We start from the raw sequence: 121,778 nt of genomic DNA, 5'->3' as shown, positions 1-121,778 counted from the left end.
GTGTTTCGCCGAGTGAGTGAGTTTACCGGAGGCCCAATCCCCTACCCTTTTCCCTTCCCTACCCTCCCCTATTCCCTTCCCGTCCCATCCCTACCCTCCCCTATTACCCTATTCCCTCTTAAAAGGCCGGCAACGCACCTGCAGCTCTTCTGACGCTGCGAGTGTCCATGGACGACGGAAGTTGCTTTCCATCAGGTGACCCGTTTGCTCGTTTGCCCCCTTATTTCATAAAAAAAAACTTATCCAATATAACACAGAACTCATTTCATATCCCAACAAAAGTAGACCGCTTTTAACTCTTCAATTCAGACTGATCAATCAGTTGATGTCATATTTTGTACTCGTTATACTAATGTAATTAATTGATTAGCATAATAGATTTGGCGCAGTTGACTCGGGCTGCTTGTCCTTTAATGACTTTTTTTAAATGCATGGCATTCGCCTACGCCTAGCGACGTTGTAATGTGACTGACCCAAATGCTCTACTCACGAGGTTTTTTCAAAAGATTTCAAATCTGTTCACAAGTGCTTTTCATTGGCTATCGTCAAACACGTTAGCCAATCAACACGTTATTGAAAAAAAACTGTTAAAATATCAAACTGTCAAAATATCATAGTAGGTATTAAAGCATTTTTGGTTGACACATCGTTATAATATTTGCGGGAAAATCCTTTCGTATTAAAGATTTTTAAATGGCACTTTATAAATTTTATTTACATATATAAAAATATGTATTTATAAAGTTTTCACGCAACACTGATGGTAAAAGCAAAATGTCATGGATTGTTGCATGAATGTAGACAAAATGTAGAGCGAAAAATGTCAAGTTATTTCATCGCCCACCACAATTTTAATAAAACATAGCCTCTGGAACTTATTTATGATTTAACCTGAGCAAATACTGAAATCGAAGTCAAACAAGATCGCCGAAGTATTAGTATTAAGAAAATATTATAAGAAATAACCAAGCTAGTTACGCTAAAGAGATTTTCGTTTAACTTAAGAACGTTATACGTCTTGGTTTCTGGGGATTTTAGACAGGAGTTTATCTTTTAACATCATCCTTTATTTGCTTACGTTTTGACGTAGGCTTTGACGTCAGCCAATCAAAAACGCTAGCAAATATCAAGGAGATAAATAGGTTTAGGTTTAAAGAATTTATTCTCAGAAAACATACAGTCACTTATATGAGAACTTAAAACTAAAGTTACATTTTGTTTACAATGGTCATATTACAGTAATATGTAGATACACAGTAGTATAAGTTGTTTTAATAATATTTTGTGTTCCACCAACAATATATTTCATATTTGCTTTAAGTCAGTTTAATTACTATTATTTTATAAAAATATTAAACTAGCGGGCTCGACGCGATGGCATCGTCTCGTCAGATCTATTGTGTTATTTACAAATAGAATTAATAAAATCTGTTCAGGTGTACCATTATATTACATTTGCTTACACAATATTATTACGTTTAGCACTCTATGATTAAAGTTTTATAGAATTGAGTGAATGTGTTGTAATAGTTTTTTCTTATATATGTTAAATGAGCTAGCATTTTTAACATCTACAGGCCAACAAATCCTGCCTATTATTGGCATTCAAAGTATTTTTATTAAAAATCTAAGATTTGGCATAACAATAATAAAAGGATGATGACAAAGATATGGTAGTTACCCTACTCCATTGTAATTAATTGTGTACAATTATAGTATTGGTGCCTCAAATACTGTTGGTATTATTGATCTCACCAAATATGCGGGGCTTCCCCTTGTGGCTTCCCCAATCCCAGTCAATCGACGTCACTTGGATTCTCTCTAATACCTCTAGAATTTGGGTCTACTGATTTGATTTTGGGAAAACAATATTGAAAGTTAGTTGACTGAATTTTCTTAATCTTATAAGACTGTATATAAAAAGAAAGTCGTGTTAATCCATATCCATGCCAATTACTATAATATGTAATATAATATTTACAAGCTGTTGCCCGCGACTTCGTTCGCGTCAGGTATAATTCGTGTGCTGTTGAATGTTTTGACTGACAAGCCTATATCTTGTCAGTCAAAACATGGTAGTGTGCGCGTTGTAGTGTGTGTAATGTTTTGTTTATTAAAATAATGTATGATAAAAGCATAATTTTAAAACAATATTAGCTCGATGCACTCCTTCTCCATATTATAAACTGCAACTGTGCGCATGCTCCTGACGTTTCCGCATTTTCATAAAAAGGATTTCAAAGCTTTTCGCTCGCGTATTAATATTTTGTTTAAGTTAGGGTCAGTAGAGTTAGGCCGAGTCAGAAGTTTGGCTCTACATAATATTATGTACATTATCTCATATCTTTTTCAAGGGTAAACCTTATGTAGTCATGTATTATTATGTATTTTTGTAAGTTGGTTCTTGTAAGTACTTAGTTTAACGTTTTTTAGTTACTGTCTGCAGTCCCGTGTAAACTCTTATGTCCTAAGTTATAAAATTAGTTAAAGTCTTATATAAACCTCCACCACCCATTTAAGGTAGGTGAAAGTTACAAGTTTATGAATTTTTTTGTTGCTTGTATACCAAACTTCTGGATGACATACCAAATTTCAGCTTTCTAGCACTTCAGGAAGTACCTAGCCAAATATTTTGAAGATCATCAGTGTGTCAGTGTATTAGTATGACAGTGGCGAAGTCGGTGTATTTTAAATGTTATTGAGACTTTGTATGTTCAATGAGTCTACTATTGATATCATATCCTGAGAATATGAACTATCTGGTACATAAGAAACCATCTCTATGAGGGTTCAAAAAAACGACGAAAAACTTCGAGAAAAGGTAGGTAGCGCCCTTGCGCTTTGCTTGGCTCGTCTCGGCGGGTGCACTGTCGTGCACCGAGATAAGGACATAAAAGCTATTCTAAACTAGCCTTCCTACAGACAAAAACTTGTTGGTATGTTTTATTAGTCTACTATCATATCCTGAGAATATGAACTTTCTACTAAAAAAAGTTATAAAATAAGGGGGCAAACGAGCAAACGGGTCACCTGATGGAAAGCAACTTCCGTTGACCATGGACACTCGCAGCATCTAAAGAGCTGCAGGTGCGTTGCCGGCCTTTTAAGAGGAAATAGGGTAATAGGGGAGGGTAGGGATGGGAAGGGAAGGGAATAGGGTAGGGGATTGGGCCTCCGGTAAGCTCACTCACTCGGCGAAACACAGCTCAAGCGCTGTTTCACGCCGGTTTTCTGTGAGAACGTGGTATTTCTCCGGTCGAGCCGGCCCATTCGTGGCGAAGCATGGCTCTCCCACGTCAAAAAGTAACTATGGATAGTGTACCTACCTAAGTTATTCAGTATATTTTATAAAATTGTAAAGTTAAAGAAAATCACAGCGTTAAAAGGCAGAACCGGGGAGAGACTAAATAAATTACACTATTTTAATAAACCATTAACATGAAAGCTTTCAACTTTTGTACGTGGACAAGCGTTTTGTTTGGTAGTTTGTTAGACGAAAACGTTGGTCAGGGTTTTTATTTGGAAATCTAATAATTTTAAGATAGAAAAATATTATTAAATAAGTACCATAACGATTAGACCTACCTAACTAGTATCTGAATGCGAAGCAATAAGTTTTTACACCTAATTTAATTTTGTGATTTATTTTGCTATGGCACTTATAAATATTAACATTACTTACAGGATGCCTGCAACTCTATTGCCCAAAAATTCATCTTTGCAAGATATAAATTATCCTATGTCCTTTCCCGGGACTCCAAGTATCTCCATACCTTTCAGCAAAATAGGTTTAGCGATTTGGACGTGAAGTTGTTACCACAGATAGACTTTCGCATTTACAATATTAGTATGGAAGAATGGATAATATCATGGATGTCCATTAGTGCGTGACGCACTACACGATTGCATTGTGTTCGTGCAGATAATATAATTAAGATCGAGTGTCATCCTGACTTCACCCAAAATCTGGGTTCTACTACGTCAGTACCATAATATTTCGGCTCGGGTTTTGTACTTACTACTATTGGTGACTCTAAAAATCTAGAAAGCGTAAAAAGGTAACTGACGGATAGAGAAATACAGTCGCATTTAATCAGGGCGAGCGAAGCGAGCCCTAGTATATCCTGCAACCTAGGGCCGTACCACGAAACCATATTGAGACTCAAACAATCGTACGAGAATGCATCCTACTATAACAAACGTGAATTAAGAGCTCACCTGACTCTAAAAATCAAACATCGTCCTTCTCTCTTCACACTCACGCCCGTCTTTCATATGCCAGGTGAAAAAGGACGGCGCGGAATCATCGCCGAGATAGTTTTACTTGAATAAAAGACGAACTATAATGATTATGAAAAAAGTGTTTTGAGCAAATTTAGGTTTTATTAATACCTTTACAGATATTAAAAAATATTAAAGAAAAGACAGCAAACTACGAAGACCAAGCAAAAATGTGTCTAAAATAAGGTTTTTTGTAAAAAGAAACTATCGAGCATTTTTTGAGTAATCGTGTTTTCGTCTTGAGCATTTAATCTTTATGAACTGAAGTTACTTGTGTCAAAAAATCAGTTTTCTAGATCTTACAGATTTTGAGATCTAGGTTAAAGTATGTAGTCAAGTTAGGGTCATATGGGCTCTTAATGACGTTGTTAGAGCAGGACGCTGCATTCTCGTCCGATTGTTTGAGTCTCAAAATTATTTCGTAGTAGACCTTCTGAACATTTTGTAGTACACTTTACGGAAAAACTATCACGCCTTTAATTGATTTATGTCTGTATATCTCTGTATATGTTTAACGCGGTAATTTTAGGGTTCCGTACCTCAAAAGGAAAAAACGGAACCCTTATAGGATCACTTTGTTGTCCGTCTGTCCGTCCGTCCGTCTGTCAAGACCCTTTTTCTCAGGAACGCGTGGAGGTGTGAAGCTGAAATTTATATCAATTACTCAGGTCTACTGTCCCTTGAAGCTGTGAAAAAATCAAACTTCTAAGCCAACGCAATCAAAAGATACAGCCGTTTATGCCGCAAATTTTCGACACTTGCAAGGGAATCAAAACCTACAGGGTGCTTCCCGTGAACTCAGAATCTTGAAATTTGGTACGAACCAACGTCTTATAGCATAGATAAAGGAAAAATTACGAAAACCATAAATTTTTAGTTACATCACATAATATATTTTTTTTTAATAATTTTAAACTTACTACCCATTTCCTCATAAACGCGTAGAGGTATTAAATTGAAATTCATACCAAATACTCAGGTCTATAATACCTTTAAGCTGTAACAAAATCAAACTTCTATGTCAACGCAATCAAAAGAAACAGCAATTTAAGCTGCATATTTTGAAACTCGCAAGTACTCGCAAGGGAATCAAAACCTAAAGGGTACTTCCAGTCGACCTAGAATCTTGAAATTTGGCATGAAGCAACGTTTTATAGCACACATAAAGGAAAAATTCCGAAAACCTTAAATTTTTAGTTACATTACAAAATATATATTTTTTAATAAATATAAACTTATTACTTTTTTCCTCATGAACGCGTAGAGCTATCAAGTTGAAATTCCATCTTTCCCCATTGTAATGTTATGAATTTCATTTTGCAATAAAAATACCATAGTTATGACTCGATTGTCGTAATGAACGAACTTTGTAAACCTTGCAGGTTTGTACGGAACCCTCGGTGCGCGAGTCCGACTCGCACTTGGCCGGTTTTTTTTATTTATATGAAGATATGTTATCATTAGTCAGTCAAGGTTTTTATATGTAGATGCGTGTTATCGTCAGTCTTCAAGGTGTGACGATGCGAGCCATCACAAAGCTCGGCTTTTAGCTCGTATTATATGTATCTGGGGGCACGGGAGTGCCCCCGCCAAGATGAGCCAAGCGAAGCGCGCAAGGGCACTACCTACCTTTTCTCGAAACGTTTCGTCGTATTTTTGAACCCTCGTAACTTTGGTTTGAATAATGCCAGATAGTTGAAATTTTTAAGATAAAGTGACATGGGTATAGTTATTAAATGCGCAAAGTTTGAATATCGAAGCTATTATACTTTAGATTTTATAGGAGTCCAAAAACCCACAATTTGGTCACTGACTCACCGATCATCAAAACTGTTAGGGTACTTCCTGAAGTCTTAGAAAGCTGAAATTTGGTATGTAACATTATATTAGTACTAAAACAACAAAAAAATTATCAAAACCAACTTAACCTATATCCGTACCATTATAAAGCAAAATTAGGCAAAATTTTGTGTTTTTTTGTATGGGAGCCCCTCTTAATTTTTTACTTTATTTTAATATTATTATTAAATATAAAAGTTTTAATATTTAATAATAATATTAAAATTTTCTCAAAGTCCTTAGTTATATGTTAAAAATTAGACATATAACTAAGGACTTTGAGAAAAATAGTTAATGGAATCAGGCGTTACTTTGCGGAAATCCATAGTTTAAATTTAGTTTGTTATTATTTTTAGCAATATTCCGCGAAAACAACTTCCACCTTTAAGTAAATGAGTGAGTGTACGCATAGGCAAGCGTACAGCACCTCCCTCCTCCCACACTGCCTATGCGTACACTCGCATGCAAGAACTTGCAAACACCACCACCACACAAGCAATAATGTTGGCAAATCCGTGCAAGGCCCCTCACCACCATGCAGGTTGAAAACCTCGACGCGCGTTTCGCCCCAACACCGGAGCATCCTCAGGATGTGGACTCTACGAACAACGTCCGTTAAGTGCCGCCAACGGCCAAAACACCGCCTTTTATACACTATCGAGCCCCGCTACTATCCCCACTACCCCCACTACTCTCACTAGTACCCCCGAACATATTAATAAGCGGTGACGTAGTCAAGCAAGTTTGGTCATTCAACAATGCAAATCTGTTATTTTTCTTTTCTTTTATGATCTCTAATTGTTCCAACACGCTCAGCCGAAAGCCTTTATTGCATTTATGTAAAACTTTATAGGAATAGCCATCGGGCACAGTATGATTACTATCTAAAAGATGTTTAGCAAAATGTGACTTATCAGGATGACCATTTCTATTGTGTGTGTTAAGTGGAAGTTGTTTCCGCGGAATATTGCTAAAAATAATAACAAACTAAATTTAAACTTTGAGAAAAAGTCAAGTACCTACCTGTTGCCATTATTGATATAGAGCAAAAAGGCCAAAAAATCACGTTTGTTGTATGGGAGCCCCCCTTATATATTTTATTTTGTTTTTTGTATTTGTTGTTATAGCGGCACCAGAAATACACAATCTGTGAAAATTTCAGAAGTCTAGCTATAGCGGTTCTTGAGATACAGCATGGAGACAGACAGACGGACAGACATCGAAGTCTCAGTAATAGGCTTCCGTTTTTACCCTATGGGTACGGGACCCTAAAGAATGAACTAAAAGAAAAAAACAACGTAAACCAGCTTACAAAAAGAAATGAAATCCCACCAAAAACATTTTCATGTAAAAATGTTGCCAAGATGAGAACATAAAAATGTTTTTGGTGGGATAATATGTATTTCATACGCAAATACGGCTCCGGGGGCCATTAAAACCCACCTCTAGAGGCTGATACTCCCTAAATCACAATAGTGACGTAATGAGTCAATCAATTAGACCATGACACCGGCTATTTCGTTACAGTAATTGACGCTGACACGTCATCGCGTCGGCCATATGCCATATTATGCCACATTAAATCATTATTTGGATATGACAAAGAACAATTAACCTTCTTGGCATACCTAAACTTACAAGTACATATAAAAAGTCGTATTTTGGTGTACACCTATGAATACCAATTGATAGAGAAGATGTTTACAAACAATAAATATTCTTCTCTCTCAGTCAAAAAACGTAAAATAATTTTATTTCAGATAGGTATACAACCTGAAATATTTCAAAAAGTATATCATTTATAACATTTTGTCAAAGAGTATTTGTTGTTTGTAATTATTTTCTTTGTCGATTGACGTATGTTTCATAAGTGTCCACGAAAATAAACTTTAGGTACAAAAAAGTTCGAACTTGTTCCACGCTCCATACAAAAAAGTTCGAACTCTTTTATTCTTTTCACTTTCTTTTTTCTTCTCTTCACTTCAATGGAACATCATGGAGTTTTGAATATTAGGCCAAGATAAATTTTATTATTTCTCTCCTATTTATTATCTTCTCGCGTATCTGTTTTCTCTTAAACACTTGGACCGATTTTTAGGAAATCATCGAGTGCGTTCGGAAACATTTACATTAACACATTGAGTGCTAAATATATTTTCAGGTCATTATTGGTTCCCGCCATACAAATGGTCATCTAGGTAACACTACGTACTCGGCACCCGGTTAAAAATGGCATGTGTGGTGCCTACAACGCAATATTGCGTATTCGCAATATTACGTAGATTGACACCACATATGCAATTCTTGAACGGGGTGCCGGAGTACGTTACTACGTAGATGACCATTTCATCTTCTATCCACTGCCACGCTCCATACAAAAAAGTTCGAAATCTTTTATTCTTTTCACTTTCGATGGAACATCATGGAGTTTTGAATATTATGCCAAGATAAATTTTATTATTTCTCTCCTATTCATTATCTTCTCGCGTATCTGCTTGGACATTAAAATTTTGGTCTACTGGGTTATATTTTATAAGTTATTGTGTAAGAGCTTGCAAGCGCTCATTCCAAAAAAGTTTGATTGCCTACTTCAATTATTATTGGTCCTCTTCAACAATTCCGAGAAATACGAAGATTCAAGTGAAAGCTTTTTACCACGAACCCTTATTTATTTCCATAGAATCTTGTCCCTCGATCTAAAGCAATAAAAGTAGGTTTAAAAATCAATTCACGTTAAATAAAGATTGATCGGGATATAAGACTACCCCAATAAAGATGCTCGTTAGAGTCGGGTCTATAGAGCCGCGTTTTATTGGTAAACCTGTGTATCCGATAAATAATATGCCAACCTTCGTCTTATCCTCCACTCTGACATTCTTAGGTTTACATAAGATAATATACTTTATTGAGTGTGTGAATCAAATGTCATAGTGTTATTTCGATATCTTGACTAATATTGTAAATGCAAAACTGTGTATGTCTGTACCATCTGTCACCTTTACAATATTAAGGCACTGAACCGGTTTACCAATAAAGGACATTGGATATTTTTGTTGCAAGGAAATGCACAGTTATTGCGCTATAAACTAATTTCTGCATAATGATTCGACTCTATTGGAAGCTGCTCGAATTGTTGACTGCCATAGTGTTTCAAACAGCTTGGACCCCCTGGAATTACGCCGAGATGTAGCTTCACTCTGCATCCTCTATCGGTTGTATCACGGGGAGTGCTCCGAGGAATTGTTCGGAATCATACCACCTGCAACTTTTCGCTATCGTCCCACGCGAAAAATATACCATCCTCATCACCTTGATGAGTGGCAGTCTTCCACAGTGCGTTTTTCGCGTAACTTTCTGCCGCACACTGTAAAACTCTGGAATGAACTGTCACCAGCAGTATTTCCGGACTGATACGACCTGCAAACCTTCAAGAAAAGAGCATATTCCCTCTTAAAAGGCCGGCAACGCACCTGCAGCTCTTCTGATGTTGCGAGTGTCCATGGGCGACGGTAGTTGCTTACCATCAGGTGACCCGTTTGCTCGTTTGCCCCCTTATTTAATAAAAAAAAATCCACAATGAAGTTATAAGGGGTCAAAAAGAGCCTGAATTGGTTCGAGAAAAGGATAGTACGGCCGTGCCGCTTTTTTGCTCGACTTGGAGGGGGCACTGCCGTGCCCCCAGATTTACAAACCGTGAAACAAAAATCTCAACGGACGCTAAAATGGTAAATAATCTTTTAATGGAGGTCTCCGAAACGCAATCAATTTGATAAGAAATACGAGACTTATGTTTTATTTCATTTATTCATTACTTCATATTTTGTTTATTCATTTCCTGTTAATGATTATATTATAATATCGCAACTAACTTATGTAATAAAGAGTTTGGCAGAAAAAACTCCGTACGTCAGAGTAGTCCTTGTAAAGTGCGTCTGTTACCTCTTCATGCTTCAGAGGAGTCCACACCGCCGTTTTCCCATACAAACGCTGTCCCCTGTTTCCTCCCTGGATAATGCCGGTAGAGTTATGATTTTTTTCCTGAATATCTATGGCCACTATTAGCATGTCCCTATGTTTTCTTTTTTTTCATAATTTTATTATTATAAAAGATAAGAACGTCCATAAACCCAAAAAAATAGCCAGATTTTCCTCTGTGTTCAAACACCCAGAAAACAAAACTGGCTAGAATATACAAAAAAAAAATAGGAACACAGCTCAAGCCTTCCTTTAATTCTTAATGAAAAAAGTACTTAAATCGGTTAAGATTTGGAGAAGGAATCAGCGGACAACAAGATTTTCTGTTGTTTTATTAGAACCTTTGTCGTGTTGTCTCTATCGCGCTCTGCGGTGGGAGACTTGAGATTGGTGAGACAGAAATACATTTTCAAATACCTATTTTCAATTTCTCTCGCCCCTTTTTTTCCTTTTAAATCACTGAACCGATTTAGATGAAATTGAGTATGGATAAATTTGAAAGCCAAAATATGGACAACAAATTTTGTGGGAATAATATATAAGCTTATTATGTCCAAAAAAAAATCCAACACCCTAGCCAGTGCTTGAGATGTTATGTACCCGATACCTATAGATATTGTACTGGTGTGTCACTGATGAGACAAGTGTCATGTTGATGACAAAGTCATAGGATCAACAAATGGGCATTGTCCAAAAAAAATCACATGTACTTTTTATTTTTTGTTTCGTTAAAATAGGGTATTTTAAGAATATAAAATATATAATTTTGAAATTCATTGGCTAGTTTTTTCTCAATAAATTTTTAAAGTTTCGCTCTGACGTCATCATCGGCCGCCAATTGACCTCTGCATATGTTTTAAATTTCCTTTCAATCTTATTTATAATGGCTGGTTCGTCAAATGCAAGTTCTCATTATGTGAAAGCTGATACGAGAAGCTTACCAAAAGTTCGAAACGTAATGTTGGTCGAATTTATTGCTAATTTGCTATTGAAGGTCAAACAAAGGTTAAACGTATTTGTTCAAAAATATAAGTAACTAATGGCTATTTCTTTCGTTTATAGTTTATAGTTTACAGAAAATTTTTATATTTTACAGAAAAACGATCACTGACCTTATTCCTCGAAATGTTTTTGTAATGAGCAAAATTAAAAAAAAATGGACAATCCCCATTCATATTTCAGCGTCGATTCCTGATAGCATCGTCACTAGTCAGCATTACACTGGGTTTTATTTCGGAACTTATGCTTTGTTCTACTAATAAAATTCGAAAGTCTGTTCGTTTGTTACCTTTTCACGCCCAAACCGTTGAACCGATTTTGCTGAAATTTGGTATGACGATACTTTGAGTCCCAGGAAAGGACATAGGATACATTTTCCCGTAAAACATGTGCGGTTCTCGCGCGATAAATGAATTTTAGCGCAACGGGCATCATCTAGTATACTGTACAATATTATATTATTTACGGGATTTCCGTCAAGTTGAATTTCAAGCGAGCGGAAAACGCGCACAAAATCACTACGAATTAAATTAACTCGCATAGCTGTCCATCGCGATGACTGAACATTCAATCGCCATAAAAAAGATTGGCTGATAAGGATTCTATTTATGTTTTCATCAAATAAAGCACCGATTGTGTTTTAATTGTTTTTTTCAAATAAAATGATGAAATCCTTGCTCCACGATTCGTGGCAGTATACCTACTGATGTTTAGATTCTGTAAATCATTTCATAGTATAAAACAAAGTTGGTGTTTTCGCTATGTACTTGCTTAAGGTAACGCCTTGATAATTTGGCTGCAGCGATATCGATTTTCCTCAGCAATGACTGAAGCTATGAAATTAAAGTTCATTGTCAGTATTCATCATGTCTTTTTCTTTGAATTAACCATAGCATAACACGATTGGTCAACTTTTATAACACAGAATAATCAATCAATAATGAAATATCTGTAAAAAAAGGAATTCTTAATTTGCCAACAGAGGAGAGTGATTTAAGCTTCCAAAATTTGTACATAGATTGGTTCAAGCATACACTTTAATTTGCCCATTGCTTATATGAAATATATTTATGGTTTTAAATTACGCCACAAAAACCATTTTGTCGCTTACGCCCTTTCCATTTCTTGCTGTTCCATTTCTTGTTTTCTATGAGAGGCCGGGCGCCCAAACCGCTGAACCGATTTTGCTGAAATTTGGTATGGAGATGATACAGCGAGTCGTAAAAGATGTACTAACGAATTTTGGCCGAACGGAGTTGCATGTGTCATCAGCTAGTATGTAATATTTTTAACCGACTTCCAAAAAGGAGAAGGTTTCTCAATTCGACCGTAAGTATATCATATTATGATGTTCGGGGATTTCGGAGTTTTTTTTTTTTTTTATTAAATAAGGGGGCAAACGAGCAAACGGGTCACCTGATGGTAAGCAACTACCGTCGCCCATGGACACTCGCAACATCAGAATAGCTGCAGGTGCGTTGCCGGCCTTTTAAGAGGGAATACGCTCTTTTCTTGAAGGTTTGCAGGTCGTATCAGTAATCGAAATACTGCTGGTGACAGTTCATTCCAGAGTTTTACAGTGCGCGGCAGAAAGTTACGCGAAAAACGCACTATGGAAGACTGCCACTCATCAAGGTGATGAGGATGGTATGTTTTTCGCGTGGGACGATAGCAAAAAGTTGCAGGTGGTATGATTCCGAACAATTCCTCAGAGCACTCCCCGTGATACAACCGATAGAGGATGCAGAGTGAAGCTACATCTCGGCGTAATTCCAGGGGGTCCAAGCTGTTTGAAACACTATGGCAGTCAACAATTCGAGCAGCCTTTCGTTGGATACGATCCAGAGGGAGCAGTTGGTATTTTGGCGCCCCTGCCCAGAGATGAGAACAATATTCCATATGAGGCCGAACCTGCGCCTTGTAGAGTTGTAGGCGTTGGTCCGGACTGAAGTACTGTCTCGCTCTGTTAAGAACACCAAGCTTCTTCGAGGATAATTTGGCCTTACCCTCAAGATGATATCGGAACTGGACTTCGCTCGATATGTTGACGCCAAGTATCTCAATGCTAGGGGAGATGGTTAAAGATGTGCCCTCGAAACGAGGATAAACGACCATTGGTGACTTTTTAGTGGTGAACGCGCAGATTTGTGTCTTGGTGAGGTTGAATTGGACTAAGTTACGTCTACCCCATTCAGAGACCTTCTCCAATGAATTCTCCACCTTATACACAAGTTTGTTTCGACTCTCAGTGACATTTTGCCGAGAAATATTAGGGGAGCCGGTATATACAGCATCACCTGTACTATCATCCGCATAGCAATGAATGCCGTTGGTTTGTAACATGTCATTGATATGCAGTACGAATAGAGTAGGCGATAGCACACAGCCCTGAGGGACACCAGCATTAACAGACTGAGTTTCCGAGCATTCGCCGTCGACTACGACCTTTATGCTTCTGTCTGCTAAGAAACTAGTTATCTAAACAACTAAAAGCAAATGCCAATACATAAATTTCATCAATCAATATCATCATCACCATAATTATACCACTATCACATTATTGACTTTTACATCAAAACGGACGACTTTCATATTTTATATTCCGCCGTTTTTTGTTTGACTTTGAAAATTCTATTGTTGTTATATAAAGATATAATCTTAATTTGGTACCATGTTTCCGAAGGTCATAAATCATAACAATACATTTCAGATCAATGATCGATCATATCAATCGATACAGGGATATGAAATTTAATAAAACACACATAGTAATTGTGAAAGTATTTCAAATAACTCAAGCATAATAATATTTTGCCAATAAGTAGAATCCCACACGAAGGTATACCCTTTCCCTCTGGATACGAACGAGTGTGGACGTGTATGCCGTTTGAAGTCGGTACTAGCCAGCTAACTTCTATGTCAAAAATCTCAGGGAGCTGGTACCGACTTCAAAAGTATAAAGATTGAGTAGAGATATAGTTGAGGCTTAGGCCAGTCCTAAAAAAGGCACTAATAACTATAATTATGTTAACACTTTTTAGTTTATTCACCGGAATATTAATATTGTTTTTATTGTGAAGTCGGTCTCCATTTTTTGTTTAAAAATTATTATGAGTTTTGAGCTTGGGGCTCAGTGGGATGGACCGCCGATGGGTCATGAAACTTACGTATGAAAAATGCCTCCCGCTCCGCTTTGCCCCATCTTAAACGTGTTGAAAGTAGTTATAAGTAATAGACACTTCATAGCACATCAGAGCAGTCTTCACCGCAGTGTTGGTAATATCTAATTGCGAGAGTTAGCGCCGAGTAAATTGAGTACCAGCTCAAACGGAATAGAACCTGTTATTTAGGCTAGATAAGACGAAACTTAGACGAGGTGAGGAATATTAACAAGCTTTCATCGCCTATAGTATTATCCATACTAATTTCATAAATGTGCAAGCATATCTGTCTGTTACCTCTTGTCTGACTATATCTTAATGTTTGGTATGCAGATATACTTTGAGTCCCGGGATAGGACATAGATGAGGAAATTTCTTTTGAAATAAGTAGTTCCTTTGTGTTGTCTTTCTATGTCAATTTTTAGGTAAATTGTAACTAGTGTCTTGTTTACAATCAATGTTAAATAAATAAATAGAATTGCTTGCCGCAAATTCTTGGCGCAAATGTGTTGCGGCCGTCATCTAGTTTGTTCCTAGATAGATTGTAGGCAGACCTAGCTAAATCTGATTTTGATATAGGACACAAATAGGTACTCTCAAGCAGGCAGTGTAAAATTTACAGTATTTTGTGCGTAAATATAATGTCGGCGGAAATAATTTAAGTGGGAAATAATATTTTATGATTCTATCTGATGTAGATAAAATTATGTAAGTATATCATATTAGAATATATTTATCTAGTTTCTGTTAGAATAATATTTGAAGTGAAACATTAGTAGCGTAACATTTGGGTCATGTCGAAGTCATGTCCATAATATTTACGAATAATTGATTCATTTATTCGTCTGACTAGTTAACAATCCTTCCTTCTTTCTACATAGTAAACAAAATTCTACCCGAGCTTCGACAACAATTCAAATTATATCAAACTTCCATTCGAATTGGCTGTCAAAAAATGTTAAAAGATATTCCGGGGCTGTTAGAAAACAGGGACCAGGGTTAATCTCATAAAATTTCCACTCTGTAACATCACGTGGAAAATTGTTTACCGATCTCTGGACAAAGTGTACAATTTGTATGAGTTCGTGCATTACAAAATAAACAGGGAATCCCCGGAGATGAAAGTTTATGCACGGATGCTAAGAAATTATATGATGAGGGCCCCATTCTTAGCCCGCTGTATAACTCTTTAGTATGATACTTTATACGAGAAATATAAAGAAATAATTTATATCAAGTAAAAAAGGCAAAAATTGACATTAAATTATTATGTATTGTGACATTAACAATATAAACCAAGTTATGTAAAAGGGGGGGTCCTTTTACATAGTTTACCTAGTTTATATTGTTAACGATATTTGACATTTGTTGATGCGGCAAAAGAAATACCTACTTTTTAAACATTTCAACTGTCGCGGTTCTTAAGATACAGCCAGGAGACAGAAATATGGACAAGCAGACAGACAGCGAAGCCTTAATAATAAGGCCCATTTGGATACAAAACCCTGAAAAAACTTCGCAAATGATGTCTGGAATTTTACTGTTCGTACCGCAATCTCTATATCTTTCGACAGTATAAATAGCTCCTGCATAGCTGACTTGGTTTCGATGAAACTGGCCACCGTCGTTGTAACCAGTGTGGGAGTCATATTATGTAGAGCTACACGTGTCTAACGCTTGCATTTAGAACTATAATTTAGTCTTTATTCTATAGATAACATTCTCTCTCAGTCCACCATAAGCTTAATCATGAATTAATATTTCTCAATATATTTTGGATAATGTAATATATGTTAGAAAAGATATAAGTAAATTTAAAGCTAAAAGTGACATTCATTGTAGCAACACCAGATTTAAGCACAAGCTGGATTTGCCGATGATCAGACTTAGTAAAGTTAGTAAATCATTTAAAGGTCAATGTATACGCCTGTACAATAAAATCCCAGAAAACGTTCAAAATTTTTCGATTAATAAATTTAAAAAAAGTAGTCAAAGAACGTTTGTGTGCCAAAGCCTATTACAAGGTCAATGATTTCATAAACGATGGCACATCTTGGGAGTAGGATGGCTCCTTGCAAGGGTACTTCAATGTCAACATCCATACATAATTGTAAGTCATAATTATATTATGACTTACAATTATGTATGGATGTTGACATTGTATAATTTTAAGTTACAATTGTAAATTTTATTTTAAAAAGATTTTTTTTTCTCACTTTTTTGGTAAAAAGTGGGACCCCGTGCGAGTTTCTTATGCCGGTTCTTCTCGCCGGGATAGTTCCCGAACCGGTGGTAGGCACCATTAGCATCAACGTTCTGAAAGTATTTGTTACAAATCTATTCGGAAATAAAACAATTTTTATTTTTATTTTTATTTATTGTCTATTCTTTTATCTGTCTTGTTTATTGTCTAGATATTTTTTTTTCCAATTTATTAATTTCATAATGTTTTATATATTATACCTAACTATAGCTGACCGACTTGGTATTTTAAGGGCCTGTTTCACCACTTTCTGATAAAGTGCTGAATAGGCTATTCATATAACTTTTTTGACAGATTCTCCATACTTGATCTGTCAAGTTGATTGGTGGATAGCCTATTTGTCACTTATCAGGAAGTGGTGAAACAGGCCCTTAGACCTTTACCTTAAACTTTTCTTTAAAAAAAAGTACAACGTGTAGAGGCCCTAATAAAATTGTTGGGAGCTTCGCAAATCCAAATAACAAATTCCAACAAATTATCTCGTAATTAAATCTGGACACTAAAAGCCTTTGTGTTTTCGACGCAACTAATCTATAATTAATTTCTTAAATTATTAACTTTGCCTTAAAATGTTTTAAGATTAAACATTCCTCGATATAAAACCTCGCATTTTAGATTGAAAATCATAAGATGATTAATTTTTTATTAGATTATACCAAAAACCTGTAAGTGTTTATGCTAAAATCTGCCTTAAGCAAAAATTTCTTGTTAAAGTAAGGTACTTTTTAACCGACTTCCTAAAAGGAGAAGGCTATAATAATAATAATATGTTCGGCTATGGATTTTTTTTGGATGTTCAACGATTACTCGGCCGTTTGCGAACCGATTTTCAAAATTTTCCTTTTGATGTATAGGGTATCATCCCAATTTGGCTCCTGCATATTCACAAAAGTAGTGACCTGATAAAGTGATCCATAATAATTATTAGTTATTGAGGAAACTCCTCAAAATTGTTAAAGAAGCATGTGGTGACTTCGGTTTTGTGAGAAGTATTCTAAACATAATATGCTACCAACTCCTACGTGAAACGAAGTTCACCGGGTCATCTAGTAATATATATAAATAAATTAAAAAATTTGGCAATATCTGTGGCTCAGTGGTTGAGCGCGTGGTCAGCGCTCAAGCCGAGGGTCGTAGGTTCGAATTCCACCGACGGAACAAAAAGTATTCAATGTTCCTGGGTCATAGATGTGTAACATTGATATATGCGTATCATAATTATATAATAAAAGCCTTAAATGTATGTACTTATAGTATAAAAGTATTAAAATTTATTATATTATTACCGTTGTCGGGTACCCGCAACACAAATCCTTCCGGTACTTAGCACGGGCCCAGACTGACGTGGTGTAAAGCGTCCATAGATATTATAATTATTATTATTAATATAATTATAATAATAATCTAGTGTGTCTGTCTGTCTGTCCGTCTGTCTGTCTGTCTGTCTGTTACCTCTTCACGCTCAAACCGCTGAACCAATTTTCCTGAAATTTGGCATGGATACCTATACATTGAGACCCGGGAAAGGACATAGGATACTTTTTGTCCTGGAAAAATGTACGAATTCCGCGCGATAAACCAATTTTGGCGCAACGGAGTTGCGGGCGTCATCTAGTATTTTTATATGTATATTTGATATTAATATAAGTCGGTTTTTTTCTTTTTTTTTATGAAATAAGGGGGCAAACGAGCAAACGGGTCACCTGATGGAAAGCAACTTCCGTCGCCCATTGACACTCGCAGCATCAGAAGAGCTGCAAGTGCGTTGCCGGCCTTTTAAGAGGGAATAGGTTAATATTGTAAGGAAGGGAAGGGAATAGGGGAGGGAAGAGAGGGGAATAGGGTAGGGGATTGGGCCTCCGGTAAACTCACTCACTCGACGAAACACAGCGCAATTGCTGTTTCACGCCGGTTTTCTGTGAGAACGTGGTATTTCTCCGGTCGAGCCGGCCCATTCGAAAATTTTGTTTTCCTTCCTGACGCTATAATTCCAGAACGCACGAACCAATATCCACGGTTTCGCATTCGTTGGAAAGGTCTCGGGCTCCGTGACGTCTATAGAAAAAAAAATCAGAAAAAACTTCAAGAGAAAAGCAGGAAAACAGGTAAAATCATTTTATGGCAAAACAACATTTGCCGGGACAGCTAGTTATTATTAAAAAAATTGGTTGTCTCGCTAAAACTCGAGAACGGCTGAACTGATTTGGCTTATTGCAGTCTTGACGTTATAGTATTAATATACTAGAATAATTTCTAAACGAAGAAACATTTAACTTGAACAATTTAAAACAAATAATACGTCTACAAAATAATCGATAGAATGTAAATGTTACATGCCAAAGAATCAATAATATATATTATGTAGCCTTCCTAAAACACAGTGTTGAGTTGAAGAAGCGATTCGTAATCTTAGCCTATATAAGTGTCTATGGATTAAAAACTTACCAAATAGTCTGTGGTTTCTCTTAGTTCACTGCTTTACTCACCAGCTGGCGCCCTCTTCTATGAGAATAGGCGCGACGTCATCTGTCAACTTCATAGCGTTCGTAAATTTTTACCGCGCAAGCCGTAAAAATTTTTCTTAAGTGTTTTTTATTGTTAAAATAAAACACAGTGTTTAGTGTTGGTGTTAGAAAAGTGCTTCAAGGTGAAATGAGTGTGGATAGAAATACACAATGTGCAAGTTCTGTCGCCTCGGACGAGGGACAGGCTTGTAACAGCAGCGGGGCCGATGCAGGCTCCTCATCTTCGGAGGATGAGGCTGGCTTTGCTTCTCCACCACCTAACAAGCGTCGTCGTAGGTATGTACAAAATCCTTATGCCGATCCACGCGTCGATGTATTGATGGATCAAGTAAGTCGGATTTCAAACTTCGTTTCCGAACTAACTAGTCAAACAATGCATAACACCAACACTCACCAGATCATAAATAATTGCTTACCAGGCCCTAGTCACGCTGTTCAGTCTAGTAATTTGGAGTCAACTTTCCTTAAAAGACCATGTACTTCATCAAATAACCTCACTTTAGGTGAATTAAACATTGATTATGATGACAAGAAGATTATACCTTCTGCTGATAAAGACCGCCTATTAGAGCTGGTAAAGTACCAAAAATTCAACACTCAAGCCTGGAAGGGCATTCGATATAAAAAAGCGATGCAGTCTTATGCTGCAACACCTGGGTTTATAGGTCTTAAAATAAATGAAGAGCTTTGTCATTTTAGTAAAAATAAAGACTATTTAGCATCTACAGAGCAGCTATTAGCTAGTTTATCTAATGTCTTACTTGAACAAAGACAATTACTGCAAACAGGACTGCGGGGGATTGTTGACTGGGCCTCAGCGGATGCAGAAAATCTTAATGCCAATTCTCTCTGTGAGAGATTTTTAACAACATTTGGTCCCGGATCTAGTATATCAAAGAATTCTGAGCTGTCCATGCAGATAATCTGTGGAAAAAGGGCAGAGTGCATTGAAGTTAGGCGGGATCGCATTCTTAAAGAAATAGCAAATTCAAACCTCAGAGCTACTTTACAAAACGTTCCACCCAGCTCGGAATACTTATTTAGTCGAGAGGGCTTACAGCCTATTATTCAGTCATTAGGTGGTTCACAGACTTGGTTGAATACGCCAAGTTACTTAAAAGAAAAGAGGTCTAGTACTCCATTTAATCAACATTCAAATAAGAAACAGAGATTTCCATCTACTAGATCTTATAAAGAGGAGAGAAAAATAAAGACTATGCCCAAAAAGAACCGGCCCTTTCGTCGAAACAACCAAGCAGAGAATACAAGTTCCCACACTAAACAAAAGTGACAATCCAACGAGGGTGTTCAGGGGTGGATGTTTGAGGGAACATGTAGAGGCTTGGAAGAAGTTAGGTGCCAACCCGTTCATCCTAAGAATTATATCCAATGGCAAAATAGCATTCAAAACAAAACCTCCTCTACATTACCCCAACAAGAGTATCCAAAACAAGTTCTCAACAAGAGTAACTACAAAGATGTCAGCAGTGATCAAAGAGCTGAAAGAAAAGAAAATTTTAGAACACCCTCCAGTACTCAATGCAGGTTTCCACTCAAAGATGTTTCTTGTAACCAAAGCAGATGGAGGAATACGCCCGATCTTCGACCTCAGGGGCCTCAACGCACATGTCGCCGTAAAGCACTTTCAGCTCATTTCACAGGCAGATGTGATAACCTTCTTACAGGATGGGGATTGGTTGGTCAAGATCGACCTCCACCAAGCATATTTTCACCTGCCAATCGACGAGAAACACCGGCGCTTTCTGAGGGTGATATACAACAACGAAGTGCTACAGTTGACTGCCCTACCATTTGGCCTATCGTCTGCCCCCCGTTTATTTGCAGCGGTGTCCAATTGGGTTGCGGAAATCCTACGGACAAAGGGGGTGCGACTGCTTGCATATCTAGACGATTACCTCCTGGCGCATCAGAATCGTGCCAAACTTGTCACTCAGGTTGCGGAAACGCTGAGTGTTCTAGAATCACTAGGTTGGCATGTCAACTATCAAAAGTCCAGTCTCATACCAACACACGAGTTGGAATACCTAGGACTTACCTGGAATACCGAAATCAATTGCCTGTCATTGCCCCAAATGAAAATAATGAAAATAAAGAATATCATATCAAGTCTGCTAAAAAAAGGATGCTGCACCCTGAAAGAGATGCAAAGTCTATTAGGCATGTTAAATTTTGCAAATTACTCAATTCCAAAAGGACGTCTGCATTGCCGCAAGATGCAAATATTTTTGAAAAAATTTCATCAGAACCGACCCAGAGACAAAAAAGTAATACCACCTTCGGTAAGTCAGGATTTGACTTGGTGGCTAAATGCTGTAAACAACAGCAGGGCCCCATTACATCAGAAAGAAGTAACACACTTTCTTACAACAGATGCAGCAGATGCGGGATGGGGTGCACATCTAAACAGCCTACTTCTATCAGGCAAATGGGCTCCTTACCAAAAGAAGTGGCACTCAAATCTAAAAGAACTTTATGCAGTATATGCGGCAATAAAGTGCCAAGAGGAGAGCCTAGAGGGAGCTCACATACTGTTGCAGACCGACAACCGTACTCTCGTTGCATACATAAGGAACGAGGGGGGCACAAGATCACTAGCCCTATTAGAACTGACAGGCAGGGTTCTAGAGTTAACCGAGCAGCTCAATATAACGCTGTCGGCCTGCTACCTCCCAGGGAGGCTAAACGGAATAGCAGATCGTCTCTCGAGGGGTCGCCCAGTCCCAGAGTGGCACCTACTTTCACAGGCCACGGAAGCCATATTCAAAGAGTGGGGGGTCCCAGATATAGACCTGTTCGCGTCAAAAGAGACCGCCGTCGTGCGAAGCTACGCCACATTGGATTCAACAGATGGGTGCGCAACTTTCTGCGACGCATTCAGCCTTCAGTGGGATTACCAGATGGCCTGGGTGTTTCCCCCCCCAAACCTCATCCCACGAGTATTGGCCCATCTGAACAAGGCGAGGGGAACATATGTTCTAATAGCACCTCATTGGACTCGGTGCTTTTGGCATCCAGACCTACAGGCGAGGGCTCTCGGAGAGCCAATAATAATCAAGGATCTGCGGAAGACCTTGATAGATCAGACTACAGGCAGAGTGCCGGAACAGATAGACAAGTTGTCTCTTCTAGCCTGGAAGGTTGGGGGTGGGCAGACAAAGTGAGACACTGGAGTTTAGACGAACAAAACTTATTAAAACAAAGCTGGCGGGAGTCCACCCTTACTACATACAAAGCACCTATCAATAGATGGCTGTTGTGGTGTGAGTCTGAGAATATAAACCCAAATACACCAGATGGTAGCACAGTGGCAAGATTTTTGGCAAAGCTATTTTTAGTAGACAAATTAGCCTATAGTACTATCTTGTTGCACAAATCAGCAATTTCAACATTTTGTGCTACATCTGTGGAAAATTTTTCTAAAAACTTTTTTGTTACTCAGGTTTTGAGAGCTATATCCATCGCTAAACCGCCAGCTCCTAAGCCTCCAATATTTGACATAAAAATACTGTTCGATTGGCTCAAAAGTACTAGCTCCAATAATTCATTATTTGACATTTCCCGGAGAACATCTCTCATTCTTTTATTGGCATCTGGGCGTCGTATACACGATTTAACTTTACTGGATATTTCACAAAATAATTTTCATAATGATGAGGATAAAATCACATTAATTCCTAAATTTGGCTCCAAAACTGATTCCGGTACACATAGACAATCTGGTTGGTGCCTTCTACAGCATCCTGATGAAAAAATCTGCCCTGTCAAACATATAAAATCTCTTATTTCAAAATCTCAAAATAGAAGATCACAGCAGCAGGATCTTACTAATTTATTTTTATCTGTAACTGGACCTATTAAGCCAGCATCAAGAACCATGATTACTGGATGGATCAAATCAATATTTAAAGAAATTGATATAAGAGCTTCTCCGGGTAGCATCCGTTCAGCCGTTGCTTCAAGAGGATGGCTTGAAAATAGACCTGTAGAAGAAATTTTGAGTAGGGGAAATTGGAAAAGTGCTCAAACTTTTAGTAAATATTATTGTCGCTCTGTGCAAAGCAATAATGATAATAATACTTCAGCTGATTTGTTACATAATAATTTTTCTTGTTTGTAGCAACAAGTTGACAATTTATAATATTTTTAATTGTTTGTTTAATAAGAAATTATTGATCTCTCTCACACAGAGTAATTTATTAGAATAGAGCTAAATTACTATCTCCCTAGAGTTCCTATAGGAATAAGTTTGTAATGTGCCATTTTGATAATTCAATATTATTCACAATTTGTTATGTTTTAAGATAAGAATTTGATTTGTTTTGTTTAAAAAAAAAAAAAAAAATATAATTTTATTTGTTTGTTACAAGTTAAATTTTAATTAATAATAATTTAATATTCAGAATAAAAGTTTTTCTTATAGAAGAGTGAGTTTCAGTTGTTAATAATAATTTAAGTAATAGAGAATATTTGTAGTATCAAATTTAACAATTTATCACATAGCGTTCATGCACCAGCAGATATCAGACACGTCTTCAACTCAACACTGTGTTTTAGGAAGGCTACATAATATAACTGTTTTGCATTACAACAAAACAATTATTATGTGCCAAATAAAACACAGTGTTGCAGCAAGGTCTTGCTGGTGAGTGAAGACACTATGAAGTTGACAGATGACGTCGCGCCTATTCTCATAGAAGAGGGCGCCAGCTGGTGAGTAAAGCAGTGAACTAAGAGAAACCACAGACTATTTGGTAAGTTTTTAATCCATAGACACTTATATAGGCTAAGATTACGAATCGCTTCTTCAACTCAACACTGTGTTTTATTTGGCACATAATAATTGTTTTGTTGTAATGCAAAACAGTTATATTTTTAATTCTATAGTAATAAAATTTACTGACACATATGGATATACCATATTCTTATTTTATTAAAAATATTTTTAATACACAGGACAACAAAATATTTATAAGTCTTGTATATTACCTGGAGAAAGTTTTTTAGTATAATATATAATTAATAGTATTCTATAAAGATAAGAAAATGCCTATCCGGTATTGCATTGGCTTATCTTATCAGATAGTCAAAACAGCTTGCATCATCCTATATAAATGAAAACAAGGTTCTTCCAACGTATACAATTTGTCCCGAAACCGGTGTCCGACCCTTTAAAGTCATGATGTATGGCATATTTTATTGACTAATTTGGTTATCGAAACGTTTGGTTAGGACAATGCAGGTTGATCACCAGCTGATTGTCTGACAAGTAGGATGATCCATTCATCGGATGGCCATGTAAAAAGACGGTCCTGCGCGGTGCGCCTGATCTCTCGCCAGTCGTGTCGGTCTTCCGTCAAGTTCCGTCCCACTGGGTTATGAGAGTAAAGGAATAGAGACTGCTCTTGTGTACTGCGCACACACTTGGGCACTATAAAATAACTGGTTTCGATGAAACCGGCCACCTTCACCGAAACCGGTGCTACTAGTATGGAAGTATGGATTTGATATAAATAAAGCTCACTATGGACGGGTTTTTCTTATTTGATTCTCGACTCGTTTTAACTATACGCAATCATATAATAATACTCATATTCATTTGGTAGACTTATAATATCTGTCCGCATACAGAATCCACATAATATCTGTAATTACTTCGATTCCTCAAACCGAGATCCTGGCAAATAGCCCGGGCGCTCATCTCGTATATTTACAAAACGATTTAAACTGGAACATTCCTGCATGAGAAATACAAATCTATGCTTCTGAAACTAATGCTGTGCGCGCGGTAAGTGATGTCGGCTGCATCAGGTATCCGCACTCGGACAGTTCGACAAGGCTTTATTTGAACGTGGCGAGAAAAGGAACTAAACGCTTCTATCATAGAAAAACGTCATTTTTGATATGTGTTTGACAGTTCTCCTTTACCAGCAGCGCTCCCGTCAATGTCACCCACGTTCAAATAAAGCCTTAGTTTTATTAACAATTATTCAAAGAAATATATTAATTATCTTTAAACCTTTTACGAAGTAACTAATAACTAATAAGTAATAACTATTTATTAAAACACATAACTTTATTTCCTAACGGGCATAACTAAATTACACTAATACTTATACCTTTTCCAATGAGTCCCTACAAAGAACCAGTAGAAAGGATAAACATTAAATAGACGAACATACAACCTCCTCTTTTTTGGAAGTCGGTTTAAAAGGAATCGAGCTATTTCCTTGCGTTTGTTCACGTGCTGTAAAGACAAATACTAATCGTATATCGTATTATACCGTAAAGAACGTAGCTTTGTAGTCTTTGTAGTCCTTGCAACAACTCTACACTATTCTTCAAAAGCTATTTCTATTAAAAATACGTGTGTCGTGTAGCATTCGGAGACTGCCGTGGTAAGGCATAGCATTTTTTTTTATAAAAGAAGTGGGCAAATGAACAAACGGGTCACCTGATGGAAAGCAACTTCCGTCGCCCATGGACACTCGCAACATCAGAAGAGGTGCAGGTGCGTTGCCGGCCTTTTAAGAGGGAATAGGGTAATAGTGGAGGGTAGGGATGAGAAGGGAAGGGAATAGGGGAGGATAGAGAAAAGAATTGGGCCTCCGGTAAAGTCACTTACTCGGCGAAACACAGCGCAAGCGCTGCCGGTTTTCTGTGAGAACGTGGTATTTCTCCGGTCGAGCCGGCCCATTCGTACTGAACCATGGCTCTCCCACGTATGAATATGCATAAAATGTTTTTATGAGTTCTTTTAGCAGTAGCACATTAGTACAATATAGTTTCTGATTTAAGACATAATGAGCACTGGCTAGTTTTCAATTTTGGATCTCACGCCTTGTATACGAGTTTCAAAGACATTAAGTCCGTTCATATTTTATGCACATGTCATACAAATCGATTTTCAATCAGGGTTGCGCCGCAAGTGAACATGTGGCGAAAGTTCTGAACCGCCCAACTTTGTGCGGAACTGCATGCGACGATATTCATGTGTCCAGCTTCTTGGTTCCGATAAAAATCTACTTTATGTCACTTGGACCGGTAAAGTATGAGTCGAACATTTACCCGAGTAAGAATGAATTTTAAACAAAAGATTTGCCTTTAAAATATTATAAAGGCGTACTTATCTTCCGACAAAAACAAATTATACTAACTAGTATTTACGAGGGATAAATTCGTAAAAAGTACTATCACATAGTTTTGTTACATCTTGTGTAACTACAGATCTAAAAGGATATTTTGATGAGTAGATGATAATTATTATCGAAGAGCCGCAAATACCTCACAATGCAAGTAAAACCCGTGGCAATAATAATAATCCCCACACCGGTTTCGGTGACTGTGGCCAGTTTGATTGAAACCAGGCCGGTTACGCAGGAGTAATTTTATAGTGCCCAAGTGTGTGCGCAGTACACAAGAGCACTCTCTATTCCCTTCACTCTCATAACCCAGTGGGACGCAAGACCGACACGACTGGCGAGAGAACAGGCACAGGACCGACTTTTTTTACATGCCCATCCGACGCATCTTACTTGTCAGACAATCAGGTGATCAGCCTGCATCGTCATAACCGAACTTGGAAATAATATTATGTTTCTAACGCGGGAATCGAACTCACGACCTCCGAGTCAAGAGCCGCGCTCTATACCACTAGACCACGGAGGCAATAGGATATAATATAACTGCAATTTTTTTCAGGCTAGAGGGAGCACCAGCAGAGAGTAAACAAAATGTTTTGTGCAACGTTAGACAACGTTTCTATCAATATTGAATTTGACCGGCTTTTGGGCGGATTATTTACTGTAGGTGCTAGTAGCGCCCTCTGTTCCGACCTTTGCGTAATATTCCATAGTAGATGTCCAGTGCGGCTTCGCCCGCGTAAATTAGAAATTTTACGAAAACTGTACATTTTTCCGCAGAAAAATAGCTCATGTCCCTTCACGTGGTCTACTCTATATCTGTGCCAAATAAAATAAAAATTGCTTCAGTAGTTCGTGAGATGAACTACTGAAGCAATTTTTACCGAGTCAAGAGCCGCGCTCTATACCACTAGACCACGGAGGCGTTAGGAGGAGGAGACTCGAAAAGTACCAATAATAGGGCCATAATTAGGCTCGACATAATCATGGATCATGAATGTAATTTGCGTAGTAGAGTATGCTTTCCATTCATAATACAACGCTGACACTCCCAAACTTGTATCTATTATGAATCAGGAGTTCTCTGATCACCTTTCGAACCATGGTATACTTTGGTGCAAAATCTTAATAATTGTTGGTAGCGTATGCTTAAAATACTTTTCACGATACCGAAATCACCACCAGTTCCCAAATTAATTTTGACGAGTGCCCTCGATTACTTATGGATCCCTTCATTAAGTCACCACTTTTGTGAATATAATACCAAATTGAGATGATACCCTATGCACCAAAAGAAAAATTTTGAAAATCGGTTCACAAACGGCGGAGTAGGTAATCGTTGAATATAAAAAAATGAACATAACACCTCCACCATTTTGAAAGTCTGTTAAAATTGTAGCCATGTGTGTTATTCTGATGTATAAGCTATATTATTGTTAAGTTTCATTTAAATCTTTTCAGTAGTTTTCGCGTGAAAGAGTAACAAACATCCATACATCCACATTTCCATACGTCCAAACAAACTTTCCCCTTTTTATTATTAAGTAGGATTAAATTAATAATTAGGTCGATAATAATAATTATTGTCATCATTGACAGTCAATGATGTTTGAATGTTAAATATTGTGAAATATCTGATATTTTACAATTTTGTGGATTCAGTTTAGTTTTAGGCCATGTACCAAAACAGATCCTAGTAAATCTGCAGTAGCACCTAATTACTTTTTTAATTTGATAAGGGCGTAAAATATCGTAAGGTATATTACTATAAGGTTTTTCCGGAACCGATCTAATGTAAGCGCTCTCCTGGGGTCCATTATATATTTTCCTCATAAATGGCTTCCCTTATCTAATTAGAGATAAGCATGACATAGTGTTGTTCCGTAGCTATTCTTCAGCATTTTTAAGCGATTCTTCAAAAGTGGAACGCAATAATTAGGTTAGTTGCGATGAAAACAATGTTCACTCAAAAATACGTTATTATCTCGATAATACAAATCAGGCGGAAAAATTGACTTACTAATGAACATTCCAGAACCCTTCTGCTGTTCAATCCAACATCATTACAATTTCGATACGATTTCAATGCATTTTGGGTAAAATACTTCTTAGATATTAATCAAATTATTCTAAACTGTAATTGTAATTTATTATGCACAATCCTACTAATATTATAAAGGCGAAAATTTGGGTGTATGTCCATATTATGGATATATTTTGTTAGTTATTCACGCAAAAACTACTGAATGGATTTTAATGAAACTTTACAATAATAAAGCTTTAAATATAACAGAATAACACATAGGCTACAATTTTAACTAATTTTCAAAATGGAGGAGGTGTTATGTTCGTTTTATTTTTACTTTCAATGAGTACTAAGCGTTTGTGAACCGATTTTCAAATTTTTTCTTTTGGTCCCAATTTGGTACCATATTCACCATTATTAAGTGACTTGATGAAGGGGTCCATGAGTAATTAAGGGAACTCCTCAAACGAAGAGTCCCGTTCGAATGCGATGTCTACCTTATATAGAGTTCCCCCCCCTACCAGCCTCTATGAAAGTAGAGGTTGGTATCATTGAGAGATCGACCTAGCGGATTTTTAAAATATTGTTATTGAGAAAAAACTAATTTGGCGCAGAATCCGCGTCATTCTTTTTCACCTGGCATATGAAAGACGGGCGTGAGTGTGAAGAAATTTCTTAATGTAAAGCTAAAATTTTGTGTATTTTTCATAACGATAGCAAAGTATACGAACAGTTCTGTGGGTCGTCTTTCATACAAAGGGCTTACCTAGCGTGTACTTTATAAGGTAGGCGTTAGATTTATCGCGTAATATTTGCGTTTTATCAGCGAAGATAAAGCGTACAAATAAAGTTGGAGGTGAAACCATTTTACCATCTAAAGGTCGACTCATACTAACGCATGATGCTTCAGTTTCAAGGATTGCGCTCCGGAATTGAAATAATGTAGATGTTCTGCTCAAAGCTCATACGTGGGAGAACCATGCTTCGGCACGAATGGGCCGGCTCGCCCGGAGAAATACCACGGTCTCACAGAAAACCGGCGTAAACAGCGCTTGCGCTGTGTTTCACCGAGTGAGTGAGTTTACCGGTGGCCCAATCCCCTACCCTATCCTCCCCTATTCCCTTCCCTTCCCATCCCTACCCTCCCCTATTACCCTATTCCCTCTTAATAGGCCGGCTACGCATAAAAAAAAAACAACGGCGAAACACAGCGCAAGCGCTGTTTAACGACGGTTTTCTGTGAGAACGTGGTACCTATTTCTCCGGTCGAGCCAGCCCATTCGTGCCGAAGCATGGCTCTCCCACGTATATGAACGAAGTGACGTGACTCGTGGTTAGGCTAAATACCTACCTAAATACAGAATAAGATGCAGGCTATGCAACGCCGCGAAGTAGTGTTGGGGCCTGCCTAAGAAATTTCTAGGTTTGAAAAAGACGAGTGAATTAGTAAAATTCCGTTGCTATTTTATTATGTGTTTCCCAAAAGCTTCTGTTAAATCTAATACAAACTAGTGTAATTGAATTTTTTTTATAACATACAATTTAAAATACCTGGATGACCGAGCTTTGCTCGGTACAGCAAACACTCATTGACTTCGTGTTACTTAATAACGCCATCTGCTGGTCGTTAAAACAATTAGTTGCTAACAAAATAGTATTATTATTTGCCAATAGATGTCAGGAAGAGTCATATTTTTCAGTTTATTGATTATCGATAAAACACGAATAAAATGACATTTTCTGAAAATGATTCCTAGCTAGATCGATTTATCGCCCCCGAAACCCCCTATATACTAAATTTCATGAAAATCGTTGGAGCCGATTCCGATATACACAAGAATTGCTCGTTTAAAGATATAAGATAAGAAAATCGTCTCGACGCGTCTCGGTCTGAACAGGCTTAACAGAAATTTCTACTAGCGAGCGAGGAATGTAAATCCGACAAAATATGACGGCGATGCTCATGGGAGCGGCGCGGAATTGGAAAAATGCCTTACATGGAGAATCACACACTCAAGCTATGTATTAACAAAGGCATAAATGTATGAGCCCTATCTTTTGTTCGGATTAATCGGGTTGAGTGGCTTATTCTTTATTTTGTATTGAGCAGAATTTCGTATTTTTGCATACGATATGGATGTCGAAATTATTAGGAACTTTATAAACGTTTTCCTTATATTTTGTTGAGTACCACTCTATCCTCTATGCCGAATATTAATAAGATCTACAAGTACCATCAAAGACATTTATTCATAGGCAGTTGACAGACCTATATCACAGTATAGCAATATGACATATAGGGACTAATATTGCTATACTGTGCCTATGTATCATTTGGTCAGATTATGTCAGATCCAAATGATAACACTGATCAAAGGTCCAGTGGCAATATTCTCATCAGCCCCCGTAGACAAGTGGCGAAACGCTAACGCTAGCGCTACAAAATGTATGGATTTGACATTACTATTCGCTAGCGAAGCGATGACTTATGTCAAATCGCATACATTTTGTAGCGCTAGCGTTAGCGTTACAGTATATAGTATATACTCGTAGTTATAGACACTTGTCTACAGGCCCTGGTATTTAATTTGTCAAATTCCGCTTTTAAATTCAAGAATGTATATTTTTATTATAATTAATTATTATTTCATTAATTATTGTTATCCAGCTATCCTTAATAGTGATTCTTTTTTTTATAAAATAAGGGGGCAAACGAGCAAACGGGTCACGTGATGGAAAGCAACTACCGTCGCCCATGGATACTCGCAACATCGGAAGAGCTGCAGGTGCGTTGCCGGCCTTTTAAGATGGAATATGCTCTCTTCTTGAAGGTCGTATAGGTCCGGAAATACTGCTGGTGACAGTTCGTTCCATAGTTTTACAGTGCGCGGCGGCAGAAAGTTACGCGAAAAACGCACGGTGGAAGACTGACACTCATCAAGGTGATGTGGATGGTATATTTTTCGCGTGGGGCGATGGCGAAAAGTTGCAGGTGGTATGATTCCGAACAATTCCTCAGAGCACTCCCCGTTATACATTAACCGATAGAGGATGCAGAGTGAAGCTATATCTCGGCGTAATTCCAAGGGGTCCAAGCTGTTTGAACCACTATGGTAGTCAACAATTCGAGCGGCCCTTCGTTGGATACGATCCAGAGGGAGCAGTTGGTATTTTGGCGCCCCTGCCCAGAGATGAGAACAATATAGTACTTAGTGTTAGTTATAGTATAAATGTTATGTATGTTAGTCTATAAGGTAAATATAATACGGACCAAGATGCCTGATCTAAATAAATAAATAAATATTCCATATGAGGCCGAACCTAAGCCTTGTAGAGTTGTAAGCGTTGGTCCGGACTGAAATACTGTCTCGCTCTGTTAAGAACACCATGAGCTTCTTCGGGGCTAACTTGGCCTTACCCTCTAGAATCTAGATGATATCGGAACTGGACTTCGCTTGATATGTTAGCGCCAAGTATTTCAATGCGTGTCAATGCGTTCATATTATACGTAGGAGAGCCATGCTTCGGCACGAATGGGCCGGCTCGACCGGGGAAATACCACGTTCTCACAGAAAACCGGAGTGAAACAGCGCTTGCGCTGTGTTTCGCCGAGTGAGTGAGTTTACCGGAGGCCCAATCCCCTACCCTATTCCCTTCCCTACCCTCCTCTATTCCCTTCCCTTCCCTTCCCATCCCATCCCTACCCTCCCCTATTACCCTATTCCCTCTTAAAAGGCCGGCAACGCGCCTGCAGCTCTTCTGATGCTGCGAGTGTCCATGGGCGACGGAAGTTGCTTTCCATCAGGTGACCCGTTTGCTCGTTTGCCCCCTTATTTCATAAAAAAAAATGCTATGGGAGATTGTTAAAGAGGTGCCCTCAATTCGAGGATATACGACAATTAAATTTATAAATTCCTGTGTTTAGCAAATCATACTATATAATATACATTATTATTATTTACCATTATCAGCATATAGTTCAAGCTCATTATATTTTTACGAAACATAGAGCATATTTTGAAGAATACGAGTTGCCCTTTGAAGACTATTCAAGATTTATTATGCTGAGGTAATATTGTAAATTTCTATTCAATATAATATTTAAAAGACTATAATATATAACAATATAAAGGTGACATAGATATTTTTACTTATTTTTAGTGGTATATTTTACCAGGATTTCATGACCGCGTATTCAGTCGACGTTACCAACAAAATGTATGTATACAGCTGCAGCTCTACACAGAGTAACATCGTATCCGTTTGGTTCTATCTTTATTACGTTTCTTTGGTATGGCAGCGACTGGTTGCGCCGCACAAAAGGTGGCTTTCCTGCCCCCGTAGACAAGTGGCAAAACGCTAACGCTAGCGCTACAAAATGTATGGATTTGACATTAGTATTCGCTAGCGAAGCGATGACTTATGTCAAGTCGCATACATTTTGTAGCGCTAGCGTTAGCGTTAGCGTTAGCGCTTTGCCACTTGTCTACAGGCCCTGCCTTGTCGCGAGCGACCGCGATCGACAAAAAATCAAACAAAATGCCACCTTATGACTGAGTTTAGACTATAAATAGATGCAGTAATGTAGGGTTTTTTGTAAACCGTTTTTTTTTTTAAATAATTAAAAATAATATTATGTCCAGGATTTTTTAGGTAACCTATTTTTGATCTTTTTTCTTATACTTTATACTAAATTTGTTATAAAATATTTTTCATTCCATTATCAGCTTGGTGAATGTCGATTTAAGTAATTTTAATTCAATAAACCCAAATGAAATTCTTTTGACGTTAAAATTTCAATATTGAATACCAAAGTCGATTTTCTATTATGAATCTGATTCAATGTAATGAATCCTATAATTTCAATGGAGAAACGAACGAATGAATTTCATAGCGAATTTTAAATGGAAATAAAAATCGGCCAAGTGCGAGTTGGATTCGCGCACGAAGGGTTCCGTACTTTACTCTCCTGGTTCAGATCCTACCTAGAAAAACGAGTTTTTAACGGTTACGGCGAATGGCTATTCCTCTGAACCTTTTTTCGCTACGTCAGGAGTGACTCAAGGCTCGCACCTTGGCCCAATACTCTTCCTGGTCTTTATTAACGATATCACTTCAAAAATTCGTTTCAGTAAATGGTCCTTGTTCGCCGATGATCTTAAAATATTACGGGTAATAAAATCAATCGAAGACAGCGCCCTATTGCAAAAAGATCTCGACTCTATCCAGAAATGGTGCAGCGATAATAAAATGTCCCTCAATATTCTCAAATGTGCTCATATAAAATTTTCCCGCAAAAGAATTAAACTTAACACTTTTTACTCTATCGACGGTCAGCAGCTTCAAGAAACTTCAGTAATTAGAGATTTGGGCGTCATGCTCGATAGCAAATTGTCATTCCTCGAACACCAAAACTAAGTCCTTGCTAAATCATGGTCACTGTTAGGATTTATCAAACGAAACACCAAGGAATTTAAAAACCCAGACTGCATTATTACAATATATAACGCCCTAGTACGCTCTACACTTGAATATGCATCGGTGGTTTGGAATCCTCATTATGAAACGCATATCCAAAGACTAGAGCGAGTTCAAAAATCTTTCACACGATACCTTTCCTACAAAGATTTGTCTTTGTCTTGCCCATACAGAGCTAACTACGACAGGCGGATTAAATATTTCAAAATCCACTCCCTAGAGCAGCGTAGACTGATTGCTGATCTCTGTGTTCTCCACAAAATTGTCAACAGTACACTGGACTCAACAAATTTACTAGGTCTCGTCAACTTATACGTACCCCGATGTGTTCCCAGGCACCCCACAAAAACATTTATAACCAGTTCTGCTAAAACGAACCTGGGAAAATACTGTACTATGAACCGACTCTTAGACTCTTACAATAAACTAGCCCATCACGACATCGACATCTTCCGCGACTCTCTTGTCAATTTCAAGAAAAGGTTATACGATATTGTTTAGACTTAAGAATATAAAAATTGATACTATGACTTTGACTTTGACATGTATATTTTTATTATTATTGCTAAATGTATCTTGTTTTTACCTATGACATCTCGCTTGTAATAGTTCTGACATAAATTTAATTGTATTAATATTATTGCTAATGACTAATGTATTTTGTTTTTACCTACGACATCTCGTTACTTGTAATAATTATTCTGACAAAAGTAATTATATTATTTTATTATTGCTAATGTATAAATTAGTCTTTACCTATGACATATTGTTACTAAACTTGTAGAGTAGATATTCTGACAAAAATTTAAATTGTATTTATTTGTATTGTTTTTTTTTTCTTAATTGTAATGAAATAAAATTAAATATTAGTAATTCTTCTAATTAATGTAAAAAATTTAAGTTCGTCTATAATAATTATATTAAATATATTCAGTCAGGCATTTCTTATGACACATTTCAACTAAACTTATTTTTAATGTAAGGAGCAAATACCTCTCAAACAGTTGCATACGCCTGTAATTAACTATTGTGTTAGTATAAAACAAAAATGTATTAGCTTTAAGTTTTGAATATTGTCACAATATGTTGTTGGTGTATCTTTCATCAGAAGAGCCGCAAGCGCGTTGCCGGCCTTTTAAGAGGGAATAGGGTAATAGGGGAGGGTAGGGAAGGGAAGGGAAGGGAATAGTTGAGGGTAGGGAAGGGAATAGGGTAGGGGTTTAGGGGTTTGGGCCTCCGGTAAACTCACTCACTCGGCGAAACACAGCGCAAGCGCTGTTTCACGCCGGTTTTCTGTGAGAACGCGGTATTTATCCGGTCGAGCCGGCCCATTCGTGCCGAAGCATGGCTCTCCCACGGATAGAGGAAACTTGTAAACAATATTTACCTCTGCCAGATATTATTAATTTAATCGCTTTTAAATATTTAAGTTCTTTATCAATTTATTTTATATCCATACTAATCCATACTGATCCTTATTAATCCTACTAATATTATGAAGGCGAAAGTTTGGATGTATGGATGTTGGTTACTATTTCACGCAAAAACTACTGAACGGATTTTAATGAAAGTTTACAATAATATAGCTTATATTCTGATGTATACATCAGAATAATACAATATAGGCTACAATTTTAACCGAATTTCAAAATTAAGGAGGTGTTATGTTCGTTTTTTTATGTTCAACGATTACTCCGCCGTTTGTAAGCCGATTTTCAAAATATTTCTTTTGGTGTATAGGTTATTATCCCAATTTGGTAACATATTCATAAAAGTGATGACCTGATGAAGGGATCTCAAAAACTTCTCAAAATTTATATGAAAACATGTGATGACTTCGGATTCGTGAGCAGTATTCTAAGCATATTATGCTACCAACAAGTAAGATTTTGTACCAAGGTATACCATGGTTCGGAAAATGCTGAAAGCACTCCTGACTCTTTATTGATACAATTTTGGAAGTTTCGACGTTGTTTTAAGAACGCAAAGCATTCGCTACTATGCAAATTACTTACACTACCAAGTATGATTTTGCACCAAGGTATACCATGGTTTGGAAGATGCTGAGAGCACTCTTGGCTCTTTATAGATACAAATTTAGGAGTTTCGACGTTGACTTGACGCAAAGCATATGCTACTATGCAAATTATATTCATCATCATCGTCATCACTACTATAAACCATTATAGAACCATGTATCGTCCCGTTTTCTTTTGACCCTATTATTGGTACTTTTCAAGTTTTTTTATTATAATATATCACTTAAATCGCGGGTAACACCGCGGGGCAGAGCTAGTGAGGTATAAATAGAGTGATAATGACGCGGGTGACATAGGCAATTTTAGTCGAGTTTTTTTTAACTTATTATTGCTTGCCGGTGTATGCATTATTTCTAAAAGATTCTCATTTCGAAGACGCTACTTAAGGCTATGCTGATGCCGCTAATGAAATTTTAGGTTTAACGATCATATTTAATCATTATTTATCGACTATCGTTAATGCTAAAGTAAGTATATTGTGATAAAAAAGATTAAACAATTATCGCACATTGCGGTCAAAATTGATAAAATATCAGATATTATCGACTACAGTGTGTTACACACTTTTCATCAAAGATGACCTCTGTGTATATTTTCCTCCTACTCTTTATTGGAATATCGTATGCTGGAAAACATGATATTTATGCTGGGTGAGTTAATATTTGACTCTTATTTACTTACGCTTTATATAATATGACGACCTCTGTGGCTCAGTTGGTGGGCTGTTGGTAGTCCAAGCCAAGGGTTCGAATCCCGCCGACGGAACAAAAAGTTTTTCAAAGGTCCTGGGTGATGGATGTGTATTAAATATAATAAAAATCTTAAATATATATCCGTTGTCTGGTACCTACCCATAACACAAGTTCTTCAGGTACTTACCATGGGGCCAGTCGCACGTGGTGTGAAGCGTCCATAGATATTATTATTATAATATTATTTTTATTTTATTAATATTTTAACCAGAAGAAATGGTAAATAACTAATAGCCATTTCCTAAATTAATATACCGTCCATAATATGATAGTATGAGCAATTCTTCAAATTATAAATTTTTAATTATTAGGTACTCTGTCCATGGTATAAAGCTGCTTACTAATGAAGACCAGGCCCTTCTACATAGCTTGGAGGCTGATCTAGATCTGGACGTCTGGCAGCATGGGTCTCCAGGACTCCGTGACGCCATGGTGATGGTGTCACCACAGAACAGACTCCAATTTTTTGATGAGCTGGATAAAAATGGTGTTACACATTACATACATTTATCGGATGTCACCACGTAAGCATGTGTAATTCATACCAATATTATAAGTCCAAAAGTTTATGTGTGTCGATGTCTGTTACATCAAAGATCAAAAAACCAATGAAATAATTATTATATTTTAAAATATTGTCAAAGAGATACTTTTAGTACCAGGAGTTAAGGAATAGTTTTGTCCCGAAAAAATATGTTAAATAGTTTTTTTTAATTTCTAACATTAAAAAAAACTATTTAACGTCTACAGTTATAATAATATTATTGTTCTGCATTTCCAAAATGTATATGAATGTTAATTAAATTTATATTCTAATGTAATTGTTATGTAATAACTACTAAATTTAAAATTAAATAAGGTAAACATTATTTCTGCACACTTCTGTCGTTACCGAAAATAAAACAAATATTTCGGGAGTAAGGAGCTTTACATAAGAAAATGAAAATGTAATTTTCCTTCAAAATTCATTTTAAAACTACTTTTAGCTTGTCGTAGTTCAAAGTGTGGTTTTATTTCAGGGCTTTTGAGGAGTACGACAGTGAGCTTATTCAATGGAAACTGTCAAGAAGAAACAAAATGGTCCCCTTTGATGATTTTCCGAGATACGCTGAGGTAAATAGATTTACAAGATGCTGCTCGCATCTTCGCTACACCGTAAATTATTCATTTATCGCGCACCGTAAATTTTCCGACAATGAAAATTATTCTTTGTCGGAATCTAAAGTATGTTAATATTTAACATAATAATCGGTCGAAAACGCGTAAAGTAGTATCAGATAAAAGGAAGAAAGAACAATAACCGACATAATATTATGCATTTATAATTTTACTATGGAAATGACAAAATAAGTCAACATAGTTTAACCTACGTATCCACGATAGGTATGCCGTTTAAGTAAACAAACGTTATGAAAGGTTAATCGAAAGTTTTCAATTTCTTACTTTTGTTTTGTGAATTTATGGATTGTATAAACTTTTATATTTTGCAGTTCATTTATGTAAATGTTTTATGTAAGTACATTTAAATAACCAAAGAGAACTTTAAGGCATCAATGAAGTCAATTCAGTATTCGGTTACCTTATAAAAATATTATTATAAATGCGAAAGTGTGTCTATCTGTCTGTTTATCTTTTTTTTTTATGAAATAAGGGGGCAAACGAGCAAACGGGTCACCTGATGGAAAACAACTTCCGTCGCCCATGGACACTCGCAGCATCAGTTGAGCTACAAGTGCGTTGCCGGCCTTTTAAGAGGGGATAGGGTAATAGGGGAGGGTAGGAAAGGGAACAGGGGATAGTAGGGAAGGGAATAGGGTAGGGGATTGGGCCTCCGGTAAACTCACTCACTCGGCGAAACACAGCTCAAGCGCTGTTTCACGCCGGTTTTCTGTGAGAACGTGGTATTTCTCCGGTCGAGCCGGCCCATTCGTGCCGAAGCATGGCTCCCCCACGTATAAACTGTTACTGCCCAAACCACTGAACCGATTTTGCCGAAAACTGGTATGAAAGTACTTTGAGTCCCGTAAAGGACATACCTTTTATTCCGGAAAAGTGTACGGTTCCCGCGCGATAAACGAATTACTAAGACTAAGTTGCGGGCAACATCAGGGGCCGTACCACGAAACTGTTTTGAGACTCAAACAATCGAGCGAAAATGCCGCGTCCTACTTTAACAAAGGTGAAATGACGTTGTTAGAGCAGGACGCAGCATTCTCTTTCGATTGAGTCTCAAAACAGTTTCGTAGTACGGCCCCTGGTACGACATAACTTTGACAATGAAGAAAATACCAATTAGCTAGGGTTACTGAGTACTATTATATATTCTGTGCTAGGGCATATAATATTATATTCTGTGCTAGGGTCGGGATAATTGTTTTAAATATATGGCTCATTTAAAAAAAATTCGAAATCGAAACGAAATTGCGGGCGTCTAGTACGTTATATTTTGTCGGTTCCAGGTTGACGAGTATATCGAAAGAGTAGCGAGAGAATATCCCGACATTGTAACTCTAGTTACCGCCGGGCCCAGCTATGAAGGACGACCCATCAAATATTTGAAGGTAGGTTCATTTTGAAATATTGTATGTGGAATCTCCATAAAACGTAGACGGTGTGAACTTTGATCTAAATCTCGATTGAAGACAAGAGGGGATGAAGTGGGTAACTAATAATTTGAAAACTGTAGGTTTCGCGCACGAAAGTTTCCGTACCGTTAGCAAAAATAGGCCAAAAATTGTGTTTTTTGTATGAGAGCCCCCTTCAATTTTTTTTATTTTATTTATTAAATTACACATACAATCAAGGATTTTGTGAAAATTTTAAATGTCTACTTGTTACCATTATTGATATAGAGCAAAAAAGGCCAAAAAAACACGTTTGTTGTAGGGGGGCCCTTAAATATACATTTTATTTTGTTTTTAGTATTTGTTGTTATAGCAGCAACAGATATACATAATCTGTGAAAATTTCAACTCCCTAGCTATTTCCATAATTGAGTTACAGCCTGGAGACAGAAAGACGAACAGACGGACAGACAACGAAGTCTTAGTAATAGGGTCCCGTTTTTACCCAAAGGGTACGGAACCCTAAAAAATAAGCAATTGTTCTTTTTTTGTAAAATGTTCGTTACCTGCTTGGTCCGCTCATATCTTCGATTATTCTACTTCGCATAGATCGTTCAATGGAAACTTTTCTGCATAAAATACGTAGAATATGGGATCATCCTTTCTATCGCATCGGTTCAGACGAGAAATGGACAATGTGTGATCCGGTTTCAGTATTATGTGGACGTTATCTAATCAATATGCAACCGACGTTTTGTCCAAAGATTGTAGATACGACGAAGACATCGGCCTCATCTACTTTCCAGAAAACCACAACGTAATAAAAATATCTTGGCCTTTAGAAAATTAGAAATACCTATTGTCCTATTTTATACATGATATTTATTACATCTTTATACATAAAACTCAAAGGTGACTGACTGACATGGTGATCTATCAACGCACAGCCCAAACCACTGGACGGATCGGGCTGAAATTTTGCATGCAGGTAGATGTTATGACGTAGGCATCCGTCAAGAAAGGATTTTGATAAATTTCAACCCCAAGGGGTTAAAATAGGGGATGACAGTTTGTATATAATAATACTTCTTAACGCGAGCGAAGCCGCGGGCAAAAGCTCGTCTTTTATAAACATATATTAAATAATTATTTTTAAGTTGCCTGTAAAACAAATTAAAGAGTACGTACTAATATTTTAACAAGATTATCAGATCAAAGGACTATTCTTCTGCTTGTTTGACTCATGATGATGTGTGTTATAAAGGCGTGCCTCCTATTTTATTAAGCTATTGCAAAGCTTTTATAGCGATTAGCGGGCTTTAAGCGCGGCGACCGAACCAAGAAATTTCGTAATGAAAAAACCTAACACCTCCGACTCCGACCGGCACAGCGCGGCGGTGCGGCATTGTCGTTTCAGTTCGGCAGACAGACGCACGGTTTTTATGTGCGTGTGACTAGACGTATGCAAATTATAATTGCATAAATTGCATTGTCCCCGAGTCCCAGACGTATTTTTATTATTTTCTCTTTCATTTTAATATTCCCAGATATCAACATCAAACTTCAACGATACTAGCAAACCTGTATACTACCTGGATGCGATGATCCATGCTAGAGAATGGGTGACCACACCAGTGGCTCTATACACCATACATCGCTTGGTAGAAGACCTCAGAGAGGAAGACAGGGATCTGCTAGAAGACATCGACTGGATAGTAATGCCTATTGTGAATCCGGACGGCTATGAGTACACACATACAGATGTAAGTATTTTTTAATAGACCAGGCCATTTAGCTGAAACTTTTTCGTTTTGCTTCGTTATAGAATCACCGATCAAAATGTATGGAATTGACATTAGACGATTCGAACGTCAACGTCATATTAACGAACGCTTATGTCAATTCCATACATTTTCATCGGCGATTCTATAACGAAGCGAAAACGAAAAGATTTTGGCTCACCCCCCAGGCCCCTTAGACAAAGTCCCTTTCGTTAAAAACGGTGACGAAATTGTTATCAAAATGTATGGGATTTGACATTAGTCTTCGCAAGCGAAATGTCATTTAGCGATGACTTATGTCAAACCATATACATTTTGATAACGAATTTAGTCATCGATTTTAACGAAAGGGACTTTGTCTAAGGGGCCTGGTGTAACAAAACCTAGTGATAATACTTTAAGGTGTGTTTTAGTCTCCTATGTAGAGTTTACTGTGAAATTAGCAGCACTGAAAGAGTAACTTTTTTCATCTATGTATGGAAAAATTTAAGACGCGCGGGCGCGTCTCCATACAAATCACAAAATATTGCTCTTTCAGCGGTGCTACTTTCACAGTGAATTCTATAACTATATAAGGAACACATACACATCTTCAAGTAGTATCACTTAGTTTTGTTACACCTTGTAGAACACAATATCAAAAATATTATATGCGTACGTAGATCATATTATAATAATTTGATTTAGGTCATAAAAAAATTAATATTTTTGATGAAGTTCTTCTTCGGTTTTTCCTAGAAAGAAATTGAACCGTTAAAGATCGTAATTTGTTTGCTAAAACTATATAACCATATTAAACTAAGCCAGCAAATTCTAACCAAAACTAAAAAGAAACCCGCGCATACTAAAACTGGCACACTATGAAAACGCTGACGAATGCATGTAATTAAGCTATGAGTGGAAATTTCGAGAACATTGCAAAGAAAAAATCCGATGCGCTCGTTAAAGAGCATCAGTTCAGACAGCGCTTTGGGAATTTTAAGTCAGAAGTTCCACGATTTCCAAAGTTAACTAGAAATTAGAACTTTTTAATTTGCCACTAGTTCAGCATTCTGGGAAAATTCTTTTGGACTTCTTTCTTTGCGTTTGGTGACTTTTGCGGACCTCATCTTAGCTAGTGAGCTCATGCATATTGCCCAAAACTTATATGTTACCTTAATGGCATAAAATATTAGTTTTGTTTATTTTAAAAACAATTATAACTATACGTCTGACATGAAAAAAGCCCCTGTAGTTTCACCATTCATTTCTATTCAAGTCAACAAATTCACTATTGAATAGTTTTAGGGCAATAAATTTTGAGCATACACGCTGACTAAGCTGAGGCTGACAGCTGGGTTCAAACAAACATATTTCGTATACAAGACAGGCTCAATCGATAACACCTCGACAGGAGTGCCAAATGACATGCTATAACGGAAGAAATTGGCCATCCCATCAATCATACCAGCCTTTGGTACATTCTCCTATATTGTTTTATTAGACAGGTCTATAGTTTTACCCTCCATTTATAAAGCTTCCTCGATGATACCGAATTTCGATTCCTCGAACCCGAACTCAGTGAATCCCGTTTAAAAGATAATAATATTTGTCACGGACCTTCGCCTAATGACAACATCACGTTTCCTAAATGATGGCCTTATTACTTTCCGATATTTAAAATTGTTTGTTGATAAGATTTTTGTAACCTTTTTTTAAATAAATAAAATATTTATTTAAAGACCTCCTTTAACTCCGTAGTCTCAAAATTCGTTTATAGCGCTGGAACCGTACATTTTTCCGGGATAAAAAGTATCCTATATCATTTCCCGGGACTTAAAGTATCTCCATACCAAATTTCAGCAAAATCGGTTCAGCGATTTGGGCGTGAACAGGTGACAGACAGACAGACATACATTTGCATTTATAATATATTAGTATGGAAAACCATAGGGTCCCCTTGCCTTTATCAGGCCGATTGGAAAAGCCAATGACAGACGCAAACAGCGAACCTTGAATTAACACAAGGAGATTTATGTCATGTCCTACTTGGTGTAACTCGTGCAATGTGTTATATAAAACCAAAAAATTATGCCAATCAATAACACTTTTCAGCAGCGTCTGTGGCGCCGCACAAGATCTTTTAGACCAGAAGTCAGCTCCACCTGCTACGGAATCGATGCCAACCGGAATTTCGATGTTAATCACAACACTATTGGCATATCATCTAATCCCTGCTCAGACATATACCCCGGCGTGGAACCTTTCTCAGAAGTAGAGACGGGCTACGTTCGGGACATATTACACGACAATCTCGATCGTCTACAACTGTACATGAATATCCATAGTTTTGGCAACTGGGTTCTGTATGGATTCGGTGATGCGAGTCTGCCGAGTAACGTGGCACAGATACACCATGTCGGGGCCGCGATGGGAGCCGCTATGGACGCGAAAAAGTTACCCCAAGCCCCGTACTATTTAGTCGGCAACAGCAATTTCCTGCTGTATGGAACGTCCGGTAGCGCTCAAGATTATGGCCAGGTATTTATTATTTGTATATAGCCTCAAGTAGATAATATTATCAAGATCTTGTTAGCTGTCTTTTTTTACAAACCGAATCATTTCCACTAGTTGATCATTGTCAATATGTATCAGCAGAGAAATTGCATCATTGGCATATGGTGGATCTACGTATTTTAGTCGCGTTATGTCTTATCTAGCCGACAGATCACAAAATGCATTGACATAATAACCTGACCAAATAACGCAAGTTCGCCAATGAAACCATTTTTCTGGTGGAACTTAAATTAAGCTTGTGAGATGTAATGTCTTAACGACTTCTAACTGCACCACAAAATAGGAGCTACTACTTAAAAACTAATTAAATTTGTTGCAGAAAATCGGGGTGCCGTTCTCGTACACTTTGGAGTTGCCAGGGTACGGGTTTGACTTCCGCGTGCCGCCGCAATTTATCGGGCAGATCAACGAGGAGACTTGGAGCGGAATCGCCGCGTCCGCCCGCCTCGCCAGACAATACTATAGAGCGCGAACCAACTAAATAATATACTGTTTCATTGTTGTTTGTGCTTTTTTTTTTTTTTTGGAAAAAAGAAATGAATAATGCTTTTGCGGCTGCACTCAGAAAGATTTGATGATTACTTTTTGAAAAATTTGACATGAGTAGTGTAGTCATTCTCTGTCAATCGCTTCGTTGTACTACAGTTATGTAAGCTAAGTAGTCTGAGCTCGGCCGTTAGTGTTCATTTACCTTAAGGAGGCGACTAACCCTAACACCCTCGCGATATTATGTATACATATAAAATATATATCAAGTACATCATGTTAGACAATATGTTTACATTGATAGGTACAATGTACTTACTACATTGATGATCCAATATTGAAACAAGTCACAAGTGACAACACCTGCTATTTCATGAATTTAATTATCCCGTCTTCGTCTTCCGAGATTTATTTGATTACATGTAGTAGTTCACTACGCGTCAATTCACTCGCACACAGTTCAGAGCCGTTAAAAGAAAAGAGACAACAATATGTCTCCCACTCCGGCTCGCCCCTCCGCACGGCACTTCATTCGTGTTCTTGCGCTCACGACGATCGCACGCAGTTAATAATTATTTTGAAGGTGTAATTGTTTGTTCACGTAAATAATGCCGAAACGAAGGCATGAAGAAAGTAAGGAGGATAGATGGAGAAGGAAATTAAGGAAATATGAAAGACGACTTCAAAAACCCCTTTGGGAATCAAGTGAAGGTTAGTCTTTATATTTTACCCTCATAATATTTTTTTTTTTTTGTGAAAGGTGTTACGTTTATCAACTTTTCTTGTTTATTATGTTTCGATCCAATACGAGATATTGGACTGTAACGAAATCGCTTCGAGTCAATACGTGATATTGACCAATAGCAATTATTAAATGAGTTAATACGAGATATTAACCGAATGCTTCCATATTTTTTAGACGAGCTGGTGATACCTATTACCCCGGTACACTACACGGACGAATCAAGAAATAATAGCGAGCCGTCGGAACATGACGTGTCTTATGCCGGCCCGCCGCTAGAAATCGAGCCCGCCGTCGCGGCCTTGCCGCCGTGTACCAACGACCCTCCGATCGCCGCACCTGCGACTCCCCTACCATGCACGGTCGGGCCGCTCGCCGTGACTGCCGCTATACCGAGCACGTCGCAGTCGTTAAACACGCCACTGGATGCTGCAGTGGCTTCAACATCTGTCCAAGCAAATGCGCCGTCTTCCTGCGACTTTGTGGCCGACCCGGAGCTTTTACAAGCTTTAGGTGTTTTCGAGGCGGAAACAATCGAGTGGGGCCCAGACATTTACTCTGATTTGGCGAAAAGATGGGAACCATTATTACGGGATGGCCTTAACAAGGAGGCTCGTGAAGAGTTATTAAAAAAATATTTACTGCCTAAGAATTGTCCATTAGCCAAGGCACCAATTTTAAATCCCGAGATCGGTGCTATGTTTCTGCCCGGAACCGAGACATGAGAATCGTAAAAAAGCAGAATCAGATGGGATGTGCGCTTTCTATTCTGGGTCGGACTATGACCGACATCTTGGCTAAGACTGTAGATACGTCGGGTATTCTACGGAATCTGACAGACGCTGCAAAAATTCTAGCTGATTCTCATTTTGCCGAAACCGAGACAAGACGTTCCCTTATCACCCCAATGGTGGACAAGTCCTTTTTAGATCCTTTCAAAAACAGGAAGAGAGACAGCCACCTGTTTGGCGATAACTTAGGAGAGTTTATTAAATCCTCAAGAGGGATTCAAAAGACAGGGAAGTTACTTCAGTCTGCACATTTAAACTCCAAGATCCCGCCGCCATCGAGACAGATGAATCAACGAGGTTCGCGAGCGTCAGCGTCGCACCGTGGCGGCGGGATGAAGTCGGCGGTGTATCGCCGCCGTGCGGCGCCGAACCAGCGCGCGCCGCGAGCGTCCGCAGCATCTCCTCCGCCGCCTGCGCCGCGCAACCACAAGCAGACGACCGCCGCCAAACGCCGGCAATAGACTTACAGGTACATTCAGGTCGCTTAAAATATTTTTATGATGAATGGTGCACCATAACTAGTGACGAGACTATTTTAAACTGGATCACGGGTTACAGGATTCCTTTTTCCAAAAAACCTGTTCAATTCCCAGGTGCACTTCCTAAATTATCGCCACCTCGTGACGATATCGTTTACATTGAAAAGGAATTATTCCGTTTGATTACATCCAAGGCTATACGTAAATGTGTTCCCTGTAAGGACCAATTTGTTTCAAGCATTTTTTTGGTGCCCAAAAGTAATGGCGAGAAGAGGTTAATTTTAAATCTTAAAAAATTAAACCATTTCATTGATGTGGATCATTTTAAAATGGAAGATGTTAGAACAGCTATCAAACTAATGACTGTAGATTGTTATATGGCCAGTTTAGACCTAAAAGAAGCTTACTTCCTTTTGCCTATTCACGCGGAACATACTAAGTACTTGAGATTTAGTTTTAAAGAGGACTTATATGAATTTTTAGTTCTTCCCTTTGGCTTGTGTACAGCCCCTTATACTTTCACTAAGCTTATGAAACCAGTATTAACACATTTACGATCTCAAGGTATTAAATGCGTTTTTTACCTCGATGACAGCTGTTACTTTGGCGATACTTATGATGACTGTTTTAACAATCTTAATAAAACTATATCTTGCCTGGTCAGTTTAGGATTTGTTATAAATTTCGAAAAAAGCTCATTAATTCCCAGTAAGTCATGTCAGTTTTTAGGCTTTATTCTTAATTCCGAAACTATGTCCTTGGAATTACCAAATAATAAGAAAAATGACATCGCTTTAAAAACTAAAATTATGCTTGAAGCCAAAAATATGACTGTCCGAAGCTTTGCTCGCTATTTAGGTAGTCTGACTGCAGCTTGTCCAGCCGTGGCTTACGGATGGTTACATACGAAATTGCTGGAAAGGGCTAAATATTTAGTTTTACTAAGCGATGACGATTACGACCAAGTTATGGAGATTCCACATTACTTACGTGATGACTTATTATGGTGGCAAAATTGTATTTGGACATCTAGTAACCCTGTTAGTCCTGGCGAATACTCGTTAGAGATTTTTACTGACGCTTCCATGATTGGGTGGGGCGCGGCTTGCAATGGTGAAAGAATAGGTGGCTCGTGGGATTCCACAGAGCAATGTCATCACATAAATTATTTGGAGCTTCTTGCTGTCTACTTCGGACTTAAGTCGTTTGCTAGTGCTATGCATGACTGTCATATACTATTACGCGTTGACAATACCACAGCTATTGCCTACGTAAACAGAATGGGTGGAGTACAATACCCAATTCTCAATGATATAGCTAGAAAGATTTGGACCTGGTGTGAAAAACGACGCGTTTTCATATTTGCATCTTACATTAAGTCCTGTTTAAATGTTGAGGCAGATAGTGAATCGAGAAATATAGATATTGAGTGGGAATTGAATTCCACGGCATTTGAAAAAATCGTCAATACCTTTGGCCAACCGAAGGTTGATTTATTTGCTTCAAGGATAAATGCGAAATGTCCAAAATATGTGTCCTGGAAAAGAGACCCCTATGCTTTTAATATTGATGCCTTCACAATCAAATGGGATATGTTTTTCTATGCTTTTCCGCCTTTTTCACTAATTTTGAAAGTCTTGCAAAAAATTATTCATGAAAAAGCAACGGGAATAGTTGTGGTGCCTGATTGGCCATCACAACCGTGGTTTCCAGTATTTAAATCTCTTATTGTTGGTAGGTCAATTATTTTTAAACCGGAAAAGTATCTTCTCTCTTCTAATTTCAGGGAAGCTCACCCCCTTCATTCCCGTCTTTCCCTGGTGGCGAGCATATTATCAGGGAAGCGTTCCTGAGGCTGCGGGTGCCGGAATCATCCATGCATATAATGCTCTCATCCCTATCTGCAAGTACAAAATCTCAGTACACGACTAGCTTTAAACAATGGTGGGAATACTGTTCGGTGAAGTGTCTGGATCCGTACAATATTGAGGTCCATGATATGTTAGACTTCCTAACGCAGTGTGTTAGTAAAGGTGCGTCGTATGGAACCTTAAATAATAGTCGTTCGGCTTTATCACTTATTTCGAAAAATAATGTAGGACAAGACGAACGAGTTAGAAGATTTTTTAAAGGAGTCTTTAAAATTAGACCTTCTTTTCCTAAGTACCATACTACTTGGAACCCTAATGTGGTTCTTGATTATCTAGCTGGCATGTATCCTAATACTTCGTTATCATTAGGACAGTTAAGTAAAAAGTTAGTTGTATTATTGGCATTGGCAACTGGACAAAGATGTCAAACATTGTCATTGATTAGAATATCAAATATTACTGTAAATTCTCAAAAAGTGATTATCAATATTACAGACATTATTAAGACTTCTGGTATAGGCAGATCTCAACCGATACTGGAATTGCCCTTTTTTCTTCAGCGTCCTACTGTTTGCCCGGCAGAGACTATCGTTGCTTACATTAATGCAACCGCCTCGAGCCGAGACAGTCAGTATGACAGGCTTATACTGACTTTTAAAAGGCCTTTTCACCCGGCTTCATCTCAAACCATAGGGCGCTGGATAAAACAGACTCTAACTTCTGCTGGCATCGACACCACAGTGTTCAGCGCGCACAGCACCCGCCACGCCTCCACCTCGGCCGCGCAACGCGCCGGTGTTAGTGTCGATGTCATCAGGAGGACTGCCGGTTGGTCGGATCATTCGGCAGCCTTCGCAAATTTTTACAATAGGCCTCTTACCGAAAACAATGTTAATTTTGTTAATGTATTGTTTCAATGATTTGTTTTATTTTTGTTATTACTATTGAGTAGAAGAAGAATGATATTTTTGTATCAAATATATCTAATATTATAATTTATTTTGAATTATTATAATTTTGTTTTTTATTGATATCAATCTACAACATTAAGACGTGATTAATTTGTTCTCTAAACATCTACATGTAATCAAATAAATCTCGGAAGACGAAGACGGGATAATCTAATGATCAAACGAACTTACCTGAAGTGAAGTTCGATCTTGATTATCCCGGCTTCGTCGAAGAGATTTAAGGTCCCTCCCATTCTAATGGACGTATAATGCCCATCCCTATATTAATTTTAATTTTCCCATAGCATAATGTTGTAGAGCTGCTGTTCTAGTAACTCTGAACTAAATGAAGTGCCGTGCGGAGGGGCGAGCCGGAGTGGGAGACATATTGTTGTCTCTTTTCTTTTAACGGCTCTGAACTGTGTGCGAGTGAATTGACGCGTAGTGAACTACTACATGTAATCAAATAAATCTCTTCGACGAAGCCGGGATAATCAAGATCGAACTTCACTTCAGGTAAGTTCGTTTGATCATTAGATTATTGTACTTAGTAAACTGAAATTACTTCTACTTACATATTTTTTTTATTGAAAGGTTCACAAGCTGGCTGTATCACTAAAACAATTTTATAAAATAATGCAGTACGTTAGTAGAACTGAGTGTACAACCTTCTACAGTGAACACAACATGCAATATAAATTATAGCATGCTGTATTTTTATTATTTATATTATTATCCTAATAATCCAAGGATTAGTGTATATAACAGAAACCTACCGACCTCTGATTAACTCCTCCTAAGCTTCCTTATGTAGCGATTTTTATTTGAATTTCTAATACAATTATACATGCATACGTTTTCAAGATTCATTCGTCCGACAGTCCATCACCTACGTAATTGGGTATGAAGCGTGCAAATTGCCACCTTTTCACTGCAGGGCTGGTCGGAAGTCCCTTATTTTCCCAACCCGACTAAGGTCGTCGTTAAAATACGCCGAAATTCAATAGCCATTTTATTATAGAGCTTTGAAAAGATTGCTAATGCCACAAATATCATAAACTAGACGAGCCAAGTTTTGCCTGTGTAAATAAGTATTTCCACGTGAACCGTAAATTTTCTCGCTAAAAAGTAGCCTATCTTCCCGTCTTCTCTATATAATATTATGTCCCATTATAATATAAAGATTGGTCAACTAGTTCGTGGGATTCTGTCTTTCCACTTTGACCAACTAAACTGACCAACTGGTTGTGCAGAATGGAACTAGCACTGACCAACTAAACTGACCAACTGGTTGTGCAGAATGGAACTAGAACGTTCAAACAAACGAACACTTAAGATTTATAATATTAGAATACATTCTAATCTAATTTCCATCACAATGTATGGTATTATAATACTCATAATAAAATGAGTACATATAATATACAGTGTGTAACAAAAATAAGTGATAATACTTAAGGGTGTGTACATGTTCCTTGTAGAGAGTTCACTGTGAAAGTAGCAGCGCTGAAAGACCAAAATTTTTTTTCACTTTTGTATGGGCAAGGGCCCGAGCGTCACGAGTTTTCCCATACAAAAGTGAAAAAAATTTTGGTCTTTCAGCGCTGCTACTTTCACAGTGAACTCACTACAAGGAACACGTACACACCCTAAAGTATTATCACTTATTTTTGTTACACCCTGTATATTAAGTATAATACTTATAATAAAAGACTATATTGCACAACATGTATATTATGTGGCAGAATGAAAGCTCCAAATAATTAATCTTAAGACCTTTGTAGTTTCATTGTAGCAATAAATAAATTCTGATTCTGATTCTTAATGCGGTGCACAATATCAAAGAAAAGTTACATTAGTACTGTATATACGTCTACGAGGCACTCAGTTATGGAGTTAGGAACTTCTCAGAGTCCCGCAAGATGTCAACGCTAATAGTGTTCCGAGAGTGAAACGGAGCGGAACTGGGGCTAATCGAGAATTACTGACGTTCCTTTACACTGTATTAATAGATTAATAGATAGCGCCAACTTTATGTAATGGATATGGAATTGAAGTGAAGGATTTTCGCACAAAATAAATACGGTAACTTTAACCCGTTTGATATTTAAGACAGTACAAAATATTATAGATCTATAGGATCAGAATACTAAGACAAATTGCATTCGATTATTTTAACATCTAAGATAAAATAAAAAATGTTAAAATTCTACAGAATGTGTGGCTAACTCATTAGTTTAAATAGAAGTCTTTGGACTAACTGCCTCACTGAGACGAACATTACTGATTTCTGATGATCTTGTTATGAAATCCTTATCAATTCTTTTCTGCTCGTCGACCTAAGAGGTTATTTTAGGCAATCAATCTAAGGGACACGTTTTCGGCCGTAACGTTTATAAATAAAAAGTTTTACGTTCTTATAACGTAAGTTATATAATCAATATCAATCACTCATGCTGTCGCCGCCAAATCGCTGCTTGGGAACATATTACTTAGATTTCCACTTTTGAGACAACCGTTTAGTATCTTTTTCAAGAAATCTTTGTAAGCGATAGGCCTAAGCTATCGCTCTGTCGGATATGGATTGTTTGTGTTTTTGTGAAGTGAAACACCAGGCCCGATTTAAATTTAGTGTACTTTTTTTATTTGAATATAGGCCACTTTAATTTTACTGCCCTATGTACGAACTCTGCCGCCATCCTAGGACGCTGCAGCCCACAGGCCATGGCCTATACTGCCTATACAATAAATCCAGAGCTGGACTGTATACTAGATATTGTCCGCTTCGTTTGCACAGAAATGGTTTATTTTGCGGAAGCCGTACATTTTTCCACGTTAAAAATCGTATGTCTTCTTCCGAGAATTCAAGTTTTTCCATTAAAAATCGTATGTCTTCTTCCGAGAATTCAAGTTTTTCCATTAAAAATCGTATGTCTTCTTCCGAGAATTCAAGTTTTTCCATTAAAAATCGTATGTCTTCTTCCGAGAATTCAAGTTTTTCCATTAAAAATCGTATGTCTTCTTCCGAGAATTCAAGTTTTTCCATTAAAAATCGTATGTCTTCTTCCGAGAATTCAAGTTTTTCCATTAAAAATCGTATGTCTTCCTCCGAGAATTCAAGTTTTTCCATTAAAAATCGTATGTCTTCTTCCGAGAATTCAAGTTTTTCCATTAAAAATCGTATGTCTTCTTCCGAGAATTCAAGTTTTTCCATTAAAAATCGTATGTCTTCTTCCGAGGATTCAAGTTTTTCCATTAAAAATCGTATGTCTTCTTCCGAGAATTCAAGTTTTTCCATTAAAAATCGTATGTCTTCTTCCGAGAATTCAAGTTTTTCCATTAAAAATCGTATGTCTTCTTCCGAGAATTCAAGTTTTTCCATACCAAGTTTAACTAAATCTCGTGTAGTTAAAGTGTAGAGATAGTCACTATTCTGCATTTTAGCAGGTACTAATTATGTACTATTTTTATACGTGGGACAGCCATGCTTCGGCACGAATGGGCCGGCTTGGCCGTGTGAAACAGCGCTTGCGCTGTGTTTCGCCGAGTGAGTGAGTTTACCGGAGGCCAAATCCCCTACCCTATTCCCTTTCCTACCCTTCCCTTTTCCCTTTCCTTCCCATCCCTACCCTGCCCTATTACCCTATTCCCTCTAAAAGGCCGGCAACGCACCTGCAGCTCTTCTGATGTTGCGAGTGTCCATGAGTGACGGAAGTTGCTTTCCATCAGGTGACCCGTTTGCTCGTTTGCCCCCTTATTTCATAAAAAAAATGTATTCTGTGATTTTAGTGAGTATAGATTCTATTATGTTAAAGAAATATGGCATGTTTAGTAAAATTAACTGAAGTTCTACCTATACAGTACCTACTTACTCCCAAATTAATAATGCGCATGGAAATCTTCGCTAATTGTCGTAATCACGAAAACACATGAATCTATGAAACTTGCATTTTGCACCTTGTTCAAAGGAAATAGAAGTAAATATCATATAGCCGGTGGCACATAGACTTATTTATATACTGTCGTACTTATTTATATACTGTGCATTCTAAGTTTATGCGGTGGCATATCACCGGGAAGCCGTCGCGGCGTTACCATGGTAACGTCCAAGCAACGTCAGGCGCCTCTACGTCGCCGCAAAGCGCTGTTTTTCTAAAAGTTAAGTTTAAAACAGCGCTTGCAGCGACGTCTCCCGACGCTCGGGAAATACTACCGTTGCCGAAAAATTATGAAAATTGCTATGCGCATTATCACTTTGGGAGCACTGTACATCATTATTGTGCCTCTCCTGACTTGGTTCAAAGTACTATCTTGACCAAGTTTAGCTATATAAGCTTCGCCATAAGGCGATTTTGATAATACAGATAAAAAGTCAATAGAATATAGCCTACACCAGCATCCAAAAATTCACGACTCTTTGAAACGAATTGTTTGCAGCGCTAAAAATACTGACTATTTCACTTTGTCCCCTTTATACTTTGTAACCCTGTCCGTACAATATGGACGAATATGAAACCTTTAGTTAGCATTCTTTTTCAAACCCATAGTAGAGTTTTTGGGTAACATTTTTAGCTGCGTTAGTGAAAAACTCGTCAATATATTTCTATTTCATAAAAATTAAATATTTCAAAAGAATGCGAGAAATAAAAATGTTTATGGGTCTCATACAAACGACAGTCAATTCCGTCAAACATGAATTATGTTTGACTGATAGTGACTTATGGACTGACGAATGGTATTAGACGGTCACTCAATTTTTTCCAGTATTATGTCAAAATTTTCAAAGGTATACGTTTCTAATTTTTTTCCTATTTTGTCAGATGTGACAACACTCACTCAAAATTCGTGACTGATGGTTACATGAAGCAAAAATCAAAATATTCAGATTTTCGTCAATCAACTTCACGCAACCGTCTGTCATGCTCTTATACGGTAGGTTATCCATCAGTTACAGCCATGACTGTGGTAAAACTGACAGCAAAACCTACCGTGTAATAGATGCCTAAAATTCAAAGTCTCGTCCTCAAATCTATATTTTACCGAGACAACATGACGTCGCAACCAGTCGCCAGTACCAAGAAAAGTGTAAACAGAACGCAACCAAACAGACCCCAGGGGCTAAGCCAACAACAACATTTTCTTTACCTCTCCTTTGAAGAATCACCGATCAAAAATATAATATTATGGAACTAGACGTTCCGCGCGGCCTTGTGCCCGCGTAAACTAGGAATTTCACAGAAACTGTAAATTTTTCGCAAATCATAGTCTAATGTCCTTCCAAGTGGTCTACTCTTTATCTGTATCTGTATCAAACACCATAAATATTGCTCAAGTAGTTCGTGAGATAAGCTCTTTCAAATATTTTCCCCGTTTTTTCCACATTTTCCTCTGTTTCTTCGCTCCTATTAGACTTAGCATGATAATAATATATACTCTATAGTCTTTCCCGATAAATGAGCTATCTAACACTGAAATAATTTTTCTAATCCTACCAGTAGTTCCTGAGATTAGCGCGTTCAAACAAACAAACGGATAAACAAACTGTTCGGCTTAATTAATAATAGTACAGTATGAAATTGTATTTTCCACCAGGTGCCGCGATGTAGCTTTAGGGTGAAATAATATGACAGCAGTTTGACACGATAGTCCCTAAGAGCCAGTCCACACGGCGCGTCGCGTGACGCGTCAGCGTTGCGCCGACGCAGCGCTGACGTTACGTTGTTTTACATACAAATAGCCTAAATGTTCACACGGCGCGCTACGTCGTTGCAACGCATATAACGGACGGCAGCCCCCGAGACGAAGCGGGAGGAGGTGTTGACAGTAAGGGTTGATTTAGACCGCAACGCGACGCGACGCATAGATGCATTTCTAAATTTATATGGATTTGACAGATTCGCAAGACATCTCACGCAATTGAAATCGGTCAAATCCATACAAATTTACGTTGACACGTCGTGTGGACTAGTTCTAAGCTTGTTTACACACGGCGCCGCAGCGGCAGCGTTATTCGCCGCCCCGGCGGCGCCGTGTGTAAGGGCAAATAGAATCACAAGGATAAGTAATAGAGGGCATCGCCGCGGCGACAGCGCCGCCGCCACCGTGGCGTGTGTGTAAACAGCCTAAGGCTACATCGAGGCACCTGGTGGCAAATAGAATTTCAACAACGCTCATTGACGTAAGCGTTCGATAATAATAAGCCGACCTTTGTGAGGGCTCGCGTCGTCACACCTTGACTGACCGATGATGACACATCTACATATAAAAACCTTGACTGACTGATGATAACACAATATATACATATAAATAAAAATCCCTATGTTAAAGCACAAATCAATAGACGTGATAGTTTTTCTGTAAAGTGTACCACAAAATATACAGGTTGTGGGATTCGTCCTGACTTCGCTCGCCCTGATTATGTAGTCGAAATTCAAATCAATTCCATACATTTTGATCGGCGATTCTATAAATAATCAACAAAAAAACGTTTTAGCTAAGACCCCAGACGACTGGTTGCACCGCCATTTTAGTGAAATATTGGGTATATTTGCATCTGCCATGGGGCCATCCCCAATGCATCTATATTTTAAATATTAGATGCAGCAAGTTATACAAAACAAAACAATTTTGAACTTCACAACTTTTACTCATATATCATACTGGAATAATACAAAATAACACGTGACACATTTAATTCCTTGCTCTGTAATACAAGACGGCCGCTCTCGCAGATGCCGCGACGCCGTGCCAAGTTTCCGAGTTTATTTGTCCTATATAGCTGGGTGGGACTCGGAAATCGAAGCCGTATTCAGGTAGCTCCAGCGTGTACGACAGAGGTATCCCGATCGTCTGAAATCGAAAAGAATATTAGCATTAAGCCAGAGCCAGTCTAGGAAAATTGTGCATAACTTGTCTCTTCCAATCTGAATACTTATGAAAGAGAAAGCTTGATATTTTTACTATTGATTTGCAACTCAGACTGGTTTTACAAGCAGCGTCATTATCAATTTATTAAGTAAACTTTATTATAATATGTATTATTTGTCGAAATAATCGGTACTATACTTAAGCACAGAGAAATTGCATTTAACGTAAAGCGAAAAAGTTTGTGTAGATGTGAAAACTTCAACTTTTAGATACTTCTCGTATTTTCATAGTAGGTCAGGCCATTTGTGATGTATAGACAAGTTGAGATTTTATCGAACTTTGATAGCAACGAACGGGGGAGTGTTTGTGAGTTGAAACAATATTGTCAAGTTAGTTTGTTTCTCTCATACTTACAAAACATTCGAGAATAATCTTTTATGTAGACGAATAGCTAAAAAAAGCTTATAGGTGGAGGGTCCATTAATCGGTCGGAAAATGCATAAAATATAAATAACCATTGAATTTCAAATAATACTTGCAATTCGTTTTAACGAGAGAATCATAAAAATAGAGTAACTGAATTTGAGAGATATTACAATGAGTCGTATATCAGGCGCTCTGTTCGTTCATTTTCTATTATTAATAATTCTTTTTTTTGTAATATTATATTTTATTTATTACCTGTGCGTAATCCTGTGCGCATCCAGACGTTTCGTACATCAACAGATTGCTGTTGCCAACAACGTAGTACGGTGCCTGGGGGAGCTTGTACGGGTCTATGGCCGCTCCCATGATAGCCGCTACATGGTGCTGCTGGGCCACATTGGGAGACAGCCTCGCGTCTCCGAACCCGTAGGTAATGTAGTTCCCGTAGCTGTGGATGTCCATGAAGATCTGAATCCTCTGGAGGTTAGCCTGCATGATATCTCGGACGTAGGACGTTTCCACTTCGGAGAAGGCGCTGGGTCCAGGGTAGATGTCGGAGCAAGGGTTGGAGGACACACCTACGGAGGCGAACGCAGCGTCGTAGTTGCGGTTCCCGTCTGCGCCGTAGCATGATGAACTGATTTCGGGTCGGAAAGATCGGGTTCTACGCCAAAGGCGCATCTGAAATATGAATTGATAGATTACGGTTACACAGTTAGTCTAGCATCAGTTCAGTCTATCAGTCTAAGACTGACGCCAGAATGATGGCTTACACACAAAACGGTTACACGATCATTCTCCCGTCAGTTTGGATAATACAGAGGGGCTGAACTAATTCCAGACTGACCGTGTAACCTATGTCTTGAGGTGATTTTTTTTAAATCTTTATTTAAATAAAGAGCTTTTGCCATACATGGCATGCCAGCCCCATCGTAGCTATGATTATTGAGGTGAAATCGTACTATGCGGAACTATACACTGCTGCGATACGACATGTCACGGCCGTCAAATATTATCCTTTTTTCGGAATCGTAAGAGGTAAGCGTCTGTTTATAATACGTATACCTAGGCCAGTATAAATAGTCAGTACTCAAGATGCATCTCGGTCTTAAGACACGGTTCAGGCTCTGTGATTGGTTGGCTGTCAAAATTTGGACCAATCACAGAGCCGAACCGCGTCTTCAGACCGGGTCGCACCTTTAGTACTGACGCACAGCTTAAAGCTGCAGCGCTTGCAGTAGTCTCGCCATAAAGGTAATATTAAACAATAATTATATTTGTTCGTCATAATATTATATTATGATGTCTACAATTCTGATGCCCTTGTCTTAACGGAAATGTCGTGACGTGGCCATGACCACATTAGTTCATCTTGTTTTTGTGAATTTTATATTATGATGAGCTTTTGCCCGCGGCTTCGCTCGCGTTAAGAAGTATTATTATATATAAACTTTCATCCCCTATTTGAACCCCTTGGGGTTGGAATTTATCAAAATCCTTTCTTAGCGGATGCCTACGTCATAACATCTACCTGCATGCCAAATCCGTCCAGTGATTTGGGCTGTGCGTTGATAGATCACTATGTCAATCAGTCAGTCACCTTTGAGTTTAATATATATAGATTCTTTATTTCAACTCACAGTGGTATGAGAATATTCATATCCATCCGGGTTGATCATTGGCAGTATGATCCAGTCCATACTGTCCAGTAGATCCTGGTCTTCTGGTCGTCTGTCCACGAGGCGCTGGATCATGTAAAGAGCTGCTGGAGTAACAACCCATTCTCGAGCGTGAACCGTCGCTGTCAAGAAATATATAGGCTTGCTGGTGTCCGCAAAATTGCTGGTCGAAATCTGAAATTTTCATAAAACAAAGACTAAAACCGCATGTTTAACGATTACTCAACTTTAATTTGATGAAGATTTTAACGTAAATATCATATTACATCAATTGGAAGCTGTTAGGGTGAAGCCAAACGAGCGTAATTTGTGAGCTGTGAGTCGCAGAATTTCGGTTCGGCAGAATTCTGCTGCATTCAGTTTCATACAAAAGTCATGTTTGATTCACACGAGCGTAATTTTGTGAGTCATGATTTTATGAAAAGATATTTACGCGGCAGAAATTCTGCGATTCACAACTCACAAATGACGCTCGTTTGGCCTCACCAAGCATTTGTGTATCATCCCACAAAAAATTACGTATTGAGTTATGAATGAAGTCATGTCCTTTAAATCATTCAGAACAAGACAGCATTTATAAATTATAACTCAAAAAAAAATTTTGGGTTAATACACAAATGCTTAAGAGCGACTAATTAAAGTTAAGTCATAACTAAATGTTTTTGAGTACGGCCGATAGACCTATGAAACATAATAAGATGGTCTTACTTTAAAAGAATCTGGCCATGCTTTGGTATTGCTGCACACCACGCACTCTGCGAATACGCCATTTGATTTGCATTGACGTGGTTACTGGTTATTTAAGTTCGACAAGTAAAGAAGCCTAAAACATACTCATTAAATTATCACAATATACTTACTTTAAATACTAAATTAGAAGCAATAGTTCGAATGTTACATTTCACTAGCTACCTCTACGAAAAAGCCAACGAACGCTACGTCGCTAATTTATCAAAAATCTCCAAAAATTTTAACCGGCCGCGGTAGCCAGTCGTTCGTTTACGCGACGCCTTTAAGTATACTGCAATAAAAATCTTCTACCCTTATCATAGGAAAAATTTTGCGTGTATTTTTTCGACGGCCTTATCTTGGTAATGTGGGCATAACGTTACTCGGAAGCTTCCGTTATCGTTCGGTTTACCGCGCGGTCCCGGGCTGCCGATACTAAACAAACGACGCGAACAAAGCTCGAAACAGTTTGCTATCTATACGATTAACTTTTAAAATTGAAAGAAAACAACAACAACAACATTATTTTTTGTAAAGAAAACATGTACCATCATTTCGTACAATCAATTTTGACAAGACAATATCATTCGGGCTAGACTTGATAACCCCCTATATTGAACCCTACCAAATAATACATAAAATAAACTAGCTATTTGACCGATCTTTGCTCGGTATTCTATGAAAATTATATTTTCTGAAAATGATTCCTAGCTAGATCGATTTATCGCCCCCGAAACCCCCTAAATACTTACTAAATTTCATGAATATCGTTGGAGCCGATTCCGAGATTCCAATTATATATATTAAAGATAATTATAAGATTCATATTATATTAAAGATATAAGATTAATGTGCAATATCATGTATATGTCGCAGTCATCTGGTCCATCTGCGATTCGATTGAATGACACCATTCAATTGAATGACTCGGCCGAACGTCGATTGAAGATCGTCCCTCAACGTACAACTAGTTAGCGATTTATAACATAGCCCTTTGAAGATAGCGAACATGAAATCAGTGGGGCAATTGAACGTATTTCACTTTTCTCCCACTGCGGCACTAGTAGTCACTAAATCAAATATGGCGTCAAACAGCTCGCACAGCTGATATCACTGTGTTGATATTATGTCGATTAAATTTACTTTAATGTGCTTTATTTGTAATAAAATAAAATGACAGCGTCGATTTACCTGCCCTATTACTACCCCGTTAATGGCTACTTAATATAAAATATTATATCATCCTATTTAACGACTTCACTATAATAATTTTATTATGACCTTTAGTCACAACGTTAAACATCACAGTCAACGTCTCGACGAGCTGTCCTTTAGTCATTCAATAATTGAATGGTGTCATTCAATGAATGCGCTAGTCATTCAATCGAATCGCAGAGTAAACCAGATGACTACGACATATACATTAAGTATACATGTATTTAAGATTAATAAGTAATCAAGTGTAACAACATTTTTATAAGAATTTTCTAGGCTTGCTCTTTTGATCTATCATTTGATCGCCTCTTTCAACTGATCATAATATTAATTAAAACCAACTTTATTATTAACACAGTGTATCCTCCTACTCGTCTGAATCGAACACTATTGGAACACACACACACACACACACAATCGTCGAAATTTAATTAAAACTTGCGCTGTCGTCGTACTATTGTACAAATTGAATTCACGTACCTTCACATACTTAATGGCTCTGCCCTCGAACGATGGCCCCGCGTTCACCAGCGTCACTATATCCGGATGCTCTTGAGCTACTTTCTCCAAATAGGCATCGACCTGTCAAAAAAGTTGGTTCAAAAATGAAGTACATTAAAAGAGTGCCACTCGTTGTCCTATTATTGGCACCTTAGGTGAAGGATGAATTTATGTAGCATGAGTTCTTAATGTGCCAATGTTTTGTGTTGTATACTAACAATATTCACTGCTCATTCTTTTTCTCTAATAATATGGAAAACGGTTAAAAATGATCAGTTCTAAGCAGTTTTTGAGGTGCTGAACGATCTTTTAAATTAATTTAATTTTAAAATTTGTTTGCATAGGTTAAGTTATGTATAACATGAAAATCGGTTCACAGACGGCGGAATAATCGTTGAACATACAAAAATAAAAATAAAATCCACAGCCGAACATTATAACCTTCTCCTTTTTGGAAGTCGGTTACAAAACGAATGCTTTTTATTAGAAAAAAATAAACCTTTTCTTAAAAATTTACAAAATTATGTAAGTAAGCACACTTTTTTAGATTAAAATGTAACACTGAGTGTATCCCTTTGTTAGAAATAGGAATTCTTCCAATTCAACAGAATTCAACTAGCGGAAGCGTTATTTAAAACGTTTTATTGTTACTGCGAGCGTTTGAATAGAAAAACCACTTTGCAGTAAAATGATGTTGTAGTAGATGCTTAGCGTATTTCTGCATCCGACTTGTGCATATTGTATTTTTATATTATAAAAGATCAGAATCCAAATTGTCGTATTGAAATTAATTTTAAAATGATTATATACATGATCGTCTTGATTAATCTTCTCGACCAATCACAGAATACTAATTCTTCATTGCCAAACTAATATCTAGTTTGGCAATGAAGAAAATACCAATTAGTAAGCGTCGGGTATACTTGTTATAAATGTGGCTCATTTGAAAAATGTGGACCGTACAGCAAGTCGCCCGTAATAATTGCAAAGACTAACTTTTACTTTCTTGCTGATTGTCCATATTGCGGTGGAGGCGGAGAGTATTAATTTCATATTAATTATTCCGAAAAGGTTTTCGAACATCCATTATGTCCACTTTTTGCGTTAACATGATAATTAATTAACTTAAATTAATTATATCGCGAAATTATGTTAATTATATATTTTGTACATTACAATCCCTGTAATTTAGCATTTAATTCTACGGTTTAATTCGATAGTATTCACTCGACCGAACGCAATGAGGTATTTAAAAGCCATCACTGTTTTCAATTTTACATTTTCAACGAGGACTTTTTAAATCACGGCTTAAAATTACAACAGGCAACTGGCAAGCAACTGGCAGGCAACTTGCAGGGCTACTTCTACATTATTATAGGACTTACAATTGTATATGTGGATATTGTATAATAATATTAAGTTACAAAATTGTAAACTTTATTTTAAAATATTAATTTTTTTTCTCACTTTTTTTAGTAAAAAAGTGGGTACCGTGCGAGTTCCTTACGCCGGTTCTTCTCGCCGGGTTAGTTACCGAACTGGTGGTAGGCATCATGTAGCACATTCTGAAAATATTTATTTTAAATTTATTCAGAAATAAAACAATTTTGATTTTGAACTAGTAAATCTTCTGATACTTTTAAAATTTCACAATTTAATATGTTATATTTTATAAGCATTTTTTTCAACGTCGATATTTCTGATATTGTTATTAATATTTTAATCTAACGGTAATTACAAGCCATACTAATATTATGAACGCGAAAGTGTGACTGTCTGTCGGTTACCTCTTGACGCCCAAACCGCTGAACCGATTTCACAGGATACGGACATATTTTATCCCGGAAAAACGGAGTTGCGGTCGTCATCTAGTAAAATATTATTTTACATCAGCAAAATCAGATTGTTTTCGACTTCTATCAAAAACAGTCATACATTCCTAAACAACTTTTTTAATGTTTAGCATAATCTATGAGTTATGACCAAGCAGCAAAGGAACAAAAATATACCATCCGATTTAATCCCAATCGGTACGAGAATGGGTTTTTAATTGTAATATTACCTCGGCATATCTGGGATAATCTTCGAACGGTAGAACGTTGCTCCTGCCTCGTTTCCACGCGGATATTTCCAGATCGTGCTCTTCGAATGCTCTGTAATGAAAGATAAGACTAGAAATGGTTACGTTTAATCACTTTTAACTGAGATCCGAGGAATATGTAATGAAACTATATTTGAGAAAATGTTTCAAAACTATAAGTTGATCGTAGACAATAATAATATTATGTCGTAGAGTTTTCGTAGAGGGCCGCTACGACATTTCGTTCATCTACGCTTGCTACGCCACGCAGAACGCTACGCAACGGCGCGCGGTGGTCATAATATTTTAATAACTTACTAGCTGACCCGACAGACGTTGTCCTGTCTTAACGATTTAACCATGATTAAAATGAGTATAGCTCCATACCAAATTTCATCAAAATAGATTAAATGGTTTAGGTGAAAATTATAGTTTATTGTGCGGAAACCGTACATTTTCCGGGATAAAAAGTATCCCTTATGAAGTCATTTGGAAACAGACATTGTATTTTTGAGTGTTCGCTAGAAAATGTCGTGATTCTAGTGTTTCGCCATAAAGCAGCCTAAATTCCGTTCCTTTCCGATGATTTTATGTTTTTACTGTAGAATAAATCTTAGGTATTATTTTCGGGAATTATAAATTAAATAATTAATAAATAATTTTCTAAAATTAATGTCTAAAACAAACAAATATAACAGTACCTGAACTTTGTAGACATTTTACAAAAAATAAATTTCTGAACTCACACATGATGTCTTCAGAAAAAAATAAAGTTGTGGCTTAAAGGTCTCAGCAACCAGGCCATAAGCTCCAAAAAAAATAGTTGTTACACTATTTGACAGGATTGGACAACAAATGTTTGACATGAAATAAACAAATCAGCATCTATTGAAATGATTAAGTTCATTCGAGATCATATGATTCAAGATCATTACACATATCGAGTTTTCATTATTTTTAAGATGTATTCTGCTATTCGGGACGGAAATAAATCCAACAAATCAAAAAACATGGCAATCGGTCCAGCCGTTCTCGAGTTATAAGTGTTGTAACAAACACGACTTTCTTTTATATATATATACTAGATGTCCCGCGCGGCTTCGCCCGCGTAAATTAGAAATTTTACAGAATCCGTAGGTACATTTTCCCATAAAAAATATTTCCCCCGTTTTTCCCACATTTTCCTGAGTTTCTTCTGTCGTATTAGTCTTAGAGTAATAATATAATATAACCTTCTCGATAAATGATGAGTCTTACTCGATAAATGATCTATCTAACACTGAGATAAGTTTTTAAATCGGACCTGTAGTTTCTGAGATTGACGCGTTCAAGCAAACATACTCTTCAGGTTTACAATATTAGGTAGATATAGATTTTTTTTAATTATCGCTTGACAAACTCGAGTCTCGATCTAAAAGACTATGAAATGGTATAATATGGTAGTGATGATGATGATGATGATGATGAAGAATGTAATTTGCATAGTAGCATATGCTTTCTGTTCTTAAAACAACGCCGAAACTCCCAAACTTGAATCTATAAAGAATCAGGAATTCTCTCAGCACCTTCCGAACCACGGTATACCAGGTATATCTCGGTGCAAAATCTTACTTGTTGGTAGCATATGCTTAGAATACTTCTCACGAAAGCGAAGTCACCATATGTTTCCCTATAAGTTTTGAGGAGTTCCCTCGATTACTTATGGATCCTTCATCAGATCACCACTTTTCTGAATATAATACCAAATTGGGATGATACCCTATATACCAAAAGAAAAATTTTGAAAATCGGTTAACAAACGGCGGAGTAATCGTTGAATATAAGAAAACGAACATAACACCTCCCCCATTTTGAAAGTCGGTTAAAATTGTAGCCTATGTATTATTTATTTAATATTTTAATCAGCACATGAATTGAATAACAAAATTTTTTTCAAATTAATCGTAGCACCATCTGTCAGGACAAACTAAAATTGAAATAGAATAATATTGAATGCGATGATAGCGCCGTCCGCCGGATCTAATGTAAAACATTCCAAAATCAACAACTCCTTATAAATAAGAAATTAATTGAAAAAACATTTTCCAGTAGACCAAACTGTAAATCTAAACCATTCTCGAATCTCCACGAACACACACAAAAAATTTCATCAAAATTGGTCCAGTCGTTTAGGAGGAGTTCAGTCACATACACACGCACACAAGAAATATATATATTAAGATAGATATATATATATATATATATATATATATATATATATAGATATAGATTATATTTAAAGGCTTATAAACTCAAAATTTGAAAGTACAAAGTTATAATAAAAAAAATCAATAATCTTCAGTATATCAACATTCCTTTCCCCGTTTTAAATTTTCTTATTTTGTTTATTATACTCATGATATCAGCTTCCAAAGTAAAACCAATTTTTCAAAATTCAAGCATACATTCAGCATCTCCTTAGGATTTACAAATTACTTTTATTTGATTACTTGTATTTGAAACACACGCCAATAGATCGACAATATCATATACTGCATGTTCCCCGTTTAAGGGGGCGACTAACCCTAAAGTGTCGATTTTATAATTCATTTTTATACTTGAAAATAAGCCCCGAATTGTTTCATTTTCTAAAATTAAATACAACATTATATTTCAGAGAATTCAATCTGAGCAAAAACAATATATCTTAAAATTTTCTCGATAGAAAAAAATCAAAAAGATGCATCTAATTCCCACGAATTTTTCATTTATTGCCATAACCGTGCATTGAACTAAGTTAATATTTTAACACATCGTATTAAATTCTATCATTGAGAGATCGACCAAGCGGATTTTTAAAATGTTGTATATTTATCGAGTTATTGAGAAAAAACTAATTTGGCGATGAATCCGCGTCGTCCTTTTTCACCTGGCATATGAAAGACGGGCGTGAGTGTGAAGAGAGAAGGACGATGTTTGATTTTTGGGGTTCCAAATTTCTATATTTGAATTTTCTAAATTCAAATATAGAAACAATTTATATTCATTTGCTAGAACTGATGCGATGTCCGTATCAATTCATATCACATCAAGTATGAGATATTAGCTCTCCTTTAAATGAATAAAAAAGCTTCAATCTTCCGAAGCGAATCGCTTTAGAGTGCAGCGGAATGAATGCACAGCGGGAACACTATGAATATTAAGTACACATACTTTATAATATCATTTTACTCTGATACGTGGAAGAAAATATAATGGATCGCGCGGATTATGAAGCATTATAGAGTATAAAACAAATAATATGAGAGATTTGAAGAGTAAAAAGTATTTTAAATGGTGATGAAATCCCTAACACTTGTTGAAAAAATAGCAACTACAAACGATTCCCTTATTATAATTAATGTTACCACATCATTAAGAATAAGAACGTTTAAGCCAGCCTTACAGGACTATTTTATAGTCGGGTGCCGAATTTATAATATTGGAACGAAGTTCTTTATCGCGCGTTCGGCGTAAATCTGAAGGCTAAACAGAACGATATTTGACCTTGATTTGACCTCGACACTTTTTATTAGTTAGCATGTTAGGGGCAGAGGGCGTTGATATTAAGTATTCCTGTGCGTCAACTAGACGGGGTTTTTTTAAATAATTTTTTGAATGTATGTATACAGGTTTTTTGAACATAAGAAATAAATTCGTTCCATTCGGGTGTCCCTTGACACCTCTCAAGTTTTTTTTTTTTTAATGAGAGTAGGCCACTTTATTTCCGCCGCCCTATGTTATCTGTAGGGCCTCTATGGACTCTGCGGCCCCTCTAGGTCGTGACCTATAACGGCCTATTTATAAATCCGGGTCTGTTTATAGTGCCCAAAAATGCTCTCATGTTTCAGTGGAACGGATAATCTAACACGATTGGCGACAAAACAAGCGTAGGATCGCACTTCTTTGGACGGGAACTTTACCTATACAATATACATACCTCATCAACACTCAACCTATTAACTACCAGACTAGGAAAACGTTTCAATAAGTCCTTATCAGTTTTAGTTCAATAGTATATGCCTATAAAAACATAAATAATAATAGTCTACCTGTATTTCCATCTGTCTATACAACCACCCTTACAATACAGTAGGAATTACTCCTGCATTTTAAGAGTCACCGTACGTATTTATGTGGGCCGTCGGTGCACCTGGGTGGTACTTAGTACTTAATGTACCTTGGCCGGTTACATCTAGCTATTAACCTGGCCATTTATTCCACTGACAAGTAACTCTGTAATTTAAATATCTACGTTTAAGTCGCAGTCAAGTTAAATGTCGTGTAACTAGCATGTCTCTTTGGACGAAAAATTTAACCTTTTAACGACATGATCACACTGACAAACTGATGCCGCTAACCGCAACAAAGCGACAAAAAAGTGATACAGCAAGATGTATCATAAGACAACGGTTACACGCTCAGTCTGGCATCAGTTTAGTCCATCAACCTGAGACTGACGCTAGAATGATGGCTGAAAAGTACATAATAATGAAATGATCGATCCGTCAATCAATCGTCTACGATCATTCTCCCATCGTTAAGACCAAACTGGTGGACTGAACTGAGGGCCTAGACAAGTGGCAAGCGTTTATCGTAAACGCCAACAAAATGTATGGGATTTGACATTAGTGCGATATGCTATAACGATTCACGAGATACGTTATAGACAGCGAAGTCCCAATAATTACTAGGTTCCGTTTTTACCCTTTGTATGTAACGTAACTAAGCTAATGAAGCGATGAGTTATGTCAAATCGCATACATTTTGTTGGCATTTACGATAATCGCTTGCCACTTGTCTACTAGGGCTGATGCCAGACTGGCCGTGTTAGCGTTGTCTTACATATTCTAGTTCGACTTTGTCGAAAATTACAAATCTGAAATAAGTCTCTTTACGGCCCGTGACAGCTCGTAACAGTAGTAGTGTGGTAGTAAGAACAACATTTTGGAAAGATTTAGAATTCAGTAACATATTAATGTTATATAAGAATGTGATTATTGTTAAATCGTTAAAAAAGAACGTATTTGGTTAGGTTATCAGTGATGCGAGACAGCAGTGAAGGTTTGGAATATTTGTTCTATTCTCAGTCGCGAATCGAATATTGTGGCTAGCTGCAGCAGTTGGCAGCAATTCTACTTACTGTGCGACATCTCGCAGATGAACATAATGGTCGAGTCCCATGGTGTCCAACTTCTCCATCAGTGAGACTGTGTTCTCTCGTGACACCATTACCATGGCATCACGCAGCTTCGGGGTTCCATGCTGCCAAACATCCAGGTCCAACTCCAACTCCAGACTATGTATGAACTCCTTATGCGTCGCATTGGTTAGTTTTATGCCGTGCACGGAATATCTGAAAACAATTAGTGTTGTTAAAAACTATTACTATTACTCGACTACGTAAAAATTTAAAAATAAATGTGACAGGCTATAACAAATTACAGTCTTGTACCTATCATTACAGTCTTAATCTATTGAATAAGAATAAGAATCATTTATTCAATTTATCGTAACAAAAACACCACCATTATAAAATAGTAACTACACAGAAAAATAACAGAAAAAGAACTTAGGAATAAAAAATAAATTGACATCTCATTTGGACTAAAGCACATCATCAAAGACTTTATTTTAATGAAACTGAGCAAAATTATAAAGTTCTGAATAAAACCTGCCGTTAAGGAACAATATAAACTGGTTTTAATCGACTTAAAAAAGGAGGTTATCAATTCGACGCGTATGTATGTAATAATTCCAGAACTGCCTAATTTTCGTTTATTATGTAAGTCTACACCAGCGTCTGAACAAATGTGCCTTTCAAAATGTATATAATATGTATGTATGTTTTTATGTTTGTGTTCGCATATCTCTGGAACTGCCGTATCGATTTCAGTAATTATTTTTTAATAGAATAGAATAGTGCAAATTTAATCAAAATCGGTACAGTAGTTTTGGAGGTAGGGAGTTTATTTCTCAATTACGTACAATTTTGAATTCGGTTTAATCTTTTTTTTAAATACAGTTAAGTATTACGTTTCTGACAACATCATTATTATATTCTTGTAACACGGGATAACAATAAATCTTTGTATTTAAATTCAAATCGAGATACACCGGGCTACAAAAGTTATGAAAACCTCCGCTGAACTTCGTAATCCTGCTTATAATGAAATCGCTGACAAATCTTTTAATAGATTCTATCCCCTTCATAATCTGGTACACAAAATACGGTATTGTCATTAGGGAATTTAGGATTTAAAACACAATTTTATAAACGCGTACCTGACTGTCCACTTCTCTCTATCTCTTCACGCTTAAACGGCTGAGCTTTTTGACGTGGGAGAGCCATGCTTTTGCATGAATGTGCCGGCTTGACCAGAGAAATACCACGGGATCACAGAATACCAGCGTGAAACAGCGCTTGCGCTGTGTTTCGCCGAGTAAGTAAGTTTACCGGAGGCCTACCTACCCTTTTCCCTTCCCTACCCTCTCCTATTTCCTTCCCTACCCTCCCCTATTCCCTTCCCTACCCTCCCCTATTACCCTATTCCCTCTTAAAAGGCCGGCAACGCACCTGTAGCTCTTCTGATGCTGCGAGTGTCCATGATGGGCGACGGAAGTTGATTTCCATCAGGTGACCCGTTTGCTCGTTTGTCCCCTTATTTCATAAAAAAAAGGACTGATTAAGAAGGGTATAGAGACTTTGGGTTATTGGATAGTCTTTTTAGGATTAGGTTATTTGATAGTTTGAAATTTACGGTTCCACCGCGATAAACAAATGCATACAAGTTTTAAAAGCTAAATAAAACACTTTGCCAAATATTAAACTACTTATTTAGAAGAGACAGACAGAAAAAGAACACAAGGGCCTAGCCAATAAGCCAAGTGGACGATGTCAACAAATAATATCTATTCTGAAATATTTACACAATAATATAAACCAGACGGACATTTGTTGCCTAGAAACGAGCACATTGGCTCAGTATGTTTTCGGTGTTCTAGATATATTTTTCAAACAACTGAGACGGCTACGCGAGAAAAAAACTTAAACTTCGACCCACTTTCCTCCGGGAAATTTGTTCAATTCCATGAGTGTGTTCTACCGCTGGACCACAGTATAAATAACGTATAGTAGATCTACATATATGATTTCAGATTATTAAAAGTAGCTACACAAAACAGTATCATGGCAAGAGTGGGAAACATTAGTCCATAAAGTTAATATACCTAGCGGAATAGAGAATCAAAGGCCTTTGCAATCGAGATGTCACCATCAATAACACTGCGTGGTAAAAAAAAGACGTGTGATACATGACAGCAGAACCAAATTTTTTCATCTGTTGGACGTCCAGTCGGCAATTATCGGCACGTTGACAATTTAATCTCTTAGATTTTAGAAAGATGCTTGTGTAAATGTATATGTAAACAAATTTTACACACAGACGTAAATCAATTTCGGTTTCATTTGACAGCTCGAGATTGTTACTCTATTCCGCTAGGTATATTAACTTTATGCATTAAACTTATATCTGTGACCTGTGTAAAAAACTAGGCCTTTTACATCCGTTGTGGATGATTTATACAGTATTTTTCAGAGCGAAGTAACCACTCCTCAAATACTGGGACAAGATTTTTAAATGTCCGTATTGTTGCCCAAGCGCATACGGCATTCTCTCATCATAGTCGGCCTAGTCCAGAGGAAAGAACTAGTCAATACGTCTGGGACCAACTATGTGCGGGTTTCCTCACGATGTTTTCCTTCACCGTACGAGCGTCCGTATAATGTACTTGAGATCAGAAAATGTCTCATAGGTACACGCCTCCACCCGGGTTTGAACCTGCACCCTCTAGGAGTGCGAACCGAAGGTCTGCCCATTAGGCCACGGACACTTTCCTACCTGTGTAAAGCGATCCTTATTTTCAAAGACACGGCGGAGTTTTCCTACTGTCTACTGTCTGTTATTTATACTGTGGTTGTACTGCGGCTTGTTTCTCTTTTACCGTGAATTTTACGCTATCGTACTATGATCACAAAAGTTTGATTTTGAGAGAGTTTAGTTCATTGAAAAAGAAAAAAAATTGAAGAAAATTTTTTGAATAATAATAATAATAAATGGCTGTTGGAAATGTTATGTGGTTAATATAAAATATTCTATTAGGTTGGGGAAAAAGTTTCTTCACATTTTATATAAAAATTCAAAAGGTTTTTTTATAAAGTTTTGTTACAGTTGACTAAACTCTAAAGTACGTATGTAGGTGACATTTTGTTCGATAACTATTTGCCATCTTGTTAGTAGGGACATACATGATCCCATTGCTAAGTATAAATAAAAATTTTGGGGCTTCTGATGAAAAAACTGCGACAAGTGGTTTTAGCAGTCCTCTTGTGATGTCAACCGGAAACTGCCTAAGGAATTCTGGAGCGACCGAAACAGGTGGAAATCTGGAGGTGCAAGGTCAGAACTATAGGGCGGATGCATTAACACCTCCCAGTCAAACTCCCGCAATTTTTGCTGAGTAGCTAAAGATGTGTGAGGTCTAGCGTTATCATGGTGAAAAACCGCACCCCTTCTGTTGATCAATTCCAGCCGCTTTCTCTCAACTTCTTGCTTTAATCTCATCAATTGTTCACAGTACAGTTCAGAATCGATGGTCCTGCTTAAAAGCTCATAATGAATAATGCTCTTCCAATCCCACCACACACACAGCATCACCTTGTTGCGAGTTAGCCCGGGTTTCGCCACAGTCTGTGAAGTCTGACCGGCCCTTGACCACGATCTTTTACGCACGTTCTTGTCGTACGTGATCCACTTTTTATCACCAGTCATCAGCTTCTTCAAAAATGGTTCGGTTTCATTACGTCGTAATAAAGAACCACAAATGAGTACACGGTTCATTAGGTTTCTTTCAGTGAGCTCATGAGGCACCCAAATATCGAGCTTTTTTGTGTACCCAGCTTTTTTCAAATTCGCCAAAACCGTCAATATCTATTATAATATATGGCGAAAAGACTTTTCCCCAAATAATATTATAATGGGTATTGACGAATTTTATAATAGTATTACAAAATCAGTTGCAAATAGTAATAAATTGATCATAAAACGTTGATTGTAAAACTTATTTCTGTAACTGCGAAACGTGAATTTCATGCTTGCTCATACTGAAGTGAAATTTAAATTAAATGAAAAAAAGTCTCGCTCAACGCCTGTGAAAATCTAATATAATTTAAAAGTTTTACTACAAACAAGTTTATTTTTACACACTCATAACGCAAGCACTGTAGATAATGCTATCATAATATGTTTTTTTTTTCTACTAAAAAACATAAACATAGGCACTTCATGACAATAAATCACAAATTACAGTACGTCGACCATGGTAGACTAACAATTTGAAAATGTTCGGTTTTTCATTCATAAATAGAGTTTTTATTTATGAATGAAATTTATATTCATAAATAGAGGCTTTGAATATGGTCGGGGAAATTATTTGAAATTAAAAAATATTTTATGTATTGCCTGATATATTAAGCCGTTGATGAAGTAGGTAAGTTACCACGTTTGTTCAAATTATAAATTAAAAAATTGCCCGTTATAAACTGTTACTTATCTACGTCTTTAATATGATTAATTACGAGCTTTTGCCCGCGGCTTCGCTCGCGTTAAGAAGTATTATTATATACAAACTTTCATCCCCTATTTGAACCCCTTGGGGTTGGAATTTATCAAAATCCTTTCTTAGCGGATGCCTACGTCATAACATCTACCTGCATGCCAAATTTCAGCCCAATCCGTCCAGTGGTTTGGGCTGTGCGTTGATAGATCACTGTGTCAATCAGTCAGTCAGTCACCTTTGAGTTTTATATATATATATATATATATATATATATATATATATATATATATGTAGATTATAGAGTACTAAGAGCGACCGTGACTTTTGTTTCGCTAATATCTTTCTATCTTCTTTCACTTCGTCTCTTCGTGGGTCTAGCTACTCTAGCGGATCTCCAACTACCTTATGGGCAAAGTCGAGGGAAATTTGCCCAGAAGTAGATTATTATATTATACCAATGCCAAGCGCCAGCTGTTCTTAAAAGCCTACTCTTAATAAACCAAAGCTCAGCACGAATGGGCTTTAAAATATTAATAGTGTACTTACCCCTTATAGACATCATGTTTTCCAGCGACCACGGCATAAATGCACAAAAATAATATGACGTAAGAATACCTTAGCATTTTTACGTTCAATTGAGCTCCACGTGTGAAAAGAACGTTATATTGTAATAATTTAATTCATTTTATCAGTAGACTAGCTGATGTTGTAATGATAAATTAAAGATAAGATTAAAAAATATGTTATCTGATATTTTTTGTACTATCAAGTTTTTCTTGGGCTTCCCGAGTAGTTCATTTTATGGAGCCATCAAATGCATCAGATTAACTTACAGACGTATGAAATAATAATATTAATAATAATAATATCTATGGACGCTTCACACCACGTCAGTCTGGCCCTGTGGTAAGTACCTGAAGGACTTGTGTTACAGGTACCAGACAACGGAAATATATTTAATACTTTTATACTATACATATATTTAAGATTTTTATTATATCATACACATATTTAATACACATCCATGACCCAGGAACTTTGAAAACTTTTTGTTCCGTCGGCGGGACTCGAACCCGCGACCCCCGGCTTGAGCTACCAACGCGCTCACCACTGAGCCACAGAGGTCGCCTATATAATTATATAGGCGATAATATAATTATTTTTAAAGTACATTTTACAATAAAATATATACGGAGTAATCTGCACAAATCCACAGCATCAAAAAATAATTAATGTTGACCAAAAAATGTATAACATAATATACATATTCTAATTACAACTAAAGTGGGTTTTTTGGACGTTATTTTGATAAATTATTATGTATCAAGTACTTACCATAAAAAGTGAAAATCACATTCATAAATGATTGTACTTGCGTGCGCCTTTACTGAACTCTCCTAATGTTTGACCTTTACAAAATATTGAGTTTACAAAGTTTTCCCAAGCAATTTGTGTTTATTATTACTTTGTGCTTATTGGAAAATTTAGACTTAAACTTATAATAATATTTGATTTCAAATTTTACAATATTGATCCTACAGGAATTTCCTGTTCATCGTCTTGTTGAAATGATGAAATGAAGCCAATGATAACAATGTAAAAACATAAAACGTAATCAATATCATCAGTATAAAGAAAAGCTTAACCAAACATGGCACAGCAATCGTAATACTCTTTAATCCATGGCGCTACTCTTGGAGATTAAAAAAGTTATTTACTCAAGTAATTGATTTTCATATCGGCCGTAAAATGAGCATAAATTAAAGAGCACCGCGCCCTTAATGTTATTAAGCGTCGTAAGCACATTCTCAAATGAACGAAAGCGACAGGCAATTATCGTTCGTGTGTTTTATGCAACGTGGCGTTTTAATATTATATACCTACACATGTATTGTGTGTGTGTAGAATCTTTAAAAAAATATAACAAAATCTATATATATATATATATATATATATATATATATATATATATATATATATATATATATATATATATATATATATATATATATATATATATATATATATATATATACTAGCTGTCCCAGCAAACGTTGTTTTGCCATATAAATAATTTTTGGTATGAAAAATGCTCAATATGCTCACATAATTTCATGAGAATCGGTCAAGCCATTTCGGAGGAGTACGGGAACGAACATTGTGACACGAGAATTTTATATATAAGAAAACTCAAAGGTGACTGACTGACACAGTGATCTATCAACGCACAGCCCAAACCACTGGACGGATCGGGCTGAAATTTGGCATGCACGTAAATGTTATGACGAAGGCATCCGCTAAGAAAGAATTTTGATAAATTCCAACCCTAAGGGGTTAAAATAGGGGATGAAAGTTTGTATATAATAATACTTCTTAACGCGAGCGAAGCCGCGGGCAAAAGCTCGTTAATTATACTTTTATAGCTCGTGAGTCGTGACTTATTGCGATTATCACGCTGAAAACGTACTTATTTTCCGGGAAAAGGCTCGTGTGCTCTATTTCAGAACTCAAGAAATGTGCACACTAGATCGACTAGACTCTGGAGTCTAGGCTCATCAAAATCGGTTCAACGCTGTTAGCATCACGAGTTAATAGACAGACAGACACACTTTCGCAATAAGAATATTTCTCTTTTATGCCTTCCTTCAAATGATAGAAGTTTTGAAGCCAAGCACAATAAGTCAAATCGATATAAGTAATAATATAATAACCGTCGAATTAACGAAACAACACTTTTCTAATTTTTTGCAATAACTATATTTTGCATTTAATTACTATAGACTAGATGTCCCGCGCGGCTTCGCCCGCGTAAATTAGGAATTTTACATTTTCCCATAAAAATACTTCCCCCGTTTTTCCCACATTTTCCTGAGTTTCTTCAGTCGTATTAGTCTTAGCGTGATAATATAATATAGCCTATAGTTTTACTCGATAAATGATCTATCTAACACTGTGATAAGTTTTTTTAATCAGACCTGTAGTTCCTGAGATTGACGTGTTCAAGCAAACATACTCTTCAGGTTTATAATATTAGGTAGGTATAGATTTTTTTTAAATTATCGCTTGACAAACACGAGTCTCGATCTAAAAGATTATGAAATGGTATAATATGGTAGTGATGATGATGATGATGATGATGATGAATGTAATTTGCATAGTAGCATATGCTTTCTGTTCTTAAAAAAACGCCGAAACTCCCAAACTTGTATCTATAAAGAATCAGGAGTTCTCTCAGCACCTTCCGAACCACGGTATACCAGGTATATCTCGGTGCAAAATCTTACTTGTTGGTAGCATATGCTTAGAATACTACTCACGAAATCTAATCTCTCGATTACTTATGGATCCTTCATCAGATCACATTTGTGAATATGATACCAAATTGGGATGATACCCTATATACCAAAAAACAAATTTTGAAAATCGGTTAACAAACGGCGGAGTAATCGTTGAATATAAGAAAACGAACATAACACCTCCCCCATTTTGAAAGTCGGTTAAAATTGTAGCCTATGTGTTATTCTGATGTATAAGCTATATTATTGTAAAGTTTCATTAAAATCCGTTCAGTAGTTTTTGCGTGAAAGAGTAACAAACATCCATACATCCACACATCCATACATCCAAACAAACTTTCGCCTTTATAATATTAGTAGGAGTAGGATATACCCAAGTCTGGTTTTTTATAGCCTGCAATTAATAATATCTAAAAATGTATTAGGCGTTTTAATGGTTTAGGATTAGTCTAATGTCGGTCAGGCTGCGGGCTGCGGCGTTTGGGCGCGACCTGGCACGACACTAATTAGCTTATGATCACATAAATTTCCTCGGCATTAATCAATGTCAATGTTATATTAAGGGCCGTCGGGGTGACGGGAATTGCGGCGCTAGAAATGGCCGTTGTTTTCGCACAACACAAATATAATAAATGCTCCTTTTCATTTTTTTAAGTACAACAACGGCTGAGATAGAAATAAAATATAATATTAATGAATTTGATACATTATTTATGTAGTTGACTGGGAAATTTACTAAAAAACTATCGTGTGCTCTTTGGGCCGGAGTCGAGAATGGAGGAGAATATAAAGAATAAGTAGAGAAGGTTTTACGCCTGGCAGTTGCGTAGAAAAAACATGATTGTTTTTTTAAAGATTGCCTTAGGGCCGGGACACAAAAACACGATACGACGTCGTTTCACGATGCGTATCGTGTTTTTGTGTCCCGGCCCTTAGGCCCAGGCCTTGTCGTGTAACGATCGGCAGTGTTACAGCCCTTACTTAAAATGATGTAGTTGGAAAGCAGGTAGCAACTTTCTAGTCTAGGTATCTCGACAACTACAGGATATTCAAACAAACTCACATATCACTTATTTAATGATGAAAATAAATTAAAACTACTAGGAACGTTTATACAACTTGTAGTCATTATTCGGCGATGAAGGCAGGTGAGGGTTACAGCGTCATCTCTTACACCGGCATATACGTTTCAGCGCGCGCTTGACACCCGCGTAGTAATGAATCACTTGCTCCTGAAAATTACAAATGCAAATCAATTTTGGTCTACAGGCATGGTTTTGAAACTGCCTTTGTTATAATACTCCCCACACCGGTTTCGGTGACGGTGGCCGGTTTCATTGAAACCAGACCAGGTACGCAGGAGTACTTTTATAGTGCCCAAGTGTGTGCGCAGTACACAAGAGCACTCTCTATTCCTTTACTCTCATAACCCAGTGGGACGGAAGACCGACACGACTGGCGAGAGATCAGGCGCAGGACCGACTTTTTACATGCCCATCCGACGCATGGATCATCTTACTTATCAGACAATCAGGTGATCAGCCTGCATTGTCCTAACCAAACTTGGAAATAACATCTTTCCAACGCGGGATTCGAACCCACGACCTCCGGAGTCGAGAGCGACGCTCTAAAAATATAAAAAATGCCTTTGTTATATTAATTATTTAAAGTGAGTATAGTGTGTATATGTCGTAGGATGATTTGATAAATCCGTGTTTTCGCGAAAATTCTAGGGATTTCGCGAAAACACGGATTTATCAAATCATCCTACGACATATACAAGGTGTAACAAAACTAAGTGATAATACCTTAGGGATACTACTTTCACAGCGAAGTCTATATCCGTATATATAACCGTATAGAACCGTACATTTTTCGGGGATAAAAAGTATCCTATGTCCATTCCCGGGATATATCCGTCCCTCAGTACGTATATCCGTACTAAACATCAAAATCGGTATAGCAGTTTGAGCGTGAAGAGGTAACAGACTGAGAAACAACTTTCGCATTTATAATATTAGTTTGATGGATTTGGCATTAAAAAATAAAATAATAAAACTAGCTGGCCCGGCAAACACTGTTTTGCCATATAAATTATTTCTAGTATCAATATAAAAAGTAGACAAAACCTATTCTCAGGCCTAACGAATGTACTATCAGAGAAGTTGATTCCTAGGCAGATGGGGGACCTACGTAGTTTGGTCGCGTTACGTCAAACCCAGCCGACAGATCACAATTAACATTGATTTGACATGATCCGACTAAATGACGTTGGTCTATCGACTGCCTAGGCATCAATTTCCTCGATGGTACATACAAAATTTCATTAAAATTGGTTAGGCCGTTTTGGAGGAGTTCGCACACAAACATTGTGACATGAGAATTTTATGTATTAGATTGTAAAGTAATAAATCCCAGCACAGTCGGGATTAGGAGTGAATGACAGGCATTTCCTCGAACCCGCCTGTGCTTCGATTGTTTGTAATCCTTCGAATTATTGCGGGCCGCGTAGGGGCCGCTTGATAAAGTTGTCTATGTCCGAAAAAATGCAGTTGTTGTTACAACTTGCTAATAATTATAGTAAACAAGAGTGTGCGTTGCTTCTAATACAACTTATAAGACTATAGAAAATATTACTCCTGAACGCGATTAAGAACCAGCTATTTCACCATTTTCTGATAAATGCTGGATAGGTTATCCACAACTTAACTTGACAGAAGTATAGATTATCTGTCACATAAGTTGTGGATAGCCTCTCCGGCACTCATCAGGAAGTGGTAAAATAGGCCCTTAGACATTTACCACTAGAGAATTTTTTTTCGTAGGCAAATAGCATACCAATATTATTTTGGTCGGGTTATGTTCAATCAATATTTGCCAGTCAATAAGCCAGTTGGTTGAGCTTATATAACCCGACCAATAATCTTCTATCTGTCTGCAGCTACCAATTGATGGTACAAACTCTAACAAAACCTCTCCGTTAAGTTCAGTGTTTTTAATGGTTAAAATTTCTCGTCAGTTGTTAGTATTCTTTCGTTCAAAATAAAAGGCTCACCTGCATCAGATTAAAGCACATAGCCACTAGTGCCATCCCCAACATGAGGTACAGGGAGCAGACGATGAAGGAGGTCTCTATCCGCGGCGTGTACACTCGCTCGCCGGGCACGAAGTCTCCGAAACCGATGCTGGAATAATATAAATGTTGTTACGAATACGGACACGTAGTGCCATCTAGCTTCTAAGTAAAAAAACAAGTGATCAAAAATTATTCTAGTGGAACGTGGATTTGGCTACGACCTAGGACAGTGATAGTGCTTAGTGTTTGGACATAGTGCTTAGTGTTGGACTTAGCGCTAGTGAATAAAGTCTTCAAGAGAGTAGGCAGGTCTTTCTCTCCAATTTTTTGTGATAAAGTAATATTATTATAGTTTTCTTTTTTTTATGAAATAAGGGGGCAAACGAGCAAACGGGTCACCTGATGGAAAGCAACTTTCGTCGCCCATGAACACAGCATCAGAAGAGCTGCAGGCGCGTTGCCGGCCTTTTAAGAGGGAATAGGGTAATAGGGGAGGGTAGGGAAGGAAACAGGAGAGGGTAGGGGAGGGAAAAGGGTAGGGGAGGCCCCAGGTAAACTTACTCACTCGGCGAAACACAGCGCAAGCGCTGTTTCACGCCAGTTTGCTGTGAGCCCGTGGTATTTCTCCGGTCGAGCCGGCCCATTCGTGCCGAAGCATGGCTTTCCCACGTATAAAATTCTCATAGGATATTGATTACAGCATTAATGCGGGCAAGAATTTTCTACAAACAGTATTTTTATAACGTTCTTATCCGGTCACGGGAAAATTTACTGATGTTTTCCCATGATGAGCTTAGCATTTTCTAAGCTCCAAATTTGTTAACAGGCTTTTATGATACGACTAAACTTACCTGCTAAGTGATATAAAGCAGAAGTACGCTCCATCCAGCCTATCCCATTTCTCCCACAAGCCGAATATCATTGAACCGAACATTATGTACCTAAAACAATTAACATAAATTAAACCTAATCTCCTTAGAACATCACACAATTTGTCTTCCTTCGTATAAATTAATTAAATATAACGTCTGGTAAAATGATTCAGGTGGGATATCACCAATCACACTTAAAACTTCGTTTTATAAAACTTAGTTCCCACTGAACGCGTTCATGCGGCGACGTAAATCTCGTTTTGTTTCAAATGGATTTCACAACCTTCATTTAATCGCGATTAATAAATTTAAGTTCACGACTGTGACGTCACGCGATTATAAATGTTCTTATCATTTTGGAGCCTTTTCACGTTATTTTATCAGCAAATTAGCAAGAAACGATACATAAACTAACCAAACGCATCTGTCCAAAACTATCATTTTGAAATTTTTTTCATCTATGATTTTCGATCCGCCGTGATACTACACTAACAGGACTCAAACGGGTTTTATGAAAAAAACCGCGAACATTAGGCGTTCAGAAGATAAAACTCGGATTCCCTGTGAACGCGTTTAGTTTATGTTGGTGAAATACAATTCGGTGTTACAAACGCGTTTATACATTTAGAACCGGTTCAGTGCGCACTGAACGCGTTCTATTTGTTTGGTGAAATCGCCCCTTAAAGATAATTTGGGAAATATTGGGATACGTCGTCGAGCGTCCATAGGGACGCTCGATGAGGTATCTATTTGAAAAAAAAAACGGTAACATTGGTAGGTTACTCTTATCTAAACACAAACGATATCTACTTATTTAAAGACGCAAAACATTGTAAAGCAGTAGATGTGGACAAAGAACATTATTTGTTTATTTCACGTCACTTTGTATTTCTCATTTTTATGTAGAGCATAAAATAGGGAAGGAAAGGTGCTAATGTGACGACGAAACATTTATGTGTTTAAATCCATTAAGACGGGGAAAGATTTTGCTTTCTATTGCAAAGCGGTAATAACTGTAGGACGTGCTAACTGCTAAGTTTATTTTACTACCTATGTATTTGGTGTAATTTTTGTGGAAAATAACTGGAACTCTAAAGTAACTAAAAACAATTATTGATTTTAAGCATATGAAAATAGTTATAAACTGGATAATTTTAAATAAACTAGAGATCGCCCAGTGGTCGAAATTCGACCTTCAACGATATTAGGACTACTACCTATATTTTATAAAAAAATAATGACTTTATCATATTTTTTCAACTCTATAAATAAAAGAATATAATTTGTATGTATAGGCTTGTCACTCAAAAATCTGTCTTTTTTCCTAGTGTGTGTGTTGTAGTGTGTGTAATGTTTTATTTGTTAAAAAAATGTATGATAAAAGCATAATTTCAAAATAATATTAGCTCGATGCTCATTCACCTATGTTTCTCTATTTTTCATCAAAGGGGATACAAAGTTTTTGGCTCACGTATTAATATATAAATAATGATCTTCCTAATATTGATGATGCCATTGAAGGTAATATAGGCTGTTAAAAACCATCCTGAACAAGCTCAGTGCCAACTGGAGAGCCTTTTTCTGAGGCACTGGGTCCAAACTCCAAGCCCGGAGCCCCAGAAGGTAGAAAATACTTAATGAATTGTTTAAAGGTGCCTCTTCACAAAGGCCCATGCTGGCCCACTACAAGCTATCGGTAATGTATAGACGGGGTAATAGCGGACGATGGCCAGTGGATTGCCAGGCATAATAAAGTGACCATAGTCTACAGCGGGGCTAAAATGGTCACATTTAGCTATTCCTCTCAATCAATTCAGCAAATGAATTGTCAAAACTGTCAAACTGACAAATGACAAATTAGTACGAATTACTACAGTGCGACAAGGTTAAATATGAACGTGGGCGGTAGCGCTGCTCGTAAAGGAGAACTGTCAAAAATGACGTTTTTGTATGATGGCAGCGTTAATTCCTTTTTGCGACACGTTCATTTAAAGACTTGTCGAGTAGTAGACATGAATTGCAAGCAGACTTGCATTTTGCGATTTAAAAAATGAATCATATTATGATTCTCCAAAGTGACCATCCCAATGACCGGCAGTGGGCCATCGTGGGCCATTGTGTATTAGGGGCTTAAAGATTAACCTTCATTTTTTAGTTTACGTTTACAATAATATGGGTAAAATGGGTAAAAAAATATAAGTGCGAAGTACAACTTACCCAACCATGATGGCGACGCAGGCGCTGATGGGTACCGTGACGGTCTGGACGTCGAACGTCACGTAACTGAACTCGCTCGAGACGTCGCTCGGAGGGTACCAGTAGTAGGGCACAACCATTGGACTTCTATAAACATCAACTTTAAATTAATATTCAAATATCGAAGGTAAGACGGCACGACTTTAATCAAACATGACATGACAAGACTGGGCAAATAATTTTACATTAATTTTGACATTATACGGAATGTTCAAAAATAAGTGATAATACTTTAGGGTGTGTGTTCCTAGTAGAGACTTTTCTGTGAAAGTAGCAGCGCTGAAAGGCCATTTTTTGTAATTTTTATGGGCAAGCGCCCCAGTGCAGCGTCTCGAGTTACCCTATACAAAAAAAAAGGCCTTTGCATCCGTTGTGGATGATAATAATAATAATAATAATATCTATGGACGCTTCATGATTTATACAGTATGTATTTTCGGAGCAAAGTAGTGCCTGGGACAAGATTTAAATGTCCGTATATATCCGTCCTAGTCCAGAGGAAAGAACGTCAGGGACCTATATGTGCGGGTTTCCTCACTATGTTTGCCTTCACCGTACGAGCGTCTGTATTATGTACTTGAGATCAGAAAATGTCTCATTGGTACACGCCTCCACCCGGGATCGAACCTGCACCCTCTACGAGTGCGAATCATTAGGCCACGGACGCTCTTTCCCATAGAAAAGTGAAAAAAATGCTCTTCCGCTACCACTTTAAGAGTGAACTCTATACACGGGGCTCATATTATACACCCTAAAGTATTATCACTTAATTTTGTGCCTCGATACGCCGTTAGGACTTTTAGTTTTATGCCTATCTGTAACTGCACTTTAGCATTAGGACTTAATACAAGATTGCCGTGTGGTGTAGCTCCACTGCCGCGTAGTGCAGTTTAACTCATACAAATTCATACAAAGAATATTTTGCCATGCCGCACAAAATATCAGCGGGGCTAAAATGGTCGCTTTGAAGAATCATTATATGAATCACAATATGATTCATTTTTCTAAAATCGCAAAATGCAACTCTGCTTGCAATTCATTTCTGTATTTTTGTACTGATTTGACATTTGTCAGTTTGACAGTTTTGACAATTCATTTGCTGATTTGATTGAGAGGAATTGCTAAATGTGACCATTTTAGCCCCGCTGTGCAATGCAGTTACGTCTAGTAAGTTAATAACTTTAGAAACAAATTTAAGGCAGACATAGCATTACACTACAATGATAAATTACACGTTACAATACAAAGAAAGGAAATTAAAAACATCACATACTTACGCAAAAGACACTAAATTATAAAAAAAGAGAAAATATATATATATATATATATATATATATATATATATATATATATATATATATATATATATATATATATATATATATATATATATATATTACATAGTTAAATAGACAATTAATAAACTAGATTTTTCCAAATAATTAATCCTTTCATGAGTCACTTGTGATAATATTTTATTTTTATTTATTTTACTTATTTAGAACTGATTTTATATAATTATTATTATGATTAAAATATTATGAAATTTATATTATTATGATGAAATTATCTATTATAAATATATTATCTAGTCCGTTATCTTGGTACTAACCGTTAAAGATCATATATAAGTTTTATAACAAAACTATATTTTTTTTTTTGCAATAATTAAAAAGTTATTTCAAAATAAAAATTAAATTTTAAATTCAGTACCGAAGATCCGCCGACAGCTCCCGAATAAACCCGAGCGCGTGTGACGTCACAATGTTAGTTTTTGCTCATTGTAGCATACAGAGATATAATAATTAGTACAGTGTTTTGAGTTTTTATCTAGTAAATTCTGTTGGCATTGTTAAATAATCAAAAATGTCAAAACTCAAAAGTTATCGCTCTTGTTTTGTACCATTATGTACAAATACTACAAAAACAACTCCTGAAAAAATGTTTTTAAATGTTCCACAAGACGAAAAACGTCGAAAGAAATGGTTTCAAGCAGTGCACCGAGATTATTCAAAAACAAAATCAAATTTTTTTTGTTGTGAAGATCATTTCGATGTAAGTATTCATAATAATATTACTTAATAATATTATTACATAATATTATAACTTTTCTTAATTTTTCATTGATAGTTAGAGTAACTGAGTAAGCTTTACTCCGAACTCGGTGTTCTGGACACACACGTCCTTTTAAAACACAAATACCATTCTTACGATTAAGTTGAACATAACCTATAGCTTTATCACCGTAACTCTCACGTGATGCTCTACAATTAATGAAATAATTATTAATTATATTTAATAGAGAATAAATACTTATTTTCATTTAGAATAGTATTTTTTAACAGACTTACCTTGATGCCTTAGCACCTCGAACTTCAGCAGAATTAAACCGAACGTCATTTTAAAAAAAATTAGTGATCATAAATATATCAACATCAGGAATATTATCCGATTTTGCTTTTATAAATCCTTTATCACACATAGTTAGTCGAAATAAACTTTTCAAATCGTTTTTCACTAATAAATTTGAGATATTTTTATCAAGTCAAAGATAATAGCCATAAACACTGTACTATCATGAAATTGCTTTAACATTATGACGTCACAAGTATGGCGACCAATCATGGCGCGTTTACAGTCACGTGATTTTTATTTGAATTTTATCAATTTATAATTGTTTATAATTAATTAAAAAAAAATTTTTTTCAAGTTTTTTGCATTAAAAATCAATATAATTAATAATAAAGTTTTAAAATACATAAAAAAAATCAATACTTTTTTTTTTTCAAAATCCCAATTGTAAGCCGGCGCAAGGCGGTTAACGGATTTTCCAGAGTCGCTTGCAAGGTCAAACGCCATCTTTCAGGACTGATCCCCCATGCCTCAGGTTGTTAAGTGAATAATAGGAAGGCACTGTGTACAGGCTTTGCCTCTGCTAATAGACTCCCTGTAAATGAACACAAAAACTGTACAAGTAATTCTATTATATATTATCACAAGTGACTCATGAAAGGATTTATTATTTGGAAAAATCTAGTTTATTAATTGTGTATTTAACTATGTAATATATATATATATATATATATATATATATATATATATATATATATATATATATATATATATATATATATATATATATATATATATATATATATATATATATATATATATATATATATATATATATATATTACATAGTTAAATAGACAATTAATAAACTAGATTTTTCCAAATAATTAATCCTTTCATGAGTCACTTGTGATAATATATAATAGAATTACTTATATTGTGATAATATATATATATATATATATATATATATATATATATATATTACATAGTTAAATAGACAATTAATAAACTAGATTTTTCCAAATAATAAATCCTTTCATGAGTCACTTGTGATAATATATAATAGAATTACTTGTACAGTTTTTGTGTTCATTTACAGGGAGTCTATTAGCAGAGGCAAAGCCTGTACACAGTGCCTTCCTATTATTCACTTAACAACCTGAGGCATGGGGGATCAGTCCTGAAAGATGGCGTTTGACCTTGCAAGCGACTCTGGAAAATCCGTTAACCGCCTTGCGCCGGCTTACAATTGGGATTTTGAAAAAAAAAAAGTATTGCTTTTTTTTATGTATTTTAAAACTTTATTATTAATTATATTGATTTTTAATGCAAAAAACTTGAAAAAAATTTTTTTTTAATTAATTATAAACAATTATAAATTGATAAAATTCAAATAAAAATCACGTGACTGTAAACGCGCCATGATTGGTCGCCATACTTGTGACGTCATAATGTTAAAGCAATTTCATGATAGTACAGTGTTTATGGCTATTATCTTTGACTTGATAAAAATATCTCAAATTTATTAGTGAAAAACGATTTGAAAAGTTTATTTCGACTAACTATGTGTGATAAAGGATTTATAAAAGCAAAATCGGATAATATTCCTGATGTTGATATATTTATGATCACTAATTTTTTTTAAAATGACGTTCGGTTTAATTCTGCTGAAGTTCGAGGTGCTAAGGCATCAAGGTAAGTCTGTTAAAAAATACTATTCTAAATGAAAATAAGTATTTATTCTCTATTAAATATAATTAATAATTATTTCATTAATTGTAGAGCATCACGTGAGAGTTACGGTGATAAAGCTATAGGTTATGTTCAACTTAATCGTAAGAATGGTATTTGTGTTTTAAAAGGACGTGTGTGTCCAGAACACCGAGTTCGGAGTAAAGCTTACTCAGTTACTCTAACTATCAATGAAAAATTAAGAAAAGTTATAATATTATGTAATAATATTATTAAGTAATATTATTATGAATACTTACATCGAAATGATCTTCACAACAAAAAAAATTTGATTTTGTTTTTGAATAATCTCGGTGCACTGCTTGAAACCATTTCTTTCGACGTTTTTCGTCTTGTGGAACATTTAAAAACATTTTTTCAGGAGTTGTTTTTGTAGTATTTGTACATAATGGTACAAAACAAGAGCGATAACTTTTGAGTTTTGACATTTTTGATTATTTAACAATGCCAACAGAATTTACTAGATAAAAACTCAAAACACTGTACTAATTATTATATCTCTGTATGCTACAATGAGCAAAAACTAACATTGTGACGTCACACGCGCTCGGGTTTATTCGGGAGCTGTCGGCGGATCTTCGGTACTGAATTTAAAATTTAATTTTTATTTTGAAATAACTTTTTAATTATTGCAAAAAAAAAATATAGTTTTGTTATAAAACTTATATATGATCTTTAACGGTTAGTACCAAGATAACGGACTAGATAATATATTTATAATAGATAATTTCATCATAATAATATAAATTTCATAATATTTTAATCATAATAATAATTATATAAAATCAGTTCTAAATAAGTAAAATAGTGTATTAATAATAGGGTATTTATATGTATAATAATAGGGTATATATTCATACCCACATGAAAATAATTTATTCAAAAAGTCATCCCTCCTAGCACCCTTTGATAAAAAAAGTAGGTACTGCTCATAAACAAATATAAAGTCCAAGATCAAAAAATTCTTACAAATAAGAAAACATATTATCTTGAAAATTTTACAAGAGCTTCTGTTTCTCCAATCTAAAAATTATTTTAATTTCTCGCAACAATAAATAAAACTCTCAAAACTTTTATATTCCAATGAAATTTAATTACGTTCCTAAATGACAGCAATGAGAAATCTCCCATCTCGAGACCAATTAGACAGGGTAAATAAAAATGAAAAGAAAGTTGAGATTCAAATCGACTTCGAGGACTTCCATTTCCGATACAAAACTCGATAGCAAAAATAAACGATTTTACCGGGAAATCCAAACGTCCTTACCAAATTTCTCTGGAGTTGTGATCAGTTTATATTATAATGAATTAATGTTAATTATCGTAATAATAACCTAATTTATAGAAATCTCCAAAAAGATTATTTGTTTTTCCGAAACAATAATTATTATTTCTAATTTTTGTAGATAGTATTTTTTTTAGAGGATACACCAGGGGCGAGAGAAATTGAAAATAGGTATTTGAAAATATATTGCTGTCTCGCCAATCTCAAGTCTCCCATCGCAGAGCGCGATAGAGACAACACGACAAAAGTTCTAATAAAAGAACAGAAAATCTTCGATTCGTTGTCCGCTGATTCCTTCTCCAAAACTTAACCGATTTAAGTACTTTTTTCATTATAAATTAAAGCTTGGCTTGAGCTGTGTTCCTATGTTTTTTTTTTTTGTATATTTTAGCCAGTTTTCTTTTCTGAACACAGAAGAAAATCTTGCCATTTTTTTTGGGTTTTTGGACGTTCTTATCTTTTTTAATAGTAAAATTATGAAAAAAAAACATATGGACATGCTAATAGTGGCCATAGATATTCAGGAAAAAAATCGTAACTCTACCGGCATTATCCAGGGAGGAAACAGGGGACAGCGTTTGTATGGAAAAACGGCGGTGTGAAAGGAAAAGAGCCTTTGCCTTTTTTATGAAATAACCGTTGCCCGTGGACATTCGCAACATCAGAAGAGCTGTGTAGCAGGCCTTCCCGAAAACACTCTCTTCTTGAAGGTGGTATCGGTCCTTTCTAAGGCATCCGTAACTATATTAATTTATTTTATTTTATTTTATATTTTTGTCTGGAAGACCAACAGCTTTCAATAAAAAACAGTAATTAACTTAAACTAGAAACTAGGAAGGCAATTACAGGTCCTCACAAATAAAAATCTTTTTTTTTTAAGACAATAAAAAAAATGATTACCTATAGTAAATAGCTTGTGTCCTATGCTCCGGAACATCGGAGTCCCCGTCTGTTCTACACTCGATAGGACGGTCAGTACTCTCAGATTCGCTAAACTCACCCTGAAAATAAATATTCAATTAAAATCAAATTATATTATTACCTCGATCGTGGGAAAACCAGACACAATGCTATTCAATTGTTATCGCGATCGCCAAGGCCAAAATTTGTTTTTTTTTTTTTTGTATGGGAGCCCCTCCTAATTTTTGATGTATTATTAATATTATTATTAAATATTAAAGTACACGTCATAAAACTAAGGATTGTGTGAAAAATTCAAGTAAGTACCTATTTGTTGCTATTATTATTGATATAGAGCAAAAAAGGCCAAAAAAGTCACGTTTGTTGTACAAAATAAAATTAATATTTAAGGGGGCTCCCTTAAATATTAATTTTATTTTGTTTTTAGTATTTGAAAAGAAAAGAAAAGAAAAATATTTATTTCTAAGTAGGTTAACAAAGTTAACACTTATAGAACGTCGTGTCTACATGAGGCCTACCACCGGTTCGGGAACTACCCCGGCGAGAAGAACCGGCGTAAGAAACTCGCACGGGGCCACCTTTTACCAAAAAGATGGAAAATAACATAACAAGTACTTGTAAGTATAGTGGCAACAGATATACACAATCTGTTAAAATTTAAACTCTCTAGCCATTACCGTTCTTGAGTTACAGCCTGGAGACATACAGACGAACAGACGGACAGACAACGAAGTATTAGTAATAAGGGTCCCGTTTTTACCATTTGGGTACGGAATCCTAAAAATATATTATTTTATTACCTACATTGCAAAACAGCGATTGACAACTTTTTGCCTATATCACAATTATAATAATTATAAGAACTGGAGATGCAGCAGAATCGAAATTGTTAATCTACCGTAAAGATCAATGCGGCAAGCGACTACGAACGACAAAAAAAACAATAAAAAAACATCAATCCATTTTTTATTTGACAACTGACTTCAACTATAATAAAAGAAAATTCTATGTATCATTTAAAAAAGATGGTGTGCACATTGTAGTGTGTGTAATGTTTTATTTGTTAAAAATAAAAGCATCATAATTTCAAAATAAATTATACTCCTTCACCATAATATAAATGTGAAAAATTTTATTCACCTACGTTTCTGCATTTTTCGTCAAAAAGGATCCAAAGTTTTTCACTCGCGTAATGATTAATATATAGAATATGATTGATGATGATGATGATGATACACTATAAAGTGTATCATTTAGCAAAATGATACCTTTGTCATAAGACAAAGGTATCATTTTGCTCTACGTCATTAGAAAGTAGCGGCATGGGTTAGAGTTTAGACCAATGTCGGTAGAAAATGAAACCTATATCATGTGATAAATTTTGCTGGTCGCGGTCGCTTGTGGCTAAGATCGGAAAGTCAACTTTAGACTCAAGGGCCCCACATATTAACAGTTCGCCGGCAGGCCGTCGCCTGGCCGTTAATCGGAAAAGACCACAGACTCACAGTTCCCCGGACGATTTTGTAGATCGACGTTCAATGATTGCCAGGCAATATAGGTTGAGCAAACCTAAAGGTAAACAATTTTAACCCATTCAAAAAACTTTCAAAGGGTTATCTATAATTATAATTGTGGTATCAGATTCTTCTAAATGGATGTCCCCTATAAACGTACTATGCCGCTGTTTTGTTAAGCAAAATTTTTAACAATAAAGTACCCCTATTCTGATATCTCAACCCCTTTGACCCTTTCGATAATAACAGTCCCTACCGGTAAATAAGGATGTTTAGTACTTTTTAGTCCTTTTCTTTGTAAAATGCTGCGTGTCCTGATTATACCTAAGTAAATTAGGTCTTTTACGCGGCTTGCAAAGAGTATCCAATAATAAGCGTACATTTTTTCCGTGATAAAAAGTGCTATTATGAAATTACCCATGTTTTACTCAATCACTGACAAATATAATCATAATCCATAGAGTAGATTCTCTCGTCTAGATAATATAATTATCTAATATATAAAATTCTCGTGTCACAGTGTTTGTGCGCGAACTCCTCCAAAACATCTTGACCAATTTTAACGAAATTTTGTATGTACATTCGTTAGGCTTGAGAATAGCCAATAAGTTTGAAAACTAAAACAACGTTTGCCGGGTCAGCTAGTTATAAGGTAAGATGTGGTTCTACCCACCTGTGGCCTTATATGGATTATTCTTCTTCTCGAAAACCCAGGGCACCCGCGACACAGGCATATCAACGCGTACAGGCACTTACACCAACTAGCCAACAACTCACCTGCAAAGAAACATTAAAATAACCATCATAATTTATAGGAACCATGTAGGTACAAAAACAAGTGTCTGTCTGTTTGTTACATAATCGAGCTTCAACTCCTGAACCAATTTAGCTTGGACATGGGACATGAGTCATGACATGGGATGGGATAGGAATTAGGATAGGAAAAATATGTAAAGTTATATGTATTTAGATTTTCGGCTCAATGTTCTAATATGTAGTCTGTGGCTTTATCTAAGATATTGTGTGTGATAGACAGACTCTTTCTTATGATTATATAACGTTGGTATATAATATTGATATTGAATATAAAGGTGTACTACAAAACACCAAACCGAGTTGACCTATATTCATCGAATGCTTCTCGACTTGGCCTTACTCGAGTTCTCAAATTACTGGGAATTTCCTCAATATTTGTATTAAGTTGTTGAATCCGTTTATTTAAGGCTTATAAATTGGAAATAATTACTATCTTCTATATAAATTAGCTGTCCCGACAAACTTTGTTTTGCCATATAAATATTTTTGGTATGAAAAATAGATGTTGGCCGATTCTCAGACCTACTCAATATGCTCACAAAATTTCATGAGAATCGGTCAAGCCGTTTCGGAGGAGTATGGCAACGAAAACTGTGACACGAGAATTTTATATATTATATAAAAATGGTTTTAAAATATTGTTCGTCTCGATAAAATTTTAGAACGCCTGAAGTCTGTAGGCCCGAAACCGTTTTGAGAATCAATCGGACGAGAATGCCGCGTCCTGCTCTAACAACGTTATGTTGGAATGATCGAAACATTTACAAGACTATATTCGGATTTCGGACCAAAAACAACAATAATATCTAAATTATTCTATTTAAATATTTTTCAAAAATCAAAGACAGAAGACAAAAGTGTAAACACGAATTTTTCGTACTTATCGGAAAAATTCTAGGTATTATAATCAAAATATTGAGTCACGGATCTTTATATTTAAATTTTACATAATATTTTCATTTGAAGATTTGCGTTCAAGTTTTGGTTGAAGTACTTACCAACATTGCTGAGGTACAGCAAAAATAACGGCATTCCGAGAAGGGCGTAGAATATTGTCATAATTTTACCCCAACTTGTCCTGGGACTTAGGTGGCCGTAACCTGAAATTAAAAAAAAACTTTGACATTTTCAACTTACGAGGAGACTTGGAAATTAGTTTTGAGACCAGTAGCGTGCTCCAAATTTTATGTCACGTGCCACTGGTATGGTGGCATAATATGCATGTGTGCCATTGGTTAGCCATCAGTGGCTATCAGAGTTGCAAAAGCATAACGGCCCAACATGGAGATGGGCTTTTTATCATGGTCAGCAGTAGCCTGCTGAGATTGGCGAATCCCGACCAAGTTAAGTAGGTCGTTTGCCTACGGAAAAATTCGTTTGATTGCACGATATTTACTGGTATTATCTTAATCATACGTCTATTTTAAGATAAGAAACCATTGAAAAGAATTCCTCTGATAGTACTCGTATTATTATTATCATAATTAAGTAAATATCTATTTTAAGAGAATCCATCTAAACGATTTCTTTCCTCGAGATACAAGAATTTATTTGGATATTTCCTGTGATTCGTAGATAAGTGGCCATCGTCGAATCTTACGTAATGACCCGAAAAGAAAGAATATTCATTCAGATGAGAAATGTTTTGCTTTTAATAAATGAGGACATGAGTGGATGTACCGAGTATCTAACATTTTATAAAATTAGAGCAAAATGAAGATACCTTGTAACTCGCCTTTATCATATACAGAGTTTAAAAAAAATAAGTGATAATACTTTAGGGTGTGTACGTGTTCCTTGTAGAGAGTTCACTGTGAAAGTAACAGCGCTGAAAGACGATTTTTTTTTTTCACTTTTGGGCAAGGGCTCGAGCGTCACGAGGTTCCCATACAAAAGTGAAAAAAAAAAATCGTCTTTCAGCGCTGCTAGTTTCACAAAGAACTCTCTACAAGAAACACATACACACCCTAAAGTATTATCTCTTATTTTTGTTACACCCTGTATAGTTTATATCTAGATATATAATGCATATCTATGCATAGAATCCATATTCTTTTTAATTTTAAATCATTTTCCTGGCCTTGAAGCCTGCATTTATGCCAAAAACGAGAGTTTTTAACTTGTTACTTACCCGCTTCGTCCACTCGTGTCTTGAAATAAATATAATATTTTGAGGGTTCGCAAGTCTTTTTCTGCTTAAGTCGTGTCAACGACTTCAGTCTTTAGCATGTTCGAGTGTCGTCGCAATTTCATTGTGAACACCTCAAGTACCACCGGAATTGAATCAGAAATTTCCTTTGGTATTGATAAAAATATAACAATCGTACTCCAATAATTTGTAAGTTGTGTTTTTGTTAAGTTGAAACAAATGGGGATTGTCCTTTTTTTTTAAATTTTGCTTATTACAAAAACATTTCGAGGAATAAGGTCAGTCATTGTTTTTCTGTATATAAACGAAAAAAATACCCATTAGTTACTTATATTTTTGAACAAATACGTTTAACCTTTGTTTGACCTTCAATGGCGTTAAATTGCGCACTTGTGTACTGCGCACATGGGCACTATAAAATTACTCCTGCGTAGCTGGCCAGGCCATTTAGCCGAAACTTTTTCGTTTTCGCTTCGTTATAGAATCGCCGATCAAAATGTATGGAATTGACATAAGACGAGTCGAACGTCAACGTCATATTAACGAACGCTTATGTCAAATCCATACATTTTCATCGGCGATTCTATAACGAAGCGAAAACGAAAAGATTTTGGCTCACCCCCCTGGTTTCAATGAAACCGGCCATCGTCACCGAAACCGGTGTGGGGAGCTATTATAATAGTTACTACACATGGGCACGGCCTGCCAGTTCTGTGAGCTCCAACTTGACACTCTTCCGTGTCTAAACTGTAAGCTTATAATGCTTTAGATTTACCTATAGTAATGATGACGGTAAGGGAGTACAGGAATGACGACGAGAAGCTCCACTGTCGGGAGTGTTCCACCGCCGACCCAAATCTGGTATATTATTATGTTATGGTTCCTGACTCCTGTAATACTACACGTCATGGGCACGGCCTGCTAGTTCTGTGAGCTCCTCGTGAGCTCCAACTTGACACTCTTGCATGTATACCTACTAGCTCTTACAATATTTTAGACTAGATGTCCCGCGCGGCTTCGCCCGCGTAAATTAGGATTTTAACGGAAACCGTACATTTTCCCATTAAAAATAGCTTTTGTCCCTACTCCTTTCACGTGGTCTACTCTATATCTGTGCCAAATATTGCTATAAAAATTGCTTCAGTAGTTCGTGAGATAAACCCTTTCGATTATTTCCCCCGCTTTTCCCACATTTTCCTAAGTTTCTTCGGTGGTATTAGTCTTAGCATGATAATAATATATAGCCTTACTCAATAAATGATCTGTCTAACACTGAAATATTTAAGATTTACCTATAGTAGTGATGACGGTGAGGGAGTACAGGAATGACGAGGAGAAGCTCCACTGTCGGGAGTGTCGGCCGCCATCCCAGCCGCGTCGCACCGCCTTCACTATCTTGCGCTGGTACACCTGCAGCTCCAGGCTTATCCTGAAAAAAAAAACATTAATAATACAAAAAAAAGTAAACAGCCGAATCTAGAACTTCCTACTTCTTTGTAAGTCGGTTAAAGACAGTTAAATACCGATTAGCTTTGTCCACATTGTGCCTTTTTCTGTTCATCAAGGGCATGCCTTATAGCGCAGTCAACAGCGAAGGTGTGGCATGCCCGTGACGCGCGTCAAAATTCACCCGCGTTGAAAGAAAAGTGTCATGGCGCGCGCTACGATTTCAACGCGCGTTACGGGCATGCCTCACGTTCGCTGTTGACAGCGCTATAAGGCATGCCCTTGATGAACAGAAAAAGGCACAATGTGGACAAAGCTATTGAGATGAAGCTGGGTCGAGTACCTAAAAGTTGCAACGTCGCGCCGTGAGGCGCTTTGATGCATTTTCAACCGATTTAAAAAAGGAGGTTATCAATTCGACGCGTATGTATGTAATATTTCCAGAACTGCCCAATTTTCTTATGTGGTAGTATATCTAAACAAATGTGATAAATTTCAAGTGTATGTATGTTTTTATGTTTATAGGATAATATCTCTGGAATCACCAATCCAATTTCTGTAATTCTTTTTTGTTGTACTAGGTACTGTTCAACTTAGGGAATAGTACAAGTTTCATCAAAATCGGTTTACTAGTTTTGGAGATAGGGAGTTTTAATTCTCAATGACGTACAATTATGGATTCAGTTTTATCTTTTTAATTAAATGACCTATTCAAAACTAAACTTTATTTAATACACATTGAACGCCCACGTTGTTGGGCTGCATAAATTTGAATGAATACGAGTAATTACGGAAAATTAACTAATAAGTAATATTTTTAAAATTAGAAATCGAGAAACAACTAGTTGCTCATAATGCACACTAAGTAACATCTAGATATTCTTAAGCACCATCAAATATTCTTGTAATTAGGAAAATTATGCTACAATTAGTGTAAAAAGAAAATTAACAATGGAAAAGCCAACCTTTCTTTGAGGGCGGTCTCATTAAACAAATTCAAAGTTAAAGTAACATTCTGCCACAAGTACTGCGCGGTTCTGTCCCTCTCTTTCGTCATGTTGTTGGCTCGCTCCGTCTCATTCGCGCCCTCTATCCCTTGGAACATGAAGGCACCTGAAATACAAATTTGATAAGTTGCAGAAAACTTCTGTATGATGAGCCTAATGTCTGCTAAGACGGGGAATAGGAATTTTGTCTAAGTGCCCATTTCCACGTAAAGATATGATGGATAGCAACGATTACCAGCATGATTGCGATTTGCGAAGCTATTATAGTCAAATGCCCCGTAACACGTTCGTAATTGTTTGCAGGATACAAACAATAGTACCGTGGGTGAGCTCGACTGGAGAAATACCACGGGCTCACAAAAAACCGGCGTGAAACAGCGCTTGCGCTGTGTTTCGCCGAGTGTGTAAGTTTACCGGAGGCCCAATCCCCTACCCTATTCCCTTCCCTACCCTCCCCTACCCTACCCTATTCCCTCTTAAAAGGCCGGTAACGCACCTGCAGCTCTTCTGATGTTGCGAGTGTCCATGGGCGACGGAAGTTGCTTTCCATCAGGTGATCCGTTTGCTCGTTTGCCCCTTATATCATTTTAATCAATCTTATCATGGACCAACATAGATAGCCTGCATTAGAACAATAAGTAATAAAAGTTCCTAGTTTGTAATCCGTTAGTATAAGTACTTTATACTATAGAATCTGGAGTCTAGGGCTATTAGTTTGACTGCAGGCAACTCTGTAGGCACTTCAAACAAACCGGGCAAATATTGAATATAGAAAGCTCCTGGATTTTAGGCACTATAAATATAAGATTCGGCCTCAGGCTAGTTGCGAGTAGAGAATGAAAGTTTTGTAAATAGAGATATAGTGAGGTAGGTATCAGCCTGACCATTCACCATTCATCATATTATAATATTTCGTAGTCACCTGACTACGAAATATTATAATATTCCCAGACTACTATAACGTAAACATTTTTAACAACCTTTACCGCCGTGACGACCAATCGATCTTTTGAACGTAAAATCGTTTGCGATATAGCTACAGACGTACAATTTGTCGTTCGATTTTAACATCGAGGAGATAAATCGTTACGATAATTGTCCCGTGTATGGCTACCTTAAGGGTAAAATCCGAAGTTAGGTTGCGAACTTGCGACTTACGAGGTATGTATTTTAAGTTTTTGGGACCCAATAGAATCGCATTATCTTATAAGTGAAAACATGTAAATGGTCTATTGTTATATTCTTAGAAGTTTTTTATATGTAATTATTGTACTGTTTGTTTTCCTAAATAAATAAAATAAAAAAAATAAAAAAAATATTTTCTTGACCTCACGAAGCGCATTCATTCTATTGGATTTTTTCGCTCTCTCATTCTATTGGAAAAAAATATAACGCAAAGCAGCTCTAGTGCGCAGCCTAACAGGTGTTAAACATTAACTATTGAAAAATTTTAAAATTAGGAAGACGGAAACAATTCCCCCATTGAAAAAAAATTGTTAAAGAAACAGGGGTTAAAAAGAGAAGTTAAACACCTACCAATGATAGTGTAAGCCACAACCAGCAAGATGACCCCGACATTGCTGAAGAGGAAGGCGAGGAAGCCCCTGAGGAAGTTCCTCACGCGGGAGGCGAACCTGCGCCGGCGTCGCGCCATCCGTCATCCCGGCCACGCGTGTGACGTCATCAGTGCTCATACGCCACGGCTGTGGACATACAGGTGTGACGTCACTGGACAAGTAATGAAAAGAGCAAGGAACCTAATTGGTATACCTAAAGTTGGAAATTTTGGAAAAAACCCTCATTTTGGCAGCAAGAGATGAAACATGTGCAGTTTCATCTGTTGCCGCCAAAATGACTTTTTTTTTATCGCGAATTCGTTTTAATATGAAGCCTGGTATACCTATTTTTTAAAGTATACCAGGCTTCGTACTAAAATGTCACATGCTCTATAGGACGAAAGACTTTACTACTCTGAATCGAGTAAGTGAGTCTTTTGTTTAACACGTTCCGTCATCTGAACATATCCCTAAATCAGGGTTAAATGAATACGATATCATGTCATTTAATATAGATCTACGTATTTATACAGGGTGCACTTTCAGCGATGCTACTTTCACAGTGAACTCTATTTAAGGGAGATATACACACCCTGAAGTGTTAACACTATGTTTTGTTACAGTCTGTATAAAATACCCGATAGAACCAACCCATTTGTGCCGAAGCAAATAATATTATGATGATTTTTAGCGTAGTGAATTACAATCTGCTCTTTACGTAATAAAATGGTTTGAGGCTGAGCTGATCGTAATCTGTAAAATATGCACCGAGAAAATTGCCTTTAGACGTTGCAAAAAGTTATTTGCATAAAATGTATAAGAACTTTTAATAGATTCCTTATAAAGTAATCTCATTACAGTTAATCGATGTACACAAAATCGTATTCGGTATTGATTTGCTGTCGGCGTGGTATGGTAATGAGGATGGCCGCACTTCGCAATTTGTCGAAAGTACACAATGACGTCAGACGTGGCGAGTGGCAACGTCAAAAGAAACCTATTCAATAGCTTTGTCCGTACACTATGCCTTTTTCTGTTCGTCAAGGGCATGCGTTATAGCGCATTCAACAGCGAACGTGAGGCATGCCCGCGACGGATGCCCTCTGACCGTATCCAAAACTTCAAAAATGACAATATTGGCGTTGCGTTCCTTGACGCATTCGACTATTGAATGCGCCAATATGAAAGTTGATGACGAAAATTGAAGATGAAAGTGCACAGTGTGGACATAACTAATAGCTATTATATGTCCACACTATGCATTTTTCATCTTCAATTTTCGTCAGCATCTTTTTATTCAACTTTCGTTTGGCATATTCAATAATTGAATGCGTCAAAATCCACCCGCGTTGGAAAGAAAAGTGTCATAGCGTCGCGGGCATGCCTCACGTGCGATGTTGACTGCGCTATAACGCATGCCCTTGACGAACAAAAAAAGGCACAGTGTGGACAAAGCTTCTATCCACACTTATAATATTATCACAATAGATATGTCGCAGCCAACTGGTTAAAATAGCCGTTCAATCAAACAGCTAGCCCTTTAACAGAATTTTTAAAAATAATACAATCACAAAATACCGGTTAGTTGACGCCATATTGTAAACAAAACGCACCTAGCGCAGGTGGTGAGCTCTGAACCAATTCAATCAAACGGCTGCTTTTGAATCAGCCGAAGTTGAACGTTTTCAGCGACTGAAAATATATTCAATTAAAAAGCTAGACGTGTCATTGAATGGCGTTGTTCAAAAGGCTAGCTGTTTGATTGAACGGCTATTTTAACCTGTGGACTGCGGCAGATACATTTTATGTAATTTTGTCTACTCTACTAATATTATAAATGCGAAAGTTTGTCTGTCTGTCTGTCTGTTACCTCTTTACGCCCAAATCACTGAACCGATTTTAATTTTTATGGGCTGGTATGGTGCGATATTTTGAGTCCCGGGAAAGGACATAAGATACTTTTTATCCTGGAAAAATGTACGGTTTCCACGCGATAAATGAATTCAGTGAGTCATCTATACTGTACTCGGCGAAACATGGTGGCAGCGGTCGTTGACTCCCTGTCAAAAACTTGTCATTTTCTATACAAAGCCGCGATTGACAACATCTGACACGTCTTCATTGTCAATCGCAGTTTATATAGAAAATTACAAGTTTTTGACAGGGAGTCAATGACCGCTGCCACCATGTTTCGCTGAGTACAGTATTGTAGTATGAATGAAAAAGTATTAAGTATCGGATAGATGTCGGGATTTCCATTAGGTGCGGTACATCAGTGACCATTTCCCTCACGCGCGACTACATGTGACAGCTACTGATTGTTTTCGCGAATGTTGAGGGACGAATGAAATGAGCACTATCGGAGTAGGTGGGTTTTTCATCTATTGAAAGTCTGATAAATTGTAACTGAATTGATGAAAATGAACCTTCATTTGTTGTAACTTTGGGAATTTATTTTCATTCCATAAGCTTCAAAATTAGTATTTAATTCATGAAGCCTCAAGCGGCCACATCCGGCCACAACACTTTGTTAAAACATTATTTAATAATACCTATGGACGCTCCACACCACGTCAGTCTGGCCCCGTGCTAAGTACCTAAAGGACTTGTGTTACAGGTACCAGACAACGGAAATATATTTAATACTTTTATACTATACATATATTTAAGATTTTTTATTATATCATACACATATTTAATATATATCCAAACCCGGCAACATTGTTTTTTTTTTCGTCTTGTTTTTTTGTTCCGTCGGCGAGATTCGAACCCGCGACCCCCGGCTTGAGCTACCAACGCGCTCACCACTGAGCCACAGAGGTCGTCAGGTATACGTCAGGTATTATACTTAATGTTATTGTTTTAGATAAAAACCATAAAGTTAATATACCTAGCGGAATAGAGAAACAAATGCCTGAGCAAGAGAGATGTCACTATCAGTAACACTGCGTGATAAAGAGACGTGTGATACATGACAGCAGCACTCTTTTTTTGACGTCCAGTCGGCACGTGCCGAACGTTGACAATTTAATCTAATAGAAATCATGTTCAATCATGCTTGTGTAAGTGTATACGTACACATATTTTTGATCACACAGATGAAACCAATTTCGGTTTCGTTTGACATCTCGAGATTGTTGCTCTATTCCGCTAGGTATATTAACTTTATGATAAAAACATAATATTACAATTTACAACGTAAACTTTTTATTTTACACAGCGTGCACTAATTATAATCTAAGTAGCTAAGTACAGTTAATGAAAGAAAAAGTAGATATTTTAACTACTTAAAAAGTACCCTACAAAATGAACGCTTAAAAATTAAATCCACACTTAAGTTCTTAATTTAAATTAGTTTTTGTTTCAAGCAAAATTACTTCTGAGTTGGCGGGCGTTCAGGTAAGAGCAAGTAATGAGAGTCGCAATATGCAAGTAGTTAAAGTTTTCCCGACCTTAATTTTTCAGTCATGTTCGTTTTGACATTTTTTTTCTTTTTAATTGCTCTATCGTAAAACAAGGTCAAGGTATATAAGGTCAGCATGCGGCCTCGAGTCAAGGACTCGAGAGAAATTGAAAAGCAACTGTTAGAAAAATATTTTATGAAAACATCTAAGGTTAATTTGAATAAACCTTCGCGAAACCTAGGTTTCAAATTTTGTGTACTAATATATTTTGATAACTTATGAATTTAAGTAAAGGTGACTGACTGACATGGTGATCTATCAACGCACAGCCCAAACCACTGGACCGATCGGGCTGAAATTTGGCATGCAGGTAGATGATATGACGTAAGCATCCGCTAAGAAAGGATTTTGATCATTTCTATCTCCAAGGGGTTAAAATAGGGGATGAAAATTTGTATATAATAATACTTCTTAACGCGAGCGAAGCCGCGGGCAAAAGCTCGTTATTAATAAATGTACGTCTGTAGTTTAGTCTATTATTATTTTTTAACAAAACATTGAACCGGACTTCCAAGGACAAAAGGATATTCTTAAAATGACCTAAAAAGTATGAAATAATTCTTATTCTTCATTAGTGCCTTTTTCAAAATTCGACTAAATCTCAACGAATTCTGTACTCAGTTTTCATTCTTTTGAAGTCGGTACCAGCCCAGAACTGAGATACTTGACATAGAACATAGCCAGTACCGACTTCAAAAGAATGAAAATTGAGTACAGAATTCGTTGAGATTTAGTCCAATTTTGAAAAAGGCAGTAATGAAGAATAAGAATTATTTCATACTTTTTAGGTCATTTTAATAATAAGGTTTTTATCCTTGGAAGTCGGGTTCAATTTTTTGTTAAAAAATAATAATTTTACTCCTTTTTAGTTATCTACAAGACAAAGCTTTATGCGTAGTTAACCACTACGAATATTAACTGTCCATATTATATTACTGTAAGCGAAATTGTGGTAAATGATTGCAGTTATCTAAGCGATGCTGCAATTTCCAAGCTTTTATCTTTAAAGGTTCAGGAGTTCTGTTTAGTGCCTTTGGACCAAGAGATACCTTCGTATGAAATTTCTGTTATTCGTAACATATGCTTAAGTTACTAGAAACAACATTATAACCACTAGGAGTGTTTTGATAAATTTCAAGGATTTCCCTCGATTGCTCATAAGTGCCATCATCAGCTCACCGCTTTCGTAATTGTTATATAAAATTAAGATTATATGCTATACAACAACACAAGAATTTTGAAAATCGGTCCACAAACAGCGAAATAATCATCAACATCATCAACTCAATCAAAAACACCTGCTTCGATGCAAAATATCACGAAAAGTACCAATAATTGGGTTATAATGTGAAGACCCATGGTATAATTATTTTTGTGATGATGATGATCAATCAAATTGATGTGTTGGCTTATGCTTTCAGTTTTTTAAGCAACGCCGAAATCCCCGGCGTTGCAAAAGTTCTGTTCGGTACCTTCGAATCCAGGGTATAACCTGGTGCGAAAACTTACTTTTTGGTAGCATTTACCTCGAATGCTTCTCAAAAAATCAAAATCACTATATGGACAAATTTCAAGGAGTCCCCTCGATTCCTCATGGATCCCATCATCAGATCACCACTTTTGTGAATATGGTACCAACCTCGGATTCAACCCTGTACAACAACAAAATAATCATGAAAATCGGTCCACAAACGGCAAAGTTATGGTTGAAAATACAAAAAAATATTTATATAAACAGACGAACATATAACCTCCTCCTTTTTGGAAGTTAGTTAAAAAGATTGACCTCTGGGAAATTTTATAGGAAAGATTTGTTAGTTTAAGAGGATACACCAGGGGCGAGAGAAATTGAAAATAGGTATTTGAAAATGTATTGCTGTCTCACCAATCTCAAGTCTCCCACCGCAGAGTGCGATAGAGACAACACGAGAAAAGTTCTAATAAAAGAACAGAAAAACTTCGATTCGTTGTCCGCTGATTCCTTCTCCAAAACTTAACCGATTTAAGTAATTTTTTCATTAAGAATTAAAGCAAGGTTTGAGGTGTGTTCCTATGTTTTATTTTTTTTGTATATTCTAGCCAGTTTTGTTTTCTGGGTGTTTGAACACAGAGGAAAATCTGGCCATTTTTTTGGGTTTTTGGACGTTCTCATCTTTTTTAATAATTAAATTATGAAAAAAAAGAAAACATAGGGGCATGCTTATAGTGGCCATAGATATTCAGGAAAAAAATCATAATTCTACCGGCATTATCCAGGGAGGAAACAGGGGACAGCGTTTGTATGGAAAAACGGCGGTGTGGAATCCTCTTAATTGGATTCTGAGGACCGGACGCTACGTCGATTTTAATATGATTGATGATAAATTAGTCACTACAAATGAGGCTCCTTTTTCAGCAAGAGTAACAACTTTTAGAGACAAATTAGTCCACAGTAATTGCTAATAAATTATAAACAGGAAAATAACAAATTAATTATAAAGCCAACGCAGCGTTAAACTCATATAAAGCTTATTATACTCCAAACAGTAAATCAATTCCCATTAGAACTTATCAAATAAGTACATTAAAACAAATCATAAACAGGGATATAAATCACGATAATTAATTTGGTTCACTTTGATGTTTAGTTTTGTTTTGTTTAACTAGCTTTATGTTTATAGTGAGAAAAACAATAGAACATAGTGATATAATATATTGTACATGTAAATAGTTTTCTTCTTTCTGCTCAAATCGCTGAAAGGCATCCAAATATGCAATTCAGTGTGGAGATTATTTGGGTATCGGGAATGGACGTACGGTACGGTTCTTACAACAAAATTAACTAGAGATCGCCCAATGGTTGAAATTCGACCTTAGTTTCAAAGACATTAGGACTACATGTTTTGTAAAAAAATATTGACTTTATCATATTTTTTTCAACTCTTGTCTCTGGGACTTAGCTGATCTCAGAAGGGCCGTGTAAGCATTGTCCAATAGTATCTAAGATTTAATAGAAAAAACTATAATCTATTTTCAATTTGTCACCTTGTTGTTAACAGACTTCAACCATAAATAAAAGACTATAATTCGTATGTATACTGTATAGGCTTGTCACTCAAAAAACAGTAATTTTTCCTAGGGTGTGTGTTGTAGTGTGTGTAATTTTTTATTTGTTAAAAAAAATATGATAAAAGCATAATTTCAAAATAATATTAGCTCGATGCACTCATTCACCATGTAAACTATAACTGTGCAAAATTTCATTCGACTAGGTTTTCCCGTTTTTCGTCAAAAGGGATACAAAGTTTTTGGCTCACGTATTAATAATACTAGCTATTTGACCGAGCTTTGCTCGGTATTCGATAAAACATGAATGAAATGACATTTTCTAAAAATGATTCCTAGCTAGATCGATTTATCGCCCCCGAAACCCCCTATATACTAAATTTCATGAAAATCGTTGCAGCCGATTCCGAGATAGATATATATGGTTAGAGAAAATCTTTATGTAAGAAAGAACAAAATCTTGTTAAATTATTATTTTAAAGGCTGGTTTATGTTTTAACTACTTGTTAAAATTTTATATAAAATATTCGTTTATGTGTAAAAACAATAAAGTTATAATAAAACTTTTAATGATAAACAATGTCTGCACTCGAAACAACTGGGCATACAGAGATAAAAGAGTCTGAAATACCTAGACGTCTAGGAACAATATACTTATATCTTTGGCAATTTGGATCAAATTAGAGAAAACGTAAAAAATGTGCTACGATCGTCGACGATTTCTGATACTCTGCAGTACATTGATTTTGCTATTTAAGAGTCCGGATCCCATCGCAGTTCTCATACAAACGTGTTCTCATATCAAGATAAGTTCCCATACGAGAATATTTTTTTTATTTTCGTTTATTGGGGTCTCCAAACAGTCTTACATAAAATTAATTATTAATAAAGTAAAGTTTGCAATATTTACTATGTTTGTACAGGAACCTAAGTAATTACTATTTTAAGCTGAATAATAACTTTAATAATTATGGTAAATATTCTCGTATGTGAAATGATCTTGGTATTACGTTTGTATGAGAATCGCGATGGCATCCGGACTCTTAATGCAACAATTAATGCAGCTTAGTTCCTTGTTCGATGCAAACGGTTTTCTTATGGACTTACAAACGGAATTCTTGTCAACATAGGCATTAGGCATGTCATGAGAATCTTTTTTTTTTGTATAAAATTAGGGGGCGAACGAGCCAACGAGTCACTTGATGGAAAGCAACTACCGTCGCCCATGGCATATGGACACTCGTAATATCAGAAGAGTTTCAGGTGCGTTGCTGGCCTTTTATTAAAGGGAATACGCTCTTTTGAAGATTTGCAGGTCGTATCATCTCGGCGTAATTCCAAGGGTCCAAAATGTTGAAACACTATGGCAGTCAACAATCTGAGCGGCCCTTCGTTGGATACGATCCAGAGGAAGTAGTTGGTATTTTGGCACCCCTGCCCAGAGATGATAGCAGTATTCCAAGACGTGGGGCCGAACCTGAGCCTAGTAGAGCTGTAGGCTTTGGATCGGACTGAAATACTAATAATAATTTATAATATCTATGGAGTCTATGATAATAATAATATCCATGGACGCTTCACACCACGTCAGTCTGGCCCCGTTCTAAGTACCTGAAGGACTTGTGTTACGGGTACCAGACAACGAAAATATATATTTAACACTTTTATACTATACATAATATTATATTTAAGATTTTTATTATATTATACACATATTTAATACACATCCATGACCGAGGAACTTTGAAAACTTTTTGTTCTGTCGGCGGGATTCGAACCCGCGACCCCCGGCTTGAGTTACCACCAGGCACCAACTGAGCCACAGAGGTCGTCAATACTGTCTCGCTCTCTCAAAACATTTCGTGATTTTGTAACGAACAATAATAATCGAAGTCGTTTTGTTGCTAGTAGCATTAGAATACTGAAATCTATCACTACACATTCTCTTGCTCATAAAGCGAAAATCCGGAAAAATCTGGAAAAATCGAGCTTTTAGCTGATGCTTAATGAAGACTTTTACCGAAAATTGCATTACGCGGACCATGTTACCCGGCTTTTGAAGTTAACGTAAAAATATCACGGACGGGATCCTCCACGGGGATTTTAATTTACGGAGTTTTTGAAATTACTCGCTTTGTGTTTAGTTCTATGAAATCTAGAATGCACGCTGGAAAATTTTAATGTGTGATAGAGAAAATATTTAAATTTAGAACAGTATCCGTGCTTTTTGATGTGTGATGCAAACTTAAAAAAAAATGTGTATCCGGACTCCAGAGGCCCAATTCCCTACCTCCTTGAAATAAACCAATTTGTTGCCCAGGAGGGTACCAAATGCGTTGAAGAATCTCTCTCTGGACGTCCATGCTCAGCTCTCTTATTATTTGAATTAAACGGATTTTTTACTTTTTTTATAATTTTAGTATCATTTAACCATGCTAGGCAGAGCCTATTATCGTGGTGGTCCATTTTATGTTTTAAGTATTTACATAAAAATGTGTGTAAACGACTTTTGCGCATGGCCATGCCAAATAATTTAAAACGGGCGCGGGAACCGTACATTTTTCCAGGACAAAAAGTATCCTATGTCCTTTCCCCGGTTTCCCGGGACTCAATGTTTCTCTCAACTCAAATTTCAGCAAAATCCATTCAGCGATTTGAACGTGCAAAGGGAACAGACAAATAGACAGACAGACAAACTTTCGCATTTATAATATTAGTATGAGTGTGTTTAGGTACATTCAGTTGACATTGATATTAAACATGCCGAATTTCTCGCGTTTATCTCCGCGCGCTCCGTTTTAACTCATTTTGATCTAATATAAACAAAACTCTGTATTAGTGGTATAATAGTGGTTCTAATTTAAATATCACCGTGTATTAACCGCCAAAAAATACAATAGCATATTAATTTAGTCGACTTTAAATTTTCTCACACTTTGTGATTTAGCTCAACACGACTCATACAAGTATTACACGAGAAAAGAGAATACACATCATACTTCATACTAATACTAACACTACGTGTAGAGCCATGCTTCGGCACGAATGGGACGGCTCGACCGGAGAAATACCACGGGCTGACAGAAAACCGGCGTGAAACAGCGCTTGCGCTGTGTTTCGCCGAGTAAGTGAGTTTACCGGAGGCCCAATCCCCTACCCTATTCCCTTCCCTACCCTTCCCTATTCCCTTCCTTACCCTCCCCTATTCCCTCTTAAAAGGCCGGCAACGCACCTGCAGCTCTTCTAATGTTGCGAGTGTCCATGGGCGACGGAAGTTGCTTTACATCAGGTGACCCGTTTGATCGTTTGCCCCCCTTATATAATAAATACTAACAACTAACACTAATACTAATTAACTCATAGGCTAAATTTTACTGCGGAAAAACATCTTATCAGAAATCATAAGTACTAATTTATTTTTACTTTTAAACAGCAGGCAGCACCGCAGGGCACAGATAGTAGATCATAAAGACTGGGTTAGATCAATATTGTCTTTTAGGCAAGATGTTTTATGGGTAAAGTGTATCTTTGACTCTTTCTCTTTAGTCTTTACCCTTTTTATCAATCCAGCACCCTTTGGTAGACCGAAGACAGACGGACGGACGTGACAAAAATATTATTAGACTTCTGAAACTGTTGAGGAAAACTAAAAACTCTTGGAACTTGTGTAGTGTTATTACGAGTTATTATATTAAAGTAGTTGATGCCTACAACTTCGTTGCACAGAAAATTGTTTATCATGCAAAAACCGTGCATTTCTTCAGGGTAAAAGTATCCTATGTCCTTGCCCAGGACTTAAAGTATCTCCATACCAAATTTAAGCAAAATCGGTTCAGCGGTGTGGGCGTGAAGAGGTAAAAGACAGACAGACACACAATTGTATGAATTGGTCAATACTTGATCTAATTTCACCCTGGGCTTTTACTAAATTAAACGAAACAACAAAACTTACCACGTTAAAAATAATAATATATGTAATTTTAGTTTATCACCGAAACCAATGTGGTTTGATTGTATCTTAAAATCACCAACAGTAGAAATCGAAGCACGAAATTCCACTTCTAGTTCTTATTTTTCACATTTGTATGAACATTGTTATAAATAAGAGTGTTCTTTTAATCACCAGTATTATATTGACATAATTTTATCACAATAACAAAATTATAGGCAACTAGTTGGGTTCGCGCCACCTAACAACTGGCCCATGTCAATGACATAGATTATATTTTGGGACATACAAACAGAGAACCCATACCGAACTAGAGTTTATAATACCTATTTTAATTCAGGTACAGTCACGTTGCATCTAATAAGGCAATAAAATTTCCATAAAACTACGAAATAACGACACGTTTGTATTAAGTATTCACAAACATTATATTTTAATCTTGTTTTTAATATTGTAATATGGGTTCATATTTTTTTTTTTCATAATATCAAAAGTAGAATGTTTACTATTCAATACATCACACGAGGGTCGAGGGCTAAATCTATTGATACAACGGCTTACACCATACACGTGTCAACTGTTAACGTCGCGTTGTATAGAAAATTATTACAGTATTATCCCGCGTTTATAGTTCAAATACTTGACGTAATATGTTTGAGACAAAATTAATTATTATAACCATAAATGGGCACAAATAATTTACGGCAGATAAAAAAAGATGTAACATAAAACTTTATAATGCGTGCACTGGTGACTAGTCTAATTTTATAATCTCCATCTCTATTAATATCTACGTCCATAAAAAAACTAGCAACAGAACATTAAAAAGATCTTTACTATCATCTCAACAAAATCTCTCATTTTAAGTTACATTCAATAAGAACACAATTGTATGAAAATATTATTCATCGGAATATTCGTGTATCGACACGCTTGAAGTGGCGTTGTCGTATTGGGGGCACTTAAATAACTTTTCTCATAATATCACTATTACTTTCCCCGCCCTGAGCTCCTCGGGAGCGGGCGATAAGTACTTAACTTTGTTGGTCACTTTATCTAAAAGGATCGACATTTTATCAAATACATTTTAGTTTTTTTATATAATACTACTGAAGATTTAACCCTTTTGGCTTTCACTTGTCACGGACATATGCCGCTAGATGCCATCTAGCGTCAAACTAGCAAAACTTATCGAGGGAACAGCGACAACATAAATCCCCTACTCAATACTAGATGGCATGAGGTGCGCAAGTACATACTCGAACCTTCTAGAAAAGTCCAACATTTGTTTACGTGTATCGGGAACTTTCTGGAATTCGTCTCGCCATATAAATAAAGTCTTTCTCTCCAAATCCTCGAACCCTAGCACGTAACACACCGACTTAGATTTGGTACGAAATAGCATAGAGTCCCGCATAAAAAGAATATCTGCAAAAATAAAGTTACTGGCATATTCTTGTTTATAAATTGTAAACTTATTTAATTATAATAGGTACCTATTATAACTTATAAGTATTTCAGTCACACCTCACTTTATCGTTTTGCTAAATAGAGATTATGATAAATGTGTTTTCAAGTATTATTCTCTACTCGTTGTCTACTCATTGCGCGTCTATTCTAATATTAGAAGCGCATGTAACGGCGATCGCGTATCAGTTTTAGTTTTTATTGTGCGCCGCACCGTCCGGTGTATTTCGGGACACTAACTAAGCCAGTGGAACTGTCATATTCCCTGAAAACCCCAGTCAAAAACCCACAACTCTTAATGCTATCATGAAACTAACAAAAATATTTTGAAAGCCACTTTTCGTCAATAGGTATTATAAGCGACATAAATTTCATCGTGATCTGTTGCAACCTTTAATATGTTCATTTGTTATCTACTTCTCATGCCCGAGTGTATACGCAACACAAAAGAGATCTCTCTTACAACTTACCTAGAGCTTATAAATTTTAACACAGTGCGTTCTTATGGGATAGGGTACAGGTACACGATAGACGAATAATACCCCAATACACTTTCGTAATCCTTCGTACTGACTACTGACCAACCAAACGTCAAACGTGGCAAGGCTACATTAAGCTGAGAATCTCACTAATTCTCAACTTCGTTCGGCAAAATAGAAAACAATGTCTGCTGAAGCGAAAAATGTAAAAGGAGCAAGACACATTGTTTGCGTCATGTTTTTCACAGCGCAGTGAAAAATCGTCCGGAACTCAATGAGGCATTTTCTAATTGCCAAAGCGAATATCGAAGTCGAAAGGATTTGAAACACAACCGAAACAAGTTGCCAATTGAAAAATGCCACAAAAGTTCTGGGTATGCCATTGAATTGGTATTATTGTTCTGCTCTCGCCCGACTTCCTGGAAATTACTCCACTAACAAGAAAATAAATAAATAAATAAATAAACAATTAGAAACAACGAGAATGTAGGCACCTTTTAGGATTCCGTGCGGCGTCCGTCTGTCTGTCTCCTGCAGGCTATAGCTTAAGAACCACCGCTATACTCTTCTGGGATAATGCGTGGAGACCACAAAGGAAGACCTTCCGAGTTCCGACCGAGCGATGTACCGGAGCCCTCGTGATACATTTCAGCTGTCGTATATTATATACGCGCTTAGAAAACTTCGATAGCGCGATGCAGGAATGTTAGGGATGATGACAAGGTCAGAGATTAGCGAATTTTGTTAATAAAATAAAGAAATCACGGTAAAAAATAAGTGTTCCCATAATTTTAAGCTTGATAGCATTTGTATTTTTTTTTTGTTATGCGCCTTCAAAGTTGGATATTCAAGTCGAATTTTTTTTCAATTAAATTTCTTAATATTTGTTTACAATTCGATAACTTATGCAATTAAAAGCAACTTTTGTTATGAAACCACTTTCATAAACGCAATATTTAATATACCTGTCGAACAAAGTTGCCTCCCGATGCGTACAAACTACGAAACACTGACGTCATACTTTAGTAGCACTTTGTATGGAGCGTTTCGGGCAGGTCTTTTTTATGAGATATTTGAATTGTCATATCTTGGTGAATTTTTAAGCTATCAGAGTCATTCTTTCAACGATGTCCCTATTTTTTAACTGTCTTTCAATTACCGATAAGAAAAAAAAATAGTCATCATGCCTATAGGTAGAGTAGACTTCTGATATTTTCACAAATTATGTATTTTAGCTGCCGCTATATAACAACATAAAGGCGAAAGTTTGTTTGGATGTATAGATGTATGGATGTGTGGATGTGTGGATGTATGGATGTTTGTTACTCTTTCACGCAAAAACTACTGAACAGATTTTAATGAAACTTTACAATCATATAGCTTATACATCAGAATAACACATAGGCTACAATTTTAACCGACTTTCAAAATGGGGGAGGTGTTATATTCGTTTTCTTATGTTCAACGATTACTCCGCCGTTTGTTAACCGATTTTCAAAATTTTTCTTTTGGTATATAGGGTATTATTCCAATTTGGTATTATATTCACAAAAGTGGTGATCTGATGAAGGATCCATAAGTAATCGAACTCCTCAAAATTTATGGGGAAACATGTGGTGACTTCGGTTTCGTGAGAAGTATTCTAAGCATATGCTACAAACAAGTAAGATTTTGCACCGAGGTATACCTGGTATACCGTGGTTCGGAAGGTGCTGAGAGAACTCCTGATTCTTTATAGATACAAGTTTGGGAGTTTCGGTGTTGTTTTAAGAACGGAAAGCATATTATGCTACTATGCAAATTACATTCATCATCATCATCATCACTACCATAATATTATACCATGCATCGTCCCATGATTATGAGCCTGTTATTGGTACTTTTCATAGTCTTTTAGATCGAGACTCGAGTTTGTCAAGCGATAATTGAAAAAAATCTATATACTTATAATATTATAAACCTGAAGAGTATGTTTGCTTGAACGCGCTTATCTCAGGAACTACAGATCCGATTTAAAAACTTATTTGTAATTTCAGTGTTACATAGCTCATTTATCGAGTAAGGCTATTTTTTTTTTAAATAATAATAATAATATCTATGGACGCTTTACATCACGTCAGTCTGGCCCCGTGCTAAGTACCTAAAGGACTTGTGTTACAGGTACCAGACAACGGAAATATATTTAATACTTTTATACTATACATATATTTAAGATTTTTATTATATCATACACATATTTAATACACATCCAGACCCGGGAACATTGAAAACTTTTTTTTTGTTCCGTCGGCGGGATTCGAACCCGCGACCCCCGGCTTGAGCTACCAACGCGCTCACCACTGAGCCACAGAGGTCGTGAAATATTATTATATATACATATTATTATCACGCTACGACTAATACGACCGAAGAAACTCAGGAAAATGTGGGAAAAACGGGGGAAATATTAGAAAGGGTTTATCTCACGAACTACTGGAGCAATTTTATGGCAATATTTGGCACATAATATGTACATATATAGAGTAGACCACGTGAAGAGAGTATAGCTATTTTTCATGGGAAAATGTACGGTTTCTGTAAAATTCCTAATTTAGGTACGCGGGCGAAGCCGCGCGGGACATCTAGTATAGTTATACAACACTTTAACGAAAGTTTGAGTAAAGCGTCTATTATAGGTCTACCAGGATCTGATGGCAAATTTGGATGGCAGATTTTCAAAAAATATCCTTGAACATTGGATATATTTTTATATTTACATGTTTCACACACAGAATCAGCCACTATAAGGAAAAAAGGATAAAAATAATGTTTTATTCCAATTACCGGGGGTATTGCTAGAGTCAATTTATTTTCTCACTTGTAATTGCCATCAGATTCTGGTAGACCTTTCACGACTGTCGACTACCTACGTAAGGACCACTTACGAAATAAACAAACTTGACCGTAACTTGACCCATTGAAAAAGAATCTAAGTATACCTAGTTAATATTATAAAATATAAAGCGTAAGAGCTTGTTTGTTTGAACGTGCGAATCATAGAACTACTGGTCCGATTTAAAAAATTCTTTCAGTGTTATATAGCTCATTTATCGAGGAAGGCTATAGGCTATATTTTATCACGCTAAGACTAATAGGAGCGAAGAAATAGATGAAAATGTGGAAAAACGGGGGAATCGATTATCTTAAGAACTACTCGAGCTATTTTTATGTTATTTGGTACACATGAAGAATAGACCACGTGAAGGGACATAATATGCTGTTTTTTGCGGGAAAATGTAAGGTTCCCGTGAAATTCCTAAATAACGCGGACGAAGCCGCGCGGAACATCTAGTATAATATAATAAGGTGGACTCATCGATTCCGCTGACAATTTATTTAGACTTTGGTATAACTTCGGACACGAATTACTGACTGAATAATGACTGACTTAATAATATTATGATAACAAATCTACATAGGTAATATAAATAAAAATTACTAAACTCCGATTTTTAATTCAAGATCAAAAAAACTACTACAATATTGCCACTGCTATAAAATATTTGTGCAAGAGCATATTCCTTTTTTCTAAAAAACAAGGCTTAGATAATTTTAATTATAAGTAATTTTAATCAGATGATTTAAATAAGTAACCTGAGTTATTTTATTTTACATAAATACAAAACACCCTAATGAAATCTTAAACATCTGTAATTTTTGGTAGTATACCTGGTATTTTACTGGTATCACTTCAGGTATTCATAACATTTGGTGCAATAATTTACAGGCTAAAGTAACATACTTAATATAATTTAAATATACATGTACCTAATTTACAAAATAGCAGAAAAATTGTGTGTAGCTCGCTTTAATGGTCGTTATCTTATCGCCGCCATTTTTTTCGGCAGACAGTAAAGAAGAATATACTTACGTATGAAAAGTGATTTTATTTTAACCTTTCCGAATCTCTTTCCCTTAATATTAAAATGATAAAATGATGTCTTATATTATGTTTTACGACAGCATTTGTCCTATTCTGTAAACTATGTAAGTGCGAGAGGGACGAATGCTATTCAAACATAAAAGACGTCCTATTTAGACTAAGATGTAAGAGTATCATCTGGGTTCTAGTAAAAACCATTAATATTAATATAAAAGCTTGTATCAATAAGGATTATTTGACGAAAACCTTGTTTAATCATTATGTTGACCAGTAATGCCAATAATAAATAAAGTTACATATTGCGAAAAGGTTGGCAAAACCTGAAATATTCACTTGACAATGACATAAGTCACTTTGACACCTTTGACAGTGACGTATCTGTAGTAGCTTTTTTGATCTTGAATTAAAAATCGGAGTTTATGTTAAAGCACAAATCAATTATAGGCGTGAATCGTGATAGTTCGTATCCGTGATTCGTACCACAAAATATTAAGACATAGTGGAATATACTACTGACTAATGCTAGAGTTTTATTCTTCTCTTCAAATAATGGGTTGTTTTCTTTTTTTTAATCTCCACCAGACGGCGCGACGATAGACACTTCTAGATTTTCTATTGGTTCCCCACCGATCTGAAATTATCTGCAGGTTAGCAGCACTGACTACATATTGGTTGTGTTTCTAAAAAATATCAGTGTACTGTCAAGTGTGACATAAATCAAAATATCTTAAACTGTAAAAGTAATAAAAATTTGGAATAGAAAAAAATGTCTTTCTTTGTTTCAGTATTTATGGCAAGATAGTAAGACAAATAGAAGTATATTTTATATACATTTCCATATATTTCTATGCTTTTTTGCTTCGTCTCTAGTTTAAATTTCACGAAGAGCATAGTACGCCTGCGATCATTGGCCTAAGCGATTAAGCCAGTATACATTCTTTTGCCCAGTTTTGTAGCAACATTACCGATAGTAAACCCATACGCCATCTAGTTATTACAATGAAAACTGTTTGACAATCAAATTTTGAAAATAAAAAAATGCCTCATTTAGATTATTCGAAATCTCTAAGACCTGAGTCTTAGCATAATAATAATATTATTATTATTTCATAGACATAATATTATGTGTTATAGTTTAGAGTCCGGCTAGCGAAAGATGAGACTGGCTTTTTATTCCAAAACTGATTAGTGATTATGGTAACACTGTCATTAACGTCAGTGTCACCTATAGCATCTGTTGTTTATGTGTCAAAGTGAAAAATATTGATGATAAAAACGTGACGAAAACTTTGAAAAATGATTTGCTAAAACTGCTTTTAGCTATGATTAGTAAATACGAACAAAAAAGAAGTGAAAAGGATGCAATTTTCAAACAAAAACAAGATTGTTTACATGAAATATCAAAGTGCATTTACAATTAATTAAAATCATTATGATTTATCATGTAATTGAATTTATTGTTTTGCAGGTAATATGCAATGCAGGTAACATGTAATGGTGCAAAGGATTCAGTTAAGTATGCAAGTTAAAATATCAAGCATAAATAAATTATTAGATATTATGTTTCAAGCAGAGTGTTTAAAGACAAAATCAGTTCCCTGATGAGATTTCTTCTTAGACCGGTAAGACCCTTTTTTTTTTATCGTTGGGGGAATGCATTTACGCATCCCCGGGGCCTGGGGAGGACCACCGAGGTATGTGGGACTCCACGGGGCGGACGTAGTATCCGCACCCGGGACTACCCACTAAAACCCCAACGGTGTTCCTGCTCCTGAAGGTGGGACTACGGGAAACACGTGTTAAACGACCGCAGCCCCACCACCTCTGTCTCTTTGGGCTCCACTCATGGAAACACGACATTCCACACAACTCCGCGACGATGCGCTGGAACATCTAGCGCATAGTGGCCTACCCGGGACTCGATGTCATGGGCGACGGCAGCCCCATGCCGACGCCCCGAGCTCCCCTGCTAAGGCGGGACGTCGTGACCATGTCTGGTCCTTGGTCTCCGCCTCGGCCTTCTCCGAGGATTGTGCGCCTCCGCCTCTCGCCTGCGCTCCGCCTCCTCCTTCGACGACATCACCGAATCAGCGAATGTCTCGACTGCCCTCCAAAAGTATTGGCTGTCCAGCATCGCACAAACGGTGGCCGGCAGCGTGATGTCGGGTCCAATAGTTGCGTGTAGGGCCGCTCTTTGACTGCTCCAAGCGGAGACCGGTAAGACCCTAACGTTACAAAAAAAATACCTGAAAGCAACCTTGCTATTGAATGCTAACTTTATTTATGAACATATTTTCAGATATCAGTGTATGTACCCTAAAAAGGATTAAAAAAGAAGGCCACATAATAAAGGCGTGTGGTTACGGGTGTTTGGCTAGGAGGTGTTAATGCATCCGCCGTATAGTCCTGACCTTGCACCTTCAGATTTCCACCTGTTTCAATCGCTGCAGTATTCCTTAGGCAGTGTCAGGTTGACATCACAAGAGGACTGCTAGAACCACTTGTCGCAGTTTTTTCATCAGAAGCCCCAAAATTTTTATAGCAATGGGATCGTGTCCCTACCAACAAGATGACAAGAAGATGACAAAATGATACCTATATATTTTAGTCAATTGTAAATAATCTTTTTAAAAAAACCTTCCGAATGTTTATATAAAATGCGAAAAAAATATCCGCAATTGTTTTTTCATCTCCCCTTAATCCTTGGTTTTTAATCAACTTGCAAGGGGGGGGTTATTAGTTTCAGGCATGTACATGTATGTATTAGATAAACATATTTGAGTATAATTAATACAATCTATAAACAATTAAAATAAAGCACTACATAGAAAAGTCAGGAGGTATTAAAGGGCTCTAAGAGATCTAAGAGACCATACATCATGGATTCCCAAAATTAAAGGAAAGAACGAAAAAGCAGAAACTGATCGAAAAAATATCCTGAATATAGCTACAAACGTTTTTAAGTCTTTATATCATGACAATACTTACTGTTCAGATTACACAAGTCAAAAAATATCAGAAAACCATGAAAAAGTACCTTCGATCCTAAATTGTGAAGTAGAGAAGGCAATACTAAGCCAGAAAAATAAAAAAGCATCCGGAGATGATAAGATATCCAATGAACTTTTAAAAGGGACATTACAATATATCGTAACTCCACTAACAAGGCTATTTAATGAAATTCTTATAAACGAATATATCCCTACACAATGTACCTTTTCTACAATTAAACTACTGCATAAGAAAGGAGATAAAGACCAAATCAATAACTATCGACCAATAAGCCTATCACCAAACATCTATAAAGTTTTTGCCAAAGTCATATTAGCTAGGATAGAAAAAGTGCTTGATGAAAATCAACCGGAGGAACAAGCTGGTTTCCGTTGCGGATACTCAGTACTGGACCATATACATGCATTAAGACAAGTGATTGAGAAATATACGGAATACGGCTTAACTTGCTATATAGCGTTTATTGACTACAGCAAAGCCTTTGATATCCTACTGCATGAAAAATATGGGAGGCACTTGAAGAACAAGGAATAGATGACAAATACATTACAGTTTTAAAAACTATCTATAAAACAGTACAACTAGAATACAGCTTGAAAGAAAAGGGGAACCTTTTAACATACAGAAAGGAGTACGTCAAGGTGACCCCCTATCACCAAAGCTTTTTGCAGCTGTATTGGAAAAGGTATTTAGAGGCATGAAATGGGATAGCTTCGGATTAAATATTAATGGCACCAAACTAACACATCTCAGATTCGCCGATGATATTGCTCTGTTTGCTACAACTTCTGAAGAGATTAATATAATGATAAATCAATTAGCTACTGAAAGCAAAGCGGTCGGTCTGGAATTAAACTTAGACAAAACAAAAGTAATGACGAATGATCCTAAACACGATGTTACAATTGAGGATAAGCAGATTGAATATGTGGAAGAGTACATATATTTAGGTCAAGTAATATCACCCCATAACACGATGAATAAGGAAATGGAAAGAAGAGTCGGAAATGCTTGGAAGAGTTACTGGACTTTAAAAGAGGTGATGAAAAATCCAAATATACACATTAAACTTAAAAGTAAATTATTTGATACTTGCGTTCTCCCTGTTTTAATGCATGGAAGCCAAACATGGTCCCTTACCAACCAAAACTTAGCCAAATTAAGCTCCTGTCAACGTGCAATGGAGCGTAGCATGCTTGGCATAAAGAAAATAGATCGAGTAAGAAACGATGAAATCAGAAATATAACTAAAGTACAAGACATTACGGTGAAAATTAAACGGCTGAAATGGAAATGGTCAGGACATTTGATAAGGGGCAAAGACAAATGGAGTAAAAAAGTCACAGAATGGTACCCTAGAATCGGCAAAAGACAAAGAGGAAGACAAAACAAAAGATGGGCTGATGACTTTACACTCATAGCGGGAGTTACCTGGAGTAGAGTAGCCAGGGACAGAGTTGAATGGAGGAGGTTGGAGGAGGCCTTTGCCAAATGGCATACAGAGCAGCATGCCAAATAAACAATATTAGATGTAGGATTACATATTGCATAGAAAATATATGTAATAGTATAGTAATGAAGTAGTTAAGTAGTGTAAATGCTCTGAAAGAATGGCTATAAAAAATACAATCTATGATGCTTGCGAGTAATAATATAATATAGGAAATTATTTAACATTTCAATTAAATCTTATATCTTTAAACGAGGAATTCTTGAATATATATATATATATATATATATATATATATATATATATATATATATATATATATATATATATAACTAGCTATTTGACCGAGCTAAGCTCGGTCAAATAGCTAGTTATATTTAAACTTAGAAACAGTAGTGACGATTTAGTTTAAGAAAATGAAAATAATTGTTTGGTTAAATTATATTTTGTAATGTACGGTAAGTATTAAAGAAGAAGTTTTAATACTCTGACAAAAACATGCAAGAGTTTTCGTCAAAAACAAAACAATGAAATGTATTGCAAAATAAAATTTAAGTAAACAACAACAATAAACTTATTCTTTAAATGAGTTATCCAGACTAAAATATAATATTATTGTCATAAATGGTCGCTGTTAAGCATTTAGTGTCCTAACCCACAATTTTTTTGTTGTTAAATTTTGAATGCAGTCTTGTTCTAAATCATCTACAGAAAATAACTGCATTCATAACTCAATACGTAGTTTTTGTGTGGGTTAGTACACGAATGCTTAACAGCGTCCAAATAATCAAGTATCAAAACTATAATTACGACTATAGACAAGGTTGCCATACGTAGATTTTTTGAATTTGCCGCCTTTTTCCAGTCTCATCTTTCGCTAGCCAGACTCAATTAATGTCGAAATATCGAAACTATAGAAATCGATTTACGCCACATGCCTAGTACTCGATTGTTGCAAATGTCACTATCTGTCAACTGTCAAATGACCTTCGGGCATTTAGCAAACGTCAAAGTCAATTCTCTTTTCACTTTTGCTTTGAAATTTGGTTCGAGCAATTCTCTTTTATCGGCTCTACACGTTTCGTGTCTTTACGACTTAAAAGTAAGTTAATTTAATTAAAATATAGCTGTAATAAGTGCTGTATATTATAGGGGAACGTTTTGGTGTATTTAGTTTTTGTGAGAAGTAATTATTTTGACCGATGAAGTTGGATTAAGTTTTGTGGTTGAACACGCAGTTGGCGGGATGGTAACTTTATCATGGAAAACTCGGCAAGTTGTCTATCGGTATTTAGTTTAACGTTTATGATCTTAATTCCAGAATGCGTTACGTGGCCGCTTATTTGTTAGCCGTGCTCGGTGGAAAAGCTTCCCCAGCCGCTGCCGATATCGAGAAGATCCTTAGCTCTGTTGGTATTGAAGCTGATGCCGAAAAGCTCAAGAAAGTCATTTCTGAGCTCAACGGCAAGTCTGTCGAGGACTTGATCGCTGAAGGTAAGCTGTTTTTGTATGTAAATAAAAAGTGAGGTTAGAAGTTAGTACATACTGTACTTATACCTACATGATTTGTATTTGATAAGTAGTCGGTGCAGTATGCACATGGTATTTTAAATAGATCGTAAACTGGCATTGTTAGGAACGAGGTAAGTATATAAGTACTTAGGTTATGCTTTGATAATTTTTACCTATTACATAGCAGTTACAATACTTACTGTTATTATTAAGTATAACATTTAGAGTCACTATGCTTGTTAAGTCTATGTAGAAACAATATCACGGCCACCAGTAGAAATGCGAAAGTATGGACAAACTGTGGAGATAAACTTAAGGTAGCGTTCCGATCTTGTTTCGTTCCCAAAAATTCAATTAAAATGCCACTTTATGACAGACTATAGTCCTAAAAATTCAAATAATATCCTACTTTATGACATACTATAGCCTGTTATAAAGTGGCATTTTAATAGAATTTTTTTCGATCGCGATTGCCCATGGTAAACATTGGAACGGCACCTTTAGTTTATATCCACAGTTTATACTTTCGCATTTCTACTGGTGGCCGTGCTAGGGCTATAAGTGTGTGTTTATCTGCATCCATTTCTCAATATACTCTATGAACCTCATGGTACTTTCCTTGGCTAAACAAACTTTAGGTGTGCATAAGCAGGTTGTCTTTAGTTTTTTTATCTTAGAATGTCAGAGTTATATTCGAATTAGAACTTTTTGTAAACCATGCTATTCTCAATGATGACTCAACTTTACACCATCTTTCGACTGAAACACATTGCTGTTACTATACAGAACTGATAATTTATTCATCCCGCCCGTAACAGAAACAGTTAAGAACTGTTCTGATTATGTCCTTTTAAATTCCAGGCCGTGAGAAGCTGTCTTCTATGCCAGCTGGTGGTGCCGCTGTGGCTGCTGCCCCCGGTGCTGCAGCTCCTGCCGCAGCTGCTGAGGAGAAGAAGGGTTTGTAGTTTTTTGTATAGCTGACAAATGACAGAAAGTAAATATGTAGTAACATTGATGACCCAATTGGTCACTTTCAAGGCCTGTAACCTAGACATTTTCTATATTGCTTCTTTATAGAATCACTGTAATGTATGGAATTAAAATTAGATGAGTAAAACGTCAACGCCATATTAACAAATACTTGTGTCAATTCCATACATTTTGATCAGTGATTCTATAAAGTGATAATGATAAAGTATTAGCTAAAAGGCCAGGTTATTTAAAATTTTAAAAGTATTTCATACTAGTAATGATATGCAGTTTGTTACCACTGTTTTAATTAGTTCTATCTAAGTGTAAACAAGAATAAAACTCAGCCAAATTTATTTTCTACAATCAAGCCACTATTGCAGTGTGACTAATATCTGACAGTCAAATTGGTGGTATAGTAGCTGCTCATAATGGAATTTATTCTTGTTAGTATTTAGATCTACCTATATTAAGTGAAACTGACGATGGAAAAATGATTTTATAATGATGATCTCAATTAACACCATCTTTCGACTGAAAACTGTGCTGTGAATATCAGTTACTGATATAATATTTCTTTGTCAAAAACTTATTGTAGTTATGTATGTAGTTGCTAACCCCTAAATCATTGATTTACAGAAGAGAAAGAGGCCAAGAAGGAAGAATCTGAGTCTGAGGATGAAGACATGGGCTTTGGACTTTTCGACTAAACATTTTTATGTAAGTAATCAAGAGTCAACCTTATTAATCAATTTAAAGCCCTGTTCACATGCTTGGCAAACAATTGCAATCAGCAAGCAACAAACATCGAACCTACATGTGGATGGGTGTTTGTAAGTGTTTGCCATTTTATAATTTTACCTTGGAGGAGGCCTTTGCACAGCAGTGGGATAGTCGTAAAAAAAATTACGTGCAGGATCTACATAATAATCTATGCTAGTTGTTGATTTTTTCCATATCCATTAATTAATTTTTATGCTAAAATCCAAAATATTATGTTTTTGGGATTACAATGTTCTTCAGTTTCTAAATCAAAATCTTTTTGTATTACAAAACACCAGTAACAAAATTACTTAAAATATATTTTTTGTTTCAGGTGCAGGGCACGCAGATTTTATTCCAACTTTGTTGTAAGACTAATATGACAAGGATATTTCTGTGAAATAAACTTGTACTATAACTTATTTTGTTTTTTTGAGTATTCCTTGACTTTTTTTCCAATTTCATTCCAAAAACCTACTTTATGGGTAGCCTTTCAATAGAAGTAATTCCTTGCCCAATCTGATAATGACACTTTATGCTAATATTAATAATAATAATAATAAATATTCATTTTTCTCACCACAAAATTACACCAATATTAAAGATTCTACATAAATCACAGGTTTTGTGGGAGACTGGTGCCTAAACTAGGCGGATGCAAATGTTTCGGATCCTACATAAATATAGTTTATAAAATGAAAAAGTATTATTTTAATTTTTTATTAATGTGTTACAAAATAATAGTACCTGAGGTTCCCTAGAACAAATTTTTTAATTAATATCAAGCAAATTTTTTGTGAGTAGCTTCATTTTGAAACGCATTTTGAATAGAACAATCCATATTTAAGACCATCATAATCGAAATATTAAATCATATTTATCTTTGTTAGCTACCACTTTCGCAGAGGAAATTCTTTTTCCTTTTATCAAAATGAAACTGCTTACAAAAAATTACCTTGATAGTAATAAAAAAAAATGTTCTTGGGAACCTGTACTATAATAATACTTTTGTATTAAAGAGATAATAATTTGTAAATGAAAATTACATTAATTCCCTTGTAACCTCTACCACTTTTTTGTTAGTAAGTACACGAATTTATAAATAGGAGCATAAAGCATTATACTTAAATTATTTAATAGTAATAATGTCGCTTTTTATTAAGTAAGAAGCACAAACAAACACGTAGTGATTAATTTACACAAGACAATAATTAATGCACCACAATAAACGCGTCGGATCCTGTGACCGTTTTTAGGGTTGCGTAACAACAAGGAACCTTTATATTGTCCGTCTGTCTGTCTGTTTCTCCGCGGTTTTGCTCAGAGAATAGCCTACGAAGCCGAAATTCGACATGAATGCACATACATATAAACGGTGTCGACAAAATGGTATATAAAACCTTTAAAAAATTTATGGGACCTCCCTTATACACCAAGCGGGGATAAGTCTTTTTATTTTGCGTCCACTCCACCGTCCGTGGTGTCGTTGGATAGGGTTTTAAAAAATATTACGAATATTATTATTGGAAGAAATATGCAAAGTTTTAAAGTGGAAGAAATCGTTAGTGTCCAGTGTCTGTCCCTAACAAAAATAT

The 121,778-nt window shown here is 36.4% G+C and overlaps 4 protein-coding genes and 1 non-coding gene across 6 annotated transcripts; 3 read left to right on the top strand and 2 right to left on the bottom strand.

The window, feature by feature from the left end:
* The first annotated feature begins 19,170 nt into the window (after positions 1-19,170).
* On the top strand, positions 19,171-43,900 carry LOC121728161 (carboxypeptidase B-like). The gene is made up of 8 exons (XM_042116283.1): positions 19,171-19,371; positions 21,560-22,221; positions 36,810-37,022; positions 37,518-37,611; positions 38,958-39,059; positions 40,610-40,825; positions 42,938-43,363; positions 43,719-43,900. The coding sequence occupies exons 1-8, from the start codon at positions 19,171-19,173 to the stop codon at positions 43,878-43,880; spliced, it is 2,076 nt and encodes a 691-aa protein (XP_041972217.1). The 3' UTR covers positions 43,881-43,900.
* An 11,450-nt stretch (positions 43,901-55,350) lies between these two features.
* On the bottom strand, positions 55,351-72,506 carry LOC121728146 (carboxypeptidase B-like). Its single transcript, XM_042116262.1, has 7 exons — positions 72,398-72,506; positions 67,377-67,589; positions 62,198-62,288; positions 60,115-60,216; positions 57,652-57,864; positions 56,267-56,692; positions 55,351-55,567 (listed from the first exon to the last, which is right to left on the bottom strand). The coding sequence occupies exons 1-7, from the start codon at positions 72,472-72,474 to the stop codon at positions 55,409-55,411; spliced, it is 1,281 nt and encodes a 426-aa protein (XP_041972196.1). The 5' UTR covers positions 72,475-72,506; the 3' UTR covers positions 55,351-55,408.
* Positions 72,507-76,206: 3,700 nt separating this feature from the next.
* On the bottom strand, positions 76,207-108,565 carry LOC121727900 (potassium channel subfamily K member 15). Of its 2 annotated transcripts, none has more exons than XM_042115945.1 (11): positions 108,548-108,565; positions 96,133-96,299; positions 94,555-94,702; positions 93,436-93,572; positions 90,993-91,094; positions 89,852-89,955; positions 87,644-87,744; positions 81,313-81,438; positions 79,075-79,164; positions 78,203-78,332; positions 76,207-76,379 (listed from the first exon to the last, which is right to left on the bottom strand). In XM_042115945.1, exons 2-11 carry the CDS (start codon positions 96,248-96,250, stop codon positions 76,311-76,313), a joined length of 1,125 nt encoding a protein of 374 aa, XP_041971879.1. In that variant the 5' UTR covers positions 96,251-96,299; positions 108,548-108,565; the 3' UTR covers positions 76,207-76,310. The 2 variants fall into 2 exon arrangements, with proteins under 2 accessions (XP_041971879.1, XP_041971878.1); XM_042115944.1 differs by lacking the exon at positions 108,548-108,565 and adding an exon at positions 106,614-106,851.
* A 9,362-nt stretch (positions 108,566-117,927) lies between these two features.
* LOC121727901 (60S acidic ribosomal protein P2) lies at positions 117,928-120,601 on the top strand. The gene is made up of 5 exons (XM_042115946.1): positions 117,928-118,042; positions 118,262-118,434; positions 119,314-119,409; positions 120,061-120,141; positions 120,518-120,601. Exons 2-4 carry the CDS (start codon positions 118,263-118,265, stop codon positions 120,129-120,131), a joined length of 339 nt encoding a protein of 112 aa, XP_041971880.1. The 5' UTR covers positions 117,928-118,042; position 118,262; the 3' UTR covers positions 120,132-120,141; positions 120,518-120,601.
* On the top strand, positions 119,921-119,995 carry LOC121728488. Its single transcript, XR_006035825.1, has one exon. It is a non-coding gene; the product is annotated as a small nucleolar RNA Me28S-Am982 (small nucleolar RNA).
* Positions 120,602-121,778: the final 1,177 nt, after the last annotated feature.

This window comes from Aricia agestis, chromosome 6 (genome assembly GCF_905147365.1).
Source record: "Aricia agestis chromosome 6, ilAriAges1.1, whole genome shotgun sequence".
Taxonomy (NCBI): domain Eukaryota; kingdom Metazoa; phylum Arthropoda; class Insecta; order Lepidoptera; family Lycaenidae; genus Aricia; species Aricia agestis.
The sequence above is the reverse complement of the archived record's forward strand: the minus strand, read 5'-3'. Positions and strand labels throughout refer to the sequence as shown.

Coding starts and splice junctions, on each gene's coding strand:
- LOC121727900 (XM_042115945.1), bottom strand. CDS start 96,250: ATGGCGCGACGCCGGCGCAGGTTCGCCTCCCGCGTGAGGAACTTCCTC. Junction 89,956..90,992: donor GCTGTACCTCAGCAATGTTG/GTAAGTACTTCA, acceptor GTTTCTTTGCAG/GTGAGTTGTTGGCTAGTTGG. Junction 87,745..89,851: donor TAATCCATATAAGGCCACAG/GTGGGTAGAACC, acceptor ATTTATTTTCAG/GGTGAGTTTAGCGAATCTGA.
- LOC121728146 (XM_042116262.1), bottom strand. CDS start 72,474: ATGCTAAGGTATTCTTACGTCATATTATTTTTGTGCATTTATGCCGTG. Junction 60,217..62,197: donor ATTATCCCAGATATGCCGAG/GTAATATTACAA, acceptor CTTTTTTGACAG/GTCGATGCCTATTTGGAGAA. Junction 55,568..56,266: donor GCGCACAGGATTACGCACAG/GTAATAAATAAA, acceptor TTTCGATTTCAG/ACGATCGGGATACCTCTGTC.
- LOC121728161 (XM_042116283.1), top strand. CDS start 19,171: ATGAGTGTGGATAGAAATACACAATGTGCAAGTTCTGTCGCCTCGGAC. Junction 19,372..21,559: donor TCGATGTATTGATGGATCAA/GTAAGTCGGATT, acceptor GCGGCAATAAAG/TGCCAAGAGGAGAGCCTAGA. Junction 40,826..42,937: donor ATGAGTACACACATACAGAT/GTAAGTATTTTT, acceptor AACACTTTTCAG/CAGCGTCTGTGGCGCCGCAC.
- LOC121727901 (XM_042115946.1), top strand. CDS start 118,263: ATGCGTTACGTGGCCGCTTATTTGTTAGCCGTGCTCGGTGGAAAAGCT. Junction 118,435..119,313: donor CGAGGACTTGATCGCTGAAG/GTAAGCTGTTTT, acceptor TTTAAATTCCAG/GCCGTGAGAAGCTGTCTTCT. Junction 119,410..120,060: donor AGCTGCTGAGGAGAAGAAGG/GTTTGTAGTTTT, acceptor ATTGATTTACAG/AAGAGAAAGAGGCCAAGAAG.